The sequence below is a fragment of the Mytilus edulis genome, chromosome 13 (genome assembly GCF_963676685.1).
Source record: "Mytilus edulis chromosome 13, xbMytEdul2.2, whole genome shotgun sequence".
Lineage (NCBI taxonomy): Eukaryota > Metazoa > Mollusca > Bivalvia > Mytilida > Mytilidae > Mytilus > Mytilus edulis.
In genome coordinates, this window is record NC_092356.1 from 31,873,916 (window position 1) to 32,018,094 (window position 144,179).

Here is a 144,179-nt window from a genome sequence, read left to right on the forward strand (position 1 = left end):
ATTCACTGGCAGTCAAGTATATTTTGTTATTTTAAGCAAAAATCTCCAGTCTATTCTAATAAAATATCAGATAGGTTAGTCTATAATGAGCACTTATTCCAAAACCAATGAACAAAAATTTTACACTGGTCATTATACATGAAATGGGATTTAGGTTAAAACAAGGAATTATTTAAATCTGGAATAAATTTGAATACTGGAAAATTGATTAGAAATGTATGATGAAAACTTTACCAACTAAATAGGGTTTATTTTATTTATTAGCCTGTGATGCTGGCATGGCTAAAGTTAATTTTACTTTCACTATCATTTCAGTATGTATGAATTAACTAACCCCCCCTAGCAATGTGCAGTACATGGCTAACCCTATTTAGTTGGGTTAGTTTTCATCATAAATTTCTCATCAATTTTTTTAGAATTCAAAATTATTCAAGATTCAAATAATTCCTTGTTTCAAGGACTTTCCTTTCAGATGGAAATGCTTTTTATGAACTAAATATAGTAGACCTGCTACATATAACTGAACAATGGTCATAGCTCCATGAAAAGGTCATAAAGCCTTGAAGGTAATGTGAGCTCTGTCAGATAGGCATGTACATTTGCATATCTATCAATGAGGGAGGGTAGGAGGGATCCTGATCCCGAAATCCCGGACTTAAAAACACCAGAACCCGGAAATCCCGAGTTTAAAAACACAAAATCCTGAGGTCCCGAAATCTGAAAAAAAGAATTCCCAGATCCCAAAATCCCGAGCTTAAAAACACCCGATCCCGGAGTCCCGATAAAGGTCCTATCCCCCCTCATCAATGCTTCCAGGAACAAATTATAGTAGACCTGCTACATATACCATACATTGGTAACAAAGAAACAGACAAACACATTGATTAATGACATATAAAATGAGGAAGTGATAAAAGGACCCCTTTCATATGACATACCTGTCAACCTGTGACGATGAAAATGCAGGTCATGACCTGCATTGAAGAATCAAATCTCAGATCATAACACGTACGAACATTTTCGAGCTGAATTTCAGTATTTATGGTACGTTTTCTTATAATGTATATCAAAGATACCAAAACATCAATGCATGTTCACTTGGTTAAGTCATTTTAAATCTTATTTATCATTATTTCATTGCACTTTTAAAGATTTTTATAAATTTGTGTAACACAGTCTTATTTTCTTTACTTTTTGTCATCATCATATTATGTAAGGACATATATCTATGTATATAATTATATCAAGCACAAAGGTTATAAAGTTACTGTAAATCTTCAGTGTAAAGCTATAAAGATCTAAAACTTAAAATTGTTCACTGTACTGTAAAACCAAAGTGTAGGGTCAGGGTATGTACTTCGTCTGATGTTTCAATTGATAAGAGTCTAGATGGGGTCCTTGTTTTCATATTCTTTATTTTTTAAGACCATTTTCTCTATTTTCTTGATCTATTTTGCCCATCGTCTACCCTTTACATTTAAGATTTTTTTATTCTCTATTCTGTATTTTTGTTTTTACAGAATTAAAAGGAAAAATGGAGTCACTGTACTTAATTGTTCTCTTGCTTCTTACAATGTCAAACAAATGAAAGATAACTCACATTTAAATATTTTTATCTTATACACAAATTTGTTTTCTGACAAAGCACAATACACATCCATCATACATGTGAACCTCCTGACAGGAGTACAATAATCCCGTTTTAGGGGTCTCCTCCCGTCCTCCTGTTAAGGGGAAAAAAATCCTGTTAATGAAATCTCTCATGAATGAAAATTTAATTTTGGTGCTATTTTTGGTTATTTGTTACTACGGGTGTAACTGACACCTGTGTACAATTTTACCTGTAAATCAAAGAAGATGTATAATTATATGGCTTCACTTGACAGTGTGATCTATGGTTTATAATGAAAAATATCATGACTAAATATGGCAATCATTTTAAGTACGAAAGAAATTACATACTGAGATCAATACAATTAAGTTATAATGTAAAATAACAGACCACATAAACAATTATATATATAAAAAACTAATTTTCTAGTGGAGAAAATATATACATATATTCATTATAAAAACACAAAAGAGAAAATAGATAAGGCCATTTCTCTCTCCCCCCCCCCCCCCCTTTTTTTTTAAATTCAATATTTTATTGAATATCTTATTATCACAATGAAATAAAGTTAAAACAATGACTAGAAATGTATTTAAATTTTTCTTTTTTCATTGTCACAATTAGCCTCATTTCCACAAAATTCAAAGACAAACCTGGCCAATTTTATTGGTTTTTATGAAAAACATATCTGAATTGAATATTAAGCTTGTCAAACTGTGCACCCTATGTTTCAGAGGCCTAATTAAGTTGAAATACAGGAGATGTGATTGAAAAGACAACTTTCAAGTGCATTGCATTTCCCTCAAAAACTTTGGTTTAAGTGAACATCATTCATGCGTTTTGGGTTGTCAACACTTCTGTTCTTATGTTAAGCAATTGGTTGAAAAAATGAAAATACTATATTGCACAAATTAATTGGCAAATTAAATTCTTATAATTGATATTTAGCACTGCTATCATTAGGGAATTGTAATTAAGTACCTACGGAACAAATATTATTTTTAGTTTATCCTGAATAATGACAATCATTAAGGTGCACAAAATTGACGATCTTTTCAGGTGAAGGACAAAACTCGTAAGTTGTCAACTTCTCAAAATTCTCTTTTTCTTGCCTATTTGGAGTGCAAAATAAAACTTTTTATTAAAAACAGAATTCTTTAAATTCACTTATCAAATGTTTATTAGTCTTGAAATGAAGAGCCAAGTTAGACCCTTTCCAAACCTACTACCCCTTTTTAAACTGATTTGAATGTCCAAAATACTTTTGAAATTTTTTGTAGTTTTTAGTTAATATAAGGACTTCAAAGCCGATACCTATCACATTATTAAATCACATTTTTATATCATACTCTGTCATAAGTTATAAGATATTCTGGATAACACTGTTCACTTCTGTATACTATAAATTCTCTGAACATCCATTTCCCATCAGCCACCACTGAGTCAAATGGAATATGATGTCCTTTTACACAGTCTGATTTCAGACAATTTGCACATGGTGGTGTTATGAACTTCTCAGGCTTACTCGTCACAAACATATCTCCAAGCAACATTCTCATCAGTAACATTTTTCTACCAGGAGATTGCCTGTTGGAAGCATTATCTAAAGAAAAAAAACCCCATAAAGAGTAAAAGGGAGATCACATATGAAATTCTTTCTTGAATAATTAAAAAACCTAAGTGAGCCCGCTCACATACCCCACACCCCCACATTGTCACTGGACAAATAAAGTAACTGTAAGAAGGAAAAAATTTAATCATAATTTCCTGTCAATTTGCACATCTACATAGTATGTCCTTAGTATCTTCAAAGTTTCATGAAATTCTTTTGTGTGGTTTCAGAGGAGTTGCGATGACAAGAACAGGACTGACGGACGGGTCAAATATATTATACCCTCTGCAACTTCATTGAGTGGGGTATAATAAATCACTTTCTGCCTAAGGTGTCACCACTTGTAGAACATTTTCATATCAGGGCTTTGTGATGCGTCTTTAAAAGTGTTGGACTTTGCCTTAATATTTCCGACTTAAGTCTTTTTTTTGGTAAAGGTTTGTTAAACAAAATAGCTGTTGTTTCTATTGTGAAAATCACATATTGTTATGGCTTGTAAAATATAAAATATAATGTTTCCATCTTGAAAACCACAAAAATGAAACCTTATTAATCAGTTATCCATTATTGGAATAATAAATTGGTTGCAATGAAATAACATGATTTCGAAATAAAAAAAAAAATAATGATAATTTTGAAAGTGAAAGACATCACTTATTTCATATCATACAGCAATGGGTATTTAAAAGACGTCGTCTGCTGGTGTCTAACAAAGTAAGAACACAAATAATATTTTTCTATATAATTTAAATTTCTATATGAAATTAAATTCTCAATTGAAACTTTTGAAAAAGTGTTCAATTTAAAATAATAATGAAAAAAAGACTTGTACTTGGTGATGCTAGAAGGTAGCTCAAAAATCTTTCATGACATCCAAAGATTATAAAATATGATTCTAGTAACAAAAATAAAGTAAGTGAAATCAAAAGAAAGACCTAGGGAGGTACCATTTGATTTTCAATTTTTTGTCCTATATTATTTTTAGTTGTAATCTCTGTCCTGCTTTTTTATTTTTCACTCATTTCAGTCCTACCATTTTTTTTATTAGTTTATCCTGACTTTATTTTATATGAATTGTCATCTTGACTTTTTTTGTCAAGTTGCTCATCCTGCCTTTTTTTAAAACTGAAAACTCCTATCCTGCTTTTTTTCATTTTTCATTTTTCATCCTACCCCCCCCCCCCCCCCCCCCCCTAAAAACCCCCCTAAAAATCAAATGGTTGCTCCCTTACCTGCATACTGATCAGCCTTCGTTGATGATTCAGCGGCATAAATTCCACGTCCAAACATGGCTTTATCTCCCCCTAATCTGTCATCCAGTCCTTTGTTTATAATGTTGTCAACAACCTGATCCGAAGTTCCGTGAAATAAATAACATTCATTTGCATGAGAAGCCAGATCTAAACCAGCTTTCTTGGAATGTTGAGCAGTCAAAATTGGTCCACTAGATAATTTTTTCCCTCCACCGGTTACATGTTCAAGAGCGGCATATTTCCTACCTTGTGCAAGATGTCTGTAAAATTTCTTTTTTGTCGTAAGATATTTGTCAAACAGTCCATAGTTTTCAATTCTTTGAATTTTTGTAACTTGGATCCTAGAATGATTTAGATTTTTAGCATCAGCACCTTGTCCAACTTTAGTGTTATCCCATGTCTTCATAACAAGTTGTTCAATATATTTAAACATGTTTTCGTCTCTTTCAATAGTGACCTTTTTTGCTTTGTCACCGGTAAAAAAACCCTTAACATTTTCAGCAGCTTGTCGTATGTTACCTTGGAAATGTTTCCAATATGAGGGTACGTTAGCATCATCACATTTTGAAAACCAATAGTCATGAGGTCCTCCTGCCTTTTGACCATTTTGATGATTATCATTTCTTCCCGAAGGGCTTACTGTTTTAACGTCCAGTAAAATTTCCAATATTTCTGTTTTTGTTTTACTTACAGTATCCTTCTCGCCCTTAATGGTAAGTCTGTCATTATCTGAAATGAAAATTACAATCAGTTTAGAGTAGACTATTAACTATTAAAACATTTAAACCCACTGCATTTGTTTGCACCTGTCCTATGTCAGAAACCTGATATTCAGTGGTTGTTGTTTGTTGATGTGGTTCTTAAATATTTCTTGTTTTCTATATAGATTAGACTGATTGTTTTCCGGTTTGAATGGTTTTAAACTAGTCATTTTTAGGGCTCTTTATTGCATGCTATTCTGTGTTGAAGATCCTACTTTGATCTATAATGGTTTACTTTTACAAATTGTGATTTGGATGGAGTGTTGTCTCATTGGCACTCATGGACAAAAATGAAAGTTAATTATTTAGATATTGGGAAAGATGCATACAGTAATATGTATATAAGATATCAGAATTCATGTTCTTATCATTTGGAGACTCCCCAGACACATTATTCTGAAACTGTAGTATTAGTAATATTAATCAAAGGATTAGGGGTTATATATAACTCCTCTAAAATATGGGCTTAGGGTTAAACATTTCAGCTATTTGTAAAAGTAGTTTTCTAATTTTACCTACCTGTATCAATTAGCTGTTCAAAGAATAAGAAAACGTGCTTCTTGTCAATATTTTCACTTGTTTTGTATACTTTAATATGATTGGATTCCAGGCAATTTTGTCAAATTTGAATAAAATCTACTTTTGATTGGAGCTTCACTAATGAGTCTTTTGTAGACAAAACATATGTATGAAGAATTTATTGGATCTATTTGGGTTGTAAATTTAACTTTTTATAAGAACACCTTGACAAATAATGTGACTTTAAGTTCATTTTTGAAAACTAATTATAAACAAGTGAAACTGCGAGCTACTTACTGCTCACTGATGATACCCCCGCCGCAAGTGGATAATATTAATAGTGTAAAAATATGCAAGTGTTCGGTAAACAGGAAGTTGTTGAGTGATGAATCTGAAAACGCATCACACGGTATAGCTGACTTATATAAATCCTGAAACCAAATTTCAGAAATCCTTGTATTGTAGTTCCTGAGAAAAATGTGACGAAAATTTTCAAGTTGGCTATCATGTGTAAAATCATACAAGTGTTCGGTAAACAGGAAGTTGTCGAGTGATGAATCTGAAAACGCATCACACGGTATAGCTGACTTATATAAATCCTGAAACCAAATTTCAGAAATCCTTGTATTGTAGTTCCTGAGAAAAATGTGACGAAAACTTTCAACTTGGATATCATGTGTAAAATCATACAAGTTTTTTCGGTAAACAGGAAGTTGTCAAGTGATGAATCTGAAAACGCATCACAGGGTATGGCTGACATATATAAATGTTGATACCAAATTACAGAAAGGGTGGATGTGTAGTTCCTGAGAAAAATGTGACGAAAGTTTCATGGGACGGACTGACTGACGGACGGACGGACTGACAGACAGAGGTAAAACAGTATACCCCCCCTTTTTTAAAGCGGGGGTATAAAAAGATGACGTGGTATGATTGCCAATGCGACAATCATTTAGATACTTAAATTCAGAAATTATTGTGAGCATTTATTATTGCCATTTTGTCATTTTACACTAAAATGTGATTTTAAATATTGCAACATTCGGAAAAATCCAGTTTGATTCATACAATAAATCTAAAATGGGAGTTTTTATTACTATAACCAATAATTTGGCAATGATAAAAACATAGCAATAATTTCTGAATTTACAGTACTAAAATAGTGAATTGTTGCTGCAGTCTCTAGGGGGATTACTGACTATCCTTTTGGGTATAACTGTGCCGACAGCACTTGCCAAATCATACCCTGTTCTAACCAGAAAACATACCCTGCTCTAACCAGAAAACATACCCTGTTCTAAACAGAAATATTGAAAAACATACCCTGTTCTAGACATGTTCAGAAAATATGCATCAGGAATGATCCTTTTCTAGACCATATGAAAAAGATGGTGTTCTAGACCCAGGTTGCAGACTGAATTTTAAACAGTTAAATAGCGATCCTTTTCTAGACAAATACTTTGTTTAAAAAAGACCCTGTTCTCACCAGCAGGGCATAAAAAAGCGACCCTGTTCCAACCAGCAGGACATGAAAAGGCGACCCTGTTTTGCGGCACACTTGTACCACTAAAAAATATAGGAAGTAACCGCCCACCGGCTGTAGTTACTTACCTCTATCAATCCAGACATGGCCTTTCTTAGCTGCTATAATTTTCTTCCATGTGCTGGTTGACAATGATTTAATCTTATCATTCTTAATACTATCCTCATTCAAGAATGTATCTTTAATTTCTGTAGATAGAGTTTTGCGTATCTTTTCTCCCTCGGCTTTTGAAACTGCAAATAACTCCACTGAAATGGCTTGTACAGTCAATTTGGGTTTATCTAATCCATCTTTAGATCCAATAGCTAAAATTATTTGAAAAAATGTACACTTAATATATCTAATAGAGCTTTTTAATGTAAAACAATAGACCACTTTCGAGTTTGTCCTTCACCAGAAAAAAGTAGTAAATTATGCACGCCAAATAGAGGCAATTGCCTATATCCCTGCACTATCAATGTTCATCAAGCGTCTAAGTGATCGTCATTGTGCAGGATACACCAGAAATAATGTTTGTTCTGTATGTACTTAATCACAATTGCCTAATGATAGCAAGTCTGATTATCAATTGTGAGAATTAAATTTGCCTAATAATTCATGCATTATAGCATCATAGTTTTCCAACCACTCGCTCAACAAGGGAACATAAATAATGATGCTCCTAATCGCAGGAATGATGGTCACTGAAACCAAAATTTTTGACAAAAATGCATTGCTGACTATGCAGTATGAGTTTTGATCATTGTTGAAGGCCGTACAGTGACCTATAGTTGTTAATTTCTGTGCCATTTTTGGTCTCTTGTGGAGAGTTGTTCCATAGGCAATCATACCACATCTTCTATTTTATATTGAATTCGAAAGTTGTCTATTCAAACAATTGAAACAAAAAAGCTTAAGGCTAAATTAATGTACAAAACCATAAGCATAAAAGAAATATGATATACGGTACAGCAACAAACAAATTAGCACCTTTTTTTTTTCTTACAAAAACTATGAACAAATAACAAGGATTTTTATAAGATTTTTAAAAATAGCTTTTTCAACCATAATGTTATTATAGAATTATGAAAAGTAAATTAGGTGTTTACAGGCAAACTTTTTAATGGTACAACATGAATAACACTAGAGGATTCCAAATATCTGACAAAAAGTCAATAAAATGCTTTGCCGATCACAACCTGATATGACCCTAGAGGTTGAACCCTGAACAGTTCAAGTTTGGACACAGTATTTAAGCTTGATACTGTCTGAATTTGGATTGTAATTTAATATTAGACTTAATATAGGTTTCTGACACAAAATAAACCAAAAACAAGAATGTGTCCCCAGTACACGGATGCCCCATCCACACTATCATTTTCTATTTTCATTGGACCCTGAAAATAGGAGGAAATCTCTAATTTGGCATTAAAATGAGAAAGATCATATCATAGGGAACATGTGTACTAAGTTTCAAGTTGATTGGACTTCAACTTCATTAAAAACTATCTTGATCAAAAACTTTAACTGAAGTGGGACAGACAGACGAACGAATAAACCAACGAACAAACAAACGAACGGACCAAAGGATGGATGACAGACCAGAAAACATAATGCCTACAAATGGGGCATAAAAAAATGTTTGCAGTCGTATAACCAGGTGCTCCGCAGGGCGCAGCTTTATACGACCGCAGAAGTTGAACCCTGAACAGTTGGGGCAATTATGGACACAACATTCAAGCTTGATACAGCTCTGAATTTGGATGGTAATTTAAAAATAGTTGACACAAAATAGATTTCTGACACAGAATGAATGTGGTCTAAGATCTTAAACTTAAAAACTTTTAAATTGGACATTTACCTATTATGGTCCAATATCCGAAAATCAGAATACATGGTTAGATTCAGCATATTAAAGAACCCCATATATGCAACTTATGTTGAAATCAAACAAAGTTTATTTTTTTACCTCAATTGGACTAACTTGAAAACTGCTCTCATAATCAAAAATCTAAGTACATGTTAAGATTCAGCATATCAAAGAACCCTAAGAATTCAATTTTTGTTAAAATCAAACTAAATTTAATTTTGGACCCTTTGGACCTTAATGTAGACCAATTTGAAAACGGGACCAAATATTAAGATTCTAAATACATGGTTAGATTGGGCATATCAAGGAACCCCAATAATTCAATTTTTGATGAAATCAAACAAAGTTTAATTTTGGACCCTTTTGTCTCCTAGTTCCTAAACTGTTGGGACCAAAACTCCCAAAATCAATCCCAACCTTCCTTTTGTGGTCATTAAACCTTGTGTTAAAATATCATAAATTTCTATTAACTTATACTAAAGTTATTGTGAAAAAAAAACAATAATTTTTTTTTTCCGTTCGTACAAAAACAAATAAAGTTAAACATACCCTCTTTACTATCTGATGGTGAGCTGTCATGTCTATGGCGATCATATATGACAGATTCTGATAGTCTATCTAACTTTTCTTTGAATGCACCAACAGTCGCAGAATCAAAGATTACAAACTTTATTTTCTAAAAATAGAAGCAATAAGATCTATTATTTTTTTAAGATATCTTTTTTCTTTCTTTTTTTTTTATTTCAGGTGTGCATTTAAATAAAGTTGAAGTTAATATAATATCACTTTTTCATGGTAAGAAAATAGATGATTTTTGTGATGCCATAGAAAAGTCCCAATCTGTTGAAACAGATCTTCAATGAAGTATTGAAGCTCAAATTCTGCTTGTTAAGACTTTTCTTAACTTTAGATCTTATATAGAGACACATTTTGGTAAAAATATAGTATTCTTTCAGGGATACCTAAATATCTTTAATTCCAGAGTCAGAATAAGTGTGAAGCCTAAACTCCAACAAAGAATGAAGGTCCAATACTTAAATCTTGAAAAAAGTCCTTCTGGCAATCCTAGTAAGCATTAGTTTCAGAAAGTCAAAATGATAAACCTTGAAAGCAAGACACTAAAATGGCTTAAATATATATCGATCAGTGGTCACTTTTGCCATTAACAGGCTATTATTTGAACTTGGAATTATTTTTAATTATGGAATTTGCTTGATTTCTTGTTATTGAAATTTTCAATAAATTCCACGTTTATTCTGTACTGAAATGTTCTGTGCTGCGCACAACACTTTCTATTACAAAGAAAATAGTATTTTGCAATAGAATGTACTGTGCCGCGCACAACACTATCTAACCAAACTACATTGTATGGAAAGTGTTATTAACCGCTCAAAAGATCATAATACCAAATATTACATGGAATTTATCAAAAATTTTAAACACAAGAAATTATGCAAATTCCATAATTAAAAATAATTCCAAGTTCAAATAATAGCCTGTTCATTGCAAATCTAATTTTAGCAAAATTAGAACTTGTATTGTGGTTAGTATAAAAAACATTTGCTAACCTACTTCTTTACCACTAAACCAGTTTAATCACAAGATATAAGTATGAAGTAATACTTGTGTAAATTGAAATTATTTATTTTTTCATCTGTTTGTGTATCGTGAAGTCATCTGTGCTCGATAGTAATCAGTTCTCGATAGCATTGTGCGTGGTTAAAATAAAAGTAGTTCGTGAAATCGCACATGTTTTTCTAATTGTCGGTAATTCAAGGACAGAACAAAAACACGCTTCAAGCATGCAATAATTTCACCATTTCAAGTTTTCAGACATGGTTCAACAGTAAAAATAATATTTTCCAATTTTAACCTCCATTTCCTCATTCCCGAAACAACCCCAACTTCATCCCCTCGGTTCATTAATAGCACGTTTCCAAATGTTAACAAAACTTAGATCAAAAAGAAGGTCAAGTCCACATACGTAATACACAATTGTTAGATGTGGTGTGACGTCGCTATGGAAAAAATCTATGGAACACAGTTTGGGCCATATCTTATGAACTTTAAAAATTTAATTCAATTCAATTATCAGAAAAGTAATGCACTTAAATATTATTACTGTGACAGTAAAATATTAAAAAGAGTTGTGACAACATCTTTTTACAGATAAGAAGTGGTTCAATAATTTCAAATCATCGAAAATATATTAAAGATTAATATTCAATGCATATTTTTGTCCTTGAGTGATAATTCCTAGGATATCTGTTAAAGATGTCTTAAAGGGAAACTTCGCAAAAAAATCAAAAATTGATATTATGTTTATTCTGTATAAAAATGCTCAAATTCATAGATATTAAAGTTTTATTCTGCTAGATAAGAAATCACCATCGATTTTAAATTTAGAGTATCAATTCTCTGCGGTCAGCCATTTTGTCACCTTCTCCGATTTGCAGTCACGATATGTCTAAGGACCAAAACTACAGTAACCCGATGTAGTCGTAATTGCGTGTCGATATCTCGTCAATCGTATGGTTGTTTTATCCGACTAGTTAACTAACTTGATACGGAAAATTTTCTTCTTTTTTTTTTAAATAACCATGATCTGTTATTTTTAGACTGATAATATAGGAATTTAATAGTGAAAAAGTCAAAATTTCAAATCATAAATAAGTCTTCCGTGAAACTTGAATTGTTTTCGGAAATCTAATTAGTTCATAATTCTTTTATGTAATAAACTTTATTCAAATAAATTAGGATCTTCGCTCCACTGATCACCCGCATGGCTAAAGGTATTACTCCCAAAGATATTGTAGGGGGTGTGAGGTGACACGTCCAGGTATTCAAGCGATTTCCTGTCGAGTTTGCAAATTCATGCATCGTTTCACTTCTTAGTGTATTGATAAGTGTACACGGCCGATAACTTATAACTTTCCATTTTGAACTATTAGGTGTATAATATAGATCTCTATCTTGCGTGTCCGAAAGTGATATTACTAAACTCATACGCTTGTTTATGAATAACATTTCTGGTGAAAAGAAAATTATTTATAAAAATATAAATAATACCAAAAAAAAACCAAACAGATTTGATGAAATAAAAATCTATATACGTATTTTTTCCAAGGGTAAATTTGGTAAAATGTAATATATACTCGTTGTCAATGGTGAAGGCCAGAAATATTGATTTAAAACTAGAGGCTCTCAAGAGCCTGTGTCGCTCACCTATTAATGTGTTTACTGATGTCGGCCATCTTTGTTGGTAGGCGGAGTCATTAGACACTCTTTTTAAAAATAGATACCCTAGTATTATGATTGTGGCCAAGTTTGGTTAAATTTGGCCAAGTAGTTTTAGAAAAGATTTTTATACAAGTTACAAAAATGAGGAAAAGTTGTTTAATATTGACTCTAAAGGGCAATAACTCCTTAGGGGGTCCTCTAACAATTTTGATCATGCTGACTTATTTGTAGATCTTACTTTGCTGAACATTATTGCTGTTTACAGTTTATCTTTATCTATAATAGTATTCAAGATAATAACCAAAAACTGCAAAATTTTCTTAAAATAACCAATTTAAGGGCAGCAACCCAACAACAGGTTGTCCGATTCAACTGAAAATTTGTGAGGGGATATATCTTATTCTGATGGACATTAAAATCTTGAAAGATTTGCCCTAAATGTCTTGGTTTCAAAGATATAAAGCAAAAACAGCATTTTACCACTATGTTCTAATTTTAGCCATGTCGGCCATTTTGTTTGGTAGGCTGGGTCATCGGACACATTTTAAAACTATAAACCACAATGATAATTGTCGCCAAGTTTGATTAAATTTGGCAAAGTAGTTTTAGAGAAGAAGATTTTTAGAAAAGTTACAAAAAATGATGAAAAGTTGTTAAAAATTGACTATAAAGGGCAATAACTCCTTAAGGGGTCGACTGGCAATTTTGGTCATGTTGACTTATTTGTAGGTCTTACTCTGCTGAACATTATTGCTGTCTACAGTTTATCTCTATCTATAATAGTATTCAAGATAATAACCAAAAACTGCAAAATTTCCTTAAAATAACCATTTCAGGGGCAGCAACCCAACAACGGAATGTCCGATTCGTCTGAAAATTTCAGGGCAGATAGATCTTCAACTGATAAACAATTTTACCCCTGTCAGATTTGCTCTAAATGCTTTGGTTTTTGAGTTATAAGCCAAAAACTGCATTTTACCCCTATGTTCTATTTTTAGCCATGGCGGCCATCTTGGTTGGTTTGACGGGTCACGCCACACATTTTTTAAACTAGATATCCCAAGGATGATTGTGGCCAAGTTTGGTAGAATTTGGCCCAGTAGTTTCAGAGGAGAAGATTTTTGTAAAAGTTTACGGACGACGGACGCAGGACGACGGACGACGGACGCCAAGTGATGAGAAAAGCTCACTTGACCTTTCAGGTCAGGTGAGCTAAAAATGTACGCACTTGTCGACCATTCGTATATACGCCTGGATTATAAGTTACGGACCTATAGCGCAAATTAAAACATATACATGTATATATAGAACATAAGAAAGAAACATACATTTTGCGTAAATTGGGGTAAAAGTTTTGTAAAATGACAAGTCCACGTATGCCAACATGCAGTATGTAATCATCAAATGACGATAGACTATAGTATACCAAAAGAAGAAGAAGAAGAGATTTAAATACAGGTCGATATATAACTTTATTTGGCTCATCGAAGTTATGGACATTTATATATCACTTAGATTGTTCTCGAAAAAAGGAAGAAATTCGCCATCATCACAATTGTTCCGACATGCATGTAATATATACGCAACTGGAAGTACACTAATACCGAGGGATGTGAATATTTTCCAGGAAAACTATAGAGTATCAAAGTTTCAAATCAATTTTGGGATTTATTTTCTCTCTTGATATCTAATGACAGCAATTTAAAGAATAAACTGCTTGTCCGTTTTAGTGGTATTCTTGCCAGTTGAAACAGACTTATAATTACATTAAAAAACAGGGAAAGATGACATTTAATTCGTTCATTTTTTTTAATACATCGTTGGTCAAATAGCTAAAGTATTATATATAGTTACGGTGTGAGACAAAGAGTATTTTAAGAAGGACATTCCCGATTATGTATAAATTTTGTTGATGTTTTTCACACTTGAAAAGCATATCTGTTCGTAATTTGTTGATTCCATTCCAATTAGATCCTTTAATTTCCTGTCAATTTTTTAAAACATCTTTTTTCAAATATCTGAAGTATTCATGTGTTGTGAGATTTAAAATATTTTGATGAGCAGTTTAATTCCTAAATAGGTAATTAAAGATCACTTTGGATGGACTAAATTATATAATTGCAATTGTTAATGATCTGTTTGAAATATTTAAGGCTGCTGTTCCTAATTTGAAATAGTACAATTTTTAGTCCATAAACTCGTGTTTAGAAGGCAATTTATTTATAAATTCTTCAATTATAGCGAACCCTATCATAGTTTTCCATAGATTCACCTGCAAGTTACCTGTCCATTTAAACTTTTGTAAGTTCTATTGTCCCATTGAACAAATACAACAGGTAATGTTTTCTGTATAGTTTATTTGATGGACCTTTAAATTTCTTCCAAGAGAAATCTATCACTCATTGATTAATTTACCTGAACAAAAAATTGAACTGTCAATGATAAAAAAATACATGTACAAATAATAAATAAGAACTCCTGCAAAACTGCATGTGGCATTGTATTTATTCAATATCAATAATACAATTTTTATAGTTTCAATATAAACACTGATTCAAAAATTAAAAGTTGATTTCTGATCAAACTTTTGTATAATTAACCTTATAACCTATAGGAGGGTAAGCTTGTCTAAGGGGGGATTAGTTTGTTCATACTTCAGTATTTATGATAGTAAAATGAATCTCAGCCAAGTGTACATTGCTATTATTTAGTTAAGTTAGTTTGCAAAATAAATTTCAAACTCATTTTCAAGATTTCAAAATTATTCAAGATGCAAAATTAAAGCGTTTTTTTAATCAAATTATTCATGGAATTCTTAAAATATTTTTTTATCTAAATTGATGTAATGTGTAAATAATGTATCCAATGCAAAATTTGCACTTTGTATGAATCAAAAGAACTACATAATACATGATCAGTCAGACTCAACAATAACCAGGGGAGATAATTTTAATGAATATATCTACAGTGTTTAAAAATGTCCTCAGATTTTTCAAGTGTTATTCCATCTATAACTGCATCACATATTGCAGTTCTTGTATGGTCAAAAGTAAAATAACAGTGATTTTATAAAATAAGAGTACAAATAAATCATTGTACAAATGTTACTTTTTGGTCTTCCCTTACATAAAAACAGCAAGAAAATTATTAATCTATTCAGATACATAGCTGAGAAATCAACATAAAAGGAATAAGTTGAGATGAATAACTATTTGTGAAAATAAGTTGGTTTACAGAATTGGAAAAATAAACAAAAAACATGCATTCATACACCTTGGGCATCTATTATATTGATTTCATGAAAACATAACAAAACCTCAGTTTTGAATGAAGAATAAAAAACAACAACCAGGGTATATTGAACAATTACAAGTGTATTTTCATTTATTTGGAAGATTTTTTTTTACTCAGGTAAATTAATCAATGAGTGATAGATTTCTCTTGGAAGAAATTTAAAGGTCCATCAAATAAACTATACAGAGAACAATACCTGTTGTATTTGTTAGATGGGACAATAGAACTGCCAAAAGTTTAAATGGACAGGTAACTTGCAGGTGAATCTATGGAAAACTATGATAGGGTTCGCAATAAAATAATTAAGTATTTTATCGTTACTAAAGTAATCAAAAGTCATAATTCATTAAAAGTGATCTTATGCAAAATATAAAAATATACAACAGCTATCCAGTTATTGTGCGATCTTTTTATTCCCGTTATTTAATTTTAATTTTTTTTTTTTACATTCATGTGTCTGAAACTTTGTCTGACTCCCGTTTACAATTGATACGAAATGTTGTTCACACCTGAAATGCCAGTGAACCGTGACACCTAGATTTCACTGAATGCGGCAATGGACATTTGAGCGCATTGACAGGACATTTGAGCGAAAAAAAAAGGACGTTTGAGCGCCAAAGTATAGGACATTTGAGCGAAAATAAGAATAAGCGTAGGACATTTGAGCGAAAACAAGTCATGGATAGAGAATTGTCTTATTGGCAATCATACCACATTTTCTTACGAATATAGTTCATTAAATGAGGAGTTTACCAACAAAAAGATTAAAACATATTTTAATTGTAAAAAACAAAGCACTAAAAACAAAGCACAGTCATAAAACAGGAGTTTACCAACAAAAAGATTAAAACATCTTTTAATTGTAAACAAAGCACTAAAAACAAAGCACTGTCATAAAACATAAAACTCGGCAACGGCATTATTTACAAGTCTGTTCGGGCTTGGAACTTATATCCCAGGCTTCTGACATAAAAATCCCTCGTAATTTCCTGCTGGCAGTATTTCGAATGCAAATCCCGGAGATTCTGTTCCTTCTCCTTTTCTGTTCGGCTCTGCGGTGCATCAATGTTCAAACTCCGAATTTTTATGTAAGTCACAGATTGCAATTTGATAATAGTGTCAAGGAAAATATAAATTGATGGATGACTGTGATAGAACTGCTCGTTATAATGGGCATGAAATGATTCGGGCCCATTGTTAGTACGTTTTAACGAGGATGGAACTTCGGCCCAGAGATGAGGGGGAAATAACGATTCATCTGTTATATAAGTATCAGTCAGGTAATCTGCAAATTCTATACAAGGCTTGTCGTTAGGTACAACGGCCATAAAATCTTCTACGAAACAGTCGGCTACTTCGTCTGGAGCTAAAAAGGCTATCCCAAAAATCCCTTTAAGCCATTTACTAATGTCTGAATCAAGCTCTTTGTATTGTTGACTAAGTCCAACTTTCTGGATTTTTCGCCACCAGGCTACGCCTCTTTCTATATATAGCCTTTGAAACGCTGCCAATGTCTTCAGACTTTAGATTTGCTTCATCCATGTTCTGTAACTCTGTACGGATAATTTTTGAAGGACGTTGAGCAATATCATCATCCGCTTTTCTTTTTGATCGTACCCGCAGCAAGTGACGTTCATTGTCACGATCACTGGTATCATGGTTATGAGTATTTTTCTGTTGAATTATAACGGTTCCGGTACAATCCGTCCTCAGTCTTGCTTTGCAACCTTTTGCCTGAAAAATATTGAAAGGACAAATACAATTGAAGTGTTTAAATGCTTTTTCATTTGCTATTGCAAGACATAAAAATAAGATGTAGTATGAAATGAAATGAAATGAAATTCATAACATGTTTAGAATGGGAACACCACAGACATTTATGTGTTTAGCTTCTAAACATTTTCCTAAACATGTTTAGGCTCTAAGCACAATTTTTACAGTGTATTGTATGAATATTGTAAAGTGCCTAGAAAATCAACCTAACAATGTTATATAGGTTACAGTACGACCTTCAACATGGAGCCTTGATACCTAACCCTATATGTGGTAGCTTATATTCAAATGTGTTAAAAAATTAATCTAAAGGAGGTATAAGATAGACATATAATGATATAGATATAAATCAAAATTAAAAGAAGTTATGGAAGTTGAAGCGTAACAGACGAACAAGTAGTTTACATTAACATTAAATTTGTAAAAAAAGGTACTTACTGTACATCTCCAGGATATTTCTTCTCCTTTTAGTGTTTTGTCCACTCTATATCGGAAACTGTCACAAACAAGGCTTCTTTTTCCCTTATTAGTCTCGGTCAAAATAATATCCATTTTAACACGTACATGTATTATTAGTATTAAGATTTCAAGTGCCAAGGGACATTTCTCTTAATAGATATATATATAAGAATTTTAGAACAAAGAAAATTTGCATAGCCAATGAATTATAGTAGAATTGATTGGTAAATAGAGATCAACTTAGGATTTCACTTACATAAACCAGCCAGAACCGGTCGAATTACTCGGGTGTGAAATAAAATAAAAAATATTTATAACTAAATCTTACTTTTTTTTCTTACTTTTAAAAAAAAATCTTAATTCGTGTAAAATTATCAGGGAAAATTTCGCTCAAATGTCCTGTCTGAAAACTCAGGTAAGGTTAATATCCCGGCGCTCAAATGTCCTATGAAGTCGGCGCTCAAATGACCCTATGTGCTTTTTTCTTTTTCGCTCAAATGTCCTATGCCCACTGAATGAGGATCAAAAGATTAGAATTACATAATGCTAATCTTTTAATTACCTTGAGTTAAACTACGCATTCCACATTCTTTAGGTGTCACAAAACAATACACATTTTATTGTTTCCACTGTACAAGCAAGTGAAAATGATTGCTGGAATGAAGCAAAAAGGTCAGAATACAAACATGTATTTTTAATACACTATCGATCATGTCAGTTTCGTATGTTTGTTTAAAGTATTTTTAGAAAAAAAATCATAAAAATGTTCTATTGTATGATTTACTTTTATTATTAAAATTCGTTTTAAAAAATCCACACGATCTTATTTTAAAAGTTGCATGGCTATCACTTATTTTTCGTTGGTTAATAGCTACACCAAAAGTCGTCGATGCGCTTTAAATCGCGTTATTAGATGGTTAACGAACAAGACTTAAATGAGATATTTTCACTCCCGGCATGCATCAAAGACTTAAACTACGTCACATAAGTCAGGAAGTTTCAAAAAATAAAATTAATAATTCCCAATTTTCTTCTTTATTAGATTTCATATCAAAATAAAACTTGGTGAATATGTTTTTTATGGTATTATGAACATAATAAGATGAAAAGTGAAAAATCGTGAATTATCCCTTTAATTGATCCATAAGGCTAAAAATCATAAAACATATATATAGTTGTTTCTAGAGACAAATGATACTTAATTGATACTTTTCTTCAATTTGCATAATTTTAAATCTTCTATTAATATCAAACATGCTTTCCATACTATACTTTTCACAACTATTGAGAACTGATGACGTATTGCACACAATGTCAAAATTGAGCAAAACAATAGATGATTAGATTTTTCTTAATTTACGCAATAGAAAATCGGGAAGATTATTAGAATCGAATAAAAGTATCTTCTAAATTAACACAATCAGACTTGACCCCATTTATTTGAAAAACTGGCCCTATGGAGCAAAATTTTGTTACACTATCGAGAATCGATAACACTAGAATATATCAAAATGAGAGGCTAGGTACAGCAAAGCATGCTTTCTATCATTTTTGCCCAAAAATATCTATACTAAATCAGAAACATGTCTTTCTTTTTAACATCTGCTTCTTTTTTCTGTTGAAATGGTATCTAGGTTTAGATCAAGCAATTTGTTTGAAATTTTTTTTAATAATCTTTAACTTGTAACAATACAGATTAAAAAAAATATCTGGAACTTACCTTGATACATTTTGACCTCTGAGCTGTGACCTTGGCCTCAGAAACAAGACAATTTACAACTTCATGGACGGGATATTTAAGTAGCTGTCCAGTTCCTACTGCAGAAAAAGCCACACAATTGTGATTCCTAATACTACATTGCCTCAAACAATCTCTTACTGCTTTATACAAAACCTGTAAAATTCAGGGGAGATAATTACATTGAGGTACACCAATTGATTCATAGGTATAAAGTAAACAAACAAACCAAAGAAATTACATGAGTGTACAAGTGTCTTGATTTTATGTTAAAAGTCATAAAGAAAAGAGTTTTACTACAAGTATACATAAAATAAACATTTTTAAAAATCAATGAAATTGAGGTCAATGTCAGATTATACCTACCAGACAGACATGTACACCTTACAATCATTCCAGACAAGGCATGGGGTAATCGTAATCAGCTGTAATCGATTATATTTTGCAGTGTTATCCTATGTAATCAGTAATCATGCCATTCCTGATTACAAGTAATCATAATGTAATCAATTACATTGCCAAAAACAGGTGTAATCATGATTACTTTTAGATTGCTTTAAGATTACATTCATATGATTACTTGCTGATTACAAATCTTGTATACTGGTATATAGGAAAATAGTTTTTGATAGACAATATGAAAATGTAGAGCATGAATAAAAAAATCATGAAACTAGTATTCACTATGATGGGACTTTGTTTAATGTGATAAATAGTATCATCTATATAACAAGTTTTGTGTAACCAAGTGTTTTATTTTGTTTACAGTTTACTAAAGGAATTTGCTTTCCAGTGTTTGTGAGATTGAGCTCTTATGATATAAGAGTAAGTCTTGAAAGCATTTTTGTTCATTGATTGAACACTTCTGATATTTAATCCAATTTCATATAAGTATGCCTAATATTTTTATAAAACTACAATGAAATTCAAAAGCAGAAAACATTTAGTTTCAATTTGACTTTGAGGATCGACATACATAACTGCATAAGCCCTTTTAATTCAAAATGGAATTAAAAATCATATTTCATTTTTGACAATTTTAAAATTTTGTTTTCCATAAATGTTATGATATATGTGTATTCAAAATTTTCAAACGAATTATAACACTTAATCACTTAAAACTTTATTGATATTGCAATTAAGACAAAATGTTAATACCCGAGCTCACCTATTGTTTGTTTAAAAAAATGAAAGTAGTGATTAACCCCTGTAAAAACGTTTATGGATGTGTCAATTATGCCCTCACAGACAATAAAACTATACTTAATTGATTTTTCATTATTTGTCCAGGTTTTTTGTTAATTGGGCAGTTGGTTAAAATTTGTAGAAAAAATAAAAAGATATATTTTACATAGAGAAAGGACACCTGTCTATAGCTATTTTATCAAATTACACATGTTACACTGTACTTGTCTAAATTTTTTTAAATAAGATTAATAAATAATGGCTTTTAAAAAAAAATCATCAAAATTAGCTTTTTCGTGAATATAAAAAGTTATTAAAAATTCTTTAATATTGCAATATACAATGTAATCATAAGTAATCACAAGTATTACATTTGAAATAAGGTGTAATTGTAATGTAATCGATTACATTTTATAAGCAAAGTAAGTTTTGATCGACCCCATCCCTGTTCCAGACACCAAATATAGTTGACCAACTGTTTATAGTATTTAAATAAATGTCCATTGGACCCAGATGATGCTCCCTCTCGCATATAAAGTTTACTCAAGAATAGTAAAATAATGCAACACAAATTCAAACTTAATCTGTGTTTTGTGGTAAAAAGCACTGTGTGTAAATTTCATAACATTTGGTTGACCCAAACTAAAGTTAAAGACGTAAACTAAATTTGGAACATACTGACATACGGACAGGCAAGAGTAACACTAAATGCCCCTTAAATTGTGGTGGTGGTATAGATATATACCAAAACCCAAAGTCTTAACATTAACCAATGATCAATGAAAATGTGGTCAAGGTTAAATAATACCTGCCAGACAGACGTGAACACCTAAGAATGATTCCACATACCAAATATAGTTAATTATTGCTTAACGAACTTGAAAAACAGACCAAAATACAAAAACTTAATATTGACCAATGAACTGTGGATATGATGTAAAGATCAGATAAAACTTGCCAAATTGTAAGAAATCCTGTTCCAAATAAAGTTATTACACCGTATAGTGGGTTATTTTTGCGGGTGTAAAATTTAACAATTTTCATTGAATATGAGGTATACAAAATATTTTTGCGGTTATTAATTTTGTGGATTCATTCAACACTTTTATCAGTACCTTTGCATGTGCACTATTAAATTGGCGGAATTTATTTTGGGTTTTTTGTTCTATCCGCGAAAATAACGAAAATTTACACCCTGAGAAAATAACCTGCTATAAGGTAGTACTCATACTAAATGAGAAACTCACATGACAATTTTTTTCTTTAAGTAAAAGTTGTTGCTGAACCATTAAAAAGTGGTCAAGGACAACGAACATATGAGAGACAGAAACTTTGTAACATAAGGTATGTGCATACAATGTATGAAGCATCCAGATTTTCTATCTTCTAAAATATAAGGCTTTATACAAAAAGTTTACACAACCATTGAACATACTATATAGACATCACAGGCAAGACAAAAACAGCTTGAATGGCATTCAAAGAGTAACACATAGTGCTTCAACAAGTAAAAATAACTGACTTGTTTTTGTTTGCAATCAAATATTTCATGCATTTACATAAGCAGAATAAAGGTGGATAATATTATTACCGATTTGTCACCAGTCCATTTTGGTATTTCAAGATGGCAGACTTCTCTACATGCTAGGTTACGTGACTTTTCGGTAAATATAACACTACTGCTTTCAGTGGTTTCTTCTCCTTTTTTTGCTTGAAAATATTTCTACAATGAATAAGTTACATTACATGTAGAATCCATTAGAATCTGTTGTTTTGATTTGCTGAAAACATTCGCTAGAGATTTTAAATAACACATTGGATTTTTGTTAAATTCAACATTCATGTCAGTTCATGTACTAGCTTAAGTCACAAAAACACATAGCAAACCTGGTATAATAATTATAAACACCCTGGTTGTAGCATAAAAATGTTACTATAAGAAATGAATGCTTCTTTTTGTAATTCTTTAGGGTTGTAAGAAAAGTTGTTTCATTGGTTATCCTCTACATATCCTTTGTTTCTAATGAAGTCATGTATTTAAATATAAATCATGTTGACTGCATGTACTCAGACTTGACATTTGTTATTTCAGGACCTTTTATAGCTGACTATGCAGGATGGACTTTGCTCATTGTTGAAGGTCATACAGTGATAATTTTCATGTTATTTGGTCTCTTGTGAAGAGTTGTCTCATAGGCAATCATTACACATCTTCTTTTTTATATTGAAGATCAGTTTTAATTCAAGTATAATTACCTGTTCAAATTCTGGACCACATTTTCTCATAAAAGCCTGTGTTATTCTGCTCTTATTAAAATTGTCATGTCCTGCTGCCACAACATTCACCAGAACACTAGACTAATAAATGAAAAAAAACAAATATAAAAGTATCAAAAGATTGTGATTAAAAAGTATACTAGTGTTGATTCAACAGTTTTTGTGGAATACCAATTGATGGTGATTTCATGGATAAAGGTGAGCAGCTACTTTAACAAAGTTATTACTGTATTTTCTATAAATTTGTATGCAAAATCAAGAAATCAAATATCAACAAAATACAATTTTTCCTCAATCAAGGAACACAAAAATAATTTAATCCACATTATTTAGAGAATAACATTATGATTGGTTATTAATTTATTGCTTGCTCAATATCTATATTAAAAAACAAACATTTTTGGGACAAGAAAGAACCAGTTGAACTAGAACAACTGACATATATGCAATCCCTCCCTGTCATTGGTTAAAAGTCAATTAGAATGCACATTGCATTGATTTATCTCTGCTCTTGCTATTCATTTGTTACATCATGAAACAAGAATGTGTCCATAGCACACGGATGCCCCACTTGCACTATCATTTTCCATGTTCAGTGAAACGTGAAATTAGGGTCAAAACTTTAATTTGGCATTTAAATTCAAAAGATCATATCATAGGGAACATGTTTACTAAGTTTCAAGTTGATTGGACTTCAACTTCATCAAAAACTACACTGACCAAAAACTTTAACCTAATCTTTGCACTATCATTTTCTATGTTCAGTAGTCGTGAAATTGGGGTCAAAACTTTAATTTGGCATTAAAATTAGAAATATCATATCATGGGGAACATGTTTACTAATTTTAAAGTTGATTAAACTTCAAATTCATCAAAAACTACCGTGACCAAACTTAAACCTGAAGCGGGACGAACAGACGAACGGATAAACAGTACAACAGACAAACGGACGAACTGACGTACAGACTAGTAAACATAATGCCCCTCTACTATCATAGGTGGGCCATAAAAATGCAACTATTTCTGATGAGGTCACAGAAAAATCAAGATCTTTACAGATCATCCAAAAAAGGATTTCAAAGATAAAATTTTGTTACTTATAAAAAAAACCAGAAATACAGATTCCACCATACCATGCATATTGCTCCACTCTGGCAAGCCTTGAAAATACTTATATAATTTGATAACTCTTTACTCACCCTTTCATGAACAATATTTCCTTCTTTGAGAATTATTTCCAGCTGATCAATGTGATAAGTATAATAGTTGTTATGACCATCTTGTTGTGGTTGTTTAGGTCTTGCACCGCCAAAGTCTGGTGTAGTATTTCTTCTTTGTAAATCAGGTTTCTCAGCTCTTTGGTAAAAAAAGTAATTCATGAACCTACAGTTTACTGTGGATTCATTAATTATTCATTTGATACCAATTTTCGTGGATTTCGTCAGTACATGAAAACCACAAATTTTAATGTTTAACGAATTGTAATTTTGTTGTATAATTAAATGCAGACTTTGGAAAAACCACAAAATCAAATATCCACGCAAATGAAAGTTTTCCTCAATCCACGAAAATTGGTACCCACGAAAATAAATGAATTCACAGTAGTAGTTAAGTTGTAACAGTAAAACCTATTGTATAAACTGAAAACCTGTCTAAACTAAACATGTTCTTCAGTCCAGTCATGTGTTGTTAGATTGATAAGACAAACATCTGCCAAAATCGAACAAAATCTTTGATCCCAATGAGGTTTGGTTTAGACAGGTTTCACTGTATTATATACAAATAATAGATATGGTATGTTTGCTAAGAAACACTTTTCAAATAAGCCTAAAGGACAATCCAAAATTCTGCACATGAAGAAGGTCCATATAGCACCTAAATCAAAGGCTATGAATCATCACTAGATGCTGTTAATTGTGTTTTTGGCATTACCTAATTTATCCTATAGCATCCGGTTTAATGTTTTACTCAATCCACGAAAATTGGTACGCACGAAAATAAATGAATTCACAGTAGTAGTTAAGTTGTAACAGTAAAACCTATTGTATAAACTGAAAACCTCTCTAAACTAAACATGTTCTTCAGTCCAGTCATGTGTTGTTAGCTTGATAAGACAAACATCTGCCAAAATCGAACAAAATCTTTGATCCCAATGAGGTTTGGTTTAGACAGGTTTCACTGTATTATATACAAATAATAGATATGGTATGTTTGCTAAGAAACACTTTTCAAATAAGCCTAAAGGACAATCCAAAATTCTGCACATGAAGAAGGTCCATATAGCACCTAAATCAAAGGCTATGAATCATCACTAGATGCTGTTAATTGTGTTTTTGGCATTACCTAATTTATCCTATAGCATCCGGTTTAATGTTTACCGTAATATTCAAAATCAGTTAAATGAAGATGAAGGCTTAAATAATGTATGCATTTAAAAGACTTGATGTTTCAGTAAATCATCAGCCAAAACAAAAAGACTAAATGACTACTATGTATGATAATTTAAATGAGGTCCTAATAAAGGCCCTCATATATCATTAGGTTTAATGTTTACTATAATATACAAAATCAGTTGCATGAAGTTTACAGTACCAATGATGAAAATTCCACAAGATATTTAGTTAAAAAGAAAAAAAGTTATCTGGAAAAGAATAACTTATATTATTGCATAGCAATATAATATTTCCCACAGAAAGTAACCAAATGTTAGCATGCAATAAATTCTAATTTAATATTGCACTAGTGTAATAAATCTTCAAAATTCATGATGTCATCAATGACAAAATCTTGGTTTAAACCAATTATTCACTTTCAAACATTATATTGCTATACATTTATTTTGTACAATAAAAGGGTTATTGCATGTATATTGGGGAATATTGTCCCTTGTAGAACATATATTGCACTCGCAAGCTCGTGCAATATAAAATTTTACTCGGGACAATATTCCCCAATATTCATGCAATAACCCTAAAATATCGGTAAAGGATAACTTAAAAACAAATATTGCATTGCTATCAGTCCATCATTCTGCTTCTGAAGAAGGTTAATATATGACAGAAACCAGAAACCACTGATAAAGTGTAATTGTTTTTTTTGGCATTACCTTACATGATCTAAGAGTACTTAATCTTCAGTTTCTTATTCAGACCTATACTTCATTATCTGTGCTATGAACTTACCCGTGAACTACAGGCAAAGATTTAACAGGATGTAAATCATGTGTTGAATCTTTCTTCCTCTCTATTTCAATTCCACATTTATGTTTCTCTTCAAAAGTTGACAAAAATTTTCTCCCACCACTCGAGTCCAAAGATCTAGACATAATGGCAGGATCATTCCCTGAAAAGCCACATAAATCATAAGATAAATATTCAAACCAAGTAAACAAATTATTCATGTTATTTCAATCATTTTTATTGACTAGAAAGATGGAGTCTATTTTTTCAAACTCAAATTCTAATACCAGATGATACAAAATAAACTTAAACCATCCCTGCTAACATTCGAAATATTATATGGGATTTTTACCACAAAATGAACTTAGGCTCCTACTTTTCTGCCATAGATAGACAATAATAGGGTATTGAGTTGACATATCAACAATATAGGGTTGTGAGCCAAAGCACCGTGTTGAAGGCTGTACCTTGACCTATAATGGTTTACTTTTATAAATTGTAACTTGGATGGAGAGTTGTCTCATTGGCACTCATACCACATCTTCCTGTATCTATTGGTATTGTCTTTATACTGCAATCCCGAAAATTTTTGGTGAGAAATCAGACTTGGAGAAGTGTTTTCCTTTGACTGATAATTTGTTTTACTCACGTAATAAAGCCATATATGATATTTTCCTGTCAAGTGTTTATACAGAGATAAAAGTGATAAGGGATACCACCACCAAATCCCTGAGCATTACTGAGGCAATCTTGGTGATCCTCATAATTTTACATTTATTCTTTCATTATGTATTCTCACCTTTGTTACTTATCTTTTGAATATCCACTGGACCTTGCCATATTAAAGCTACCAACTGCAAAATCTCTGCTTTCTTATCTTCCACAATAGCAGAATCTCCCTTCAGTTCTATAACTGTCGTCTGCTTGCGAGGATCATGCTTGTACTGTAGACTACCATTTCTTTTACTGTGAAGTGTTAATGTAATGTTATTTCTAAGTTTATATTAGTTTATTTTCCTAAACAATCTTTGTGGTTTTTGAAAGAATAAAAATGTTCATGCATGATCAATTTCATAGTTTTTAACCTATTGACAAGAAGACAAATACAAAACTAGGTTGCAGTCTCAAATATTCTGATAAATTCTTCTATTAACTTAAACTTATTTAATTTTAGATGTAAAACGTCTTCTGATTGGCTGACGTTATTTTGTTATCAGCCCATAGACATAATTTAGTCATGTGACCATAACGTCATCAACGTTTTTTCATGGTTTTCTACTGTTTAAAATGGAATTTAGAATTAAATTATAAGAAATGACTGTAATATTTTTTCTGTCTATTCGAAATAACATAAAAAATGTGTTGCACACCGTTAAATAACCCGCTACGCACGATATTCAGTACGCACCAATTTTTTTATGTTATTTCTTCATAAACAGAAAAAATATTACAGTCATTCCTTAAGTACTATCATTCATCTGTGTAATAATGTTGCTTGATTGGATTCATCATTTTCTATAACATTTGATTCCAATCTTTTTCTCATATCAATTAAAATTTAGCATAACTTAGATAGCTCAGTATTAGTATCAGGTTTTAGGCAAACAACATTTAATTAAACCGAAAAGTCCCCGAATATATATCTTCTACCGTTTACATTTTTGGAAATTTCTGACCTAGTTTAACAATGTTTAAGAAATAAACTCATAATAGATTATAACTAAAAACTTTGTTTTATATAACTGTCTATGTAGTTTTCAAGAAAAAAAGATGTGATATTCTATTGGGCTAGATAGAATAGAATCATAGCTGTATAAGGCTACGATAGCTAGAACATATAAAATACTGTGGATTCATTTATTTTGCTTGTATTGGTGAAAAATTGTAATTTCATGGTTTTTCATACACGCCAATAAAAACACATTTAGCAATCTCACCTTATATCAGACTTTATCTTTTCTAATTTGTCCTTCATTCCATGATCAAAACAGACAGATTTACTTCCCTTTATTTCAATCTTTTCTGATTTGGCTTCTTGATGTTTATTCAATTCTTTTTTTATCAAATCTTTAGCAGGCTGAAAGTCACCTTTTTTCCCAGTGACTACGATAAGTTTCTTATCCTTGATCATTTCAACTTCAACTTTATTCTGATTTTTCAGCTTTGATACTAAATCAGTCCACTCTTTTGAGTTAACATATTTAAAATGTCCTTCATTGTAAGGCAGTTCAACCTTTTCTAAGTTTGCCATGATTGTCTTTATCCCTTTCTCTGCCAAAGTTTTGGAAAATGCTTGACAGCAGAGCAAATTGGCATCCTTTTTGTCATCCTTTAAAGTACAATAAGCATGAACTTTCTCTTTTTTTAGTGTTTCTTTTATCCAAGATGAGTTTTCCTTCAATATGGTAGCAAACCCTTTAGAAACATATTTTGTCTCTTCAACAGATTCTTCTAAACATTCATACATGTGTAGTTTTGCAGCCATCACAACGTCTTGTGAACCAATAAAAATGATTTCATCTTTATCAGAATTCAAGTCTATTTGGCATGCTGCACATTCTTTGCTAAATCCTCTGATTTTTAACAATATTATTTTGCCTTTGTCCATTTTTATTTTTTCACTGTATTCATCAGCAACCTCTGATCTTTTTACCGATGGTCGAGGGGTTGCTGGTATAGGAGGCAAATCCTCCTCATTAATTTCTGAATAGATATGCTCAGATCTTGTAGTTTCTGTAAACTTTTTTTGTTTCTGTTTTTCAAAATCTTTCCTTTCGTCACCTCCTCCAGAGGCCAATGGCATTTGATAACCTTCGTCATCTTCATATTCCGTCATGTCTGCTGACAAAATTCTTATGGAACTGTTACTTGTTCTATTTCCAACATTATCTTTCCTTATTTCAACACTTTCTTCAACTTTTCTAATATTCATGGATTCATATCCAGATTTTCTCTCTATCATAGTCAAATAATGACCATGATGACCATTTGTTTCCATTCCTTTCAGTGCTGCTATTACTTCTCTGTGAAATGCATCGTAGTATGGTTCAACTGTCAAATCTTTGCCTCTTATTTTGTGCGGACTTTTGAATATGTTTTCAAGAACTACAATGAAAATAGTTATACTAAAATGCACACTTTAGAACATTTTTGTTAAAAATAGATGTGATGTAAATCTTTAAAGTATCTATTTCTTTACCAAGAATAAAAACTTATTTAAATTTTAATGTGGAAAATAGAAAAAAAAGTATTGATTAGTAAAATTTCCTTCTTCTGTCTCCTGTTTTAAGTAATTACTTCCTTACATAATTTAAATCCAACTTGTATATTATGGTCAATGATATTTTTTTTATATTTAAAAAGATTAACTGGTAGTCAAGTGGAACATTCACTAACATACAAATGGTATGATAAATTTTGGCTCCTTAAAAAATAAAAATAAAAAAGTGTTAAAAATTTACCATTATGATATCTTTCTGATGTTCATAAAACATAAGTTTTATATAAAAAAAGAAGATGGGGTATGGGTGCCAATGAGACAACTCTCCACAAGAGACCAAAATGACACAGAAATTAACAACTATAGGTCACTGTACAGCCTTCAACAATGAGCAAAGCCCATACCGCTGAATTCCTGACTTTGTTGATGTCAGCACATTTATATTTTTTAATTTGTTCTACATGTTAGCATTAGGGCTTCAAATATCTTAGTATTATAGTGCAAGTTCAACAGTCAAAACTGCCAAAATAGCCTCATTTTGAGATCAGGTTGTCATTGATATTTACATATGTCAAGCACACACAAAAAAAGATATAAATCACATTTACCAAAGATGTTAATAAATCCAAACTATAAAAAGAAAACAACATCCTGGTTTAACAGACATGACAGAGAGGAAATAATTGTCTTTGTGTCAATATATTTCACCACTTAGAATGGCCTCTTCAGCATACTATAAATATAGGAAACAATCACTGAGTACATCATATGTGGGCCATGAGAGTATACACAATTATCATGTTGGTGAAATAATTAAATTTTCATTAATTCCAAACTGCCACTGTCTTTTTATATTTAGGATTAATAAGGTTTTTAGACAACTGGAACATACTTTGGATTCATTATTATTTGTTGGACACCACTCACTGTTCGTGGGTTTTGTGGGGACAGGTGAACCACAAATTCAAATATCCTATGAGTTAAAAAATTTCTATAGACTTAAAAATGTATTTAGAGTTTTGTAAATCATGAGGTCAAATATCCTTGAAAATGATTGTTTTCCCCAATCAATCTAAATTGATAATTTGATACCCACCAAAAAAAAATGAATCCACAGTACTTCTGTATCCATCTTGATTACTCTACCAGCTTGTATTGCCAAAAGGCTTTAGTTCACTTGACTTATTTTAAAATGTTAACAAGTGTGAAATATGATTTTGGAGTAAAGATATTGCTCAAAAATATTTTTTGACAAAAACCCATGCATCAAATGGTTATTTTTGGTAAGAAATGTTAGCCGTTATAATGTCAAAGTGACTCAAAAATGTAACCTTTCGGCACTGAAGTGTCCAGATCATAATTATCTGTTCATTATTTTGAAACCAAATAAATCCCTATGTTTAAGATGATTCAGGAGGGCATAACTCTTGAATTTAAAATGTCAATAAATTACTTTGCCTGGCGCAACTGGATAAGACCACAGAGGTCCAACCCTGAACAGTTTGGGCAAAAATGCACACAATATTCAAGCTTGATACAGGTCTGAATTTGGATTGTTATTAAATATTTGACACATATAATAGGTTTATGACACAGAATAACTGTAGTTACTTAGAATTGGTTATATGATTTGAATTTATATCTTTTTTTTGCTTGTTTATTTTTGCTTTTTGTGCAATACACTGTGCCTGTGCGAATTGCTTGTTTGGGCCCTTTTATGGCCCTTTATTCCTAAACTGCTAAGACCATAACCTCCAAAATCAATCCCAATTTCCTTTTGTGGTTATAAACCTTGTGTTAAACTTTCATAGATTTCTATTTACTAAAGTTATTGTGCTAAAACCAAATGTCTTCAGATGACGATGACGACAACGTGATACCAATATATGACCGCAATTTTAAAAACGTGAAAATTCAACTTAACTGTCTAAACTGAAAATAAAGATTGACATTATGCTTAAAAAATCAAATTGTAAAAACAGTGTATCAGAACAAATTAAAAAAATAATAATTGAGAAGTGTTAATTCATTTTGACCAACCAGAATCAACAAAAAGAGAAAACTAGAGGCTCTCAAGAGCCTGTATCGCTCACCTGATTCTACTTGGGTTTTTGAAATCATACAAAAAAAATAACAAATTTGGCTAAAAGTGACAACACAACCTCATTTATAAGGAAAGGAACATGTTTAATTTCATTCAAAAGTCCCCCACTGGTGGCCATCTTGGATGACGGATCGGCTACAAAGTAACAACACTTGGTCAGCACCTCATAAGGAACATTCATGCCATGTTTGGTTTTATTCCATTCAGTGGTTCTCTAAAAGAAGTCATTTGTATGCATTTCCCATAGGGTCCTATGTTAAACTAAGTCCCCTGCTGGCGGCCATCTTGGATGATGGATCGGCTACAAAGTAACAACACTTGGTCAGCACCTCATAAGGAACATTCATGCAATGTTTGGTTTTATTCCATTCAGTGGTTCTCTAAAAGAAGTCATTTGTATGCATTTCCCATAGGGTCCTATGTTAAACTAAGTCCCCTGCTGGCGGTAATCTTGGATAATGGATCGGCTACAAAGTAACAACACTTGGTCAGCACCACATTAGGAACATTCATGCCATGTTTGATTTCATTCCATTCAGTGGTTCTCTAAAAGAAGTCATTTGTATGCATTTCCCATAGGGTCCCATGTTAAACTAAGTCCAACGCTGGCGGCCATCTTGGATGATGGATCAGCTACAAAGTAACAACACTTGGTCAGCACCACATAAGGAACATTCATGCCATGTTTGGTTTCATTCCATTCAGTGGTTCACTAGAAGAAGTGATTTGTATGCATTTCCAATAGGGTCCTATGTTAAACTAAGTCCCCCGCTGGCGGCCTTCTTGGATAATGGATCAGCTACAAAGTAACAACACTTGGTCAGCACTCCATAAGGAACATTCATGCTATGTTTGGTTTCATTCAATTTAGTGGTTCTCTAGAAGAAGTCATTTGTATGCATTTCCCATAGGGTCCCATGTTAAACTAAGTCCCCCGCCTGCGGCCATCTTGGATGATGGATCGGCTACAAAGTAACAACACTTGGTCAGCATCCCATAAGGAACATTCATGCTATGTTTGGTTTTATTCCATTCAGTGGTTCTTTAAAAGAAGTCATTTGTATGCATTTCCCATAGGGTCCTATGTTAAACTAAGTCCCCGGCTGGCGGCCATATTGGATGATGGATCAGCAACAAAGTAACAACACTTGGTCAGCACCTCATAAGGAACATTCATGCCATGTTTGGTTTCATTCCATTCAGTGGTTCTCTAAAAGAAGTCATTTGTATGCATTTCCCATAGGGTCCTATGTTAAACTAAGTCCCCCGCTGGCGGCCATCTTGGATGATGGATCAGCTACAAAGTAACAACACTTGGTCAGCACCCCATAAGGAACATTCATGCTATGTTTGGTTTTATTCCATTCAGTGGTTCTCTAAAAGAAGTCATTTGTATGCATTTCCCATAGGGTCCTATGTTAAACTAAGTCCCCTGCTGGAGGCCATCTTTGATGATGGATCGGCTACAAAGTAACAACACTTGGTCAGCACCACATAAGGAACATTCATGCCATGTTTGGTTTCATTCCATTCAGTGGTTCACTAGAAGAAGTCATTTGTATGCATTTCGGATAGGGTCCTATGTTAAACTAAGTCCCCGCTGGTGGCCATCTTGGATAATGGATCGGCTACAAAGTAACAACACTTGGTCAACACTCCATAAGGAACATTCATGCTATGTTTGGTTTCATTCCATTTAGTGGTTCTCTAGAAGAAGTCATTTGTATGCATTTCCCATAGGGTCCTATGTTAAACTAAGTCCCCAGCTGGCGGCCATTTAGGTGATGGATCGGCTACAAAGTAACAACACTTGGTCAGCACCCCATAAGGATAATTCATGCTATGTTTGGTTTTATTCCATTCAGTGGTTCTCTAAAAGAAGTCATTTGTATGCATTTCCCATAGGGTCCTATGTTAAACTAAGTCCCCGGCTGGCGGCCATCTTGGATGATGGATCGGCAACAAAGTAATAACACTTGGTCAGCACCTCATAAGGAACATTCATGCCATGTTTGGTTTCATTCCATTCAATGGTTCTCTAAAAGAAGTCATTTGTATGCATTTCCCATAGCGTCCTATGTTAAACTAAGTCCCCCGCTGGCGGCCATCTTGGATGATGGATCGGCTACAAAGTAACAACACTTGGTCAGCATAAGGAACATTCATGCCATGTTTGGTTCCATTCCATTCAGTGGTTCTCTAGAAGAAGTTCAAAATGTAAATTGTTAACGACGACGACGACGACGACGGACGACACCGGACGACGATGACGACGGACGACGGACGCCAAGTGGTGAGAAAAGCTCACTTGGCCCTTTGGGCCAGGTGAGCTAAAAAGTGGATAACAATGAATATTAAACATGTGAAATATAATTTCCTTAAACTTTAAGTGTACCTCTTAGCAACTTTATATTAATAATATCAAATTGTTTTTATTTTCCCTGAATTGTACATGCTTAAATGTCTTAAATAAGGATTTCTGAGTGTATAAAGTAGGAAATATTACTATTTATACTGCACTCGTTCTATTTGAGCAGTCAAAATGTGTGACTGAATATTTCTATGTCATATACAGTCACTGACTCGATATCACCTTTTCTCATGAATATTTAAATAGAAGTTGCCGAAACTATATTTAATTATTCATACAACCTCTACAACCTGTTCTTGTTTCCAATGTATACAACGACGTGTAGCACGATTCAAACTTATTTCTTTTACAATTTTGGGAAAAACATTTTTCAATTGTTAAATTTTTGTGTTTGAAACCTATCAATCATTATGTTTTATGCTTATTGTTGATATTTAAGTTGAATTCATTCACCATTGATTGCGGGTTTTTATAGGTAATGTAAATTTCATTGCCGTGTTGTTTATTTCTCCACCTGACATGAGGCCTTTTTAAAGGGGGATTTCCCCCAATATTTAAATCAAATTGTTAGCATTTAACACTTAAACAACAATTGAAAATAGTTTTTTTTCTATTTTGCAATATTAAGAAAATAATAGTGCATTGCCTTGACATATCAACGATATAAGGATTCGGCCCGAAACGGGGAAATAGCTCAGCAGAGCCTTGCATTTCCCCGTTTCTAAGCATCATCCTTATATCGTTGATATATCAAGTCAATGCACTATTATTGTCTATTTGTACAGACATAACAGAGGTGAATAACAGTTTTCAGAGACATAATGAATGTTTAATGTTTCACCATTTAAGAATAGGTTTGTGAACCAAAATGTAAAACATTTGTTTATAAAGAGCAAATGAATATATTCCTGCTATGATTTTAATGCATGAAGATGTGTTAACATTTCTATGAAAAGAGGATACCTTCTATGATCTGTTAAAACTTGTATGTTTGTATATAGTTTAGAGACCAAATATATGTATAAAATTGATTATCCAAAAGTTGAAGTGATTTTTAGTCCCCAAGTCTTTGAAAATACATATATATATATACATAAGAGTTAATGATTTTCTTTTCGAAATAATATTTATTACTACCCAATTGTCACAACCACATAGGATAATATGTTTGATACAATGATCAAATAAATATAGGGATATATTTATGCTTGGGATTGAAGATTCCAAGTCTCTATACAGCTAAAAACAGTCTTTCAAGCTTTTTTTTTTATAATTGTTGACTTTCATTATCTATTAACTAGATATAAGAAAACATTTCAGGCAAAATTATGGATAACTCGAACAGGGTGTTTCGACCCTCAATAGTAATGAGAATTAACACATTTACTCCTTATATCTAGAACTTTTGCTTGATTAAAATGTATTTCTCTGGTCCAAAGGGATTCAACATAACTAGAGTAGACTGCAATAAGTTTTCTAGCATCATTAAATTTCCTAGTATTCTCAATAATAAGGCCAAAGTGTGTATATTGATTTACATAATATTTTTTTAATTTTTATTATTTATAACTTCCAATTTACAACAAAATATACACAAATATAATTGCAATACATAATATATAAATCTATAGGTATTAGCTAATCATTACATCTTTCTATTAGGAAGCAATTTTTTTTTAAAATATAAAAAATTTAAGTTGGGATCCCGCTAACATGTTTAACCCAGCCACATTATTTATGTATGTGCCTGTCCCAAGTCAGGAGCCTGTAATTCAGTGGTTGTCGTTTGTTTATGTGTTACATATTTGTTTTTCGTTCATTTTTCTACATAAATAAGGCTGTTAGTTTTCTCGTTTGAATTGTTTTACATTGTCTTATCGGGGCCTATTATAGCTGACTATGCGGTATGGGCTTTGCTCACTATTGAAGGCCGTACGGTGACCTATAGTTGTTAATGTCTGTGTCATTTTGGTCTTTTGTGGATAGTTGTCTCATTGGCAATCATACCACATCTTCTTTTTTAAATATAAGATAGAGAGTAAAGCAGTTTGAACACTGGAGAGAGAGAGAGAGAGATAATAAGAGAAAGACAGTGAGAGAGAATAGTGTGGTGAGTTTTCAATATAATTCATCTAGACATTGAATTCTACATTAGTATAGTAAATACATTTACATTATTTACCTGAATCCAAAGATTTATAGAATAACACAGCTATCTGTACTTTCTCTTGTAATGTACAGCTTTCTACTTCTGCCCCTACACCAGCAATTTGAGAACGATCAAAATATAGCTCTATCTCATCCTGAGTAGCCTCCCTTGGTATATCAAATACAATTATACCACTAGGATTATTCAGTAAATCTATATGAACCACTTGTCCTTCTATTGGTTTCTTTTTGGCTTTCTCTTTAACAGAACTGATATCTGAAAAGGTGAAGTTCATTGAGGGTAAACACAGATAACAAATTACATGAAGTAGGATTTGTATTACATGTATTAGTGTGGATTCATTTATGTTGGGCAATGGTGGGTACCAATTTTCTTGGATTAAGGATAACCAATGCATCTTCATGGAAATATAATTTCATGGTTTTGCAGAAATCTGCGTACGATCCTACAAAAATTATTTTTTTCATTCGTTGAACATTTAATTTATAGTGGTTCACCTGTAACCACTAAGTCCACAAAAATTGGTATCTAACGAATAACAATGAATCCACAGTATTATTATATAATATTCATTTAAATAGGTTAAATCTTTTGTCTGATACACTTTTGTAGAGCAAATGGACAATGGTCCCAGATATTTTTAACAATGTCATGGAGAATACAATTGCAGACATTCAGGGTAGTGAGATACCAGAAGAAACAAGGATGTAAAATGGTGTGACATTAAGAGGCAGACAGAACCAGATGCTCCACAGGGCGCAGCTTTATACGACCGCATAGGTTGAACCCTGAATGGTTGGGGCAAGTATGGACACAACATTCAAGCTGGATTCAGCTCTAAATTTGGATTGTGATTAAATAATTGACACAGCATAGGTTTTGGACACAGAATGAATGTGGTCTAATGAACTTAAAATAATTTTTTTGTCTTTGAGCAATCACTATGCTGTTGAATATCAATCCTCTCAAAAAAATGTTTGAAGAAATTTTCTTTTTATTTATGAAATCTGAAATGAGAAAAATTACCCCCCACCCCCCCACACCATTTTTTTTTCACATCCCCCTTTCCCTTTTTTCAAAACTGATCTCAATTCAAATTTCTAATGGAGTTTGCAACAATAACTACTCATTTAAATACATCATAAAATATTAAAATGTAACAAAAAGTGCTTGTTATCACTGAATGGTAAAGAGTGTTTTAATTTATCAGTTGGTAGTAAAAGTGAATATACATTGTGCATTGTATAAAACAATGATTTAAGTTGATTCAACTACTATTCTGGACAAAGAAAGATAACTCCAATCAATTGAAAATTTCTTGCTATTGCACAATATTGTGCAATTAGATATTTCTTGCTATTGTGCAATACTGTGCAATTGAAAATATTTGCTATTGCACAATACTGTGCAATTGAAGATTTCTTGCTATTGCACAATACTGTGCAATTGAACATTTTTTGCTATTGCACAATAGTGTGCAATTGAAGATTTCTTGCTATTGCTGAATACTGTGCAATTGAAAATTTCTTGCTATTGCACAATACTTAATATAATAATTTTGGATCCTGATTTGAACCAACTTGAAAACTGGGCCAATAATCAAAAATCTAAGAACATTTTTAGATTCAGCATATCAAAGAACCCCAAGGATTCAATTTTTGTTAAAATCAAACTAAGTTTAATTTTGGACCCTTTGGACCTTAGTGTAGACCAATTGGAAAACGGGAACAAAAATTAAGAATCTACATACACACTTAGATTCGGCATATCAAAGAACCCCAATTATTAAATTTTTGATGAAATCAAACAAAGTTAAATTTTGGACCCTTTGGGCCCCTTATTCCTAAAAACCTGTTGGGACCAAAACTCCCAAAATCAAACCCATTCTTCTTTTTATGGTCATAAACCTTGTGTTTAAATTTCAAAGATTTCTATTTACTTATACTAAAGTTATGGTGCGAAAAACCAAGAATAATGCTTACTTGGGCCCCTTTTTGGCCCCTAATTCCTAAACTGTTCAGACCTCAACTCCCAAAATCAATCCCAATCTTCCTTTTGTGGTCATAAACCTTGTGTTTAAATTTCATTGATTTCTATTTACTTAAACTAAAGTTATTGTGCGAAAACCAAGAATAATGCTTATTTGGGCCCTTTTCTGGCCCCTAATTCCTAAACTGTTTGATCTAAAACTCCCAAAATCAATCCCAACCTTCCTTTTGTGGTCATAAACCTTATATCAAAATTTCATAGATTTCTATTTACTTAAACTAAAGTTATAGTGGGAAAACCAAGAAAATGTTTATTTGGGCCCTTTTTGGCCCCTAATTCCTAAAATTTTGGGACCAAAACTCCCAAAATCAATCCAAACCTTCCTTTTGTGGTTATAAACCTTGTGTTAAAATTTCATAGATTTCTATTCACTTTTACTAAAGTTAGAGTGCGAAAACTAAAAGTATTCGGACGACGGCGACGACGCAAGACGCAAGACGACGCAGGACGACGACGACGCCAACTGATAGCAATATACGACGAAAAATTAAAATTTTTGCGGTCGTATAAAAAAGGGAAATGGAAGCAAGAACTGTGGAACTAACCCATGTAACCTAATCCTGAAAAATTGTAAATAATCATATAAATAAATTCTTAGACTATAAGTTTAGTATTCTTATTTTGGATATTAATTAATAGACTTTCAAGTTAAACATTATTTTTCGGTGCAGCATATAACTGACATTCCAATGAATAATGGAGCTCATCCTCAATCACATTCAAATTGTAATAGTTACAAAGTCTTTCAACTCTTGGAATATATTCAAGTTTACCCATAGAGGTTAACCTGCATTCATGACAGCCTTTTTCAATTCTCAACTTATGATAACTTGTTCACAATCTGCTTCAAATAAAATTGAGAAGGGAAATGGGAAATGCGTCAAAGAGACAACAACCCAACCAAAGAGCAGAAAACAGCACAAGGCCACCAATGGGTCTTCAACATATTGTCTCTATAGAATAAGTACTGTAAATTAAGAAACAATTGTGTTCATCTTATCATACCAGTGTTGAATAACAGACATAAATTTGAAAACTATTATTAAAGACTATATCAGACTATATTCAGACTTTACTGCATGCAAACACTGCTAACAGAATTTGATATATGTGGTACGTCTAAAAATCGCTATAAAAAAATAAGGAATTTAGGTATAATGCCAATGAGACAACTATCAATTTGGTGCCAAAGAACAAGGATATAATCAAAAACAGGTCACTGCACCATCTTCAACAATGAGCAAAACCATACTGTATAGGTGTAATACCACCAAATCATGGTACGTCACATCCGTTGTTTACGAAAGTAGGTCTAAAAATATATTCCCTTGAATTTGACAGTTGTAGGTAATTAATCCTACATTTTATTGCAGTAAAAACATTTCTGTGTCATAAACATATGTCTTTGGTATTTTAAAACACCATTATTTTTTATTTGGGATTTCTAAAGAAAATTTTGTAATCTTGAGGTTACATGGTGACTAAACCTTGTACACAGATAAAATCAGGGGAGACGTTTGATTGGTTAACTTCCAATGATGGTTATTTTCTTATATGCAATGAAATGTTATGTGAATTTTTTTCTATAGTACTGGACAGGATAAAACTTTACTCATGCCAAGTATTTCTTTATTTGAAACAAAGATAAATTCTGCACATTTTTTTGAAAAGTGCAAATTTAACAAAGACTAATAGCGGAAAATCAATCCTGCTCTAGTGCAATATATACAAGTCAAATGTTCAAAATGTTAAATTTGGAATAGCCTGGTTAGCCTTAGGAGGCTCGAGGGTACAAAAATATCAGAAAAAATTTTAAACATTTGTTTTTGTTATAATAAATTTCATTTATTACACTATAAATTGTTACTTTATGATATGGAAAATAATCAAATTTTTTATTTCGATATTACTTTTCTCTTATTAGTTCAACAGAAAAAAAGTACCCTAACAAAAATGCATACTTCTTTCAAAGGCAGAATGTGAGCTTAAATAAACGGTGACCTCATTTTTTTGTTTTATTTTACTATTAAGTATATGATAAAGTTCATTTATAGAAAAAAATAGTGAAAGCCTATATATTTAAAAAAAAATTCGATTTATACCGCCCTTTTAATTCAAAATCAATCATTTATATTTTTGAAATTTCCATGGTGAACATTCATTTTTTTTAATTCAATTTTTAAATTCAAATGACATAAACTTTAAAATATACGAAAACAAACCATCGATCTTTTCTTTGAGGTGCACAAGAGCTACTTGTCTGACCTTTTCACCATTTGTTGGTGAATGGAAATAGATATGATCAACATCCACTTTGGAGATTACCTCTATGTAATTGTGTAGCGTTTCATCAGTAACTTTTTGAGGGATGTTCTAAAAAATAAACTCTTAGATATTAAAGCCTGAAAGTTAAAATATTAGGAAATATGCAGCAAAAAAGATATTTGTTTTGAGAACAATTCAGCAGACTTAAATGTAAATATTGTATCTTTGTTTTACATAACTGTTATTTCCCTTTTGTGTTCAGAGTTGATGTGGAAATGAATTCTTTTAACAGAGCTAGATCAATCTTTTATCTTTCTGTGGATTTTGTTTTTATATCAAATTATGAATACATAAAATTGAGAATGGAAATGAGGAATGTGTCAAAAAGACAACAACCCGACCGAAGAGTAGAAAACAGCGGAAGGCCATCAATGGGTCTTCAATACAGTGAGAAAATCCAGCACCCCAAGGCATGCTTCAGCTGGCCACTAAACAAAAAAGTTTACTCCAAAATATATATAATTGAACTACAATTTAAAATAATTGAAGATTAACTAAGGCCAAATGTATGCATCTTTAAGATCCAGTCACCGTCAGATTTGATGATGGAAGTGTTTAACAACCTTGACTGGCACGGTCGGTAAAGTGATTTGCACTTATTTATTCAGTTGTTTTGTGATTAATTGTCAAGTTCTCTGAACAGATGTATTATCTTTTAGCTCCATACTTTAATCAGAAGTACATAAAGCAACAAATGCATAATAAACAGTCTATTATAGTGTGCCAAATCGGTAATTTATAATAGTCTACCTTCTATAATATTAAAGAGTTTCATTTGTTTTGATTAATTACAACTGGATATCTGCATCTGTGTGGTCACATAAAAAAAAATATAGCCCTAAAAATGAAACTGCCTTTTAAAAAAATAATACCTTGATGACTAGAATATACTCTTCCCTATGAGACAACCACAGCTTTGTTAGTTCTCGATTTGCCATCTGTCAAAACTTCAAGTACATTCTGTATCTACAAAAATGAATAAAAACATATATATTAATAATTATTAGTACTAGGTTTAATCTGATTTATAATAAACAAAGGACAATGTATACAGTGGTCATGTTGGTTGGCAGTTATCTGATACCTATTTTAGAATTGGGTTAAAAACTATTAGACATGAAACCCAGAACTACTGACGAGCGGAATGTCACAAACTTCAGGGTTGTAAAATCCAACACGACCTGTTGGCAGCTTAAAAAGAAGGGCAAAAGATACCAGAGGGACATTCAAACTCATAGATAAAAAATATACTGACAATGCCATGGTCATGATGGTTAAAAGAGAAAGACAAACAGACAAATAATAGTACACAAGAAACAACATAGAAAACTATAGACTACGCAACACGAACACCACCAAAAACTGGGGGTGATCTCATGTTCTCTGGAAAGGTAAGCAGATCCTGCTCCACATGTAGCACCTGTTGTGTCGCTCATGTTAATACAAACCCAGGTAAATAGTCTAAATCAGTAGGTCACATTCTTGGAAAAGGGAACAGGATTGTAGTTACAACATTAGAGCATATCTGATATCATCTGTAAAAACAAATATTCTGTAACATATATGAAAGGATGATCTAAACTAAACCATTTAGCACTCTTGGTTTATATAGCTTCCTTGTGAGCAGCAACCCTCTATCAAGGAAATCATGATTCAGAGAAAATAAAAACCTGGGAATTTTGTATTAATTGGGAGATATGAAATCTGTATATTAAGTGGTTTCCACACCCACAACTTTAATTTCTTGGTAAAAAAAAAATGGGCAAGTTAATAAATTTCTAAAAAAGATAAGTTCTAGGATAATCTGTTATCACAGAGATATGTCTCGCTTTTTAGTAATTTTGAAAATGCAAATGTTGAAATTAAATAGCAACATTTACACATGTAAAGTTTTGCAAATATTCAGTCAATGAACCATGACTGCAGGTACTAAAAAATCTCCATGGAAATGAGATGTGCCAATGCTAATGCAACTGCATACTAAATACCATTGACTTATCATAATTAGTTCACTTTCAACAAACCCAACCACAAACTAATACATGTAAACTAAGCAAAAATTTCAAAATCAATAAACCATAACTGAGGGGGTGGGGCTAAATAATCTCCATGGAAATGAGATATACCAATGCTTATGCAACTGCATACCAATTATCATTGACCTACCACTAGTGGTTCTTTATAAAGTGACCTAATCACAAACTAATACACAAAAAAAAATATAAATCTTAAAGTCAATGGACCCTAACTGAGGGGGCGGATCCAAATAGTCTCCGTGGAAATGAAATAGGCCAATGCTAATACAACTGCATACCAAATATCATTGACCTACCACTAGTGGTTCTCCATAAACTGACCTAATCACAAACAAAAACATGAAAACTAAGCAAAAATTTTAAAGTCAATAGACCATGACAGAGGGCAGGGCCAAATAATCTCCATGGAAATGAGATATGCCAAAGCTTATGCCACTGCATACCAATTATCATTTACCTACCACTAGTGGTTCCTTATAAAGTGACCTAATCACAAACCAATACATGAAAAACAATTTAAATTTCAAAGTCAATAGACCATAACTGAGGGGGCGGGGCCAAATAATCTCTTTGGTAATGAGATGTACCAATACTTATATAACTGCATACCAAATATCTTTGACCTCCCACTAGTGGTTCACCATAAACTAGACCTAATCACAAACTAATACATTGTTGACGCCGCCGCCACCGCCGCTGCTTGAAACAGCATACGTACCTGTCTTGCTTTTTGACTCCAAAAATGAGTCCAAAGTTAGAAAATAAGTCTGACAGGCAGACCTGTCTTTTGTGGATAGTTGTCTCATTGGCAATCATACCACATCTTCTTTTTTATACTGTCTAATTTTTTAAAGTTTTTTAATATTTATAGGTTTTTGTTTAGATTTTCGAGCAAAAATTGTAAAATAGCCTCTAGAATTCATAATAACTAGATCACACCCGCGAAATCGCAGGCATTTAGAGTTTGGTTGAAAGTATTTAAACTGTTGTAGGGAAAATTTTCGTAAAAGATTTTGTGTCAGGAGAATTTCAGTAAAAGATTTCATGTCTGAAGAATTTCAGAAAAGCTATCAAAAAAAATGAGGTAATTTTTTTTTATAACAGCACCATAAAGTAAAAGGAAATAAACCAGAATATTTAAAAATATGTTATGAGCTTCTATAACCAGTATAATTTAGAAGTCAGAATGTAAAAATATGTAAATTTCTAAGAATTTTTATAATTCAGTATTAGTCAAAGATATTTAGAACTAGCTTAAGAATTAATTTACTTGATAAAAAAAAATAATAATTTAAATCTTCACAATTTTAGATATAATAGATGTTATTAAAGCATATTACATGTATTATGTAATCCCCTGAGGGTTAAGTGACAATAGAGAATTAAGCATTAAAGAAGTTTTATATACAAATGGGATTTCTTATTTTTTAAGATAATTTAGGTTTTGTCACAAGATTTGATATTTGGAAAAATAGATAAACTATATCATTATTATGTAAAGTTAAAATATTGAGTATTAATGTTATGTAAATTGAATAATGAAAAAACGATATATATATATTAGTTGACCATGTAGTAAGGGACACTTGTGTTATAGACTTGGATTTAGACATTTGTTTAAGACAGTTATACATTTTAGTTATTGGATTGATGTTTGTTCCTTACCTGGTGAAATAAGTTCTGGGTTTGTGAAATTTGTTCCTCACTTGGTGAAATAAGTTCCTTGTCTGTGAAATATGTTCCACTGGTTAAACAAGTTATCTTATATACTGAGCATTTGTCATCAGTGAGTTTAAAGTTATCATTCGATAGATATAGGAAGATGTGGTGTGAGTGCCAATGAGACAACTCTCCATACAAATAACAATTTAAAAAGTAAACCATTATAGGTTAAAGTACGGCCTTCAACACGGAGCCTTAGCTCACACCGAACAACAAGCTATAAAGGGCCCCAAAATTACTAGTGTAAAACCATTCAAACGGGAAAACCAACGGTCTAATCTATATAAACAAAACGAGAAACGAGAAACACGTATATATTACATAAACAAACGACAACTACTGTACATCAGATTCCTGAGTACATTATAAAAACATGTATTATATTGATATAATTCTTATATGATTTGCATATCAATAAATACTTGAATTGGATTGGTCAATTAGAATTTTTCTCTAAGTTTACACTTCGATAAACCATGTTTCCGAAACTACTTTCGTAATCTATTGATGCCCGATACACAAGCTTGCAGGGATCCCATGATTTTCGGCAAATAGAGATTAAAAAACAAATGCTAAACAGTTGTGTCTATTTTAGTGCATATATGACAAAAAATAAATAAAATAAATACACTAAAGCTACGAAAATGTATAAATTAAAAATTCAAATAAAATTCCGTGAACTTTCATGATTGATTTGGCGAATTTACGTCATGGCAAAACACGACGTCATACGAATGAAAACTTTTATTGGAAAGATTATTTCGTTACTTGTATGCTTCAAATTCAAATATTATATCTCATTAATTTGAAGTTTTGGAGGTAGGTGCTATTTCATTTAAGATTCCGTTGTATCCGGTTTACACATCAATAACCTCTAGAAAAAATGTGTTTAATCCTATTATATATATGTAATCAGAAGTCCATTACTAGTCTAGTAATGAACTTTTGATGTAATAAATAAAAAGTGTAAACATCCAATTTGGATTCTGTGGAGTATATAGCAAATGTTTAATTATATACTCCATAAAAAAATACCAAAATGACACTTATGAGCCAGAAAAAGAGTAGAATAAGAATAAACATGATAAACAGTATAGTTAAAGATGAACATTTGTACTAATTTGAAAAGGACAATTAAAGTGATTGATCAATTATATTGAAAGAGGTAAAGAAACAAGTCACAATCTTTCGAAACTGTGCCATGACTGAAGTACATGTATGAAAAGAACAACCATGACTGTTAACAGGAAAAATAGAGGAATATACCACATAAAACATGAATATAAATTGTTAGTCTTGTATTATTTTAATTTTAGTTTCTTGTGTACAATTTGGAAATTAGTATGGCGTTCATTATCACTGAACTAGTATATATTTGTTTAGGGGCCAGTTGAAGGACGCCTCCGGGTGCGTGAATTTCTCGCTACATTGAAGACCTGTTGGTGACCTTCTGCTGTTGTTTTTTTTCTATGGTCGGGTTGTTGTCTCTTTGGCACATTCCCCATTTCCATTCTCAATTTTATGATACATAACCATCGCTTTTTATTTCTTATCTTCATCCTATAGTTTCAGTAATGCCTTCAATTGCAAATCATGTGTACCCCATGCAAGCATAGTACTGCATTTAGCTATTATTATAATTTAAGTACTTACTTTCTGTGAAATAGGTTTGAGTGGAACTTAATTTTATTCACTGATTTCAATGAAAATTGTTTGTTCAAAACTTATATCACACCCTGCTTTCATGATATTCATGTATTCATGAATAAAGTAGAATATTCATGAATATTCATGAATATTCCACTTCCATTCATGGTTACTATTCCAGTGTCAAAATTATTCATGAATATGAAACATGAATTAAGTGGAATATACATGAATTCTTAATAACTGTTTGGAGACAACAAATAAATGTTCTTAAAATGCTAGTCACTTACTATATCATAGTATAATCAAGTTTCCTTCATTCAAAATTGTTTTTTTGTGGTAATAAAACCCTTTTTGTCAATATGAATAAACATGAATAAGAATGAATGTTTGGACTTAGAATTTTTTTGCATACATTTCATGAATAAGAATGAATAATGAGGAATAAATTTTGGACTTAGAATATTTTTTCCATTGTGTGACAAACATGAATAAGCATGAATAAAGCTGCATGATAATGACTCGGAACTATTTGTGGTAAACGGGATAAAAATTGATAATGAAATTTGTTCTAGGACTTTTGTATACGTATATTTTTACTTGATTGTTGATGCGGAATAACATACATGTACATGTATGTATTCCACAGTTAAATGAAACAAAAAATATGATAATTTTAATAGATAGCTCATGTAGGTGATATTCATAACATCTTCATACAAAACACTGAGATGTCAAGAAAATAATAAGCAACAAAAGTGACTTTCAGTCATGTGTCATAGATGTTTTCCTGTTCATTTTTGGAGAAAACTAGCGGGTTGGGTAAAGTTAATGAAAGGAAGAAAAGCCAATGCAAAGGACGACGTCAAGCCAGCATTAGATAGGCCTACATAAGAATTATTGACAATAACAATTTTTGAACAATTCCCAGATAAATGAGAAAAAATATCATTGCATAATTACAAAATGTTCAAAAAGCTATCCGACTAAACAGGTTTGGATTAAATTCTAGATTAAATAGTGGACAATTTTGCTAGCTTTTAATGAAAGTGATTGTAAAATTCATATTTCACAGCTATCATGATTAAAAAATATTTTAAACTTAAATGTCTGTATTTGCTTTTGGTTTTCAAAAAACCTCTCAAGGACACTTATTTCAATATTCATGGTTAATCTAGAATATTCAACCATTCAATATTCATAGTTATTCTAGAATATTCAACCTTTCAATATTCATGGTTATTCTAGAATATTCAACCTTTCAATATTCATTAAATATTCAAGGTTATTCTAGAGTATGTATTTAGCATTCAAAATTGGGATAGATATATATTTTTCATTCATGGTGATTCTAATCATGCATTATTCATAGACATCCTATTTCATGTTCATGAATATTCTACAGATAATTATTCATGTTTAATCGTGGTTATTCAGTTCATACAATATTCATGTATATTCAAGCTTATTCAGCTCATACAATATTCATGTATATTCAAGCTTATTCAGTTCAAACAATATTCATGTATATTCAAGGTGCCATTTAACATTCATGAATATTCATGAATATTCATGAACTGTTACCTTGAATATTCATGAATATTCATGAATATTATTCATGAATATTCATGAATTGTTCATGAATATTCATGAATAATTCAAGGTCAGGAAAGCAGGGCAGGAACGAATATTTCACTTTTCAAAACTTTTTAAATATTGAAACAAAATTCATCATGTTCATGGAGCTGTGATTTTTGTTCCAGAACTTATTTCACATTTAGTAGAAAAACTAGTTCCGGAACAAATTTTACAGTGCTGGAACATATTTTCTGTGATATAAATTCCGGTGGAACATATTTCCTATGAAAATTGGTCCGACAGAACAAGTGTCACGCCAGAACAAATTTTTTGTTACATAACCACTGATCAGGAAAGAGCAGAGTACTGGCCTTGGTTATACTTCACCCCTTTATATTGATATATATATATATGAAAATTTCTGGATCTGCCAATGCATGCATGTAAAACATAAATTAAGTTGTATATAACATGTATAATGCGCTGTTTCTAATGTAAATACATTTAGCTTCATAATTATATGTCAGTTAATCATTTTACCAAAAGAGTACCTGTGTGTCTTACTGGATCAAGAGATGTCTGCATCCTTGGAAATTTCCACTGATAAACAATGGCTTATTTTTAGACATAAAAAGTTTCACTTTTGTTTTTAAAGAATAAAGGTGAGAATGTAAGATGAGTTCAGTTAAATCCAATTAAAATATTCTTTTTCTATTCAATAATTATATGTCAACTAATTCCTCTAAAACTGTTTAAAATATAACTTTCTCATTGGGCTCATTGGTTTTTGTTACAAATGATGACTTCCTGAAAATCACTTTCTCTATTTGACCTATATATATATATCAATCTAGAAATTGTTAATTTGGTAATATTTTTCAGTTCTATTATTCAATTTTAACATCATAAATGAAGGTTAAAAAGTATAAATAATACAAACTTGATATGAATGTGACTGTCATGGTGCGACTTGCTTTCCAGCTGACCGTTCTGAACTTCTGTGTTTCCTACTTTCGTTTTCGTTTCAGATATGCGGAATTACACATTAGACCGGCTTCGATTTGCGTTTAGTTTCTTTGTTTACAGGAAGTTGTCTTGTCAGCAATGCCATCCTAAGTAAATTGTCATTTTATAACTCAATTAACAGTGTATTGTACTTCCCAAATGAGGATTAATACAGGTAAATATTTGCAGATTTAAGTAATGCTAAATGTCCAAATATTTCATGAAAATTTATTCAGTGGGAGTTATTTTTATACACAGAAACTGCCCATGAGCTTTACAAATAGATAATTTTTATATGTGTCCATAATACATGTATGTTAGTAGTTTTAAAGAATTTCTCACCTCTTGATACTATCATGAACTATTGAATGATGACAAGGACACTGTTTGTAAGCAATAATTTGTGAACTTATTACAAATTAAAGCAAAGCAAGATTAGTTGAACAGATTAAAATTTCGCTATACATATGTAGGCTAGCACATGTTTCACCAAAATCAACTAAGGTCCTGAACAGCTTATTCAATATAATTGTGTAGCAAATTGAACAATTTTTTCATGCTATGAGAAGCAGGTGTTACCCGCTTGGTCAAAGTATTTTCACTGCAGGAAATCCAGGAATTCCAGTAAAATCTTTTTGTCTCATTTGGAAATGTCTAGTGTAACTGCAGTTATTTTAAGTTGTTTGTGATTGTTTATGGTATTTTCAAGAAAAATATGTTTTTCTATCATCAAGTAGAAGTTGATTAAATGTGTAAATTTTTACTTTCCAAGTCTAATGCCTTTAATTTGAATTAGCCGAAATCACAATTAGAAAAAACAGTTGGCATGATTGGAAAAGTTGTGTTTGTCAATCACATGAAAAAAAATAAAGAACCTATAAATCCCCAAAAATACAGTTTCAAGTTTGCAGAAATTCAATATTTAACAGATATATATATTACAAAAGAATACAAGTTTAACATGTTTAAAGGTTTAACATTTTGTGGTTAATACATTCATGACATTGTAATTAGGCAACCCTCAAATTGCAATTCGCAGGTGAAACAGCTACTCTCCTATGATAGAGGAATGGAATTGAACAAGGTAACACGAGTAATTGCAAAACTATGAAAAGAAATAAATTTAATAAAACATTAAATTTTTATATTTATCAATAAATGTTGGATATTGAATTAAAATTGCTCGTAAATAATGTAAATTTATGCTCATGAAAATCGTGCTTGTCTGGTCTTACATCATTTGTACATGTATCAGATGTCTGACCGTTTCACAAAGATTGCACGAAATGTTGTGTGTTCAAAATTAAAAAATTGTAAAGACATTTATATCATTAGACATATTAATAATTTTTGAAATATATATTTACAGTATGTAGAAGTTATAGAACGCCATGAATGAATTATTCGCACAAGTTTTACAAAAGAGGGACTTGTCAAAGGCTGGTGAATTGTTTTCACTTGCTGATGATGAAATCAAAGATGACCTTGTTCCTGTGTTAGAAGCCATTAGTAAGATTCTAGATTGTACAGACTATCTACAGAATGATAATGATCAAAGTGTTGTGGAAATCTGTATCACAAGAGTCACCACAGCAATCAGGTATTGCAAATAACATGAATAAGACATAGGTTAAGATTGACACAATTTCAACAAGAGATATTTCCCTTTCAATGCCATTAATTAATTGATTAGTTGGTATTTAATGCCACTTTCATCACCATTGTGCTATTTCGTGGCTGTCAGTTTTTGATTGTTGGAGGAAGCTGGCATGCCCTTTGGATAATCATACCATGTTGGAGGTGTATGTTGATAAATTCCTTCATAAATTAGCCAATTTCAATTTTTTAAACTAATGGCTATCCATTAGAAGAAGATGCACTTTGGATAAATTTAATTACTTTAAGCATTGATTGATTTATCACTATGATGTACACATATTTAGTATAGATATTTTCGTAGACTTGTTTGTACTGAGTGTTGCAATTTGGAAAGTCAAATAAGAAAGTCAACTATTTACCTGTGAATTATAATACATTTGTACTTAAAACAAATGTTTTTAGATTTGACCTATTTTTCAATTGTGTCGCTTATTGGCCACTGGACTTAAATGAGACAACAATCAATCGATCAATGGCACCACATACATTACTAAGGATTCACACCTACTCCCGGAGCTATTTAAACTGCTGATAAACTTAAAGATCCTTATAAACCAAATTCTATGGTTATAGAGCCATAAAAACCATTTTCAATAACATTTTTTTGTAGACCTAAGGAAGTAAAAAGCTGGACATAAGTTTTAGCAAAAAATAGTATAATTGAGATTATTTTTGATGCAATAAAATTAAATAATAATTTGTTCAATGCATGAAAATTTAATTTGTAGAGAGACAGGTTCCATTGAAGCACATTCCAAGTGTTTGGTATCGCTGCTGGAGGTTTGTCAGAAATATGACCTGAATCCTGCTGCACCAGAGAAGGACCCACCTCATGCTAAAATAGCCTCTGATATAATGAGCTGTCTTTTTATGGTAAGTTTTCTATTGAAAAAAATATCTTACCAAACTTGTTTGATTTATATCTGCTTTTTGATCAGGTTGTTGTCTCTTTGACATATTCCTCATTTCCATTCTCAATTTTATTGATTGCAGAATGTAAATTGAACTAAAAAAGTGTTTAACTTAATAATTGTTTAAAAAGCAAACTTATTTTCAATAAAATCATTTTTTAATGGAAATATAATAATACATGTAATTTCTTTCCTAGTCTACTGAGATTCATATTTGATCCCGTACTTTTAGTATACCTCAAATCAAGAAGTAGAGGCTATATAGAACTAACCTTGTTCATCAGTTCATCTGACAATTTTTTAGGTAAAGATTGCATGAAATGCAATCAAAACCTAATGGGACTAACTTGATATATAAATGTTCCAAGGCTTATCACTACCTTTTTTGATACACAAAATATAGTGCATTGATCATAACATTTTATACATCCAATCCATGAACATTTCCAGAAATTTATCAATGTAATATATGCTCAGATTTTCAAGGCACTAAATGATGTTACACTTGTCAAGAAAATTACATAACTTTTGCAAGGTGCAGGAATCTACAGTACGCACAGAGAGTTTGTAATCATGAACTCTAATCACTGATTACAGAGTGTAGCAGTGTCACACCGCAAATCACAGATTATACTCCCAATTTCCTCCAAAAATTCTCTCCCAAAACATGTGGCTGTTAATTGGTTTATTTCCCATCGGATGAACTGAAAATTAATGACGCATTACAACATAATCGGATTATCCAGATTTATTACCTTTGTACATTTAATCAATCTTGATTGCACCTGTCATCCTGTGTGCTTTAAAACACGGTATTAAAACTTTCTTTCTTTAACAGATAAAAATGTGACATTTATATTCAAAATAAGATGATTATTCTTGTATGTTTTTGCCCCATGTCATTGTCATTTGAAATAAAACATACAAACGTATAAAAATATGAATAAACACTAATTTTGTATTTTTATTATAGTCCGGTCAGGTCATAATTTCTGTTTTTTCAACAAAGACGATTTTACCACGATTAGAATCTTTTATGACCTACTCAATGAGCAATATCCGGTTCACTAATTGTTCAATATATAAATATCAACTGGCTAAAAACAAAATGATGTTTTTACAGTAATTTGTCCAATCTAACCCAAGAGTTAAATTATCGGATCAACAAGTGAACTCTGTTACTTTCAATTTATTTTGCATTGTAAAATATTATGTTTCACTACCTCCGGTACATTACCAACTTGAGTTATTTGAATTCAGAAAAGAAACTGTAAAGTGACAACTCTGTTGAACAAAGGGGAAACGTTTTGTATGCAATGTGCCCTATATTCATAAAAACACGACACTGAGAAACATTCCCCGCCCAGACACAACACAAAAATCACATTCTAATTTAATTATATGAAGAAAAAAAATCGTGTGTTGTTTATCTCTGTGATGATTTGTTATTGATCCTTGAATTGATCCTTTATTATTTTAAATAAAATTGGATGGGCGCAATCCCTATTTTACTACTCGTTAAAAGTCCTTGGAGAAATAAAAAAAGTAGTATTTCAACAATTAATACTACAGAATATTAAAATAAAATTATATCGTGTTCTACAAGAAAGAAATATGTGAAAAAAATGTTGATCGGATTTTTACGATCTACACATTTTCACAGAGGATCTCTACCAACAGGAACTGAACAACATGCATCCTGTTTTCATCTACAATTAATGTATATTGTTGACCATGGACGTATAAATAATGTCCAGGTTTATGTCCTGTGTTGACTGAGAAACGTAAAAATAAAAGGCTGGTGTTCTTTTATTCAGAAAAGGATTATATTTTAGATTCCGGTTAATCAATTATAAAAGGACCTTCTAGAGCCTCAAACTTAAGTCATACAAATGTCAATCATTCCAAAGCAAATTTAAACCCTGAATGAATTTTCCCATGGTCATCCAGAAAGGTCACCTGAGTTTACTGTTATGTGATAATATTTCCCGCGAAATACAATGTGTGACTTCGCTCACAAAAGTGCATTGTCGCCTGACTTGGCTTTCTAAGTGATAAAGAAATGTACACATCTAAAGAATACTTTAGAAAATTAGACTGCACCAACACTAATTATAATTACATGTACTTTTAACATCACAGATACAAATTAGTACTTCATTTTTATGTCCCATTTATAGGTATTATGTTTTCTGATCTGTGCGTCCGTTCAGTCGTTCGTCTGTTCGTTCACCTGTCTGTCCGCTTCAGGTTAAAGTTTTTGGATGAGGTAGTTTTTTTGATGAAGTTGAAGTCCAATCAACTTGAAACTTATTACACCTGTTCTAAATGATATGATCTTTCTAATTTTAATGCCAAATTAGAGTTTTAACCCCATTTTCACGGTCCACTGAACATAGAAAATGATTAGGCATCCATGTATTATGGACACATTCTTGTCACTATATGAATTTTTGTCATATTCTTTTACAGCACTACAGTAAACCAAAAGTGATGTCTTTAGCCATTCCAGTAGTTGTTAATTTTCTACGTTGTAATAATAAAGAATTAACAAGAAATGTCTCCAGTTATCTGTCCTTGGCTGCCCTTGACAATGCAGACACTCTAGCAAAATATGTTGATCTGATTATTAGTACAATCTTGAGAGGTCAGTGATAATTTAAATCCATATTTACTTTTTTTTATTCAAATAACATATGCCCTGTATTTATTCATGTACTTACATTTCATCCTTGAGTCAAAGTTTATTAATGTAATATGCTGAGTGCACAAGTCATACATGCATACAGGTATACCTTAAATTTGATATAATTTTGTAAGATAAAGGTGTAACTGGCTGGGGAAATAATCTATCCTTTATATAGCATTTTTTGTTCATATATCACGACAAAAAATCTTATTGATATGATGTTTTAATTTTTTTTTAAAATCAAAGATCAGAAAAAAGGACCAGTTTTAAAATTACAAATATTTTTTTGATTGTAAGTTTAAGTAAAGAAGTTGTTATTTTCATAAAAAGAAAGGACACCAAAGCAAAATTATTTATGTTAAGAGTAAATTTTAAGGTTAAATCTGTTAAAATCTTACCATTTGCTGACTTCTCCTTTGAGAAAGTCTAGATAGAATCATAGAAAAATGTCATGTGGTACAACTTTACAACTTCTACGTTGAAACAACCACCAAACGTAACTCCCTTATTACAAATTGAATTTATAGATGTGATGTATAGTTGTTAAAGTTAATGAACTGTGGATTCAGTTATTTTCATGGTTATTAAATTGTGTTGACATTTTGGTGGTTTCGCAAGAGTCTTCACACAAACTTATAGTAAATGTGTACTTCATTGAATATTTAAATTTTTGATTCACCTATTCAGAAGTACCAAAGTAATCCACACAAAATTGGTATCCAATAAATATTAATGAATCCACAGTATTCTCAGGCGCGGATCCAGAGAAAACCCCTGGAACCCCCCCTTTTTTTTGGACGATCAATGCATTTGAATGGGGACATGTAGTTGGAACCCCCCCTCTGTCCTTGGTTAGGAACCCCCCCTTTTTAAAATGGCTGGATCCGCCCCTGCTTCTTTTCTGTATTTTCTACCAAAATCATTTCTTCATTTCCAGGCAATTACTTTTTGAGTACAGTGTTACCTCAGATTTACTCACAGAACAAACAACCAATCATAAACAGTATTGACAAGCTTACGGCCATCATCGACTTATGTGACGTGTCTGAACGGGCGAGTCTGTTCCAGGTGTTTGGAATGATATCAAAACACGAACCTACGGTAATTTACTTATTAAAAAGAAGATGTTGTATGATTGCCAATGAGAAAACTCTCCACAAGAGACCAAAATGACACAGAAATTAACAACTATAGGTCACCGTACGGCCATCAACAATGAGCAAAGCCCATACCGCATAGTCAGCTATAAAGCGCTCCGAAATGACAATGTAAACAGGAAAACAAGAAAACTAAAGGCCCTATTTATGTAAAAAAAGTACGCTATCTTGTGTTGATTTGGAATGAACGAGTTGACCCAAGGTTAATTATTCTGATCATAACCCTGTCACATTTTTCACAATAATAAAAACATCACAATACTTTCCCAAATGTTAGAAGAAGAAAAAATCCTTTTTATTCACCCCCTTTTTGTCGAGCCTTCGACTTTAGTCGAAAAAGCGAGACTAAGCGATCCTACATTCCGTCGTCGTCGTCGGCGGCGTCCACAAATATTCACTCTGTGGTTAAAGTTTTTAAAATTTTAATAACTTTCTTAAACTATACTGAATTTCTACCAAACTTAGACAGAAGCTTGTTTATGATCATAAGAAAGTATCCAGAAGGAAGTTTTGTGAAAATAAAATTCCATTTTTTCCGTATTTTACTTATAAATGGACTTAGTTTTTCTGCGAGGAAACATTACATTCACTCTGTGGTTAAAGTTTTTAAAATTTTAATAACTTTCATAAACTATCCTTGATTTGTACCCAACTTGGACAGAAGCTAGTTTATGATCATAAGATAGTATCAAGAAGAAAATTTTGCAAAAAATAAATTTCCACTTTTCCGTATTTTATTTATAAATGGACTTAGTTTTTGGAAAATGACGCAGTCATTGTTCCATAACTGCCGACCTGATTTCTCTGCCTACCGCGCTTGGTTTCGTATTTACTAATTTCAATACAAACTGGAGGAATGTGCTTGTGTTATCATTATGCATGAGCATTGTGTAGTAATCAGCCAGGAACCAGTTTACAAACTAACTGGTTTCTGTTTGTATTCCACTACAGTCGAAGAAAGTGTTGTAGTTTGACAGGAACCAGTCCAGAATTTTGTAAACTACAAAACGTAATCGGTTATTATCATTCCGTTTTGGTGTTTCATACCGACTTATATGGTTTGAATAAGCTTAAGACCCTTCAAACATTAATGTGATAGGTATATTAAAGACTGTTTTACAAAAGGATGAAACTGTTTTGCTTTAAAAGTCGTACTATAGTGATATATGTTATGTACGGATTTCCACTCTCACCGGTTAATTTCTTCTTTTACACGTGCTTTTGAAACTTCCTGTTTAAACATCGCAAGTTTTAAAATTGTTTTTTGAGTGAATTAAACTTATTTTAACAATCACCAAGCGTTCGGGAATCATTTCAAGCAGTTTCTTCTTCTCTTTGATGATGGAAAATAGGTTTTCTCAAGAAAATACCGCAAACGATCGCAGAGGAATTGAAACGTACAAGTCAAGTCGGCACCTGGTTAAATTGGCATCTAGTCAAATCGGCACCTATTTGACGTCAATTCGGCTTCCAATAATATTTATTATAATATTTTCTATTCAATTAATTAATAACTGTTACCAAGTACATAGTGAATATTAGGTAAACAACGAGACCAAAGTGAATATGTTGTTGTGTATAAAAGTAAACAACGAAGCTATTGTTTTAACCATTAGACAATTATTAAAATTAAATGGAAAACTATGAGTCCCTTTCAATAAATCAAACTTTCATGCCAAATAATTAGCAAATTTAAGGTGTTTTTTTTTCCAGTAATGTTTAAACAGCATTAAACAAACAATCCTGTAAAAGACTCAACTGGTTAAATAATGCATAAAAATATCCAATAAGGCTATTTTATTTTTTTCTGGGACGCCTTCCTAAGACATTCGTAGGAAGGCTTCCTAAGAAGGCGTCCCAGAAAAAAATTAAAATAGCCTTGTGGTCATAGGAAGGTGTCCCAGAATAAAATTTAAAAAGCCTTGCCAGACTTAATAATTATTTGGACTACTCATATATATCATTAAAAATACACCAAAAAATTCATGTAGTTGAGAAAAATAAATACATTCAAAATGTACATGAACATCCAAAAAAGTGAAAGTTAGTATTAACTCTTTTTGCTTTAAAAATTTACAACTGCATATAAGTATTGAATGCTTTTTTTTGTAAATTCATTGAGGTGTAAAAGCGTTGACCGAAGTACTTTTTGTATGAAGCGCATAAGCGCTTCATTCTAAAAATGTGCACACGGTCAACGCTTTTGCAACCCTATGAGGTTACAAAAAGAAACATTCAATACTTATAATTACTTTTTTTAGCTAGGATCATGAAAACACGAATTTTATAACTTTTTTATTCAATTCATCTGTGCACTTTATTGTGGGACCACGTGTTATCATGAATGAAAAGTTTTATTGAGTGATGCAATTGCTTGAGGAATAACATGTGATGTGCAGTTAGCCAATCAGAATAAAGTATTATAATGAAACATATATCAAATGTAATTATAACAAAATACATTACGTTGTAAGAGTTATCTCCCCAAACACTGTTTTTCTTGTGGCCACCTCTCCTTCGTAACCGTAAAAGATTTTATTTTACCAAATTGCTCGTTACATATTTAGGATAAGAATATTCGTTTGAACCATAGCTCTATGGGGACTCCATATGAGAGTTATTCCCCCTTTTTCATTTGATTCAAGCGATATGCATTTTCAACTGGTAAACCATAACTGATAGAGACCTAGGGTCTTCATGAGGTCATTGGTACTAAAAATGAAAATGAGGTCAATGTCAAAGGTCAAGGTCATATTATAAATTTTGATTTTGGCTTATTTTCACTTCTTTTCAAATACTGTATGACATTTTGACAAATAATTTTTCATAAATTATTAGTTGCGACATGTCCTTACTTGTATATTTTGGTTGGAAGGCTGCGCATACAATAAAAGGGAGTTTTTGTCCATCTTACATTTAAAATTACGCGTCAAGTGGTAGTTCTCATTAACCAAACATATTAAAGACCTAGGATATTTTGATTCAAGGTCCATGGTTTGTGACCTTGAAATTGAGGTCAAGGTCATAGGTTAATAGGACGTCATAAAGCCATAGGAACTAACATTTTAAACTGATTTTTCATATTTCAATATAAAAATAGATCTTTTCTAGTGGAAAGACTTCAATTATTCTCTGAACAATTTGTTTTTAATTTACATCATATTTTGTGGGAGAAGGGGGTTCAGACTATGTGGTATCAGGTCTGTTTGCGCCCAATACACTTTCGCACCTCGCACGTTCACACCCAAGGTCCATTCGCACTCTACTCATTCGCGCCCAATTTTAATTCAAATTCAAGTTGAATAATTGGAAAATCATGATTGTTGTTTTAAATTGCTTTGGTGTAAATACTGAATGTATTTTTAGCTTGGTATGAGTAAAACATTGAAGATTTTAAAGGAAAAACACAAAAGATAATTGTTTTTAAGCCCTTTGATCTGAAACAACGAAACAATAAAATATAGGAACCAAAATATAGCAATCCACTATTATAACCAAAACATGATAAAATTTATTCAACACACAGAAAAAAAATAGTCAGAATCTCACTTCATTATGAAAGAGGTCAATGAAACAAAGTATAGCAATACACTAACCAAAACATGATTAAGAGTTATTCAACGCTAAATAAAACGTTGACAAAATACCACTTTATTTAGAAAGGATTATTATTATCTTTAACAATACGCTATCCAAAACATGATTAAGATTTATTCAACACAAAAAAAAAATGCTGTCTCACTTTATTTTGAGACAATGACAACAATTATACTTATAAGAAAACACTTGCTTACAGAGTTATTAAACACAAAACCAATTAAGATTAGTTGCGAACATGTAGGGTGTGAAAGTGAAAGGGGGCGAACATGAGTTGGTGCAAACGTGAATGGGCGCGAACGGACCCGGATTCAGCCTATGTACCAGTGAGAAATATAGAAGCCTTTCTACGGTATTTATTTGTACAATTCAGGTAGTCTTGACCTATTCATTTGTCTTAAAAAAAAAACCCAGCCAGTTGGCACCTTCACTTCACACACACACATATACGAATATCAATTATATGCTTACGAGACATGTTGCATTGTTAAACTAATTACGGTATGTGAAAATCAAGACTTGCATAAAAACTATCCCAATATTAGAGACAATGGCGTCATTTTTCTTCAGAGCTTTCAGCTCTTTGATTCTGCGAGGAAACATTACATTCACTCTAGATCTGTGGTTAAAGTTTTTAAAATTTTAATAACTTTCATAAACTATCCTTAATTTGTACCAAACTTGGACAGAAGCTTGTTTATGATCATAAGGTAGTGTCAAGAAGAAAATTTTGTAAAAATAAATTTCCACTTTTCTGTATTTTACTTATAAATGGACTTAGTTTTTTTGCCAGAAACAAAACATTCACTCTGTGGTTGAAGTTTTTAAAATTTTTATAATGTTCTTAAACTATCCTGGATTTCTACCAAACTTAGACAAAAGCTTGTTTCTGATCATAAGATATTATTCAGAAGTAAATTTTGTGAAAAAAAAAATTCACTTTTTCCGTATTTTACTTATAAATGGACTTAGTTTTTCTTCCAGTTAACATTACATACAGTCTGCAGTTAAAGTTTATAAAACATTTATTACATTCATAAACTATCCTGGATTTTTTACCAACTTTGGAAGCTTCTTAATCTTTCAATCAAAAGACAGTATCGAGAGGGAAATTTTTATTGATGTCTTTCCTCATTTTTGTTGAGTCTGCGATTAACAGCAAAAGTAGGCGAGACACTGGGTTCCGTGGAACCCTTACGAATTTTTTTAAATCTCAACCATCAAATTAACAAAATATGAACAAAATGAATGAACATAGTCTCATTGGCACTCACACCACATCTTCCTATATCTATAGATAAAAACCAGTACAGGAAAAGCACTTAACTTTAAAAAGATGGTCTAATAGATAACACAAAATAAATAACAAATTGTATTGTGTTTAATCTATAATATAAATTAAATTATTTTACACCAGGAAATATTGTTACAAATTTTTTACCACTTTTAATTTTTTTTCTTGGAAAAAGTAGAATAACAAAAATACCAACTTCAAATAAAAATTCAAATAAAAAAAAAACTTAGCAAAATCAACTGCTTGAACACATCACACGAATCAAAAACAACTGAAATACTCATAACTTAAATTTGGATTTGAATGATACCTTTTTTCCAGTAATCTTTTTGATTTCATATTTCAGTTGAGGGAAGAAGTCATTGGGAACAAAGCAACATTTTGATTATTCATTTTTCAAGAAATAACATTTTGTAGTGTATAAAACTATAATTATGTTATCACATTTTTATGAATGCTTGTTATTTTTACAGATTTTAGAACCACACATAGATGAATTCTGCAAATATCTGTCCTCGAGTACTTTGGCAGCTTTGGTTCTCATGATGTTTGTTGACATGGCAACAGCCAATCCTAAAGCGTTTGTGGATTACCTCCCCTCATTGAAGGATTTAGCAGAACAACAGCCAATGTATTTTATACAAGTTATACAAATTATTGGTGCAATTGGCAATATAGATCAGGTTTGTAGCTTATGAGTGTTTAATGGAATTGTTTCAAACAAAAATTATAAAATATTATGTAAAAGAAGGAAATAAGAAGTAATTTAGAAGAAAAAAACAAAACATAATGCATATGATAAATAAAAAAAAAGAAATTTAGATAAAAAAGACAATCTTCAAAATGAAATTTACCTTTTATTCTTTGTAACCATTACAGTTCTCAAGTTTAGGCATGAAAATACAGATCTGATTTGATGGAAATTTGATGTTATAAATTTTTTGAAATCATTTTAAATTCAGGAATGTATATTGTCCTCAGGGAAAACTCTGAATCCTTCTCTGGATTTAGGTATCCTTTGGCTCCTTATTGGCTTGATCTGCCCTTACACCTTTATACATATAAGTTTGGGTTTTTGAAATAATTCAATGGACTTGAGCATCACTTAAGGATTTACTTAGGTGAAATGATTAAAAAAAATCTAGAATTTAAAATTGATGCTATAAGTCAGAAAAGCATTAGTTAAAGTCATAATAAACGAGTGACCGGTGAAAAATAATGTTATTCAAATTCTTCAACCAATGCATACAAATATCATAAACTTAGTCTCCTGTGCACGATTTTATCATTTTTTTCGCATAAATTTCGTATAATCATCAATTTTTTTTTTCAATCGGTCAGTGTTGTTGTGAAAATATGGCAGGTAATTAAAGTTTGTGTTTTGAAGCCGAAGTTTAACGATTGTCACCTGTTTGTCAACAATCAACAAAAAGCATGGATATTGAGCACGTGTTTAACATGTACAATCAGATAGTAGTTTATTTTAAGGACATCCATGCGTATTGCGATGACCATATTTTTACGAGATGGGTCACATGGAGGTCACTTTGAATACCTTAAAATATGTTAAAATAAAGTAGACTTCTTCTTAATATAAACAAATTAAAGAATTTTCTTCAGAAAAAAGTATATGTACATAAGTTTTATAATGAAAACTATACATTGAGTTTTAAAAAACATATACATTATTTTTTTTAATTTGCGGTTTCTTATGACTTTAAGAAACAAAATAAGCTCAAAATATTGATAGGTTATTTAGCTGCTTTTCAAGAATGTAGGAAAAAATAAGAAGTCCAAACATCTGACAAAAATTGAAATTTATTGTTGAAATACTCACATAGTGCATTAAAAACGATACCATTAATGATATAACAAATGCAATATTATAGATTTTATATTATATATTTTTTTCTTTTCAGGACAATGCTAGAAGAAGTATGGTTTACTTTGTATCATGCCTAGGCATGAAAGACCAGACTGCCCTAGCGGTCATTTTACAAGAAATTAAAGCCCTGAGTATCAACAATCACTCGTTACTGGAAGAAAACATTATAGAAATTAGTAAACTATCTCAGAGTGGTTCTAGTGCTGTGAGACTGCTGGTTCAGCAATTGAAAGACGACCTGAAAAAATAGTAAGAGACTGTTGTTCGACTATATTCACAAGAAAATAAGATGTATGGTTTTCAGTTTTGTCAATTCTTTGTTCCTTTTGAAAACATTTTACAATGTCCTTTAATTTAGTTATTGGGTTGAGGGTAAACATTTAAATGGTTTGATTTCACAAAATTATGCATTTTTTCACCATTTTCATTGAGTGCTATTTTGATAAAGAGAAAAAAATCCTTGAATTTTTAAAACATTGTTAAGACATCTGTCTACTGTTGGGATATTTATGTTTCCATGGCTTTTATCTCAAAAAGTCAAACTTTCAATGACATATACTGTAAATTTATTGTTTTCATCAGTGCAAATAATTTGTCTTGGTGAGTACTTTAATCATACGAAATTGCATTATGGTGTCTGATACATATATTTATATGCAGCTTTTACTTAAATCGCAGTAATTTATCTGGCATTTATGTCCATTCTTTAACACTCGCAATAATTAAAGCGTACAATGATTTCTTAATTTACAGTACGTTATTGCGCAAAATGTTAACAGCATGATCAAATATAGATTCCATTTCTGCATCATGTATGTTACAATATTTCTTCTCTCAAAACAATTGAATTTTTGAAACAAAAACCTGAGGCTTGCAGAGCTTTATGAGTATTTAAAATTTAACTGTTGAGATGTGAGATATATAGTAATATACAAGATATCGTGGTAGAATCTGTTTCTCTTATGATTTTTAGGCGATATTAAATTTGCAAAAAATTGTGATCTTTATATATGATGTCATCAGAAATGGTCACCTTTTTTTTATGACGTCACAATAGCAAATCAAGAAAAATTTGACTCCATAATTGAATTTTGATTCATCATTTGCAGATAACAAAGTTTTCTCTACGAAGAACAAATATTTTTCTCACACTGATCAAAAAAGGCTAAAACAGCAGGAAAATTAGAGACATTCCAAAATAGGATATAGACAAAAAATAATTTAGAAGCAGTTTTATTATTTTTTCCCCTTCCATATAAAACATTTCTTTTAAAAGATTAGTCGAAATGTATTATATGTTTCACGGAACAATTAAATGAACCTGTAGCAGTATTAAAAGGCATAAAATATATTGATATATTTTGATACATTTTACAATTTTTTAAAATTTATATTGTAATCAATTTAATATTTATTGTTAACTGCAATAATGCTTTGTTAAATTTTATACTTATTTACTAGTCTTTTTTATTTGAGTTTTTTTTATTACATGAGAATAGCTATAGGGGTAATATTAATTGTATACATATTTTAACTGTATTGGTGAGTGTTTAGATGGTGTCTTAATCTGAAGAATGTTTGTGGTCATTCAAATCAAATCTAAATCATCTTAATAGGAAGAGAAAAATAATTGTGAACAGTATTGAACATCACTTTGAATTGTGTCTTAATCTTAAGACTGTTTGGGATCATTTTGATCAAAACTAAATAATTTAAGGAGAAGTAAATTATTGATGAACAGTTGCGATACAGATAAATACTGAATTTTTTTTAATGTTCACATTTATAACTTACTTTTTAATATTTTTTCTTTGACAATGCCTAAACAAACATCCCCCCCCCCACAACAGCCCTTATATTTTGTGTAAAATATAAAAAAAAAACCCAGAAATCTGGATTTCTATTTTGATGAAATATTTCAACTTTTTGTTATTGCTAGAACATGTTTTATATAGTACAGTTAAAACATTTTTTTTTTTAACTTTTACAAAAAAATGCAGAAATATCCTTTTTAAAGGAAATTTCTAGTTTTAGATAACTCTATGTAAAAAAAGCACTGTTGTATGCACATTGAACGACAAATTTATGTGACGTATAAAATTTTCTGACATCAGACACTCAAATCAATGAATGTGTTCGTAGATAGTAGATGTTTTTGTGTTTTGGTAAATTGATCCTTTTAAAATTGTTATACGATGATGACTGATGTACCCATATTTTGACTATTTTATTTATTGTGTCTGTTTATTTAAAGCATCAATGTAAATATATCGGAAATTGATGAGACTGTCATTAAAGTGAGAGGGTTAGCGCTATAGAACCAGGTTTAATCCACCATTTTCTACATTTGAAAATGCCTGTACCAAGTCATTTTTTGTCCATTCGTTTTTGATGCGTTTTGTTATTTGATTATGCCATTTGATTATGGACCTGCCGAATTGATTTTCCTCTAAGTTCAGTATTTTTGTGATTTTACTTTATATAAATATTTACATTTTATACATTTTCAAATGAAATATGCATTATTTATGAAATGGCTTTTTTGAATTATAGCAGAAAACTCATCCAAAATTTTTGTTGTTGTTTTATTAGGAAGAAAATTGGGATAATGTGTTTTGTATACATGTGGTAAAGATTGATTTGTTAATTTTTATATGCCCGTCTAAGACAGGACATATTATGGTATACCCTTGTCTGTCCATCGTCCACACTTACTAAAAAACACTTCAACCAACTTTTATGAAACTTTGTTTATATCTATTGACGTAAGCTCCCTTTCGATTTTTATAAATTTCAGATTTTTCGTTTCTGTGTTATGAAGTTTTATCCTTAGAAAAAGGGGGATTTTCCAGTTTTTCGGACAATAACTCAAAAATGCTTCCATCAACTTTTATGAAACTTTGGTGAATTGTTTATATCTATTGACGTATGCTCCCTTTTGATTTCTATAAATTTAAGATTTTACTTTCTGTGTTATGAATTTTTATTCTTAAAAAAGGGGAATTTACCAGTTTTCGGACAATCACTCATAAATACTTCACAACATTTTATGAAACTTTGGTGAATTGTTTATAACTGTTGAATTATAAAGCTACCTTTCATAAATTAAAAGAAAATTAACAACTATAGGTCACTGTATGGCCTTCAACAATGATCAAAGCCCATACCGCACAGTCAGCTATAAAATACCCTGAAATGACATGTTAAACGAATCAAATGAGAAAACTAACAGCCTTATTGTAAAATGTACAAAAAAAAATCATTTAAAGCATAAAGACAAGCTAAAAGGGCAACAGGCGTATCATGCGCTTATAGCGCAGCTCTTAATTATTATTTTGCAGTAACTTGTAATTTTTTTATATTTTGATTTACATTTACTAAATAAAAGACAATGATTTAATTCAAAAAGTTTTAATTGTATTAACTGATAATGTTTTATACATACACTGACTGCATCAGGATTTGCTAAATAACCAAATTCTTTCTAGTATGCAGTGAGAATTATTACACTTTTCTTCTCTTTTGCTTGCATTATACACATAATACACAGTTATTTATGATAAGACTTTGTTACAGAGGTCATCTTCAGCATATTTTCAGGATGATGTTAAAAGAGTAGGTTCAATAAAACCCCATTTTGGCCCCAAAATATAGCAGTTTTACAAAATTGTGAACTTGTAATCTTTAAGCTATTTATTGGAAAGTAAAATGCTTCTGCTACATAAATCTAGGCTGTTTTTAACAATACAATGTACATTTATCGGGTACTAGCATCATTAAGTCATGCTAAATTACTGAAATCTTCACAATTTTAGCATTTCAGTTAAATTTTAGACGGTTTCCGTCTTAAATGAAAGTGGCCGCATTCGTGTTCATTCATAATATTGAAATGTAAGTTGTATTTGATGATAATACATAACATATATAAAGGTTGAGGATGAACACGGATGCGACCAATTTCATTTTTGACAAAAACCATCTGAAAAGTGATGTTTTTTGGCATATTTGATAGATTTTTCATATTTAAGCTTGAATCGGAGGTTTTTTAATGACTAAATCAGTTAAAATCTTTCTCAAAAACTAATCAAATCAATTGAAATAGACACTTTAGTGTTTAAAAAGTGTCCAAAATCTTTCGTTAGATGAACTTGAAATTTGAGGCCAAAATTGGCCCTTACCGGACCTACTCCTTTAAACAGCAGGTTTAGTGCCCTGTGTTACAATTTTCAATTATCAACATCATAGTAGTGATTAAAAAAAGATCCAAAACTACCAGAAAAATTTTCTATACATATACCTATAAATGACATTTACCTATTCAACACTGTCTTGCTCCATTTTAAGTACATGAGATTCCTAAGGTTTTGTTAATTAACTTTATTTTCGTTTGGGCTTTTACAAAATTCGCAGAATGCATTAGACATAAGAATTACTATCTGGTAGCAGTGTAAACTTTTTTTGTGTGTAAAGCTTTGAATTTCAAGGGGTGAAAGAACTGTAAGTCATATCTTGTATACAGACAGGTTACTGTGGATTCATTTATTTTTATGGGTATCAATTTTTGTGGATTGAGGAAAAATTGCAATTTCATGGATATTTGAATTCATGGTTCTGCCTCCATGCAAAACCTATAGAAAATATGTACTGTGTATTCATTGATATTCGTTGGATACCAATTTTCGTGGATTTCGTGGGTACAGGGAAACAAGGAATTTAAATATCGAAGTACAAATTTTCTAAAGGAATCCATCATCCATGTGAACTTTGTCAAAACCATAAATTTAGATATCCTGGAATATGCAAGTTTTCCTCTTTGCATGAAAATTGGTACCCATGAAAATAAATGAATCCACAGTAATTCAATGAACATTTGAAATGAAACCCATGAAAATTGTTATCCAATGAAAAATAATGAATCCACAGTATGTTATGAAGTTTCAGAAGTTGACCTACTTTCATGGATCAGTGATCAGGTTAAGTTTTTATGTTCCAGTCTATATCTCAGATGCTATAAGAGTGGGATCTACTATATTTGATGTACAGAAAGATTGAAAGTGGTACTTGTCTGTTTGAAAGGTTTCATTTAACCGTGACTTCATTTTCATGTATCATTGATCAATTTTATGTTTCAATGGTTAATTTTGTTTCATGGACATCGTTTGTTATAGTTAAACTTTATTTGGTGTTTGGAATGATTGGAAGGGGAACATGTCTGTCTGGCAGACCTTGACCTCATTTTTATGGTTCATTGATCAATGTTAAGTTTTCCTGGTAAGGTTTGTTTCTTTTATGTGCAATAGGTCAACCATATTTTTAAAGTATATTTGGTGTATGGAATGATTGTAAGGTGTACATGTATTTCCAGTTTGGTTTATTTGACCTTGACATTATTTTCTTGGATCATGTTGAATTGATGTGATAGTTGTAGTAAAGCTTTATATTTAAGACTATCAACATAATATTAATGGTAAGTAAAGGAGGCAAGACATTTCAGCCTGTGCACTTTTGTCTTTGTTAGGTCTCCCTGTTTCAGATTCTATAGGCAACATTTTTGTCTGACAGGGTTAATCTGACCTCTACTTCATGTCTGTCACAAAATAATAAACCACAACTTTTCTTTTCTAATTGATTACAATTGAAAAAGTTTCAAAAAAAATTCTTTTCCCTCAGCTCATCTCCTCCACAAGAAAAAGAAACCAGATCAGTATCCAGTCAAACAGAGGGTCAGGTGACTGTGATCACTGTTGGGAATCCCCACAATGCAGTATATCCTAGTGGTGCAGTATCTGTCAGACATACAGCTATGTCACAAAGTACAATCTCAAGTCAACAAAGCATTCCTAAATCTCTCAGGTATTTATTTATTTACCATCTAAAAAGGTGTAACGTTTTTCGTTTATTACATGCATCATTGGGTTTAATGATCATGATATAATTAGATTACTTATTCTCATTAACTGTTATAAAGTAATTCCTTACAATCTATGTTTATTGCCTTCAATCAGATTGTACTTGTTAAATGTCAAATCAATCATGTTAATCAGCTGGTGCCCCGTTGCTTTGTTTATACAGGTGCCTCGGTTGACCTCAGTTTCGGTTGACCTTATCTCCGGGCTCCGGGCTCCTGTAATTTAGCTCCTGTAGAATATTTCTTTGTTCAGAGTCATTTAACCATATTGTAATCAGGTTATTAGAGTATTATAAAAGAGAGAAATAGTTGTAGATACGATATACGAGGAGAGACGATTTTGTGTACGAGAGGTGCATATGTAGGAGATTTGGGATTATGTCACCGTATTGTTGAGCCTGCAGTTTAGATGTTGTAAACTTGTATTACTGTAACATGTACTTTGGATTTTGCATAATACAGTATTGAACTTTTAATCGACTTTGTGTTTATGTTAACTTACAAGACTTCGTTCAGACTACACCAGGATCCATTTATTTATTTATGTGACCAGGATTCCCTTAATCACGCTACCAGAGATTTTTAGGGTAACCCTGTTAAAGAGTATACTTGGCATTTGTCGTCCGTGGACGTGTGAAACGTAGACACCAAACAACAAAGCACAAACACAAGAATACACACTTTAGTTTAAGTCCCCATACTTAAACAAGCTTTTTCGTCACATTACCATCTAAAAAGGTATTTATTTATTTACCATCTAAAAAAGGTATTTATTTATTTACCATCTAAAAAAGGTGTTTATTTATTTACCATCTAAAAAAGGTATTTATTTATTTACCATCTAAAAAAGGTATTTATTTATTTACTATCTAAAAATAATTTAATGGCAACTTGTATTTGCCATTGTCTCAGACAGAACAACAAGCTATAAAGGGCCCCAAAATTACTGGTGTAAAACAATTCAAATAGGAAAACCAACTAATAAAAAACAAGAAACAAGAAACAAGAAACACTTATGAACCACACCAACAATGACAAGCACTGAACAACAGGCTCCTGACTTAGGACATCATGTTTTGAAAGTTTCATGCAAATTGTAGAAAGATCAATCCAACAATTGAATGTTGTGTATTCTATAAATAGCAATCCAACAACATTCATCAATGAGAGAGCAACCCCTTTATTAACATATTGTATGTTATTGATAAGTTTGAGGAAAGGAGTAGGTTCGGTAAGACCCCTTTTTGGCCCCAAAATATAACAGTTTTACAAAATTGTTAAAATGTAAACCTTTAGTTATTTATTGGACAGTAGAATGCTTCTGCTACATAAATATGGGCTGTTTTTGACAATACAATGCACATATATCCGGTACTAGCACCATTAAGTCATGCTAAATTACTGAAATCCTCATAATTCTAGCATTTTAGTTAAATTTTAGACGGTTTTCGTGTAAAACGAAAGTGGCCGCATTCGTGTTCATCCTTAATATTGAAATGTAAGTTGTATTTTATGATAATACATAACATATATAAAGGTTGAGGATGAACACGGATGCGGCCACTTTCATTTTTACCAAAAACCAACTGAAAAGTGACATTTTTCGGCATATTAGGTAGATTTTTCATATTTGATCTTGAATGGGATCGTTTTTGATGACTAAATCTGTTAAAATCTTTCACATAAACTGATTAATTCAAATAAAATAGACACTTAAGTGTTTAAAAAGTGGTCAAAATCGTTCGTCAGATGAACCTGAAATTTGAGGCCAAAATTGGTCCTTACCGGACCTACTCCTTTAACAATTAAATATTGTGTATTCTATAAATAGCAATCTAACAATATACTTCAATGAGAAAGCAATCCCTTTATTAACATAGTGTATGTTATTATTAAGTTTGAGGAAATTTATCGATTAAATGTTGTGTATTCTATAAATAGAAATTCAACAATTTACTTCAATGAAAAAAAAACCATATTAACATAATATATGTTAGTCATAAGTTAAGGGAATGTGTAATGTATGTTTTTATTTTCCAGAAATAGTAGTTCTAATACCAGACATGAGAGACCAGTGAGTCCGGCATCAACAATTTTGTCAGACAGACTGTCACTTGGGAGCCTACTGACTGTTGGAAGTACACAAACTGGGCCTCCTCTGCTAGTAAGTATTATTATACCCCTGCTTTAAAAGAAAAAATGAAGGTAAACTGTTTTACCTCTGTCTGTCTGTCCATCCATCTGTCCCATGAATGGTATTTGTTGCATCTTTCGCAAGAACTACATCATAAGGATTTCTGAAATTTGGTTTCAGGGTTTATATATAAAGTCAGCTATACTGTGCGATGCGTTTTCAAATTCATCACTCAACAACTTCCTGTTTACGGAACACTTACATATTTTTACACTAATAAACTTCTCTAGTTGCGATAGGGGTATCATCAGTGAGCAGTAGATAGCAGTTTCACTTGTGACTGAAGGTATTACAAAGACTTTGCCTCCGCTCCCAGTAAAGTGGTTTGGCTGTTGGTAAAAAATAGGGGTTAATATTCAGTGAGTTTCATCTGCTGTTAAATATTTAATTTGATCATAGAGCGGACTTATTATTTGAAACTAGGTAAGAGGTTTGCCATCTTTCCCAATTATTGGTAATTTATCTATCAAGATTTGTTGAGTGTTGACTCGACTTTTGAAATCCTCTAAACAGACACTTTAAGGATTAAAAAAACATATACTTACTGTAAATTCAGAATTATTGCATGCATTATATTATTGCAATTTTGTCATTTTAAACATAAATGTGAGATTAGTTTTTGCGATAATGAGAAAAATCCTGTTTAATTCCTTTGAAATATTTCAAAATGTGCGTTTTAATTACTGTGGATTCATTTATTTTCGTTGGTATCAATTTTCATGGATTGCTGAAAACTTACATATTCGTGGATAATTGATTTCGTGGTTTTGTCAATCTCTTGTATACAAAGCCTATTGAAAATATGTTATTCGTTGAACATTTGAATTCACATTTCACCTGTTCCCACGAAACCATAGAAAATTGGTATCCAACGAAAATGATGAATCCACAGTAATGCAATTATAAACGTGGTTATATTTTTCGCAATAATAAAAACATGGAAAAAATTCCTGAATTTTCAGTACATTTTTACTCATTCTAATCAGTAGTTTATTATATTAAACACACTAGTGACATGAGTGAGATGCAGAAGGTCTATTTATGCTTAAAACATCCCATGGTGATTTTGAGAACTTGGCATGCTTTAAATGATCATACTCAAATCAGAGTATATTGTAAGATTCATACTGTCAAAGTATTTTTAACCTTTGTTTCAGGCTGAGCCAATCAGAGATGGGATACAGCATTTTTGTGAGAAACATATGACATCCATTAGGAACTTTATCTGTCAGTTTTCAGCTAGAATTCCTATACCAGCCAAGTGTGGAATTATAAGTATGTGACATTGATTTGTGTAATGCATCAATTCATTTTCATTGACACCATTATTATGACCTCTATTTAGGATGTGGCCATATTTTGTCTGCTCAGTTTTAAATTAAAACAAATTCAAGTTACTTCCTGTTTGACAATAGTTTAAAAGTTACTTAAACCATTGAACATGATTTTTATTGAAATAGTTCCTAGCTTGAAAAAATGTGAGTATATTTCTGCCTGTCTATGCTTTTCATAGAAAATATTAGACTAAAGATATAATTTTCACCATGATAACCAATGTATGGAAGTTGATTATCATATAAGAAAAAGGTGATGGTGTATTGTATGGCAGTCTATATGAGACAATTATCCAACAAACATTGACAAATGACTAGTAAGGAAAACACTTTGGATTAACAAATACAGGTCACTGTATGGCCTTCAACAATGAGCCAAAAGATATAAAGCTGTTTAATGTCCTAGATAGATAACAAATTGTGAAACGATCCAACAAATAAAACCAATGGCCTGATTCAAGCTTATACATGTAACATTAAACAAATAACTATTATGACAGAAAACAACATCATATGTTTATAAAACTTCAAATAATGCGGATTCATTTATTTTTGTGGTTACCAATTTTGATGGGTAGAAGAAAATATATATATAAGTGGATATTTTATTATAAGGTTTTGACTTAGTTTTCATACAATCTTTTTGAGAAATTTATACTTATTTGTGGTTCATTGATATCCCAAGAAATCCATAAATTTGGCATTAAAAAATAATACATGTGTAAATCCATTGTAGAATGTAAGCAATAATATTTCTTCGAAAATCAAGTTTATATAGAATCTGAACATAAAAGTACCGGTATATTTTTTGTTTTTTCAGATGGGAGACACAGGCAGTATATACGTTTATTTTTCCTGTGTGGTGATCAGAAAGAAAGATGTATTTATGGCAATAGTTATTTTACATTGGATACCAAAGTTCCTAAAACTTGGATTCATCTCATGTTTTTAGCAATACAGGTAAATGCATTATCCACTTCTGAGACTAAGCATGAAAAAAAAAAAAAACTTGCCAGAATGTTTGGCAAATAGTGTATCAGAGAAAATAATCCCCTCAGGAAAAACTAATAGTATGGAAATTGGCATTTAAAGGAGTTAAGTAATTTGGTCTAAATTTATAGTCAGTAGGATGGCAAATACAATAAATATATGTAGACATGTCTTTGCTTTCAAAGGTTGGCAGGTTAGCACATATTGTATAATACAAATACTTTTATGGACAATAATTTTTGGGCCTTTAATAGCTTGTTGTTTGGTGTGAGCCAAGGCTCTGTGTTGAAGGCTATTCCTTGACCTATAATGGTTTACTTTTATAAATTGTTATTTGGATGGAGAGTTGTCTCATTGGGACTCATACCACATCTTCCTATACCTAGGCACTTGTACAAATCTAATAGTGGATACAAATATGCTTACATCGGTGGGTCAACATAAGAAAACATCATTTTTAAGGCAGCAGTCTTGAAATATAGGGTATTTTCTTTGAATAATGTTATGTGTTCAATATCTTGCTAGCTGGTTTTATACTGATTTAACTAGTAAAGATACTAGATTTATACTATCTACTTTTTTTAATTTAGATTTTACTATTTATGAACTAGATTTATAATACTGTAAACCAATTTAATTTTGGAATTAGCTTTTTCCAGCTGACTTTGTCTTAATTATATTTACAATGTGTTCTCATCTGACAGAGAAAATCCTAGCGTGACATTTTAACAGCATAGTTTATATACCCTATTTATGGGCATTATGTTTTCTGGTCTGTGCGTCTGTTCGTCCGTGCGTCTGTTCGTCCCTCTTCAGGTTTAATAAAGTTTTTGGTCGAGGTAGTTTTTGATGAAGTTGAAGTCCAATCAACTTGAAACTTAGTACACATGTTCCTTATGATATGATCTTTCTAGTTTTATATACCAAACAAGTGAAACTGCGAGCTACTGCTCACTGATGATACCCCCGCCGCAAGTGGATAATATTAATAGTGTAAAAATATGCAAGTGTTCGGTAAACAGGAAGTTGTCGAGTGATGAATCTGAAAACGCATCACACGGTATAGCTGACTTATAAAAATCCTGAAACCAAATTTCAGAAATCCTTGTATTGTAGTTCCTGAGAAAAATGTGACGAAAATTTTTAACTTGGTTATCATGTGTAAAATCATACAAGTGTTCGGTAAACAGGAAGTTGTCGAGTGATGAATCTGAAAACGCATCACACGGTATAGCTGACTTATATAAATCCTGAAACCAAATTTCAGAAATCCTTGTATTGTAGTTCCTGAGAAAAATGTGACGAAAATTTTCAACTTGGCTATCATGTGTAAAATCAGACCAGTGTTCGGTAAACAGGAAGTTGTCAAGTGATGAATCTGAAAACGCATCACACGGTGTGGCTGACATATATAAATGTTGATACCAAATTACAGAAAGGGTGGATGTGTAGTTCCTGAGAAAAATGTGACGAAAGTTTCATGGGACGGACTGACTGACTGACTGACAGACGGACTGATGGACGGACTGATGGACGGACGGACTGACAGACAGAGGTAAAACAGTATATCCCCCCCTTTTTTTTCCAGCTGACTTTGTCTTAATTATATTTACAATGTGTTCTCATCTGACAGAGAAAATCCTAGCGTGACATTTTAACAGCATAGTTTATATGCCCTATTTATGGGCATTATGTTTTCTGGTCTGTGCGTCTGTTCGTCCGTGCGTCCGTTCGTCCCTCTTCAGGTTTAATAAAGTTTTTGGTCGAGGTAGTTTTTGATGAAGTTGAAGTCCAATCAACTTGAAACTTAGTACACATGTTCCTTATGATATGATCTTTCTAGTTTTTGGAAAATGACGCAGTCATTGTTCCATAACTGCCGACCTGATTTCTCTGCCTACCGCGCTTGGTTTCGTATTTACTAATTTCAATACAAACTGGAATGTGCTTGTGTTATCATTATGCATGAGCATTGTGTAGTAATCAGCCAGGAACCAGTTTACAAACTAACTGGTTTCTGTTTGTATTCCACTACATTCGAACAAAGTGTTGTAGTTTGACAGGAACCAGTCCAGAATTTTGTAAACTACAAAACGTAATCGGTTATTATCATTCCGTTTTAGTGTTTCATACCGACTTATATGGTTTGAATAAGCTTAAGACCCTTCAAACATTAATGTGATAGGCATATGAAAGACTTTTTTACAAAAGGGTGAAACTGTTTTGCTTTAAAAGTCGTACTATAGTGATATATGTTATGTACGGATTTCCACTCTCACCGGTTAATTTCTTCTTTTACACGTGCTTTTGAAACTTCCTGTTTAAACATCGCAAGTTTTAAAATTGTTTTTTGAGTGAATTAAACTTATTTTAACAATCACGAAGCGTTCGGGAATCATTTCAAGCAGTTTCTTCTTCTCTTTGATGATGGAAAATAGGTTTTCTCAAGAAAATACCGCAAACGATCGCAGAGGAATTGAAACGTACAAGTCAAGTCGGCACCTGGTTAAATTGGCATCTAGTCAAATCGGCACCTATTTGACGTCAATTCGGCTTCCAATAATATTTATTATAATATTTTTTATTCAATTAATTAATAACTGTTACCAAGTACATAGTGAATATTAGGTAAACAACGAAACCAAAGTGAATATGTTGTTGTGTATAAAAGTAAACAACGAAGCTATTGTTTTAACCATTAGACAATTATTAAAATTAAATGGAAAACTATGAGTCCCTTTCAATAAATCAAACTTTCATGCCAAATAATTAGCAAATTTAAGGTGGTTTTTTTTTCAGTAATGTTTAAACAGCATTAAACAAACAATCCTGTAAAAGACTCAACTGGTTAAATAATGCATAAAAATATCCAATATCTCATGTATTAGTCCAAATAATAATGACGTCTGACAAGGCTATTTTATTTTTTTCTGGGACGCCTTCCTAAGACGCTCGTAGGAAGGCTTCCTAAGAAGGCGTCCCAGAAAAAAATTAACATAGCCTTGTGGTCATAGGAAGGTGTCCCAGAATAAAATTTAAAAAGCCTTGCCAGACGTAATAATTATTTGGACTACTCATATATATCATTAAAAATACACCAAAAAATTCATGTAGTTGAGAAAAATAAATACATACAAAATGTACATGAACATCCAAAAAAGTGAATGTTAGTATTAACTCTTTTTGCTTTAAAAATTTACAACTGCATTTAAGTATTGAATGCTTTTTTTTGGTAAATTCATTGAGGTGTAAAAGCGTTGACCGAAGTACTTTTTGTATGAAGCGCGTAAGCATAAGCGCTTCATTCTAAAAATGTGCACACGGTCAACGCTTTTGCAACCCTATGAGGTTACAAAAAGAAACATTCAATACTTATAATTACTTTTTTTAGCTAGGACCATGAAAACACGAATTTTATAACTTTTTTATTCAATTCATCTGTGCACTTTATTGTGGGACCACGTGTTATCATGAATGAAAAGTTTTATTGAGTGATGCAATTGCTTGAGGAATAACATGTGATGTGCAGTTAGCCAATCAGAATAAAGTATTATAATGAAACATATATCAAATGTAATTATAACAAAATACATTACGTTGTAAGAGCTATCTCCCCAAACACTGTTTTTCTTGTGGCCACCTCTCCTTCGTAACCGTAAAAGATTTTATTTTACCAAATTGCTCGTTACATATTTAGGATAAGAATATTCGTTTGAACCATAGCTCTATGGGGACTCCATATGAGAGTTATTCCCCCTTTTTCATTTGATTCAAGCGATATGCATTTTCAACTGGTAAACCATAACTGATAGAGACCTAGGGTCTTCATGAGGTCATTGGTACTAAAAATGAAAATGAGGTCAATGTCAAAGGTCAAGGTCATATTATAAATTTTGATTTTGGCTTATTTTCACTTCTTTTCAAATACTGTATGACATTTTGACAAATAATTTTTCATAAATTATTAGTTGCGACATGTCCTTACTTGTATATTTTGGTTGAAAGGCTGCGCATACAATAAAAGGGAGTTTTTGTCCATCTTACATTTAAAATTACGCGTCAAGTGGTAGTACTCATTAACCAAACATATTAAAGACCTAGGATATTTTGATTCAAGGTCCATGGTTTGTGACCTTGAAATTGAGGTCAAGGTCATAGGTTAATAGGACGTCATAAAGCCATAGGAACTAACATTTTAAACTGATTTTTCATATTTCAATATAAAAATAGATCTTTTCTAGTGGAAAGACTTCAATTGTTCTCTGAACAATTTGTTTTTAATTTACTTCATATTTTGTGGGAGAAGGGGGTTCAGACTATGTGGTATCAGGTCTGTTTGCGCCCAATACACTTTCGCACCTCGCACGTTCACACCCAAGGTCCGTTCGCACTCTACTCATTCGCGCCCAATTTTAATTCAAATTCAAGTTGAATAATTGGAAAATCATGATTGTTGTTTTAAATTGCTTTGGTGTAAATACTGAATGTATTTATAGCTTGGTATGAGTAAAACATTGAAGATTTTAAAGGAAAAACACAAAAGATAATTGTTTTTAAGCCCTTTGATCTGAAACAACAAAACAATAAAATATAGGAATCAAAATATAGCAATCCACTATTATAACCAAAACATGATAAAATTTATTCAACACACAGAAAAAAAAATAGTCAGAATCTCACTTCATTATGAAAGAAGTCAATGAAACAAAGTATAGCAATACACTAACCAAAACATGATTAAGAGTTATTCAACGCTAAATAAAACGTTGACAAAATACCACTTTATTTAGAAAGGATTATTATTATCTTTAACAATACGCTATCCAAAACATGATAAAGATTTATTCAACACAAAAAAAAAATGCTGTCTCACTTTATTTTGAGACAATGACAACAATTATACTTATAAGAAAACACTTGCTTACAGAGTTATTAAACACAAAACCAATTAAGATTAGTTGCGAACATGTAGGGTGTGAAAGTGAAAGGGGGCGAACATGAGTTGGCGCAAACGTGAATGGGCGCGAATGGACCCAGATTCAGCCTATGTACCAGTGAGAAATATAGAAGCCTTTCCACGGGATTTATTTGTACAATTCAGGTAGTCTTGACCTATTCATTTGTCTTTAAAAAAAACCAGCCAGTTGGCACCTTCACTTCACACACACACATATACGAATATCAATTATATGCTTACGAGACATGTTGCATTGTTAAACTAATTACGGTATGTGAAAATCAAGACTTGCATAAAAACTATCCCAATATTAGAGACAGTGGCGTCATTTTTCTTCAGAGCTTTCAGCTCTTTGATAATACCAAACAAGTGAAACTGCGAGCTACTGCTCACTGATGATACCCCCGCCGCAAGTGGATAATATTAATAGTGTAAAAATATGCAAGTGTTCGGTAAACAGGAAGTTGTCGAGTGATGAATCTGAAAACGCATCACACGGTATAGCTGACTTATAAAAATCCTGAAACCAAATTTCAGAAATCCTTGTATTGTAGTTCCTGAGAAAAATGTGACGAAAATTTTTAACTTGGTTATCATGTGTAAAATCATACAAGTGTTCGGTAAACAGGAAGTTGTCGAGTGATGAATCTGAAAACGCATCACACGGTATAGCTGACTTATATAAATCCTGAAACCAAATTTCAGAAATCCTTGTATTGTAGTTCCTGAGAAAAATGTGACGAAAATTTTCAACTTGGCTATCATGTGTAAAATCAGACAAGTGTTTGGTAAACAGGAAGTTGTCAAGTGATGAATCTGAAAACGCATCACACGGTGTGGCTGACATATATAAATGTTGATAGCAAATTACAGAAAGGGTGGATGTGTAGTTCCTGAGAAAAATGTGACGAAAGTTTCATGGGACGGACTGACTGACGGACGGACTGATGGATGGACTGATGGACGGACGGACTGACAGACAGAGGTAAAACAGTATACCCCCCCTTTTTTAAAGCGGGGGTATAACAGAGGTAAAACAGTATACCCCCCCTTTTTTAAAGCGGGGGTATAATTAGAGATTTTCCCTCCATTTTCACAGTCCATTGAACATAGAAAATGATAGTGCCAATGGGGCATCCATGTACTAGGGACACATTCTTGTTCTTCTTGCAAAAATGTGTGAAATTTAAATGCTTGAAAAAATTAGTTGGATTTTGGTACTAGTACTACGGACAACATGTATGCTAGTTTCTGAGTAGATCTTTATGAGTAACTAGCTAGATTTTACTAGCTACTGAACACATTTTTACTTGCAAGATTCAACATATTTTTCAGGCACAGTCAACCTCAGCATTAAGTCAGAATGATCCTAGTATTAGTTCATTAAAGACATGTTTAGAAGCAATCTCAGAGAAAGGACAAAATATATTCCTCACCATTGTAACATCATCATTTCCATCAGCTAAGGTAATGTCAGCCTCTTTGTAATACCTCTATGGTTGTAAAATCTACAAAATTCATTTCTTATTTGTTTTTGTCTTTTATTGTTTTTTTAACATTGTTTATGGGCAGAAATATTTTCGTAAATTTATCTTAATATTTGTTAAATAATCTATTAAACCAAAATTTCAAACTTTTCAGACATACATTGTAAAACTTAAATAAATAAAATTATTACATTGGTTGCAATGAATTACATTGATTTCCCAGTTAAATAAAAACCGATAATTTCACATGTGAAATAAACGTGGTTATTTCACTCTCTGACGTCCTACAACAATAGGCGTTGTCAAGACGTCGATAACGGCGGATCAAAACAAATTGTGAATGCGTAGAAAAAAGACATAGTTCTTACATGTTTTACATTAATTTAAAAAAAAAAAAAGAGGCCATTTACCAATGTAATAAAAAGAATAACTAATTAAAGAACTCAAATAGAGAAAAATATTCAACTCGTGACCGAACAACACTGATCATTAATTAATGCGCTACACGCATTTGTGAATTAGTGTGTTGTTTGGTCACTTGTTGAATATTTTTCTCTATTTGAATTCTTCAATTAGTTATTCTATAAATATTACTGAAATTTGTGTAGGAGGCTCTAGAAGGGGTACTTCATTTCTGTATTCTTTAATTTTTTAGGTATTTTTTCTCTATTCTTTATATATTAATAATTAGCACCCATTATTTCAATTCCCTATTGTTTTGGCCTTTTTTTCTCTTCTTTATTTCTTTAGTCTGTTTTTCTCAAGTATTTTTTTTTTTTTTGCCCATTATTCTCTATTTTTGCATCCAGATCTTGGACCCTTCTATATAAAATGTTGATTGAAGAAAATATACATTTAATATTACCATACTATTTACAGGATCAAGATTTGTTGATACAGGAACTGAACAGAATCCGATTCTTTGATGTGTTTGAATTCAATGCAGCAAAGAAACATTGGGCGTGTTTTGTGTGCAATCATCCGGAAAAAGTGGGAGATCTTTTACAAGATGGCGTCCCTGTAATAGCTGTAAGTAAATAGTGTTAGACAGTGTCTTGATCGGTAATTGTTCTAAGGAGAGGGTTTGAATTTTGTATTAATGTGGTAAAAATCTTGTATTCAGTACAGAACAACAAAAACTGTCACCAGCCTCATTGTTAGATCTTATCATTGATATTTGAATGTGAACCAAGGCTTTACTCCAAAAAATATTTTACCACATGACAAGATGTATTTTATGAAGGTGTAATGTATGTTAATGTTTGTCTCCATTATTCATGGATTAGACAAACATAAAAAATAGAAATGCATCTAATTTCATTAATGCTATACACAATATTATGCACATCTGAAAAATTTTAAGACCTAATGACCCATAAAAAAATACATCAAACAAAACATTTGTATCTGTTCAACATATATGTAACAAAGAATAAACTGCCTTAATTGATGCTGATTTTGGATGTTTCTTTTCACATTTGAAAAAAATTCTTGTCTGTGTCATGCTTTTAACCTCTTACTTGAGTGTCCTTTTGATTGGTCCCTTTATTTCATAATTTGTTTATATACTGCTAAATTATATAATTAAGTTAACTATCATTTTCAGGGTCAGTTAAAAGAAAAGAAAGGAAAATGGAAATTTCTGAAACGATGGAAAACAAGATATTTCACATTGTCTGGTGCTCACATGACCTATAACAAAAGTGACCATGTAAGTTTGTATATTCCATATCAATTTAAAATGATTGTCAATGTGACAACTTTCCACCACAGACCAAACGACATAAGATAAAGCAATCAATATTCACCCTTATGGCCTTCAAAGATCAGTTTGATTTATTATAATAAAATTACCAATAGACTGCATCAAAAATAATATCTTAAAATTATCTATACACAAGTGAAAAAATATTGGCCATTACACCATAATCACACCTACCATGGTCACTGACAACTAGTTCCTCAGAAAAACAAATCAATTTACAAACAAAGACAAACAAACAAAGACAGGGGCTACCTACACTCCCTAAGTACAGGCACAAATGTTACAGTAGCAAATATTTTTGCAGTTACAACACCTTCAAATAATGAAAAGATTGTTGTGTCCTTTATTTAATCAAATTATAACTTAGTCCTTAAATTGAATGCTAGGTTTTAATATCACATCTTGTGAAACTTTGTTTGGTACATTTGCAGTATTAAATCTTATGATTTGCATGTTGTTATTTATGTTTTACTCTTTCATAAATAAAGTGTATACAGTGTTCCAGCTAGGCCGTTTTCAGAGGGTGTGGCGCCCGCACTTTTCCGAGTGGCGCCCTGTGCCCTTTTTACAGTTTCCAGGGCGCCCTGCCTTTTTTGAAGATCGATTGCATATTAATTTGCATATTGATATGATACGCTAATTACTAAATTTTACCTGGGGAAAAGATTATGACTTTGTTTACCACCCCAAGCTAATCAATGGTTACAACTGGTGTCATAATCTGTTGTTATAGGTAATCCGTTTATCGGATGGGTCATTAATGATCATCAACATTAATTCGTTCAAATAGAATCGGTCAGTCGGCAATTATCTTTGAAGAAATGTGCATACAACAACTTGGGCACAATTTGCGATGTTTACCGTAGTTTCATGGAAGAAACGTAATGACAGAAAGTTGGAAAACCATTATTATAAACTCGTTGAAGACATTGTTTTACTTGTTTTCTGTAAAATAAACAGAAAATTCAGACGTATTTGTCATTGACTGCCTTCATTTTTGATACGAAAATAACAAAATCGGCCGCCATATTGTGATCATATTTACATCATATTTACGTACTGTTTATAATCCTTCAAAGAAGGAGCACACCCGAATAAAGAAAGATAACTCAATCTGATTTTTTTCCTAGCATTGAGTAACCCATTTACATATTCTAAAATGTGTCTCCATACTTCTTGCTTAAGAATATATATGTTTAGGTATTTATTTTGAGTTATGGGAAAAGTTAAAGAGGGTCTTAGTAGCAGTGTTGGTAGGGTGCCTTGGTCATCTTTTTCTGTATTCTTTATTTTTGATACTATTTTTCACTGTTGCTTTATATCCTAAAATTGTGAATTTACTGAGCACAGCTGTTTTGTGCTGTATTGCCATCAAGAACAGCAGGGGTAGAAAGGTGAAACTGGTAAAATGTGGTAGACCATAGAAACAGTATGAAACAGATCTCCTTTCAAAACATACTGCATATAAAGTTCAACTTTGCCAAGCAATGATAAAAAAACGTGTGTGACAAGCTGCTTGACAAGTTTTTCAGCCTTAAAAGTAGAAAGATAGAGTTCTATATGGGCTAAAGATGTTGTTCTTGTATAACCTGTGATTCAACAAATAAACACAAATGTTTGATTAACATCTTTTATTAAAATATGCCCTTTTCATATTATCATATCGCGCGTTAAATGCCCTTTTTCAGGATTGGCACCCTGCCCTTTTGAAAACCTAGCTGGAACACTGGTATAATATGATCATACTTAGATTATTTCATAATTTGTAGAGAAAAGAGACTTTGCCAGTTAGCAAAATACAAAGTGTAAAAGCAGTACGGAAAGGCATACGTGACATTCCCAAAGCATTTGAAATTTTTGTTTTACTCTTTCATAAATAAAGTGTATTTTATGATCATACTTAAATTATTTCATAATTTGTAGAGAAAAGAGACTTTGCCAGTTAGCAAAATACAAAGTGTAAAAGCAGTTAGGAAAGGCATACATGACATTCCCAAAGCATTTGAAATTTTTGTTTTACTCTTTCATAAATAAAGTGTATAATATGATCATACTTAAATTATTTCATAATTTGTAGAGAAAAGAGACTTTGCCAGTTAGCAAAATACAAAGTGTAAAAGCAGTTAGGAAAGGCATACGTGACATTCCGAAAGCATTTGAAATTTTCACTGGTGATGAGACATATACGTTCAAAGCTAAAGGCCAACAAAACATTGAACAATGGGTCCAATGTCTACACATTGCTGTAGCCCAGGTCCAGAACAAAGACGATGAGAAAAAGAGCACTAAGATGGTGCCGATGCCCAGTCATGTCAATCCACTCAATCAAGAAAACGTTGTCATTGAACGACCTAGATCTGTAATGGATACTAAATTATAGCAATGAAATATAGTTCCATATAAATATCATCTGAATTAAGGTTTTCAAAACACATGAATACACCTTTTTGCTATTTGTCCGCCATTACTGCACATCACAAAAGTTCCCATAAATTTTTTATGTCATATAAGAAAATATCTGATGCCACAATGGAAAAGTGATTGTTGTATGACGTCAAAAGTTCAAGCAGAACAGACTCTTGAGTTAAGTGGAACAGATTTTAAAATAGTGATAAGGTGTACAAGATACTGAAAGTCAACCAATATTTGCAAACAATTTATTTTCGTCACTTCCGTGAGTACAAAAATATGTAAAATTTCGATCTTTTCTTATATAAATAGATCTTGAAAATTATGTTAATAAATCTCCCAAGTAGTCAATTTATAAGAAAGGGCTAAAAGCAAAATGAGGTATCCACGTAAATAAGTTGGTTTACAGTAATCTAGAATGAATCTGACATTTAAAAAAAAATGATATGTTAAGTCACAAATCTAAAATCATCTTGCCTGTAATCCCGCCATACATCACAATGTTGTACAAATCAGTGTGACGCTCTTTTTATTTAACCAAGATTTGATTTCTAGAGAATTTTTTTTTATAAATTTTGTCCACAAGATCTGTGTATTATTAGCAGCATTGAAAGCAGGGCATTATGTTTTGATGGATTACTATTAATATGCCCTTGAACAGTGTGTAACAAAATCTTGAAGTCTTTTTATACAACTAATAATATGTTTTACAACAATACAACTATTCACAGTTTGATTTTGCACATGGATGTTGATGTATGATTTTTATATGGAACTATGTTTTTATTGTGACAATGTTATTTTTTTTATATAATCATTTAAATATATCAATTTTATTGACATTCCATATCTATCTTCTGACAATATGCTATAAATTTTAATAATTTAATTTGGGATGTAAAGGGTCTTCTGATTGGCTGACAGTGTTTTATCGATCAGCTCATAGACATGATTTTGTCATAAAACGGTGACGTCATCAGTGTTTTTTTCATGATTAACTCCGGTTTAAAATAGAATTTAGATCAAATTATAAGGAATTACTGCAATATTTTTAGCTCACCTGGCCTAAAAGGCCAAGTGAGCTTTTCTCATCACTTGGCGTCGGGCGTCGGCGTCCTTAACTTTTACAAAAATCTTCTCCTCTAAAACTACTGGACCAAATTAAACCAAACTTGGCCACAATCATCATTGGGGTATCTAGTTTAAAAAATGAGTCCGGTGACCCGGCCAACCAACCAAGATGGCCACCATGGCTAAAAATAGAACATAGGGGTAAAATGCAGTTTTTGGCTTATAACTCAAAAATCAAAGCATTTAGAGCAAATCTGACAGGGTAAAATTGTTTATCAGGTCAAGATCTATCTGCCCTGAAATTTTCAGATGAATCAGACAACCCGTTGTTGGGTTGCTGCCCCTAAATTGGTAATTTTATGGAAATTTTACTGTATTTGGTTATTATCTTGAATATTATTATAGATAGAGATAAACTGTAAACAGCAATAATGTTCAGCAAAGTAAGATTTACAAATAAGTCAACTTGACCAAAATGGTCAGTTGACCCGTTTAGGAGTCATTGCCCTTTATAGTCAACTTTTAACCATTTTTCGTAAATCTTAGTAATCTTTTACAAAAATCTTCTCCTCTGAAACTTCTGGGCCAAATTAATCCAAACTTTGCCACAATCATCATTGGGGTATCTAGTTTAAAAAATGTGTGGCTTGACCCTGCCAACGAACCAAGATGGCCGCCATGGCTAAAAATAGAACATAGGGGTAAAATGTAGATTTTGGCTTAAAACTCTAAAACAATAGCATTTAGAGCAAATCTGACAGGTGTAAAATAATCTATTAGGTCAAGATCTATATGCCCTGAAATTTTCAGACAAATCTGACAAACCTTTGTTGGGTTGCTGCCCCTGAATTAGTAATTTTAAGGAAATTTTGCAGTTTTTGGTTTTTATCTTGAATATTATAATAGATAGAGATAAACTGTAAACAGCAATAATTTTCAGCAAAATAAAATCTACAAATAAGTCAACATGACCAAAGTTGTCAGTTGACCCATTAAGGAGTTTTTGCCCTTTATAGTTAATATTTAACCATTTTTCTAAAATTTTAGTATTCTTTTTAAAATTCTTCTGCTCTGAAACTACTGGGCCAAATTTAACCAATCTTGGCCACAATCTTCATTTGGGTATCTAGTTTTAAAAATGTGTGGCGTGACCCTGCTAACCAACCAAGATGGCCGCCATGGCTAAAAATAGTACATAAGGGTGAAATGTAGATTTTGGCTTATATCTCTGAAACCAAAGCATTTAGAGCAAATCTGACGGGGGGATAAATTGTTTATCAGGTCAAGATCTATCTGCCCTGAAATTTTCAGACAAAAAAGATAACCTGTTGTTGGGTTCCTGCCCCAAAATTAGTAATTTTAAGGAAATTTTGACGTTTTTGGTTATTATCTTGAATATTATAATAGATAGAGATAAACTGTAAACAGCAATAATGTTCAGCAAAGTAAGATCTACAAATAAGTCAACATGACCAAAATTGTCAGTTTACCCCTTAAGGAGTTATTGCCCTTTATAGTCACTTTTTAACAATTTTCATTAAATTTTTGTAAATTTTTTGTAAATTTTTAGAATATATTTTCCACTGTAATTACTGGGCCAAGTTCATTATAGATAGAGATAATTGTAGCAAGAAGAATGTCCAGTAAAGAAAGTAAGATCTACAAACACATCATGATCACCAAAACACAATTTTGTCATGAATTTATCTGTGTCCATTGTTTAATATGCACATAGACCAAGGTGAGCGACACAGGCTCTTGAGAGCCTCTAGTTTCTGTTTATTTGAAATAACACCAAAAATATGATGCACACTTTAAAATAACACGCTACACAGGTTATTCAGTGTGCACCACATGTTTGATGTTATTTCTTCATAGACAGAAAAAATATATGTCATTCCTTAAATAATTTTGCAATGTTTTATTATTCATTATTGGTATACTAATTTTTTTATTGGAGATAGCAATAACTAATCCCACATTTTTGTTTAATATTCAACAATCTCAATGATAAAGACATGCGAAAATTTCTGAATTTACAGTTACTGGTATTCTAATACTAATAGCATTATCAGCATTATCATAGCATCATATATTTTATTTATTCATAGTATCATATAAATTAAGGTACATATCTGCAATGTTGTATTTATAGCATTAATCATGGATTGAAAATAGATTACAGCTGTTATCCTAATGCTAGCAAGTTAAAGGTTTGATTGACATTTGAAAACAATATAAAAAGATAAACTTGAATACATTATATTTAAATTTGATTTGACATTTTTATCAAATAATCAAATTTACCAGTTTTTAGGTTCAACTTCACCTACTGGATCAAACTTTAATACAAACAAAGCAAGCAAGCAAACCAAACCTTCAACTTGCTAGCATTAGGATAACATGCTGTACATCGGTTTCATATTTTACATATCTTGTTTAAAAATAAAGAGATGTGGTTTGTTTGCTATTGAATAAAAGAGAGGTCTTAGAAAATATTATCTTGATAGTCTTCTACAAATTCCTGTCGTTATGTTTAATTTACCTATGCCAGTAGTGTCACTTTAATGAGAGACAATTTGTGTATAAATCAAGAGGCTCAAATGTTATTCTCCGGTGAATAATAGTATTATCATTGCATATTGTTACTTTTTACAGTTATTTTCTTTTCCTTGTATTTAAATGAAAATTAACCCAATTACTTCATGTCATATGTTAATGTTTAGCTAATAAAGCTGTGTAATCACAAGGAATTATTTTAATCTGAGGAGAAATTTATGATAAAAAATAACCCAACTAAATAGGGTTAGCCAAAATTATTCCAGATTCAAATAATTACTTGTATAATGTTTATGTAAGATAGTATGAGATGAGAGGTTTGACCTCCTTAGACCTTGTTATAACAGTTGTGAAATTATGGTACTATTTTATTGAAATTTTGTGTTTTAATGTATGAAAATTAAATTTTATACATGAGAAATTAATGTTGGATTGTGCAAAAAAATGTGCTTTTATTATTATTTGTATATAGTTTTGCAAGTACTATACAGAAATATATATATATATATAATTTTGTGCCAATTAATATCATTCTACAATTTTTACTCTTTTGCCTTTTTTACATGCATTCCTGTTATTTTATCTTGAATAATTGTTTAAAAAATGTGGGACTCATTTCACAAAAAATCTTACGAGTAAAAATACTCACAAGTTATGAACATTTCAATATACATGTATTAGCTTACGATGAAGTTTAGTCATAACATTTTTTGTGAAAAGAGCCCCTACTGTATTGTTGTACATTGTTATGAAGGTTCCTGGATGGGCTGTAACAAATCATTTAATGGTTGTATATTTACATATTTTTTAGCAGTTTTATTGCAATATATATCACTATATCCACATTTGTATATACTGCTTAGGTATATTTCTGGTAAACATTTAAAAAAATATTATTTTCTTACATAAAAATTTAATACATTTTTAATCATTCGACTAGTTAATTGAAATATTTCTGAGTATATCAAGTGCTGTTGTTTAGAAGGTTTTACATGTGTATATGGTGTTGACATGTTTGTTTATGTACATGTGTATTAAGCCCTTTTCTTGTGTTCACAAAACAAAAACAAATCAGAAAAGGCTTATATAAACAATAAATTGATGATCATTATGGAAATTTTCCTATACTTTAGCAGCTGGAAAACAGGCCAGTACGTACTTGTAAACCAACTCATATTCCACCTGCAAATTCATTTAAAGTCTTTAATAGACTAAAGTAGAAAAAATAACTCAATATAAATCTTTATAATGATGTTGAGTTTGGAGTGAGCGCCTCTGATATATGTATCAACAAAGTTAGAAAATAGTGAAAAGACGTAGAGCGTTATAAATGACTGAAAAAGAAAAAAAAGTATCTACAGAATTATTGATTATTACTTTTATAATCACTGTATCAGCATTATTTTTGAAATTTGCATTTATGTATAGTTCTCAGAATAGGTTGTAGACAAGATTTATCTGATGCATTCTATTTTTTATTACAAATTTATTCATTAATTAGTCAGATTTAAGGAGGCTCGAGGGTATAAAAATTTCAGAAAAAAAATAAATATTTGTTTTTCATTTCAAATTTTATTTGTTACCTTTTGTAGTTGTTACTTATCATATGGTACAAAAATCATTCAAAACAAACAATTCGTGTTGGCCCCAGATGACTTTTAAAATGTATACATCATTGAAAAAGTTCCAAATTATCTCCCTTTGGTGGAAAAATGCCATTTTTTGGCTTTAAAATTGAAATATCTTTTTTAACTCATCGGTGACCTATATTTTTTAATATAATTTCCATATAAGCTGCACTTAAACTAAATTATTGTAAAATTTGAGCGATTTCTGTAATAAATTTCTTTCTTTTTTTTCAATATTACCTTTATTTCTCCTATTACTTCAACAGAAAAAAACCACCTTTACAAAAATGTATGCTTCTTTTGAAGGCAGATTGTGAGCGCAAATGAACGGTGACCCCACTTTTTTATTTTATTTCTCTGTTAACTATAAGATAAAGTTCATGTATAGAAAAATATAGAGAAATCCTATATAAATGATTTAGACCCGCGAACCCCCTTAAATGTAACTGCATAAACTCTACAAGTGTTAACTAATTCGCCATTTCAAAATCTGTAGGATTATGGGTAATTTCATTGTTTTTACCCCAAAGTGTTAATTAAGATATCATGTAAGTGAACCAAAACAGTTTCGTGGAAGCTTATGCAAATATTTCCCAGAATGCATTTAATTCTGTAAGGGCAAATTTTCCTGAAAGTTGTCAATTTTTTTTTTTAACAAAACTTTGTTAATGAAACTGTTAGATTACAAAAGAAAATTTGTTCAGATAGAATTAGCAAATCTATAGTAATAATCCTGAATCAAGCTGCTTTACCATGTCAAAATAGATTTAAATTTTATAAATTTTGTTGCTCCCAGAATTTTATTTAAGAGAAACATACATGTTTATATAGGTGTTACTATATATGCCTACTATCCATTCGAAACTCAGATTCTGGCTGATGATTTTAATTTGCATAGGAGTACAAGTATTTTGAATCTTTGCAGTATTATAATAACTTCCATGAAATGCAGGTCAAATTCAACTCATTGCTGCAGAAATTACAGTTCAAGAGTAAAAGTTATGCCCCTTGTATTGTCTTGGAAGGTTACAATTGGAGGTTTCATTAAACTAATATTGCAATGGTCTAATATCAATCTTGAAAGAGGGAAATTTCCTCTCAACTCAGTTGGCTTATTTTCGCTACTTTCGCAATTTTATTAAAACTGCGAAAATATCCCATTGCATAAGTTTGTTTTTAGAGAAGCTCAGTATCATAGATAAAAATAATGCAAAATGAAAACTAACCAATTGTTGGAGTATTGGTTAACAAATGTGGTGTTTATTGTAATAGACTATTTTCATATTACTGACTTTCTTAGTCAGCAGTTTAGAATTTTTCAACAGTTAATTTTCTATTATGTTGTTAAACATTCTGGTATTTAAAGAGCAACTAAAAGTAGTAAAATAATGCTTACAATTGGTAAATTTTCAGGGGGAAATTAACTGTTTTTTGTTTTTTATACACTACAAAATCATGTGAAAACTGTTAATTTTTCCGTAAGTTGCATCAGTTGTCATCTTGATTTTACTTCTTTCAGTTGCTCTTTCTTGACCTAGTACCAGAATGTTCTACACAGAAAAGGTAACCTGTTGAAAAATTATATACTCCAGAGTCAAAAGTCGGTTACATAAACATAGTCTATTCATGTTACCTTTTCTACATCTATTCTCTTCAAATTAAAGTCTTTCATGTTATAATTATGCACAAATATTTTAATGCTTGTTAGCTATAAAAGGTAAAGGTTTAACCAGAGATATTATTTATATATATCAAATTATGTATATGATATTAATATGTTTTTATATATTATGTATGTTGTCTACAAATATTGTTTTTGTTTTTAAAGCCTTGGTGGCTTAAATATACATTGATCTGAAAGGTCTATTATCAAATAAAGCTGTAAGGAAAGAACTTCAGATTTTAGTTAATTTTAATATATTGTTTTGTGAAAAGCCTTCACAATCTTTCATCTGTTAACCTTTTTTTTTTGTCCTTACTGACTAAATCATGGTGGACTTTAAATTTCAACTCTGTACAACTGTTTGAGTGTTCATCTGTCAGTTTGGCAATTAAATATTTTTTTGGATTTAAATGTATTGATTTGATGACTGGTATATAGTTTTATCATGACAAGTTCTCAATTTTATCGAATTTTGGTCCTGTCTAAAGATTTTGTGCAGAGTTATGGTCCTTTAACTTAGAAAATTCTCTCAAATATTCAGTTTTCCTCACTTTTTTTTCATCATGCTTCAATATATACTGATTTGATGATTCGTATATTATTAGTTTTATCATGACAAGTTACAGATCAATTTCGAAATTTTGGTCCTGTATAATGATTTTGTGCAGAGTTATGGTCCTTGTACTTAGAAAATTAACTCAAATATTCAGTTTTCCTCACTTTTTTTCATCATACTTGAATATATTGATTTGTTGATTGGTTTATAGTTTTATCATGACAAGTTACAGATCAATATCAAATTTTGGTCCTGTATAATGATTTTGTGCAGAGTTATGGTCCTTGTACTTAGAAAATTCACTCAATATTCCCTTTTCCTCACTTTTTAAACGACTGCAAAAATTTTTGGGAGTTCGTATAGTGCTATGATGTTGTTGTCTGTGTTTGTCGTCTGAAGACACATATGGTTTCCAGACAATAACTTTAGTCTTTAAAAGTGCAAACACAAACACTTGATGAAGGTAACTTTACCTTAGACTGCAAGACAAATATTTGCCTCCTTTGGATATTTGTTGTTTGGAAATCTGAATCTGACAATTAACAATCATTCTGTGAGTATTGCCTGGTGTTTATGAGGAGTCAAGTGTTTGTGTTTGCACTTCTTGTGTTTTAGAGGAGTGAATATGTTGTTTTGTGCATCTCTAGTGTTTGTGTTTTAAAGGAATCAAGCTGTTGTTTTTGCACTTCTGGTGTCTATATGAGTCACAATGTCGTTTTTGCACTTCTGGTGTTTTAGAGGAGTCAAGCTGTTGTTTTTGCCCTTATGTTGTTTTAGAGGAGTCAAGTGTTTGTGTTAGCACTACTGGTGTTTTAGAGGAGTCAAGCTATTGTTTTTGCACTTCTGGTGTCTATATGAGTCACAATGTCGTTTTAGCACTTCTGGTGTTTTAGATGAGTCAAGCTGTTGTTTTTGCCCTTATGTTGTTTTAGATGAGTCAATTGTTTGTGTTAGCACTACTGGTGTTTTAGAGGAGTCAAGCTGTTGTTTTTGCACTTCTGGTGTTTTAGAGGAGTCAATCTGTTGTTTTTGCACTTCTGGTGTTTGAGAGTTTTTAAGTGTTTGTACTACTGGAGTCTTTAATGAGTCAAGCTGTTGTTTTTGCAATTCCAGTGTTTGAGAGTTGTCAAGTGTTTGCACTACTGGTGTTTTTAAGGAGTCAAGCTGTTGTTTTTGCACTTCTGATGTTTTAGAGAAGTCAAATGTTGTTTTTGCACTTCTGGTGTTTTAGAGGAGTAAATCTGTTGTTTGTGCACTTCTGGTGTTTTAGAGGAGTCAAGCTGTTGTGTTTGCACTGCTGGTGTTTAAGAAGAGTCAAGTGTTTGTGTTTGCACTTCTTGTGTTGTAGAGGAGTCAAGTGTTTGTGTTTGCTCCTCTGGTGTTTGTGAGGAGTCAAATGTTTGTGTTTGCACCTCTGGTGTTTCAGAGGAGTCAAATGTTTGTGTTTGCTCCTCTGGTGTTTAAGAGAAGTCAAATGTTTTTGTTTGTACCTCTAGTGTTTTAGATGAGTCAAGTGTTTGTGTTTGCACCTCCGGTGTTGTAGAGCAGTCAAGTGTTTGTGTTTGCACCTCTAGTGTTTCAGAGGAGTCAAGTGTTTGTGTTTGCACCTTTAGTGTTTGAGAGGAGTCAAACTGTTGTGTTTGTCCTGATGTTGTATGAGAGGAGTCAAGTGTTTCTGTTGGCACTACTGGTGTTTAAGAGGAGTCAAATTTTGTGTTTGCACCTCTGGTGTTTCAGAGGAGTCAAATGTTTGTGTTTGCAACTCTGGGTTTTTAGAGGACTTAACAAGTTGTGTTTCGCTACTGGTGTTTTAGAAAAGAAAGCCTGTTGTTTGTGCACTGCTGGTGTTTAAGAAGAGTCAAGTGTTTGTGTTTGCACTTCTTGTGTTGTAGAGGAGTCAAGTGTTTTTGTTTGCTCCTCTGGTGTTTAAGAGGAGTCAAATGTTTGTGTTTGCACCTCTGGTGTTTCAGAAAAGTCAAATGTTTTTGTTTGTACCTCTAGTGTTTTAGATGAGTAAGTGTTTGTGTTTGCACCTCTAGTGTTTCAGAGGAGTCAAGAGTTTTTGTTTGCACCTCTAGTGTTTCAGAGGAGTCAAGTGTTTGTGTTTATGTTTGCACCTGTAGTGTTTTAGATAAGTCAAGTGTTTTGTTTGCACCTCTAGTGTTTTAGATGAGTCAAGTGTTTATGTTTGCACCTCTTGTGTTTTAGAGGATCAAAGTGTTGGTTTTTGCTCTTCTGGTGTTTAAGAAAAGTCAAGTGTTTGTGTTTGCACCTCTTGTGTTGTAGAGGAGTCAAATGTTTATGTTTGCACCGCTAGTGTTTTAAAGGATTCAAGTGTTTGTGTTTTCACCTCTAGCGTTTTAGAGGAGTCATGTTTTTGCACCTCTAGTGTTTCAGAGGATTCAAGTGTTTGTGTTTGCACCTCTTGTGTTTTAGAGGAGTGAAACTGTTGTGTTTGCATATTTGGTGTTTTAGAGGTTTTGCACTACTGGTGTTTTTGATGAGTCAATCTGTTGTTTTTGCATTTCTGGTGTTTTAGAGGAGTCTAGCTGTTGTGTTTTAGAGCAGACAAGTGTTTGTGTTTGCACCTCCAGTGTTTTAGAGGAGTCAAGAGTTTGTGTCTACACCTCTGGTGTTTTAGAGGAGTCAAGTGGTTGTTTTTGCACTTGTTGTGTTTTAGAGGAGTAAAGCTGTTGTGTTTGGTATGGTCTGTTGTACTGTCCAATATTTTTGTTTGCCAAGTTGCAACAGTTGTCAAGACATAAACATTTTGATTTCCACACAAAATATCAGGCTGCTTCTGTAATTTTTGTCTTGCCTTTTGGTCCCAGTATGCTAGACATAGGGATTGCTAACTGGCGGTGTGAAGTAAATTATTTATATAATCCTTCATATTTCAAAAGGTAGAAGAATTGGATGCTTCATACTTAGTATTCAAATACCTTATGTTGCGAAATTTCAGTCTGTCGTATGTCCTTTGTACTGCTTGAAAAAAAAGTTTTTTTGTCTTGTGAATATCTTTTATTTTGAGTAATATTAAGAATATATATTACTTGTAGTATCTGAGAAACAGACCTAGGTTCTTAAACTTGTTTACTAATAAACAATGAAAATGAAATCAAGATCAGATGAACCCTGCCAGATGGACATCATTTCAAACACAAAACATAATTGGGATATGGCTTACAATATCTGAGAAAAAGACCTACATTAAACCATGAAATGAGGTCAGCCAGACAGAATGACAGATATGAACATCGTCCATGCAGTTATTCCATACACCAAATACAGTCTTTGTTAAATTTATAGTATCTGAGAAACTGACCAAACCTTGAAAGTATAAAATTTACCAAATTAGTTAAAAGTTAAATAACAAAGATAAAGAACTAAGAGGAAAACTCAAAAACATCAAACAAATGTTTGATGTAAAGGTCAGATGAAACCTGCCAGAAAAAAACATGTATACTTTACAATAATTTCATACACCAAATATAGTTGACCAATTGATCATGATTATGGTATCTGAGAAACTCGCTCAACCATGAAAACATTGATCAATAAATCATGAAAATGAGATATAGGTTAGATGAAACCTGTCAGACAGATATGCACATCTTACAATCATTCCATACACTTAATACAGTTGACCCATTGCTTATACATTTTTTGTAGTATCAGATCTAGAGTGTTCTATAGTTCAGTGGTTTTTTTTTTATTCATGTCTTTCCTATTTGTTTTTAGTAAATTGTTTTGTTATAAGTTAGGTCGTTAGTTTTCTCAATTGAATGATTCATATTTTTCATATTTAGGCCTTTTATACCTGACTAAACAGTTGGGTTTTTTTCTCATTGTTGAAGGCTGTACAGTTGCTTATAATTGCTTACATCCACTTCACATAAACTTTAGTAGATACATGTAGTTGTCTCATAGGCAATCATACCACATCTCCTTGTTTTAATAAGAACAACCACAAAACTTGAAAATTGATCACTGACACATGAAATAAGGTAGAGGTCAGTTGAACCCTGTTTGACAGAAATGTATATTTTGTAGAACTTGCAATGACCTCACATACTAGCAATAGTTATCCTATTACTCTAAATTTATAAGTGAAAATTTCCTGTGACCAAACAATTTTTTTTAATGGTTACACTAAACTTGAATATAAGGTCAAGGGCAAAAGATATAAATTAAAATAATAGTACAAAAGCTCATAATTTTTAATAAATTAAACGATACATTCAATAAACAATAGACGTCAGTTCTGGGAACACAGTACTTACATAAAAAACTTCACACATAAAAATAAATTCTCTGTAAATTTACATAAGGTACATGTATCAATAAAATGTTCATACAATCTTAAAGGCAAACAAAAAAATATATGACTGAAGTGTTAATGTAACCTGCCACCCGAACAAACCTAATTAATTGTAATGCCTGCCCTCACACATTTTATGTAAATTTTAAGTTATACACCATTTGTGTCCAGACATTTAAAGTCAAGCATCCTTAAATTACAGAACATTTTCAAGACAGTCTATAGCTATGTAACCAGGTAATATAGAAATATATTTGTTTTTACCAACCTACATGTACCAACCTACCCAACTGCCAGAAAGCAATTGCAAGTGTATATATTTTTTGGGCCTTATTTAAAATGAGTACACTCAGCAAATTGTTACATGGTACAATCTGGTGCAAGCCCTACAAAGATCACGACAATGCTTGAAATGTGTCACCATGGTGATATATCAAACAAGGGAGAATGAAACAAAAAATCTGGATGGTGATTATGATGATTAGGAGATTAAAATATAAGAAAAGTTCACATACAGAAAGAAATCTTAAGAGACAGCTTCTTACATGATGTCCTATATTTTATAATATGTTTGTATTTATGTTTGTACAAAAAATGTATATGGCATGCACATGTACATGTTTTAGATTAAAGGACTTTTATAAAGCTAGGTACATAGTCATGAATGTTAAATGATTGAATAAAAAATATGATTTAGTTTTGTTTAAAGCAATGGAAAATACAAACATTATCATGATTATCATGATTGTTGGTTATAAGATACTGAATATAATTAAATCCATAAATCAAAACAAATCAACAGTATTTCATTATCATGCATTGAATTATATATGAACATGATGGATACAAACAAATTTTATACTCACAGACATGTCAGTTTGAATAACAAGTGTCGTCATTTACTCATACAAATAAGCAGAATAGTTTTTGAATTATGCATGGTAAAAATAATGTGACTAATATATATCTACATATATCATGTATATTAAAATAGACTCCAATGTATTGTATACCTGTCAATGCCTGCTGTATATAATTTTCAAAGAGTCCGTAAAAATCAAATTTGTCTCTTTGCCACAGACTTAGATGCTGTCCCCCTTTAAATATAGACTACATGTACATGTACAATGTATGTGTACAAAATGTAACACTCTTGTTTTAACATTTTTAACTCTCATGGAATTGTTAAAAAAATTATCATGCTTAACTGACATTTAAAAACAATTTAATAAGCATGATATTGTCTGTTCAATGGTCGGGTTGTTGTCTCTTTGACACATTCCCCATTTCCATTCTCAATTTCACGATCATTAATGATAATCATATAAAAATTGTGTAAACTTTATATTTAACAAATAATAATTTGTCTACTTGTAACATTCTCAGATTCTTAAATCAATAGCATCAAACGTAACCAATTTTACTTTCCATTAATACACACAGTTACATGAACATTTATACATCTTGCACAATACATAAATAAAATACCAGAAATAAAATACAAGAAATTTGTATTAAGAACTAATGTACAAAATTAATGACGCTGATATTTTGAATAAATATGTCTCTGAAACAATGTTTTTGTAATGATGGATGTTATGATAATGCTTATTAATTGTATGTACATGTACATTTGTATGTGTTCCTGTATTCCATTAATTTATAACAACAAAAATTACATTTCCTAATTGTTAGATTATCTAAAGGTTTTGAAACACAGATCTATCTGCTAAAGCAATGCCCAATATGAAAAGTATTCCCATCAACAAGTTAAGTTTGGCAATATCATGTGGCAGTCTTTGGAGATTTCCTTTCATGTATTCTCTTTCAAGATTAAAAGCTTGAAATATACAAAGCAACGGCAAGAAAATCCATTTTGAAATGTTCATTCCCATCACAGCAATAATGATAAATGGAATAAAAAGCAATGCTGTGAATAACAGATATGATCCAGTCTTTCCAAGTAGGATTGCCAGAGTCACTATTCCTGCTCTGTGATCTGAATCCATGTCTCTCACATTGTTTGAATGTAAAATTGCCTCCGTGTTCAAAGCTAAAGGTATTGCATATAACATTGGCACTAATGATAAATGACCACACTGTGATAAATAGGCAAAGAGTACAGAAAGTGGTCCAAATGTAAATATAATTAGTATGTCTCCAAGAGCAATATATTTCAATCCAAACCCTCCTGTATATAAGAAACTACTGGAGAGTCCACCAAAGTACACAAGTGCCAAATGTTCCATTCGAGCCGATGTTGTAAGTGTTAATATGAGGAACCCTACACAACCGAATAAATAAAATATAGCTCCAAGTCTGGCAACATCTTGTGGCGACAAAATCATGTCTACAAGTGTCCGATCATCTGATGATTTTGTGTCTATACCTTGGATGAAATCATAATAGGTATTTACAAGGTTTCCTGCCGCGTGTATTGACAAAGCAGTTAAACAAGCTATAACGAATGAGACGAAACTAAAGTCTCCTGTGGATTTGTATGCTAATGTACTCCCCAACGCTACTGGTGTAAAACTTGCAGTGAACGACCATGGTCTTAAGGCTGCAACATATTTTTTACATTCAAGTATCAAATTTTGTTTAGAAAACAATGTCCGTCGTTCTTTATCACCGGCATAGGAAACCGCTCCATTGGCTTCGTTTTCTTTGGGTTTCATTACGGTCTTAGAAGAAAAATGGTTACGAATTGAATAGTTCCAACACTGATTTATTATTTCATCAAAGTCATTTTAGACCTCCGCATGCTACTTTCGTTTTCCTTCTAATAAGCGCTTGAAAGATTTTAAAAGGGTCGCACTAATTAGAGACAAGAAACATCGAAAAGCGACAAGAAGCGACAAAAAGAATAATTTTAGCGACAAGAAGACTATTTACCGACAAGTATTAAAATTACTTATTTCAAATAAATATTAAAAAAATAGGTAGTGGCTATTTTGCCGGCTCCGGCAAAACAGCCTCTTAGGTGCTATTTTGCCGGCTCCGGCATAATAGCCTCCTTGGCGCTATTTTGCCGGCTCCAGCAAAATAGCAATTTAAAAAGAGTTTTGCTATTTTGCTGGTCTTATTTCAGATTTTTAATCAAGACTAATATATGAAATATTATTTTTGAAGCACAAATGATATATGTAGCTAGATGTCAATAAAATTTTATTCTTCGCCTTGCCTAGTCTTCGTAGTCGCTCAATGTCTTCAATTTTGGTGAACTGCGCTCATTTAATTACATGTACTGTGTTTTTGTTAGATGTATATTATTTGTACACATCTGATGAGTTAAGCATTTTCAACAGATTTCGTTCGTTCTTATGTTGTACTGTTATATCACTGTCACAGGTTAGCAAGGTTAGGGAAGGGTTGGGATCCCGCTAACATGTTAAAACCCCGCAACATTCTGTATGTATGTGCCTGTCTCAATTAAGACGCCTGTAATTCAATGGTTTTCGTTTGTTGATGCGTTACATATTTTTCCGTTCATTTTTTATCATAAAGTAGGCCTTTTGTTGTCTCGTTTGCATTGTTTTACATTTGTCATTTCGGGGCCTTTTGTAGCTGACTATGCGGTATGGTCTTTGCTCATTGTTGAAGGCCGTACGGTGACCTATAATAGTTGTTAATTTCTGTGTCATTTGGTCTCTTGTGGAGAGTTGTCTCATGCAGTGGTAATCATAATACATCTTCTTTTTTTTTTATACATACATTAATTTCTGTTGCACATTGCACGTTTGAAAATGGAACAGCAAATTTGTTATTCGACTGATACGAAGAGCTACAGCCGGTTTTGGAGTACTTTGAAACGTGAAACGAGGACCATAAAAATTCATGAAAACCAGAAAAAAAACTTTAATATTAATCTATAGTCTATGGAGCATAAAAGTATTATCAGATAAATAAACAAATATTGTACACACGATGCATAGAAATCTAGCTATTGATAGCATTTATTCTATGATTGTTGAATAAAATGAAACGTATATATATATATATACATATATCTGCAAATTAAATCTGCATTTTTTTTCAAAAGTGATGCAGACATTAAAGAATCAAGTGTTATGTTCAGTTCTTTTCTTGTGCCAGCACTGTTTTTAACGCTCGTTAACCAGTATAAGTTGTTGGGTGTTACTTTTTAATTTGTTTCAAAACTAATAGGATATATTTTTTAAAAGTTTAAATCAGAATGTCGATTTTTTTTATATGGGTTCGCCGAATTGCTGATGTGTATTATATATATTTTTTCAAAGAATTTGTTTAACCTCCTATTAAACAAAAAAGTACTAGTATCAATTTTAGTATTTTACTTTGTTCAAGGATTTGAATACAAATCCTTGCTTTTTTTAAATGTTTAAAAGACATGTTTTTAGAGACTGTAAAGAATATCAATTTTAATAAGCACGTTTTATATAAATAGTTAAAGAAGACATATTTGTATAGAGAGTTCTTATTGAAGTGTATGTTTCCATATTTTTTCTATTCTTAATTTTAATCTTAATTACGACGGGCAACATAGCAAAACTCCGATATAATCCGCTATTTTGCCGGAGCCGGTAAAATAATCCCTAAGAAGCTTATTTGTCGGAGCCGGCAAAATAGCCACTGCCGAAATTATGCATTTTTTTAATATATGCGCAGAAATAAATTGATTTTTTTTTTATTATATTGATTGATAGATGAAGAAATTAAACATTTGTATTAAAGGAAGAATGGAACAACGAGGCCAATTTGTCAGTGTCCCCTGTTCATTGCTACAATAACATCCAATTAACACCTTCAACTATGTACACGCGCCATACCTTACATATGCATAAACAGAACCTTATGGGTGACATCCCGTTAGTCCAACAACCATTATTCCGACAGCCCGTTACTCCGACAGCCCATTATTCCGACAGCTCATTATTCCGACAATGCATCTGTCTTAAAAGTGTATGTTCTCTAAAAAGACCAACTCCGTCCTCTATAATATGTGTTGTTGTCCGTTTTGATACGAATGCTTATTGCAACTACTCGCGGAAATTAGCGACTATAATGTAGCGTCAGTCAAAATGAAGAAAAAAAAGAGACATACAACCCCATGCAGGTCTTAAAAAAAGAAGACAAATAGGACGAAATAGGTGTTCCGAAAAAAAATGAGCAATTCAAGCTTCTACCAAGACACCCACCCGTGCGATTTTATGAATATCATGTTCGGGAATGTACGTGAACACTGAAAAAGGCAAACTTGATAATTATTTTTTATTTAAGAAACTGTTTTCAAGAAGAAAAATATTTAGATATCATTGATTTTAAGAAAGGCAGTTCATATTTTAATTAAAGTCATAAGAAACCTCAAATTAAAAAAAAATGCATATGTTTTTTATAACCCAATGCATAGTTTTCATTATACAACTTATGTACATATACTTTTTTCTGAGGAAATTTCTTTAATTTTTCTACATTTAGAAGAAGTTTACTTTTTTTTTAAATTTTTTCCTTCCAGGAAGCAATTCGCCGACATGTTTTCCGTATGCATAGTGACCTGAGCGTAACCCTCCTCGTAAAAATCCGGTGATCGCAATACGCATGGATCTGTCATTAAAATAAACAATTATCTGATTGTACATGTTAAACACGTGCTCAATACCCATGCTTTTTGTTATTTGTTAACTATAAGGTGACAATCGGTAAACTTCGGCTTCAAAACACGGCATTTAATGAGCAGCCATATTTTTTTAATCATAACAGACATAGAGAAAAAAAATTGACGATTGTACAATATATTTGCGTAAAAAATGAGAAATTCGTACACAGAGGACTAAGTTTATGATATATACATGCATTGTTCAAGAATTGGATAAACATTATTTTTCACCACTTACTCGTTTCTTATGACTTTAAGAATCTGTGCTCACCAATTGCATAAGAATATTCACATTTTAATTATGTTTTCCTCTTATTTGTCAAACTTTGATTTCAGTTCTCTGTATTTTACAATTTGTGTCTGTTTTTTTTTCTGGATAATGATGCAAAAATAAGGCATTTTGCAAGTTTATTATATATATTGCCTCGGAGAGTTTTAAAAACAAATTATAAAATACATATATTATTGTTCTCAAACACAAGTAAAATTAATGTCATAATACGGCAGTGTAAACGTACTACATGCACTTGCTTCATACATGATAAATATTATAATAAAATATCACAATTAAATGTAGCAATTAATAGATATATAGATCTATGCATCAATTTTTTCCCCTCAGTATCTATTTATTGATAGAATATTAACTTTCTTGTCGCTAAGATTGTTTTCTTTAGAATATTTTTATTATATTCATTTACAATAAGTAATTTTAATAAAAAAAAAGTTTTCTCGTCGCTAAATAGTCTTCTTGTCGCTAAATTATTCTTCTTGTCGCTTCTTGTCACTTCTTGACGCTTCTTGTCGCTAAAATTCTTCTTGTCGCTAATTAGTGAGACCGTTTTAAAACTCTTTAAACCAGAACAAAGTTTATACAATTGAATGCTACTTCTTGTTGTATTTCCATGTGTTTTATTATTCAAATACTTTTAATTAATATTCATCAAATAAAAGAATCTTTTCAGTAATGTTAAACAGAGTGTTTTTATAGGCTATAAAATGCACTTCCGGTGATAAAAAAACAAGCACTCCACAAATCTATCTAACCTGTTCAAAACAGTACAGCTTTCTCATTTATTTTTTTGTTGTCATACACTAGTTGCTAAATATATCTGCACCATATGTTCTGATATCTATTGTCAATAATAAGTGTCAACCTCATTTACATCTGTTTGAGAGAAACAGAATAATTTGTTTTCCCTTCTAAAGTTCAACTGTTCGCTTTTATGTGAAGTCTATTCGGCCCTTTATTTAAGTCTATTCGGCCTCAATTTATATGAGAGAAAAAAATATATATAATAATAAAATATAAATATATGAATTGTAGGTACATATTATTTATGAGTTTTACTGTAATCATGATAATCAGTGGTGGATCCAGCCATTTTAAAAAGCGGGAGGGGTTGGTTCCCCACCCAGAGTAAAGGATGGGGGTTCCAACTATATGCTCCCATCCAAATGCATTGATCGGCCAAAAAAAAAGGGGGGTTCCAACCCCCAGACCCCTCCCCTGGATCCGCCACTGATAATACAAAACCTGGACAGTAAACTGGTAAAGTACTAAAGAGATATATATATATAGCTGTATGCTTTTGACCTGTATTGAAAAATATATATTATTTTCATTAGCTGAGAATTCACTATGAGGCTGAATAAACTTTAAATTGAAACGACCTGATTCCAACTGTTAATTACTTGGAAATTTGAAAAAGCATTCTTAAATTACCAATACACCTTACCGCTATATGTCCACCATTACTGGAAATTTCACTAGTTCCTGTAAAATTTTGATGTCATAATAGAAAATATCTGACGCCACAATGGAAAATTAATAGTTGTATGACTTCCAAATTTTAAGGGGAACAGATTCTCCGGTCAAGCAGGAATTGTGATAAGGTGTATGCATTAACATGTACATGATTAGATATTCATTCAGTTGATCCAGTCCTTTGATTGTATCCTCGTGTATTGTATTTTCAACCTAATAACTTCAGAATTTCCCTTTTATCTGTTTGAACATAGATATGCCTACTGTAATGTTTTGGGAGTCTCTAGTATACTGGTGCATAAAATAACTATCTGAAATATGTTTTTTTTCTATTCTTCTAACATCAAGATAATTTCTGAATTTACAGTACCAATTCTAACCTTTTTTTCAAATTAGATTACCCAATTTTTTTAAACAGGATAGAAATGATGAAATAGTAGCAACAAATTCAAAGCAAAGATGTCTTCACTGTCTCTTATGCCCCAATTTATTGCTGGGCTGAAGAACAGAAATGAAGAAACAAGGATCAAGACAGCTAATGACCTTCATCGGTTTGTCAGTACAGAACTACGGGAAATGCCATTTGAAGAACATACAGCCTTCATGGACAAGTTTTATCATCAGATATTCGAGTTGGTATCAAGTTCTGATTTGAATGAGAAGAAAGGAGGCATCTTAGCCATAGGTAATTGTAAATCAAACAATAACGGAAACTAATTTCTCTGATTCAATTTGACTAAAAAATGTGAGATCTAAAATCTGCACCTTTCAATGCAAGATCAACATAAAACACAATTTTAGACTACAATATATGGTCTTCAAACATGTCCCACTACCTATACATGTGGCATGATTTATTATGACCTTGAGTCTTATGAGATTTTAATTAATTCATATATCAATTCTACCTCTTTACGTAAGATTGGACTTTATACTTTATTGGATAGATGCTTATCACAGAAAATGTCATGAGATCCACAAAATTGTGAAAACCTAAGAATATAATAGCTCTTGGCACCATCCATACCTTCAAAATATTCCAATTTTTATGTGTGTCAATGTGTGTAGTTTTTGTAAATATTTTAAAGTAACAGAATTCCATTCATATGTTTACGCTTTTTTCTCAGTGAGTTTATGTTTGAAACAAGACTACTGAAGTGAGTAGAATTGGCACCATCCAAACATTTCAATTTTTGTTTGTGTAGTTTTTGTAAATATTTCACCATTCATATTTATCATTGTTTATTCACTTTTTTTCTCAGTGAGTTTAATTGGAGTTGATGTTGGAAACAAGACTGCCAAAGTCAGTAGATTTGCTAACTACTTGCGTAACCTTCTTCCTTCTTCTGATGTCAGCATTATGGAGATGGCCGCCAAGGCTGTTGGCATCTTAGCATTGTCTTCTGGAACATATGCTGCGGAGCATGTGGATTATGAAGTTAAAAGATCAATTGAGTGGTTGACTGGTGAGAGGAACGAAGGCAAGAGACACGCTGCTGTAAGTTGATTTTTTTAGGCCCTTTAAAGCTTGCTGTTTGGTGTAACCCAAGGCTCTGTGTTAAAGACTGTATTTTGACCTATAATGGTTTACTTTTACAAATTATGACTTGGATGGAGAGTTGTCTCACTGGCACTCATACCACATCTTATTATGTCTATAGAATATCAGGATGTTTTTGCATCAGGTTTTGTTTTGTGATCAATTTAGGCCTTACAAGGGGCAGATCAATTGTTGCTGTGTTCATTATTCATGTTTCATTGCCTTGTAAAATTCAATTAAATGAAATGTTAGTGTAAAGTTAATTTCTTGGTAAAATGTCAAAGACAGGAATTAGACACTGTCCAAAATTTGTAGTACAAATGTTTAAGATGAAGGCTTAAGCGAAAGAGAGTAATTGTCTACATTTTAAGGCTGTAGTTGAATAAATTTTAGGCTGAAGAGAGAGGAAATATTATTTTACTATCTAAGGCTGTACGTCTAAATCAGACTAATGAATGTAATACATGATTTTTTTGTGTCAGAACTATAATTTATGATTTAAGTCAATTATTTGCAAAAGTAAGATATTTAACCAATTGTATAATTGTCCTCAATATGCATAAACAACAATCATATCCATTCAATTAACCAATTGTTAAATGGAATAGGTTCACCTAATTTTTTGGTAAAGATTGCATGAAATGCAATCAAAACCTTATGGTACTGACTTGATATCTAAATCTTTCAAGGCTTATCACTACCTTTTATATACACAAAATATAGTACATAGATCATAACATTCTATACATCCTATCCATGAACATTTCAAGAGATTTATCAATGAAATATATGCTCAGATAATCAAGTCACAAAATTATGTTATACTTGTCAGGAAAATAACATAACTTTTGCAAGCTGCAGGAATCTAATATCTGTTTTAAAAATATCAATGATGTCATTGTTTATGTTATCTTTACTTTCGACAGGTGCTTGTTTTGAGAGAGTTAGCCACATGTACACCTACTTTCTTCTTTCAACAAGTTCAGCAATTCTTTGATGTTATCTTTGCTGCAGTTAGAGATCCAAAGGTATATAAAATAACATTGAAAAATTATGATTTTTTTCATAAACTACCATTCATTCAGAATAGAGTTTTAAGAATAAGCTACATAGAAAAAAATTCAATGAATACTAGTATATGTAATATATGATTTTTTTTGTTTGTGAATGAAAGAAGATATGGTGTATGCATTAATGACAGCAACCCAATGACAAAAATCTATAGAACATTCAAATTAATTTAGGAGGTAATAAAAAGAACCCCTTCCATTCTTTTTGCTTTATATCTGTTAAAAAACATCACCTAAAACCAAACAATTTGACAGAAAGATAACGATTGTATTCAAGCATATTGTTAAATCAAATTGGATATGTGTGGTAAATTGACAATGGTGATTAATATATTAGCTTCAATTTTCAGCCTGTGATAAGAGAAGGAGCTGTTGCAGCAATGAGAGCTGCTTTGGTTGTGACTTCACAAAGAGAGTCTAAAGCTGTACAGAAATCACAGTGGTATAAGGTGGGTCATGTTAGATCTATTGGTATTTCCACATTAATGATCAAGGACCTAAAAGACCAAGTCTCTAAAGAACTAGTATGATTTAAAAGAACTGGTGCATAGCTATGCTAGCAATTAGAATATTAAAATTATTGTTTGCTTTTAATTTATAGAAATGCACAGCAAATTATAAGAAGCCTAATAAGCTTGATCTAAAAGAAAGGCGAAAGATACCAAAGGGACATTCAAACTCATAAGTCGAAAAATAAACAACACCATGGCTAAAATAGAAAAGATCAACAGTCAAACATTAGTACACAAATACAAGGAACACAACATAGAAAACTGAAGACTGAGCAACACGAACCCCCATCAAAAACTGGGGGGGGGGGGGGGGGGGGGATCTCAGGTGCTCTGGAAGAGTAAGCAGATCCTGCTACACAGTGACATCTGTCTAAGTAAGCAATTACAGCAATGTTCTTAAAGAGAAAAGAAGATACCAAAAAGAAGTATAAAATATTTATAAGTCTAAGGAGGAATGACAAAACCATTGCAAAAAATTAACAGTGCAACCATTGAAAAACTTGTTCGAAAAAGACTGTCTTAGAGAAAATATTATATGACAAGTTTACAACTTTTGTGGCTTTACATATAAGTATATTCCCATCAACGAAATAACTCCAAATATTGAAACTGAAAAATAATTCAAAGAATTCTTTAAAAGTAAATATTTTATAAAGCAATAGGTAACAGGACAGATAAGTAATAAATATTGAAAACATAAAACATAATTTTCTTTTATTTGCTATATAGAGAGTCTTTAGAAATAATCATGTGTAAGTAATCATAATATTTGTGCTGTAGCATTGTTTTGATGAAGCTGTTAAACCTTATGATGAGACAACTGGACGAGACAAGAAACTTGCAAAAGACGATTGGGCACATGGCTCACTTCTGGTAATCAATGAATTACTACGGTGCAGCAATATGGAAGGGGAGGTAAGTCAGGCTTATTTATTGTGACAAAACAAGACAAGTTGATAGGCTACATGTCAGACGTTGAAAAAGTTCTAAATGATCAACAAGACATCGTCAACAGATTGACAGGCTGTTGATACATCATTGGTTTCTTGGGTACAGGTGAAACATGGATTTAAATGATCAACAAATTACAACATTTTTAAACATTTGAATGCATAGTTAAGCAAATTAACGAAATCATGTATATCAACAAAAATACAATTTTCTCTCAAATCACCAAAATTGGTTATTAAGAAAAAAAACCAAATCAACAATATGCAATCATCAAGCTTGAAAAATAATCTTTTACTAGAAAATCCTGATTTACAATTAACGTGATAGATGGATAGTATTTAAAAAAATATTTGAATTTTTATATGTAATTAGTTATTCCAATGAATTGATTTAACAGGGAATAAACGTTGAATGGAATGTAAGTACTTGATATCTTTCAATTTAGCAAAAGTCTTTTTAATCCATGCCTGCCAATCTTTTTTTTGAACAGGGAATGTGTTTTATTTTTAAACTTTAAACTTTAAAGTCTTTGATTTTAGATAATGTTATGGTTTACTTTTATCTATATCCTAAAGGTTTCTTCACTTTTCTTCTATTATGTCAATTACATACTTGAAACTAAGTTGAAAGCATTAGAAATATTTTCATTGGTCTTTATAACTAACAAAACATCATTGTGTAAGAAAGTTTTGTATTTTGGTATGTCGCTATATACTATAGACCTTATTGCTATTGCGTAATCTGTGATTTTTAACCTCAGATTTCTTCAACCGTTGAACTTTTGACGTCATACAGCAACCACTTTTACATTGTGTAATCATATATACTTTCCTGGTTTGTAATGGCAGAAATGATATCAGCCTTGTCATCCCTATCACATTTGAAATTTTGTTTTACCACAATATTTTTTTTAATTTGTTCTCATTATACTTTGCAACATATTCCCTGGCTATCCTCATTATTTTATTGGGATGATATTTCTCTTCATGTAGGTAAATGGATTTTAACATTTTTTCGATTTTCAAATATATGATTGGTTATAAACCTTTTTTTTTTAATTTAAAATGTTTTTTAAAAAAAATAATTTTATTGAGATGATATTTCCCTGCATGAAGGTAAAGGATTTTAACACCATTTTGATTTTCAAATTTTTGATTGGTTATAAACCATTTTTTTTTCATTAAGTCAAAATTATTTTAGTGAGATGTTATTTCCCTTAATGAAGATAAAAGGGATTTTAATACTATTTTGATGGTTATAAACATTTTTTTTAAGTTAGAAATTAGAATTCAGTAAAAGGTGCCTCACAAAATTTTGATTTAGATTAGATAGATCTTATGAAGATATATCCAACTAGGCAACAAACAAAAAAAAAGATTTGAATAAAAATAGTGCTAGTTATTATTGCAAAAAAAATATAATTTTACCACTTTATTATGGTCTACAGTTAAATCTGACCTTGGTATATTACAAAATCAGACAAATGCTGCTAATTTGATTTTTTGTCAAAAATACAAATGAAAATAGAATAAAATGTATGAATGCATTATTAAGCAATATTCTTATTAGATATATAAAGTCAAGAGGGGTATTTCACAATGGTAAAGCAATCTTTTTTTAACTAAAGTTTAAAGAATATCATGAGTTTATATTTTTATACATTTAAGATCATCAGATAGGCAAAAGTTCTAATTTATGCACGTATCACTATATTTGCCAAAAAATAATATGTGTCTGATTTTGAATTGTTGACGAAACAACTTCAATTTATCAGTCAGTCAAATGGATACTGTAAATTCAGAAATTATTGTGTGCATTTATTATTGCGATTTTTGTCATTTTAGACTAAAATGCAATTTAAAATTTTTGCGATTTTGAGAAAAATCCTTTTAACATTTGTTTACATTCATATAATAAATTTCGAAATGCAAATTTTAATAATTGCAATTATAACCCTGTCGCATTTTTCGCAATAATATAACATCACTATAATTTCTGAATTTACAGTATTAATTAGATAACATGTTTTGTTTTTTTCAGAGACAACACATTGAGATGGAAGAAATAACAAATCAACAGTATCTACATGAGAAAACAGTCAAGGTAGAAAATATAGAGCCATATTATATAAGTTAAAAAAGGATGCAAAACAAAGTACTGGTTGCTGATGTCTTGCATTTTTTACTTTTTAAAAAAAGGTATTAATAGGCTTTGTGAATAACATGCCATATAAAATTAAATATCAACAAATTTGGCTAAAAAATGGAAGACCTTTATACTTTTGAAGCAATTAAAACTGTCTGAAACAAACAGTTACAGTCGATTCCATTGAATGTGTAGGCAAAGGTAATATGTTTGGTTTGATTGCTTGCTAGCTGAACCGTGAAGTCATTATTAGGTCAGGTAAACTACTCTCCTTTAAAAGTAGACTAGTCCGACAGATAACCAATCTATCTGTCTGTAGGACTAGGCTACTTCCCTTCACACTCAATGAAATCGGCTGTAAAACATTAAAAGTGATTGTTTTGTTGAATACATACTTGTATATGCATAATTTAGGTTGTAAACAATTATATGACATAGTTCAGGACTACTTTAAGGAGGTAGACCTAGGTTAAAGGGAAATCACACTATTTAAACTACTAATAATAATTCATTTAAATTTTGCATGTAGACAGCTCATACTTATTACAATATTTTAGGCGAAAAAAAAATTGGGGTCACCGATGTTGTTTTCGAGATATGACGTCATCAAAAAGTAAAGAATCGCGTTATACCGTAATATAGAAATATTGCTCAAAAATGCTAAAAGAAGGCAAAATTATTGAAAAACTATGCTTAACTGGTTTAACTAAAACAGTCAATTGTAAATTTTATCTTATACCCATTTATTTTTCTCAGTTTCCTTATTTTTTAAGGCCCTTTTTAATTTCCCGCCATTTTTGATTGCCATTTATTATAGATTTTTCTTGAAATAAAAAAAATCTACTAATGTTTTTTCCTTCAAACTTCTGCATTAGTTGCAGCTTCGGGGGAGATTTTAAAAGCATAAATAAAAAAGGGGGGTCACCGATGTTTTAAATCCGCTACAATGGAAATAATCTTATAATCGATTTTTGGCGGGAATTATAACTTTTTCTCTTAACGTTACAGAACGACGTTGCTAGCATAGCAGCATTTCTTGCAATGCTTTGAACTATTGGGTTAAACCTTTTTACTAAACCATTATAACATGTATAATATATATATATTTTTTTATAGTAATTATTTTTTGGGGCATTTTGATTATTCATTATTAAACATACAGTAACAGCTTATCAAAAAGTAACTGTCAAAGTTGGAGCCATCTAAATTTTCTATTGCATTTGTTGTGTCTGGGCTGAAAAGTAACACGTTTCATTTAGACTACAAACAGAATAAATTCACTAACTAGTCCATTGCACCGGGAATATAAAACCCGAAATGCCGTGTTTAAAAAGCCACAAACTCAGCACTTTTAAAAAAAAACCTCAATGACATCGTTTTCGGTAGAAATTTAAAATTGGCTAATATTTCTGTTATTACACAACGCTCCATAATCGAACCAAATTAAGTTCGAGTTCCAGTTTTTGAGTTCAAAGTTCAAGTTTGATTTCGAATATTTTTTCCAGTAAGATTTCTAGTTTAAGCTCGAGTTACACTTAGAAACTTCTGAGTTATACTGTTAGATAGAATAAAAATTCTGGTAAGAGTTTAAATTTTGAGATCCGATGAAATTAAGATTAAGAATGTGGTTTCTATTTTCTGTTTGTGCACCTCTTTTTGTTTGAATGTATATTCTTTTATCACATTTATCTTTCATTGTGGTAAATGCACCTATTTTTGCCAATACTGATTAATGAGGGGGCAGGACCTTTTTCGGGACATCGAGATCAAGTGTTTTTTAGCTCGGGATTTCGGGATTGACCCTTTCGGGATCCGGGATTTCTTTTTTCGATGTTCGGGATGTCGGGATTTTTTTTTAAATTCTGAACCTCGGGATATCATGTTTTTTAAGCCCGGGATCTCGTGTTCAGGACCCCTCTGATCCCGCCCCTCATTAATAATAGTTAATTTGAAAATAATTGATTGAATTTGTGTGCCAATATTTTAAAAGCACTCTCTACTTTATCATGTTGGTTTTTTTTTAAGAACTTAAGAATAAAGAGTTAATCAGCTACTTTTGTATAAAAAAACTGGATGTCCTTTTCAGTCACGTTAGGGATCCGACAATCTCCCTTTATCCTGTCGACAGTTATCACATTGAGTGACCTAAACCCGAACCTACATCTGAACTTTTATTTCTATTTTTTTTTCATTTTTTTTACCATTTTTTTCTTTATTTTTGCAAAACTTTCAGTGGCAAATATTAGATGAACATAATCACAAACATTTGTCTATATGAGTGGAATATTCTTTCACCAGACGGACCATAAGTGTGTCTGTTACAGTTTAGCAGTACTCTGTGAGACATGAATATATCTCTTCATAAATACATGTGTGTGTGTGTGTTAAATATTTCTCTTGTTGGAGACTGGTAAAGCCAAATGTATAGTACGTGTTGAATTATTATATATAATATATACGCCCGGTTACGGGACGTATTATGGTATACATCTGTCTGTCCGTCCCGTCGTCAACATTTCGGACATTGACTCAAAAATGCTTTAACCAATTGTCATAAATCTGGTGAATTGTTTATATCTATTGACGTGAGCTCCCTTTCTTTTTTGAATGAATTTTGATTTGACGTTTCCGAGTTATAGGGTTTTATTCATTAAAAAGGGGGATTTCCCAGTTTTCGGACAATTATAACTCAATAACGCTTTCATCAATCCTCATACAACTTTGATAAATTGTTTATGTCTATTAATGTAAATACCCTTTTGATTTTTATAAATTTCTAATATGACATTGAGAAGTAATGAATCTCTCTGAAATTGTACCACAAAATTCCAAATCACAAATGAAAGGCTGAAATTGATTTAAGGAGTACATGTTCTTGCTCAAAACGTTCAAAAATCAATAGGGGCCACAAACAAGCATTCTACTAAATTTACTATTTTACAATAACTTGTGTTTAAGTGTATGGATCTATCTAAAATTGTATTACAGAGGGGAGGGGTGGCGTTTCATTTTTTCAGGGCAGATTTTTCGAAATATCTCAAGAAGAAATCTCCAATTGCACAGTATTGCATAATAGATTTTTAATATCTTTGAACACATTTATTTTGTGTCAGAAACCTATATTATGTCATTTTTTTTTTTTTTTATCACAATCCAAATTTGGATCGTATCAAGCTTGAATATTGTATCCAAAATTGCCCAACCTGATCCTAACTGTTCAGAGTTCAGAGGCGTTAGATATTAAAGGAACATGTGGGAAAGATGGACGACCCTTATATCATTTCTGTCGTCACATTTGAAATAATAACATATCAAATAGGACTTCACACATTTACGTCCAGTGGCAAGTTAAATGCATATTCAGAACTAGAACATATGAATTTTGACTCTGCTTTGTAAAAGCCCGACAGGCTGAGCCGAATAAATTCTTATATGAAATGAGATGTTTGATGAATTATTTATACATGTAGTATAGGAGACTATATTTATGATGTTGCATGCATCAATATTTTAAACATGTAGTATAACGTAATCAGAGATCAATATTTTAATCAGATTGGAGAAAACTGTAAGTTGAAACTCATTGTTCTTATTTACAACCCTCTTTTGAACGGAAAACTACAGATTCCGATAGCTATACGCTAATATGCTGGTACTCTTGGTCTGTTTGTAACCACCCCCCCCCTCCCTTTCCGAAAATATACACTGAACCCTACATACCACATTGCGGCGATACGCTGCCAAAGTTGAGTCATTTCATTACTTTTTTTTTTGACATTTTGTCAATTTCGGGAAGCAATTTCATTTTTGCACTTAAGGTCAAGATGAGTCAATTTTTTTTTTGAAATTTAGAATTCAATCAGATATTGAACATATACATCAGAAAATAAAATAAAAATTCATGTCACCGACTTCTTTATCGAGAAAATGGTCGGAGTTACATTGACTAAGTTACATTGAATATGCTATGAAATTCTAACGTTCTTAGTGTTGATTATGCATGATGATTATGTGTTTTGTATTGATATATACTTTTTATCATAATAGTCTGGATAGTGGGTCATTCATTTATTTATAAAATTGAGAAAGGAAATGGTGAATATGTCAAAGCGACAACCACCCGACCATAGAGCAAACAACAGCCGAAGGCAACCAATGGGTCTTCAATGTAGCGAGAATTCCCGCACCCGTAGGTGTCCTTCAGCTGGCCCCTAAAATATGCATAATAGTACAGTGATAATGGACGTCATACTAAACTCCGAATTATACACAAGAAACTAAAATTTAAAATCATACAAGACTAACAAAGGCCAGAGGCTCCTGACTTGGGACAGGCGCAAAATTGCGGCGGGGTTAAACATGTTTATGAGATCTCAACCCTCCCCCTATACCTCTAGCCAATGTAGAAAAGTAAAACAATAACAATACGCACATTAAAATTCAGTTCAAGAGAAGTCCGAGTCTGATGTCAAAAGATGTAACAAAAGAAAATAAATAAAATGACAATAAAATACATAAATAACAACAGACTACTAGCAGTTAACTGACATGCCAGCTCCAGACCTCAATTAAACTGATTGAAAGATTATGTCTTCATCATATGAATATCAGGTACAATCCCTCCCGTTAGGGGTTTAGTATCATACTATCATAAAATATATGAGAAGAACATAACCCGTGTCATGCCAACAACTGTTTTTTTAGAAATAAATGTGTTTTGTAAGGTTTTTTGTGCAGCTTCGGAAGCCAGTACATAGTTGGGACTTTCATTGTGTTTGGTTCTGCTTGTAAAGAAGTAGCTAAAAGTTTATGTTTGTTACAGATGTTATGTTTATTTTGTGTTTCCAATATTTTTTATTCTTTATATTTTAGCAACTCTTCATTCAATCTTTTTTTTTTGCCTTTTATTCTGCAGTATTTGCCAATTATTTTGTATTCCGCAGGTAAATCGCAATACAATTTAGAAACTTGCCAGTACAACATATCAGTTGAGAAAAATAAGATATGTCCATTATCATTTCTCCTGCTTTAGTTGACGTCCCTTCGAGCGCTCGCTTTTTCATGAATTAGAAACCTTTACGACGGAATCGAAAACGGCGACGTCATAATACAATTACGACACTATGGCGGCGCCGAGAGCGATGCGTATAAACAATAGTGTGATTTCCCTTTAAGGGAAATAACTCTTTAAATCATCAGTACGTTTGTGTCAACCATTTTCAAAAATATATTCTAAGCTTCTAGGTTACATAGATTATTTTCAATCTGTTTCAGATAAATGCTTAAAATACATTGATGAACTTGACTTTTACAAACGTACTGATGATTTAAAGAGTTATCTCCCTGAACCAAGGTCTACCCCCTTAAGCTTTATTTCTAAACTCCTACAATGCTGTTAAAACATTTTATTAATTGTAACTGATTTTATATTGCTTATATAATTTGTTGTAGGAGATGCATAGACACAAGTCTATGGGCAGTGTAATGGCCTTACAACAGCTTCAAAACAAGTCATCTCCACTGACCAGCTTTGGTCTTGGACATAATCAAATGGCACATAAAAATATACTATATGAAAGTAGATCATGCAAAGAACTTATCACTAAGAATTATGAAAAGGTAAAGTGTGTATTGATGTTTTTATACGACTGCAAAAATTTTAATTTTTTGATCGTATATTGCTATCACGTTGGCGTCGTCGTCGTCGTCGTCGTCGTCCGAATACTTTTAGTTTTTGCACTCTAACTTTAGTAAAAGTGAATAGAAATCAATGAAATTTTAACACAAGGTTTATGACCACAAAAGGAAGGTTGAGATTGATTTTGGGAGTTTTGGTCCCAACATTTTAGGAATGAGGGGCCAAAAAGGGCCCAAATAAGCATTTTCTTGGTTTTCGCACTATAACTTTAGTAAAAGTGAATAGAAATCAATGAAATTTTAACATAAGGTTTATGACCACTAAAGAAGGTTGGGATTGATTTTGGGAGTTTTGGTTCCAACAGTTTAGGAATTAAGGGCCAAAAAAGGGCCCAAATAAGCATTATTCTTGGTTTTCGCACAATAACTTTAGTATAAGTAAATAGAAATCAATGAAATTTTAACACAAGGTTTATGACCATAAAAGGAAGGTTGGGATTGATTTTTGGAGTTGAGGTCACAACAGTTTATGAATTAGGGGCTAAAAAGGGGCCCAAATAAGCATTATTTTTGGTTTTTGCACCATAACTTTAATATAAGTAAATAGAAATCTATGAAATTTAAACACAAGGTTTATGACCATAAAAGGAAGGTTGGGTTTGATTTTGGGAGTTTTGGTCCTAACAGTTTAGGAATAAGGGGCCCAAAGGGTCTAAAATTGAACTTTGTGTGATTTCATCAAAAATTGAATAATTGGGGTTCTTTGATATGCTGAATCTAACTATGTATGTAGATTCTTAATTTTTGGTCCCGTTTTCAAATTGGTCTACATTAAGGTCCAAAGGGTCCAAAATTAAACTTAGTTTGATTTTAACAAAAATTGAATCCTTGGGGTTCTTTGATATGCTGAATTTAAAAATGTACTTAGATTTTTAATTATTGGCCTAGTTTTCAAGTTGGTCCAAATGGGGGTCCAAAATTAAACTTTGTTTGATTTCATCAAAAATTGAATAAATGGGTTCTTTGATATGCCAAATCTAACTGTGTATGTAGATTCTTAATTTTTGGTCCAGTTTTCAAATTGGTCTACATTAAGGTCCAAAGGGTCCAAAATTAAACTAAGTTTGATTTTAACAAAAATTAAATTCTTGGGCTTATTTGATATGCTTTATCTAAATATGTACTTTGATTTTTGATTATGAGCCCAGTTTTCAAGTTGGTCCAAATCAGGATTCCATATCAAGTATTGTGCAATAGCAAGAAATTTTCAATTGCACAGTATTGCACAATAGCAAGAAATATCTAATTGCACAATATTCAATAGCAATTAATTTTCAATTGGAGTTATCTTTCTTTGTATAGAATAGTAGTTGATAATATATGTTGGAATTTGCCAGACATGACTATGATGTCATTTTCTATTTTTATTTGCCAATAACTTTATGTAAATAACTTCATTGGAAATTTGCCAATATAAAATGTTGCTGATGAAGTTTTTTTTATTGTTTTATACAATAAACAATGTATATTCACTTTTACTACCAACCAATCTTTACCATTCAGTGATAACAAGCACTTTATTTTACATATTAATATTTTACATTTTAATATTTATACCCCCGCTTTAAAAAAGGGGGGTATACTGTTTTACCTCTGTCTGTCCGTCCGTCCGTCAGTCAGTCCGTCCCATTTCGTCACATTTTTCTCAGGAACTACACATCCACCCTTTCTGTAATTTGGTATCAACATTTATATATGTCAGCCATACCGTGTGATGCGTTTTCAGATTCATCACTAGACAACTTCCTGTTTACCGAACACTTGTATGATTTTACACATGACAGCCAAGTTGAAAATTTTGGTCACATTTTTCTCAGGAACTACAATACAAGGATTTCTGAAATTTGGTTTCAGGATTTATATAAGTCAGCTATACCGTGTGATGCGTTTTCAGATTCATCACTCGACAACTTCCTGTTTACCGAACACTTGTATGATTTTACACATGACAGCCAAGTTGAAAATTTTGGTCACATTTTTCTCAGGAACTACAATACAAGGATTTCTGAAATTTGGTTTCAGGATTTATATAAGTCAGCTATACCGTGTGATGCGTTTTCAGATTCATCACTCGACAACTTCCTGTTTACCGAACACTTGCATATTTTTACACTATTAATATTATCCACTTGCGGCGGGGGTATCATCAGTGAGCAGTAGCTCGCAGTTTCACTTGTTTATGATGTATTTAAAAGAGTAGTTATTGTTGCAAACTCCATTAGAAATTTGAATTGATATCTCAGTTTTGGAAAAAGGGAAACGGGGATGTGAAAAAAAAGGGGGGGGGGGGGTTAAATTTTTCTCATTTCAGATTTCATAAATAAAAAGAAAATTTCTTCAAACATTTTTTTGAGAGGATTAATGTTCAACAGCATAGTGAATTGCTCAAAGGCAAAAAAAAAACTTTTTAAGTTCATTAGACCACATTCATTCTGTGTCAGAAACCTATGCTGTGTCAACTATTTAATTTTAGATTTAAAAAGTTTGAAGAAGAAATCTTTAAATGATTTGCAAAATCTTGACATTTTTTTTGTGTAAAAAAAACCCATGTAATGTCAAAAATTTGATCACAATCCAAATTCAGAGCTGTATCACGCTTGAATGTTTTGTCCATACTTGACCCAACTGTTCAGGGTTCGACCTCTGCGGTCGTATAAAGCTGCGCCCTGCGGAGCACCTGGTTCTCAATTATAATAGAAATTATTCCATATTGGTATTATTTTAGTAGGTTTCTCTATATGAAGTGGATTTTGAATAAAAAAGCATATTCACCTGAGAAAGTGTTATTCACCGCGCTAAACGTCACGCGCTTTTACATGCAACGTTATGGTAAAATGTTTCATGTACAATTTGTTTTGGTATATGTTTGTCATTAAATACATTTTCTTCTCTCGGAATATGGAATAAAACAATAACTGTCTTTTGTTTCGGTAAATATGGGGTTTAATTGACTTTTGAAAAACTGAAATTCACTTCGGCCGTTGGCCTCAGTGAATATCAGTTTTTCAAAAGTCAATAAAACCGCATATTTACCTCATCAAAAGACAGTAATTGTATAATATTTATATTGTGGATTCATTCTTTTTCATAGAATGAGAAATATCGGCATATTAGAAAATATTTGATTCTGTAGTTTTGCCATAATTTGTATTTAGAGCTGATTTCAAATTGCTGGTAGAGTAAAACTTTGGTTAAATTTCTGGCATGTTTACTTTGTTTGTATACACGTTTACTAAAGCTTTGTTATTAAGATTGAAATCTTCAAACAATATATATAGGCATAGTTAAACCTGTATATGGTGGATTCTTTTATTTTCGTGGGTCCCAATTTTCGTGGATTTAGAAAAACTTGCCTTTTTTGTGCTTTTGCCACATTCTTCATACAACCTGATTATAAATTTGAATTTATAGTTCACCTGTATCCACAAAAACCATGAAAAATTCGTATCCAACGAATAATAATTAATCCACAGTATATTATATTTAAATTTGATTGGACGTTATCCCAATTACAATTGTACAATATACAAACAACACAAACAAGCTATGCAAAATCTTGCCCTACATGCAATAGTAAATTAGCTCTAAACCTATAAAAAGTTTGTACTTAGTGAATGTTCAGATTCATTATTCAGGGATACACAAAATTTAGTATCAACGAAGAATAATGAATAACAGTAAACTTTGCCATATGACATATAAACTAAATCTTGTATGTCATTACAATTAAATGCTACTATATCTTTAATTGACCTTTTTTCCAACTAAATGTTATATTTTTCTTTACAATTTATACGTGTTGAGCTATAGAAAATGCATTAGTAAACTGTGGTTTGGGTATATTGATCTGCCAATTTCTAATTTTTCAGTATAAAACAGGTTTCAGGTCAAATAAATTTTGCTGTTGTATTAATTTTGCATAATGCAACCTTGAGGTCATATTGATTGTGCATTTCATTCTTGAGTAATTTAAGTAAATTTCTGTGTTGAAGTAAATTGATACCAAGATCATATGTAGTTTAATAACTACAAATATTATTGGCTTATTTAATATATAAACAACAAGAATAACATTTTCATTACATTATTTTTGGTTTTCAGATATGCAGTTTAATATTGAGACACAGAAGTAGTAAGAATACATATGTACAACAAACACTGCTAGTCATCTTTCCAAGGGTGGCAGGATTCAGTCCTGCAGTGTTTTCTCAAGTGTAAGTATAAGTCATACTAAATGTGTAAGTCAACTTTCCAAGGGTGGCAGGATTCAGTCCTGCAGTGTTTTCTCAAGTGTAAGTATAAGTCATACTAAATGTGTAAGTCAACTTTCCAAGGGTGGCAGGATTCAGTCCTGCAGTGTTTTCTCAAGTGTAAGTATTATAAGTCATACTAAATGTGTAAGTCAACTTTCCAAGGGTGGCAGGATTCAGTCCTGCAGTGTTTTCTCAAGTGTAAGTATTATAAGTCATGTTAAATGTGTAAGTCAACTTTCCAAGGGTGGCAGGATTCAGTCCTGCAGTGTTTTCTCATGTAAGTATTATAAGTCATATTAAATGTATACGTCAACTTTTAAAGGGTGGCAGGATTTAGTCCTGGAATGTGTTCTCGAGTGTAAGTATTACCAGTCATATTAAATGTGTACGTCAACTTTTAAATGGTGGCAGGATTTAGTCCTGGAATGTTTTCAAGAGAAGATATGTGAAAAAGATGTATTTCTTTTTTTCAATTCATAACTAGAAAAAAAGACACATTTTTCGATAGTATTGGTAAATCATATCATGTTAGTAGTGTTTTTGGCCATAGAGTATTATTTTTAAGCAGACATGATTTTTGCGAAATTAACCTGGATTACTGTAGAAGCAGAAATTTTCGTGGAGGATTTAATTTCGTTTATTTCGTGGAAAGAATATATTCGCGAAATAAAAAAACCCACAAAAATTTAACCTCCAAATAATATCCCTCCATTCAATGAAAACCACAAAATTAAATCCCAATGAAATCTTATGTAGAGACAAAACCATGAAATTTTAACCCCACGAAAATTTATGTTTCTACAGCACATAAACTAGAGAATTTGTGGTTCTTCCATGATGAAGTATAATTTTATTTAATACTTTTTCTTCTGATTTTATAGATATTTAGAAGAATCCATTAATTTCCTGCTGGGTACATTGAAGAATCCGAAAGACAAGACAGCTGGATTCCAAGCTATAGGTCTGATGGCCATATCAGTACAGGAGAATATATCTAAACATCTAACAAGGATCATGGAAGTTATCAGAAGTTCTTTGCCCCCAAAGGACCTACCTCTCAAGTCAGTTTGATAAAGAGTATTTATAATTTTATATTAATTGTTTGCATGCCATCGTACTGCTGGATTTACATTTATCAGGCATGCTCAAACCCAAAAACAATTTACAGGGAAAATCTCAAAATGTTTGATATGGAATAAAGGGAAAATCTAAAAATGTTTGATATGGAAACAGCTCATTAATGAAAGTGATAAAGCATTCTATCATGAATTTATGTGCATCACCATTTCATATTTTGCATGATTCTTAGGGAGACATCTACTCAAGTCAAATAGGTAGAATACATTTTTCACATCAATTATAAAATTGGAATTTAAAACAGTGCATCCATTTATTGTTGCGTCTATTGTAATTTAAATATTTCTTGATTCAATTTTTAAAAGCAGAATGCTTAACCTTCCTTTAAATAAGTTTGCACAAAAACTATTAAAATAAGTTTATTTCTTTTATAGTTTCTGTTTTATTTATTTATAACTTATACAGAGCTTTATGTATTGTATTGACCCCCGTATGTTTCTCTAAGAGTATTTGGTTTATTTTCTTGTTGGATTGCAGTCTCATTGATGAATACCCTATATCTCTTTTAATTCATAATGGCATGATTTAGTATACATGATTTATGTTGTAGGAAGTACAAGAGTTTTGTAGTTGACCCTGCTGTATTTACATGTATTAGTATGCTGTCCAGAGCTGTTGGCAATGTTATGATGAAAGATGTCAGAGAACTCTTAGATTCTATGCTGGCAACAGGACTTAGGTAATAAATTATACAAAGCAATATTCTGCACAGTAAAAATATGATTTCTCAAATGAAAAACAGAAACAATTGAAAAATATGCTTTATTTAACATTTTTTTGAAATTTCAAATTCTAGTATAATTTGAAATTTTGCAAAAGTTTTAAACTGATCAAATATTTGTTCCTATTCCTATCTATTAGAACAAAATGATCATTTATTTTTGGTGTCATGACACTGTGAGACAATAAAGGGTTTAAAACTATAACTTGTTTTGTTATTATGTTCTAAGTGCCTGTCATAGCTCTATTTTGATCTTCAAGGGAAGAAGTGGTGAATAAAAATTAATAATTTTCTTGTATTATATAGACTCTCATTACAATGCATGCAGACATTTTTTCTGATGTTCAGTTTTGAAACACCTGGTAGTGGAACTTTTAAAACCAACTTTTACCATTTCCTAAGTATTTTGATATTGAAATTACATGTTTATCATTGTTTAATTATTTTATTGCAACAGTCCAGCCTTAACAGCAGCTTTGAGAGATTTAGCCACTCAGATACCACAACTGAAAAAAGATATTCAAGATGGACTCTTGAAAATTCTGTCTCTTGTTCTGATTGGTCGACCATTGAAGCACCCAGGTGCTCCTAAAAGTCCACTATCTCCACTTCCTATAGCAGGTATAATATTCAAAAGTTTTCACCAGCTTAAATAAAATATAACAACTGGACACAATTTCTGATTTTTTAAGCAGAGTAGTATATCTACAAAGTCTTCCTCATGTCAGATGATTTTATTCTTAGTAGAGGGGGGTGACACTTGTTTGGGTGTAGGGTATAGAAGGTAAAACAAAGTGGGGATGTGGGGAAAAATATACAAAAAAATGGAATTTAGGAAATGAGCACCGTCATCTTACTCCTCTCTTTAGGAGTGAACAATAATCATTAAATTATGTATTGCTGTGAGTCACTAAAGTAATTTTATTCAGTATGTCAGAGATAAAAAAAAATGTACTTTTATTGTTAGGTGTTTAGGATCAAGAGCTGTTCCATTAAAAAACACACATGATACTCAGAACAGTCTTAGTCTGAGTGGACAATTTAAAAAAAAGATAAGCATCTATAGGGACAATTTTGATTTTCACAGTACAAAATTTTCATTAAAGTCCACCCATAAAGGAGATTTAAAAAAACCTTCACTGGGTTCCTAGTCTATTACAATGGAACAGATACACATTAATGTCTTTCTTTATTCCTTAGAAGACATTGAAATTGTGAAAAAAATAGATATTTTGCACAAAAGTGGCATATAGTATAATTATTTAATTATTTCTTGTTTTGATTTAACAGGTGCCCTGTTGTCACCAACAGACAGCCATGATACAACAAGTATAACGTTGGCTCTAAGGACACTTGGAAGCTTTGATTTTGAAGGTTTGTAGTCTAATATTTTAGTAACATCTTTCTATGCAACTAAACTATATTTAACCTTTTGGGTATTTAACTAAATTGTCTTTAAATGACCCTAGAGGTATCTTCCAATAAAATTATGAAATCATGAAACAATTACTTTTTATGCCTCACCTACGATAGTAGAGGGGCATTATGTTTTCTGGTCTGTGCCTCCGTTCGTTCGTTCGTCCGTGCGTCCATTCGCCTCACTTCAGGTTAAAGTTTTTGGTCAAGGTAGTTTTTGATGAAGCTGAAGTCCAATCAACTTGAAACTTAGTACACTTGTTGCTTATGATATGATCTTTCTAATTTTAAAGCCAAATTAGACTTTTGACCCCAATTTCATGGTCCATTGAACATGGAAAATGATAGTGCGAGTGGGGCATCCGTGTACTTAGGACACATTCTTTTTAGTTATGACATCAATTGTTTTGAATTATGATGCAAACTTCAGCAGGAACTTTTTTTGGTTTTAAGTAAGACTTTTACCAAGATTTCATGATTTACTGATAATACATGTACACATGACACCCCTATACAATTAATTCTAGAAATAGCCCTGATCTAGAAGTAGAACAAAAACACTGTAATGTATTTTTTTTTATCGTGGCAGGTCATTCCTTAACACAGTTTGTCAAACATTGTGCAGAACATTATTTGTCTAGTGAATATAAAGAGATCAGAATGGAAGCAGTTAGAACTTGTGCTAGATTGTTATCTCCCCTGCTTAAGGTAAGAAATTTAGAACAATTATCTTCCTTGTCTAAGGAATGAAATTTAAGAAATTTATCAGGAAAAATCATCAAAAGGTGATAAAGCAACATACTGTGGATACATTTATTTTTCGTTGGTACCAATTTTTCTGGATTAAGGAAAACTAACATGTTCGTGAATATTTGATTTCGTGGTTTTGCCGAAATCTGCATACAAGCCTATAGAAAAATTGTTATTCATTGCACATTTAATTTCGTTGTTCACATATACCCACGAAATCCACGAAAATTGGTATCCAACGAATAATAATGAATCCGCATTATTGTATTTGAATGTTTGCCTTAAGTTATTTGATATTTATGGCTGAAGTTCAAACTTAATTTCATGTTTCTGATAGTATGCACGTTATATATAAGTAATAAGAATAGAATTTAGACATTTTTAAAAGATTATTACTGTTATTTGAAAAGTTGTCCATTTTATTTATTTTATATAAGTATTGAGTGTTTTTTTTTTGGTTATTTTATTCGGGTGTAAAAGACCAAAGGACTTTTTTGGATGAAGTGCTTCTGCACTTCATTCTGGAAATGTGCGCATAATTTTCTTTAATTCACCTGTGCACTTTATCGTGATGGCATGTGTCATCATGAATGTTACACTTCATTAGGATATGAAGGCTAATTGTAGTATGACGCACAAGTGTTGTTATCCAATCAAAATAATGGATTCTTCTGAAACATACATGTAATGTAATTATTTCTAGTTAAATTGGTCAATCTCCATTAATGTCTGATCTTAAGGGGGTTCGCGGGTCTAAATCATTTATATAGGATTTCTCTATATTTTTCTATAAATGAACTTTATCTTATAGTTAAGGGGGTTCGCGGGTCTAAATCATTTATATAGGATTTCTCTATATTTTTCTATAAATGAACTTTATCTTATAGTTAATAGAAAAATAGAATAAAAAAGTGGGGTCACCGTTCATTTGCGCTCACAATCTGCCTTCAAAAGAAGCATACATTTTGGTAAAGGTGTTTTTTTTCTGTTGAAGTAATAGGAGAAATAAAGGTAATATCGAAATAAAATAAAGAAATTTATTACAGAAATCGCTAAAATTTTACAATAATTTAGATTAAGTACAGCTTATATGGAAATTATATTAAAAAAGATAGGTCACCGATGATTTGAAAAAGATATTTCAATTTTAGAACCAAAAAATGGCATTTTTCCACCAAAGGGAGATAATTTGGAACTTTTTCAATGATGTATACATTTTAAAAGTCATCAGGGGACAACACGAATTGATTGTTTTGAATGATTTTTATACCATATGATAAAGTAACAACTACAAAAGGAAATAAATAAAATTTGTAATGAAAAACAAATGTTTGATTTTTTCCTGAAATTTTTATACCCTCGAGCCTCCTTAATAGAAAAATAAAATAAAAAAGTGGGGTCACTGTTCATTTGCGCTCACAATCTGCCTTCAAAAGAAGCATACATTTTTGTAAAGGTGTTTTTTTTCTGTTGAAGTAATAGGAGAAATAAAGGTAATATCGAAATAAAAAAAAGAAATTTATTACAGAAATCGCTAAAATTTTACAATAATTTGGTTTAAGTACAGCTTATATGGAAATTATATTAAAAAAAATAGGTCACCGATGAGTTGTAAAAGATATTTCAATTTTAGAGCCAAAAAATGTAATTTTTCCAGCAAAGGGAGATAATTTGAAACTTTTTCAATGATGTATACAGTTTGAAAGTCATCTGGGGCCAACTAGAATTGATTTTTTTGAATGACTTTTGTACCATATGATAAAGTAACAACTACAAAAGGAAATAAATAAAATTTGTAATGAAAAACAAATGTTTGATTTTTTTCTGAAATTTTTATACCCTCCAGCCTCCTTAAGTTATTAATTTATAACAATAAAATTGAGAATGGAAATTGGTAATGTGTCAAAGAGACAAATGTTTACAATTAGGCAGAAGGCAAAAAAGTTAAAATTAATTTGTTATATTATTTTTATCTTATGACTTCCATTTCAGTTACTAGCTTCCAATCAGGGCCAGGTCAGCATGGCAGCCATGAACACAGTAGCAGAAGTACTACACAAGCTACTGGTTGTTGGAATCACAGACACAGGTCCTAACACATATTGAATACTTTGTCTCATTCAAGCCAATTGGGCAAAGTTTGCTTTAACAAAGTTGTGAGCTTTATTGTTTGAGAAGGTCATGTACAAAAAGTACTGCATTTTCACAATTAGATCCAAGTGCAAATAAAGTGTTAACGAAAAAAAACATCAAAAGAGGATCATAAAGGGGGAGGGGGTATGTGTAGGGACAAACAGGAAATAAAATGGCAATTTCACAATGAGCGAAAAATGAAAAATAGCTTGCACCTTGCTTTATTACAAAATGCACAACCCACTATGAAATAATAACATTCCAAGTACGAAAACAGGAAATTAAAATTAAAAACACTTTGCACAAAAACAACTCTTTACTACCTCTGTAAATGTAAACAATCAAACAATACAATTTTATTCGGGTGGCGGTCTCCCCAAATTTAAAATCTTTAATATTGGGGATTTTTTGGTGGTTTCTATTCGCCACCTTTGCTAATTTTTTGTCATTTATTCAGATTTGGATTTATTGCATAAATTGCATATTTGATTATATAGTACAGAATATTATGATTTTATGGTATGTTTGAATAAATGACCTTTATCGCAAATAGTTATTTAATTCACTGCAAATGAACTCAAACTCCTTGGAACTTAAGGTATTGTTTTTAATAAGACCGAAACATGGTATTATGCCTGTCTGTTATTTTCAGAGGTTTGATTTGCCCCCTTTTAGTTAACTTGACTCTTCTTCCTTTCCCCATGTTTGGTATGAAAATTTAGGTGTCAAAAATACAATTTTATCTACTTATCCTTTCAGATTCTGACATAAGATTTTGCGTACTAGCCTCCTTAGATGACAGATTTGACCCACATCTTGCCCAGGCAGAAAATCTGAGTGCTCTATTTGTTGCCTTGAATGATGAAGTGTTTGAGATCAGAGAATTAGCAATCTGTATGATCGGAAGACTCAGTAGTAAAAACCCTGCCTATGTGATGCCTTCGTTGAGGAAAACCCTAATACAGGTATTTATCTGTCTCCTTATATTCTGTCATAACGACTTTATACTGGTGTTATTTATTTTATCATCTCTTAAAGGAATCCACACAGACTATTTTACCTTTATTCAAATTATATTCATAGATAAGAAGGAACAAAACCTTGTGTTGGTAGGAACTTGGTACAAGCTGGTAGAGTAATCAGGATGGAGTGTACCAAAATATGCTGCCATAGTCTTAAAACCTCATAACTGTAAACTATATGATTGAAGAACTGCATTCAATTGCATTTTATACACCTTATCGAAATTTGTCCCCCATCACTGAACAATTCGAAGATTCTCCTAAAGTTTTGACATCACAAAAGAAAATATCTGATGCCACAATTGAAGAGTGATTGTTATATGAAGTCAAAAAATTTCAAGAGGCACAGAATCTTGGGTCAAGTGGCACAGATTTACAAATAGCGATTATATGTATTGTGAGATATATATTGTCCTTGCACTTGTCAGGAATACTGTTTAAATAGTTTTGCAAAATGAACTCAAAATAATGAACACAAAATAATGAACACAAATTATCAAATCCAAAGTAGTGTTTTCTCTGTTCTATAAATAGATTTCTGTTTCCCTAGATTCTAACAGAATTAGAACACAGTGGGGTTGGTAGAAACAAGGAACAAGCAGCCAGGATGTTAGGATTACTGGTTGCCAATGCATCCAGACTAATTAGACCTTACATGGAACCAGTCTTGAAGGTACGAAAAATTAATTCTTTGCATTTTGCTGGTACTAATATAATGTTTTCTACTTGTATAAGTTAATTTCTAATCCTGTGCTGAGTTAAAAAAATGATTGGTGATTTCATACTGTTTAAAATAGACATTTTGAGTAAAAATATTGTTTTGATGCAATTTTTTTGTCCTGAAAATATAAAAAATACTTAATTAGTATTGATACATGTATTTGTCATAGATTTTCAACTTGCAATTAAAATTTATATCATAATTATAAAACTGTCCTTTGCTTAAACAAAAATTATATATTATTTTGTGTTTATCTTGTTAAGGGCTAATCCAGAAAAAAATGTATAAGGGGTTGGGTTGGGTTGGAAGGCAGTTCTTGTCGGCACCCGCCACCCAGACAATTGTAATTGAGAATTATAGTGCATTATAGTGTGAAAAGTTGCTCTGATAGCCATCACCCATGTATTATTAATATAATGTGCCTTTCAACCCCCAACCCCCCATACATTTTTTTCTGGAATAGCCCAAATGATAATGATATTGAATTTACATTATTGTAAGGTTTTTATTATTGGGAAAAATGCGACAGAGTTGAAAATGCAATAATTTAAATTTCGCATTTGAAATATTTTATATGAATTAAACAGGATTTTTTTCAAAATCATAAAAATTAAAATCACATTTAAATCTAAATGACAAAATCTCAATAATATATGCACGCAATAATTTCTGAATTTACAGTATTTATACAAAATTGTAATTTCACCACCAACAAGTTATTTATTTGAGCGCCTCCTATCTGCCCAATGAGTTTAAATCTGGAACAACCCTAATAAAAATATGAGGAGTTCGATCATTATTTGAGGTGTCAAATATTTTCCCTGAATTAAAATATTATGCATTTTTCAGGTATTAATCCCCAAATTAAAAGAACCAGACCCTAATCCATCAGTGACCATCAGTGTATTAGCTGCTATTGGAGAACAGGCTCAGGTAATATATTTTGAATTAAGTAGTATAAACTTTATTTACAATCACATGTATGACATCAGACATATAACTTTTAGCATAAATCATCATTCAATATGTTGCAAGTGGTTACGGATGTTCACCTTTGTCCAGGGATTTCCTTTACTGATCTGTACTATCAATGTTATTTAACTCCGTAATTTGGGTTTTCGGATATAAGCATCTCAGCTTAATTGCATTATTATGTCTGACCAATAGGCTATGCAAATAAATCGAATCGACTTTAGTAATTAATTGATGAAATACAGTGATAATGACATTTACATTTATGAAATTAATGTTGAACTTGAATGGTAGTGCTTCATTTGGTCATAGTGAACATAGGAGGTCATGTCAAAGTAATTATTTGCCTTGTTAGTGTGTTTTCATAATCAATGCATATATAGCTGACTATGTGGTATGGGCTTTGCTCATTGTTGAAGGCCGTACAGTGACCTAAAGTTGTTAATGTCTGCGCCATTTTGGTCTTTTGTGCATAGTTGTCTCATTGGCAATCATACCACATCTTCTTTTTTATATAGTTTTCTATGTTGTGTTTTGGGTACTGTTGTTTGTCAGTTGGTGTCTTTTTCTTTTTTAGCCATGTCAGTTTATTTTTGACTTATGAGTTTGAATGTCCCTTTGGTATCTTTTGCTTCTTTTTTATTACCCATCCAGAACAGTTCTCCTTTTATATATGATTCTTATCATTATGACTCTTCAGTTTTGGTTAGAATCGTGCTATTACTATAGTATCTTTACATTACAGGTCAGTGGTGTAGAAATGAAGAAATCTATGGATGAGTTACTACCTATTATTATAGAAATGCTTCAGGATTCCTCATCTTTGCAGAAGAGAGAGGTAATATTTGATTAAGGTTGTATATACCATTACAGTGAGATAACTCAGCTGAACATTTTAATCAGGTTCTATATATATTGTTGAGGAAATATTAATCTTCTCAATGATCTAAATTAATAGTTGTTAAACTTCTATATATCCAATGAAATTTTTCCCATAAAGTATGTGGCTCAAATTTTTGGAAATTCTTATATTTTTTTCAAAGGTTCAAAGTAAGTATTTTGTCCAAATTTTATGAAAAATTAAATGAGCCAAATCAATTGTTGTACCACCTTAAGGAGCAATTGTTAACAGAAAAGTTACCCCAAAAAAAATCAGCAGATCCCTGTTTTATTTGTGTTAGGTAAGACAAAGTGACTTATTTTAAAAAGACGATTTTTTGAATCAAAATAAAGGAGTAGGTCCGGTAAGAACCGATTTTAGCCTCAAATTTTAGGTTCATCTGACGAAAGATTTCGACCACTTTTTAAACACTTAATTGTCTACTTTATATGAATTAATTAGTTTATGTGAAAGATTTTAACAGATTTAGTCATTAAAAACGATCCGATTCAAGCTCAAATATGAAAAATCTACCTAATATGCCGAAAAATGTCACTTTTCAGATGGTTTTTGGTAAAAATGAAAGTGGCCGCATCCCTGTTCATCCTCAACCTTTATATATGTTATGTATTATCATAAAATACAACTTACTTTTCAATATTAAGGATGAACAGGAATGCGGCCACTTTCGTTTTACTCGAAAACCGTCTAAAATTTAACTAAAATGCTAGAATTATGAGGATTTCAGTAATTTAGCATGATTTAATGGTGCTAGTACCGGATATATGTGCATTGTATTGTCAAAAACAGCCCATATTTATGTAGCAGAAGCATTCTACTGTTTAACAATTTTGTAAAACTGCTATATTTTGGGGCCAAAAAGGGGTCTTACTGAACCTACTCCTTTCTATTTTCCAAATCTTTTTCATAGCCATGTATAATGCTGCAACAGAGCAGAGGTCTTTCACACAAGGATAGCATTAAAAGAGGAATTATTTCTGTTTATTTATTGGAATGTACCCTCAGACAGCTTGATCACCCTTTTTTTCACTGCATTTAAAACTTTTGATAAAAATTCAAAAAATAGAAATTGGATAATCAGTAAAACTTATTGGATACATTTTTACCTTTTACATTTGTTTTGGGTGGCAGCGCAGGTTTTTATGTCTTGTAGATCATAAATAAAAAAAAAAAAAAAAACTTTATTTAGAGCCGGCAAAGTATACAAACAGAGACAACATAAGCTTCAATAAGCTTTGAACCGAAATTTTTATATATATGTATTTAATTGTTACAGGTAGCATTATGGACACTAGGACAGCTGGTAGAAAGTACAGGATATGTCACAGAGCCTTATAGGAAGTACCCTTCGTTACTAGACATACTGTTGGCCTTCCTTAAAACAGAACAGTCACCAGGTATCAGGAGAGAGGTAAGAATCAAGAAGAGAGTTATCTCCCTTACTGAAAATACTGTTAGCCTTCCTAATAAACAGAACAGTCTCCAGGTATCAGGAGAGAGGTAAGCATCAAGAGGAGAGTTATCTCCCTTACTGGACATACTGTGAGTCATCCTTTAAACAGAACAGTCACCAGGTATCAGGAGGGAGGTAAGAAGCAAGAGGAGAGTTATCTCCCTTACTGGACATACTGTTAGGCTTCCTTAAAACAGAACAGTCACCAGGTATCAGGAGAGAGGTAAGAATCAAGAAGAGAGTTATCTCCCTTACTGGAAATACTGTTAGCCTTCCTAATAAACAGAACAGTCTCCAGGTATCAGGAGAGAGGTAAGCATCAAGAGGAGAGTTATCTCCCTTACTGGACATACTGTGAGCCATCCTTTAAACAGAACAGTCACCAGGTATCAGGAGGGAGGTAAGAACCAAGAGGAGAGTTATCTCCCTTACTGGACATACTGTTAGCCTTCCTTAAAACAGAACAGCCACCAGGTATCAGGAGAGAGGTAAGAATCAAGAAGAGTTATCTCCCTTACTGGATATACTGTTAGCCTTCCTTAAAACAGAACAGTCACCAGGTATCAGGAGAGAGGTAAGAATCAAGAGGAGAGTTATCTCCCTTTTACTTGAAATACTCAAACACATAAGTGGAAGACAAATTGACCATGCCATGACAAAAATGTTAACACGAAAACTTTTGACTGAGCGTGCTTTTTAATATGAACTGCACCAACATGGAGATGATCTCAGGTGTCCTGAAAGGAAAAGAAGATTCTGCTATGCATGTGGCACCTGTTGTGCTGCTGATATAGGTACAAATTCAGTGATACGTCTCTCACAGTAAGATAATCTATATTGAATAAATAAGTGACTGGATGAACTTGTTATATAAATAGATTCACATGTTTTTTAGGTTATTCGTGTGCTAGGTTTACTTGGTGCACTAGATCCACACAAACACAAGATGAACTTAGGATTAATACAGAAAACAGAAGCTGGGGCTGTATTTAGTATGTCTGACCCAAAAGCTAACCAGGATGCTTCGCAACCAGGTATAACTCAATTCTACTTATAACTGAATTCATATTTATTTGGATAGTTTTTCTGAAAATTTATAATAACATGTATGTATTGGAAATTAAATACACTCATTGGTGTTACCCTGATGGTTTGTATCTAATTTTTCACCAAGATATTATGGTTAATGCAAAAGGAGATAGATTTTTATGCTCGTGGAGGGGGTCTATCCCATCTTATCATATGGTCCGAGATGATGAGTGCTTTACACCTCTTTGAAGTAACTATAAAACTCTATAGAGTGCTTGATTTTTATACGACCGCTAAAATTGAAAATTGAATGTTGTGTCCATACTTGTCCCAATGTTCAGGGTTTGAACTCTGCGGTCGTATAAAGCTGCACCCTGCGGAGCATCTGGTTAAAAGAATGTGTTGATTTTTGGTCATCACTAAAGAGTTTAGTCCATTTTATATGATCCTTCAGGTACTATGGATTTACCATTTTTTGTTGGATACTAATTTTTGTTGGACCACCTATATGTGAACCATAAAATTATTTGTTCATTGAAAAAGAAATTTTCTATAGGCTTGTATGCAGACATTGATAAAATCTATTAATAAGATATTCATAAAAGTGCAAGTATTCCTCAATCCACAAAAATAACTGAATTTACAGTATTAATAGTATTGCAGTGTCATAATAGAAACCAGAAGAAACTAATGTTTTAGATATAAGAATTACATTTTTTTTGTAGAGAATACCAGTGAAATGCTAGCAAACATGAGTGCCACTTCGACTCTTGAAGAATTTTATTTAGCCATTGCTATAGCAACACTAATGAAGATCATCCGTGACCCTAATCTGTCGCAGCACCACACAATGGTTGTCCAGGCGATAACCTTTATATTTAAATCAGTTGGCATCAAATGTGTTCCTTACATTCAACAGGTTATACCAGCCTATCTGAATGTTATTAGAACAGCTGATACAAATTTTAGAGAGGTAAGACTGGTTACTATGGCTATAACCTATATATTATATTTAGATGATCAGAGGTTAAAAGATGAAACTTAAACCCAACAAGTCATATTACTGTATAATGTTATATGGGCTGTCAAAGCAAAATTGAATTATATTAAACTGTTTACCGTGGTAACTTATATTTAGAAGATCAGAGGTTAAAGGTAAATATTGCATCCTACAGGTTGTATTACTCTACAGATTGTTAGAAGACTGTCAAAAAAAACTTAAAATATGTTAAATTGTTTTTTACGGCAGTAGCAATGTTTTAATAAAAGCATGATTTTTTGCCAAAGTAAACCATAGATATGATTCATTATGTTCTTATTCAATACTTCAAACGAACCTAAAGCATTTATAAAGTCAAACTCAACACCGTTATCACGACAGCACAGAAAGCTTATTTTATTAGAAATAATAAACAAATGTCCAATTTGCTGTCATCGACCGCTGCCATCACATATATACACAATCTACAATAGAAAAATTTTCAATAAGTTGAAGAAAAAAATCTTTACAGTAACACATACATGTATCTTATAAACTATTTACTACATAACATACTATGTACATTCCTATGAAGTCTTAAAAGGGGTGGGTGGGTGGGAAACGAAACTTTACTGTCGGATAGGTGAACCTCGAATGATAATTCTAGACTATAATACTATAATTTTAGTGCTAAAATTCTAGCATGCAGTTATCACGATTGATACAACTCAAACCAGTAATAGCTTACTGATTGTCCAATCAAATTAAACATAAACATGTTTTGATTTGAACACACGTGCTGAAAGTAAACAAATACATGTGTTCCCGAGTAACCTTTATAAATACATTTCTTTGATATTTGGTGTGTAAATTATATATTTGAGAGTAATGAGTACATGTCAGAATTTCTATTCAAAACTTTGTGCATTGATTTAAGTCAAAACACAATAACTCACTCCAGATACTGTAGATACATAAGTATTTTTCCAGAAATGTGTGCTTTTTTTATTTGGATTTTTATCGAATTGACAATAATGGGGGATTAATTATTGCTTTTCAGGAAAATTTGGATAGAGTTATTTGTTTCCAATATCAGAATTATAGTTCTTTATATTGCAAAACTCACCCAGTTTATTATGGATTATTGTTGATCATTTTAATGAGATTGATTTTCTCGCTTGAGCCATTACGGTGAAAGTGAGAAAGCAATCGAGTTCAGATGACCAATGATAATCTGTTTATCGCTGTTTTACCTATGTCTACGTTGTCAATTCCATGTTAATTTCATTAGCAACGCCACATGCCCCCTTGGTTTCTAGCGATAATTTTCAAATCACTCCACTCAGCTAAGAAAGTAAATTATCAGTCAGCAAGATCAATGGACAATTTCGTAAAATAGAGATAATATGCATTAACAAAAATATCACACTAATTGCTGAATAATGACTTTTTTTCTGTATTTCAGTTTTTGTTCCAACAGTTGGGTGTGATCATCTCTATTGTGAAACAGCACATCAGAAATTACCTGGATGATATCTTTGATTTGATAAAGGTAAAATTAGAAATAGTAACTATATATTGTGGTTTCTTGGTAACTTCAAGAAATGTTGTACAAAAAGAGATACAGATTGAAATGTTAACACATTTATTTGTTGCCCAACATGTACAATAGGGGAATTTGTACTTTACAACGATTTTAGTACTCTCTAAACACAAATTTTGTACATGTATATGACCATGATTTATTTGTTTGCAGGTTTACTGCTTTTATTTGTTTAATTTGGATATAGATATTCAATTTAAGGTACATTCAGGCATTTGCATTTATATAGAATTTGTATACAATTTTAATTTTCAACTTGAAGAAACTTGGACGAGTTGGTCATACGATGTTTGACTTAAGCTTGTTCAACCATGTGAGATAGTGTAAATGAATGGGTAAACCCCAAGGATGCATAGGAGTACACATTATCTTCCGAGTAAAAAATAATTAAAACTTGGATTTGTTGAAAATTTAAATTTTGTGAAATTCCTATTTTTAAACCAAATTTTATTTAGCACGTTGGACTACTGTGATCAAAACTTTACTTTTACGTGCCTCAGGCTAGAGGACTAGCATTAGTGTAGAACCCTATTTGTTAAATATGTTGCTTTTATTTCAGTTATTGTAAGCATAGTAATATTAAGAGGATGTTTACTATGTGATGATAGAGTCTTGTATGAAGATATCATTATGTTTTATGTACCTCTTTGTTTTGTATCATTTTAGGATTACTGGACCCCCAACAGTCAGATGCAGAGCACCATCATTCTATTGGTAGAGCAGATAGTGTCGGCACTGGGGACGGAATTCAAAATATATCTTCCACAGATTATACCACAGATACTTAAAGTGTTCATGCATGATGCTAGTCAAAATAGAGTTGTAACAGATAAGGTAAAATGTTTGTGCAATAAAGAGTTTGTGCAAATAAAAGTTTGTGCAAATAAAAGAGACTCAAGAGACCAACAAAATAATGGCAAAAACTATATGTTTATTAATACACAAGCAACAATTTATTTTAAAAACACTACATCAAAAGCTAAAGACTAAGCAATGTTAGCATCATCCCTACCATACAACAAAATGGGGGTGATCTTAGTTGTGATGATCCTGCTCCAGATGTCCAAATTATGTCATCTATACTATTTATAGCTAATTGCCTAATGCTTGTAGAGTAAAACTTTGGTTAGCATTGCTTGCTTTGTATAAACCTTTACTCAAGCTTTGTAATAAGATTGACATCTTCAAACATTATATCTTGGCATTGTTAAACCTGTATATATCATATTAATTTATTTATTTATTTGATTGGATGTTATCCCAATTACAATTGTGCAATATGCAAACAAAGCAAGCCAGCTAACCAAAGTCTTGCTCAACATGCATAAGGAAATTAGCTCTAAAAACATTCAGTGCCTAGAATAGGTGTCAACTCCCAGAATAAAAAAAGATAAGAACCTCTCAGTATTATATTTATGATGTAGAAACCTGCAAAGAGATCCTTCTTGCAGGTAGGTAAAACAATCAATTCATCCCTTTGTCATCATCATTTCACTGTAATAAGTTTATTTTCAAGTTAAATTAACAAATCATTGACAAACATTATAAACACAACACAAATGACCAAGCAGGCAACTATCAATGTTGTTTTAGCCGATACATAGTTGATTTTTTTCCTTAGTTAGAAAAGTAGTTCAGTATTTTGCATTTGTATTTGTATTAAAATGTCTTCAGTTGTTTGGTGCTAATTTAGATGATTCCCTCCAACTATTGCTGCCACCACTTGTTAAGTTATTTGTATTTGTAGCTATTGAAATGTCTACAGTTGTTTGGTGCTAATTTAGATGACTACCTTCACCTATTGCTGCCACCAGTTGTTAAGTTATTTGATTCTCATGATATTCCAATAGCTGTAAGAAGGTATGTTCTGTTTTATTTGTTAGATTTTATAATTAACTTAAAAGAATTTGAAATATACTACCAGCATTTAAAGTAGAGTTAAAAATATTCAAATTTGGAAAGTTGAAACCAAATTCAGCTCGTGTACTTAAAATAATTATATAACACTTTAAACTATATATCATTGAAAATGTTCACAGAAATAACTACCTGTATTTCTTATCTATATATACAAGATCCAGAATTTTGTAAAATTTGTAACATTCTTCTTTATAACACTTTTAAGTGCATTCTATACATCTATTAATCTATTTCACAAATTTTCAATTATATCTCTTGAAGTGTAAATTAAAATGCAACATACATCTTTCTTTTATATTCAGATGCAATTCAATAGTTTCTAAATGCATAAACATTTCATAAAATTTAGAATTCCACCTAATCACGTATACTTAACTTGATAAGGAAAACTAATTACTTTGAAATTTTATATTGTAGGGCTGCATTGGAAACAATAGATAGATTTTCAGATACATTAGACTTAACAGACTATGCTTCTAGAATTATACACCCATTAGTTAGAACGTTGGACTCTGTTCCCGACCTTCAGAATACAACCATGGATGTTTTATGCTCATTAGTGATGCAACTAGGTCAAAAGTTCTCCATATTCATCCCCATGGTTACAAAAGTAATGACTCGGCAGAAAATATCGCATCAGAAATACACTGTACTTGTCAGCAGGATATTGAAGGTCAGTATTATCTGCCCCTGTTTATTAGAATAGGGTTTCAGCAGAGTCAGTATAGATTAAACAGAATGGGGAATAATGTACAATAAATGCAGAATAGAGGGTAAAAAATTGCATAATAAAGAAAAATAGGCAAAAAAAATTATTTAATATTAGAAAATAGTTGAGTGTTAAAATATCAAAAAATACATGATAATGGTCAAAATGAATAAACACTAGAGGAAATGGTCTAGAAAGTTTTACCATGAAAAAATGAATAACCCCTATCCAGATGTTTGTTCATATGAGATAGATGTAAATGTTGCAGCCACCCAACAAGATATTAAGTCGACAACAATATCAAGTGGTCATATTATAAAGATCTTCTAAATGTCCACACAAGCTTCAAATACCCAGATTTAAATATGTTAACATAAAATAAAGAGATATAATATGATTTCAATTGAGACAATTACACACCATAGACCAAAGGCTATGGATATAAGCATCTAAAATAAACCCTGTATCCTTCAACATGGAGCAAATACCAATACCATATAGTAAACTATAAAAGGCCCATTGTGGCATACAATTGCATCCTCAAAATATTTTTTCTTTAAAAATGAAAAGATCACAATCAGCATGAAATGTAGAAGTAAATATACTGGAGGCTAATAAAAACCAGTAAAAGTATTTTCCATTTATCTTTTTAGGGGTGGATCCAGCTATTTTTAAAAAGGGGGACTTCCTACACAAGATAAAGGGTGGGTTCCAACCATATGTCCCCATTCAAAGCATTGATTGTGAAAAAAAAGAGGGGTTCCAACCCACAGAACTCCCTCCCCCTTTAGATCCAGCACTGCCTGCTAATTCATCTGTACAAGCATTAGTGATTAGCAGTAGAAATCATACATATTTGATTTGAATAATAAAAATGATTTCAGAAAACATGTTGAAAAAGCAGAAGAATTTTTTTTTCAGTGTAGAGTATACAAAGACAAATCATTACAGTTCTTCTATAAAAGCATGTAAAACAAAACTTTGATCAACTTGCTTGCTATGTTTGCTTGGATGTTTGCAAACAATAGGTAGGCGGATTTTTAGTTTGTTTTATATATATTGTGATTTGATTGGACAATAAAGATTGACATGAAATTAAGTTAATGTTTATTGTCCAATCAAATTGCAGTATATAGTAAACATACTGAAACAGGCTACCTACCTGTTTTTTACAAACATCCAAACAAACATAGCAAGCAAGTTGATCAAAGGTTTGCTTTGCATGCTTTTATAGAAGAGCTGTAAACAATTGAAACATCTACAGACATTACTCAAGAAAAAAAGTGACTTTTAACTGTAATAGATTAGTTCTTACTTAAAAGTTCATAGATGCCAACCATTACGATTTTTGCGTAGTTTTTCCGATTTTGCGATAAAAACTACGCTTTTACGGTCAAAGTCGAATAGTTACGGATTACCAATCATCGCCGTTCAATTTTGTAAAACAATGATTTTTGGAAAATGACGCAGTCATTGTTCCATAACTGCCGACCTGAACTTCATTACATTGCTCTGCCTACCGCGCTTGGTTTCGTATTTCCTATTTTCCAAACAAACTGGAATCTGCTTGTGTTATCATTATGCATCATTGTGTAGTATTAAACCAGCCAGGACCCAGTTTACACTGGTTTTTTGCTTGTATTCCACTACACTCGAACAAAGTGTTGTAGTTTGACGGGAACCAGTTTTAGAATTTGTAAACTACAAAACGTAATCGGTTATTGTTCATTCCGTTTTGGTGTTTCATACCGACTTATATGGTTTGAATAAGCTTAAGACCATTCAAACATTAATGTGATAGGTATATTAAAGATTGTTTTACAAACGGATTGAACTGTTTTACTTTCTAAGTCGTACTATAGGGATATCTGTCATATACGGATTTCCACTCTCACCGGTTAATTTCTTCTTTTACACGTGCTTTGGAAACTTCCTGTTTAATCGCAAGTTTTAAAATTGTTTTTGAGTGAATTAAACTTATTTTAACAATCATGAAGCGTTCCAGAATCATTTTAAAGCAGTTTCTTCTTCTCTTTGATGATGGAAAATAGGTTTTCTCAAGAAAATACCGCAAACGATCGCAGAGGAATTGAAACGTACAAGTCAAGTCGGCACCTGGTTAAATTGGCATCTAGTCAAATCGGCACCTATTCGACGTCAATTCGGCATCCAATAATATTTGATATAATATTTTCTATTCAATTAATTAATTACTGTTACCAAGTACATAGTGAATATGTTGTTGTGTATTTTGGTAAACCACGAAACGAAAGTGAATATGTAGTGTATAAAGGTAAACAACGAAGCCCTTACCAAAGATCACCAAAGCTGTTGTTTTAACAATTAGACAATTTGTGTAATTGTAAAAACAAGTCAATTATTAAAATAAAATGGAAAACTATGAGTCCCTTTCAATAAATCAAACTTTCATGCCAAATAATTAGCAAATTTAAGGTGTTTTTTTTTCAGTAAAGTTTAAACAGCATTAAACCAACAATCCTGTAAAATGCTCAACTGGTTAAAATAATGCAGAAAAATACACAATATCTCATGTATTAGTCCAAATAATTATGACGTCTGGCAAGGCTATTTTATTATTTTTCTGGGACGCCTTCCTACGACGTTCAGGTGCCAATTTAACTAGGTGCCAGTTTGACTAGAATTCTTTGACAAATGTTTGAAACTATCTGAGTTTCATTAGACCTTTGATAGCAGTAACAAAAAGATTATTTACTTAATATTTTGTGGGAGAAGGGGGTTCAGACTGTGTGGCATCAGGTCTGTTTGTGCCCAATACATTTTCGCACCCTACACGTTCGCACATTCACACTCTACTCATTCACGCCCAATTTTAATTCAAATTCAAGTTGAATAATTGGAAAATTATGGTTGTTGTTTTAAATTGCTTTGGTGTAAATACTGAATGTATTTATAGCTTGGTATGAGTAAAACATTGAAGATTTTAAAGGAAAAAACACAAAAGATAATTGTTTTTAACAGCTTGGTCCCATTGATCTGAAACAACGAAACAATTAAACATAGAAACCAAAATATAGCAATCCACTAATATAACCAAAACATGATAAAATTTATTCAACACGCAGAAACAAACATAGTCAGAATCTCACTTCATTTTGAAACAAGTCAATGAAACAAGTTATAGCAATACACTAACCAAAACATGATTAAGAGTTATTCAACACAAAATAAAACGTTGACAAAATACCACTTTATTTAGAAAGGATTATTATTATTTTTAGCAATACCTTATCCAAAACATAATTAAGATTTATTCAACACAAAAAAAAAACTGCTGTCTCACTTTATTTTGAGACAATGACAACAATTATACTTATAAGAAAACACTTGCTTACATAGTTATTAAACACAAAACCAATTAAGATTGGGTGCGAACATGTAGGGTGTGAAAGTGAAAGGGGTGAAAATGAGTGGGCGCAAACGTGAATGGAAGCGAACGGACTCCGATTCAGACTATGTACCAGTGAGAAATATACAAGCCTTTCTACGGTATTTATTTGTACAATTCAGCTAGTCTTGACCTATTCATTTGTCTTAAAAAACCAGCCAGTTGTCACCTTCACTTCACACACACACACATATACGAATATCAATTATATGCTTACGATACATGTTGCATTGTTAAACTAATTACGGTATGTGAAAATCAAGACTTGCATAAAAACTATCCCAATATTAGAGACAGTGGCGTCATTTTTCTTCAGAGCTTTCAGCTCTTTGATTATCATTACTTTTCCGTCCTGGTCTGGTATTTAGAAAACGTCAATGTAATGCTTCTGGTTTCTCGGGAGTTATCTACCTATTGTTGAGTAACTAACTGACTTCCGAAGAGGCAAACTTGCATTTATGAAATAGCTTTCCCCCTTTCTCTACTTCTCCTTGACAAAACGAAAATGTACGAGTCGAGAACATCTGAACAATAAATGAATGGAATACATACTACAGACAACATGTTAAACGACAAATTTCGTGCACATCACATTGCAACCACTTGTCAGTAATTTTTATTGGTAAATGCACGTTTATGAATGATTACTGAAAACTTTTCAAAAATACGGAAAATTTGATAGTTTGTTACTGATTGTGTCAAAAGGGGGTTGGCATCTATGAAAGTTAGTAGAAAAATTCAAATAGTATCCTTAAGAATACTCTTTAAGTTTTTCTATTCAGTAGTATTTGATATTTTAGAGCTCAACAATTGCTGAAGAGGAGGATGATCCCATATTGATGAAACATCGTAAAGATCGTAAAAAGATTACAGAAGCATCCAGTACTGGTACAGATACCATCATCAGTAAAAAATTACCAGTTAGCTTCCCTAACTTACAGAAGGTATGTACAGAAAAAATAGGAATGAAAGGACTTTTGGAGTACAATATTCGGCTGTGTATTGTACACAGTTATATATAAACGAAATTAAAGACAACAACACCCATCAATTACCGCATGGTGATTAATTTATTGGGGTCGACATGTTTCGCCAACAAGCGTGGCGTCTTCAGGACAATATTATACATGAAATCAAACAGTGAAGTACAAATTTTGCAGTTGTGCGGTTTGCTTTAACAATAGAGGTTGTATATAGTACTTTTTCCAAAAAAAATCTCGAAAAAAAGTCTAGAAAAAAAATTGAAAAAAGAAAACACACGTAAAATATAAAAGTCTAGTATACAAATACAAGACAGCAACCTAATGACATTGATAGCAAGCAAACATCATTTAGAGGTTGACATACAGTCTTAAATATAAGTGTTTATACTATATTTAATTTTCTGCTCTAAATTTCTCTTAGTCTAGAAAAGTAAAAAAATAATTTAACACTGATTAGCAGAGATCTACCTTCAACACATAATTATTACTATCTTAAAATATTAAGAAAACTACTTACAAGGATCCTTGTTGGACTTGTACATGAAAATGAGACCATGTTTACACCCCTAGGTACCCCATTTTACGTTCACAGCACTTACTGAATAGAATATACATTTGAAGAAATTATAATATACTGGCATATGAAATGATGAATTTTGCTAACATATTACTTTTGATGATTGTTGTTATACCAGCTGAAACATATGGAAAACACAGTGATATAATTCATATCTTAACAAAGCTATAGAATAATTTGAAATTTAAAATACAATATAATTGTGTATGTTTAAGGCTTTGAGTTCTGGTAGACGTGAGAACAAAGAAGATTGGATGGAATGGATTAGGCGACTTAGTATAGAGTTATTGAAAGAATCCCCATCGCCAGCCCTCAGGTCATGCTGGGCATTAGCTCAGACATACAATCCTCTAGCCAGGTAAAGGATATTTTGCATACTGTAAATTTGGAAATTTTTGCATGCATTTATTATTGCGAGATTATCAATTACGACTTAAATGCGATTTTAATTTTTACGAATTTGAGAAAAATCCTGTTAAATTCATATAAAATATTTCAAAGCGAGTTTGAATTATTGTGTTTACAACTCTGTCGCATTTTTCCCAATAATGAAAGCCTCGCAATAATTTCTGAATTTACAGTACTTTAGCATTGTAGATTCTATTTTTGAGACAGTAGCTTAGAAAACAATCCTTTAGCAAAGTAGATGTTATTTTGAACATAAACTCAGATACACAAGCCATAGCCAAGTAGGTGATATTTGGGCACTATATGATGAACATTTTACTAAATCCACAGCCAATGATGTTTCCTCAGTTGGAAATACACATTTGATTTGATGGCTGCAATGAACTTCAATATTATGTACATATAGACTACACTGTACTGGAATTTTTATTGAAATCCTATAGTTCATTTATGAAGTATAAAACATTAATGTCTTTAAAGCTTTTCTCTGTGAATGGGTAAAATGTTGTACACATAATAGCCAATTTATAAACTTGTCTCATATTTCCCTAGGGAACTGGATATAAGAACGACATGAAATTTGTTGTCAGGCTTTATGTGTACATCCTAAACCGTCTGGTATGTTTTGAGATTGCTCGATCCTCAAATACCTGTATACCGAATATGTATATATATATATTTATAAGTACGTCTGAGTCAGTGACAACTCTACAACAGATGTATGATTTGCGAAAGCAAATTTACAGATCTAACATTGTTGGGTTGATGTTTAGACAAGTTGTGTATATATGCAGGCGATTTGGTGTCACGATATCACAGTAGCATGGGTTCGAATCCCGGCGAGGGAAGAACAAAAAATTTGCGAAAGCAAATTTACAGATCTAACATTGTTGGGTTGATGTTTAGACGAGTTGTATATATATATATATATATATACACAACTTGTCTAAACATCAACCCAACAATGTTAGATCTGTAAATTTTGCGAAAGGGTCCGGAAACGGTCATATATGCCAGTCTTGACCTAAACTGAAAGTAGTTTGTCCTAAATGAGTAATTGGGATTTAGGACAAATTTTATTTTTTTACAGAAATAATTTCGGTCATTCAATGTCATTTCGTTGAGATCGAGTTTCTAACATTGTCTAAATCGCCATTTTGAACTTATTTTTTGTTGTTATCCTTTTCCTGTAATAAAACTGCCACTCCAGTAAAGTGTTATAATCCTGAGGGCCCTCCTAATAACTATAGTAATGCCTCCGGGAAATATTGGCTAATGATCGCTAATCTCTTTACCTGTGTTTTTAATTAAATTTTTTATTGATCACGAGCTCAGAACTAATATTTTAAAGAAATTAAAAGTTCATAACAACTGTCTTCATTATTTAATTACTTTTCTCAGCTTAGACAATTCTGATTTAAAATTAAATTAAAATTAAATTAATTTACGTAGAACAAAATATTGTTTCACTACAAACACACGTGCTTTGTTTACTAATACGCATGCTTGAAATTCTCTTCCGCAAATTAGACACTAAATTGTAAATTAAAAATGATTTCATGCTAAATTAAACAAGTCCAACTATTATAATTAATATTCAAACACTATTAAAGGTAAAACAGTTAAAAAGCCGACGATTTCCTGTGAATTTGATAAGGTAAACAAAACTAATCCCGGAAATGAGTCCGGAATTGGTCGTTTTACTATTGTGGTAAAAGATCCGGTTATAATTTTGTCTTCAAAATCGAAAGAAACGTAAGCGAAGTTTGAGAAATTTATCTTTTGAGTCATTAAAATCATTTCATTTTTAAACTGGTGCCTTCCTTTTATTGCTCAAGATTGATTTTAAGGAACATGGTAGGGAAATTTCTGAAGTAAATGCAATGCAACAGTTAAACAAGTTCCTTGATGCTACGAGTATGACTGTATGAGAATACACACAATCTTTGTTTAAAAAGGGCACCAACTTTTAAGTTATCCCAAAATGACCGAAATTAGGTGAAAAAATTTCCGGATCCTTGTATATGCCCTTACACATATGGCTATGTATAAAATTTGTGTCAGAGCTTCCTGAAATTTGCAATCAGGCTTCAGATCCCTACATACAGTATGATATATTTTCTGGTTTGTCTCTCAAAAAGAATGAGTGTTTATGACATGTCAAATTATACAGAAATCAGATGTTCTTTCATAATATATTACTATGGATTCATTATTATTTGTTGGAAACCAATTTTCATGGGTAAAAGTAAAACATTAAATGTTCAACAAATGACAAATTTTCAATAAGCCTGTATGCAGACCTCGGCAAAACCACGAAATTAATTATCCACAAACATACAATTTTCCGAATCCACAGTATCAGTTTATACTAATGAAAAATAAACATTTCAGAGACCTGTTCAATGCAGCTTTTGTATCTTGCTGGACAGAATTGACAGAATCTCAACAGGACGAGTTGATCCAAAACTTAGAACAAGCGCTAAAATCAGAGGAAATCCCTGAGATTACACAGACCCTACTTAACCTGGCAGAGTTTATGGAACATTGTGACAAGGTATTGTAGAGAAATGATTAGAATAAAATGTCAATACTTACTAAGGGCTATTCCATGCATCATTGTAAAATAACGAAATTTGATGAGACTGTCAACAAAGTGAGAGGTTTAGTGCTATAAATCCAGGTTTAATCCACCATTTTCTACATTTGAAAATGCCTGTACCAAGTCAGGAATATGACAGTTCTTGTTCATTTGTTTTTGATTTGTTTTGTTGTTTGATTTTGCCATGTGATTATGAACTTTCCGATTGGATTTTCCTCTGAGTTTAGTATTTTTGTGATTTACTTTTTCCATTAAAAGGTATGGGGGAGGGTAGGAAGGGACTTTCAAAATATCCTTACAACCTGTGTAGAACCATCTTTAAGATAATTTTGCATAATGGTAACACAGACACATTCGGAAAAAACCCATGACCCACATTCGATAATTAAACTTCCCTTCCTACCCTCCCACATACATGTTAATGGAATAGACCTAAAAACCTACTTTAATTTGTAGTGTTTTTGATTCAATATTGCTACTATACAGTTGATTCAGTAATATTCATGGGGTACATAATTGTGTGGATATAGGTAACTAATTCATATGTTTAAAAAAAACTTAAATGTTCCGAAAAACAGTGATGATTTGAA

At 31.7% G+C, this 144,179-nt stretch overlaps 4 protein-coding genes across 13 annotated transcripts in view; 2 read left to right on the top strand and 2 right to left on the bottom strand.

Annotated features, from left to right (window-relative positions):
- Nucleotides 1–1,596: 1,596 nt before the first annotated feature.
- Nucleotides 1,597–48,560, bottom strand: LOC139499994 (uncharacterized). 5 transcript variants are annotated; one of them, XM_071288675.1, is made up of 15 exons: nucleotides 48,457–48,560; nucleotides 41,406–41,493; nucleotides 40,431–40,581; nucleotides 36,172–36,414; nucleotides 28,232–29,399; nucleotides 27,094–27,260; nucleotides 26,298–26,457; nucleotides 24,315–24,471; nucleotides 23,095–23,196; nucleotides 22,430–22,561; nucleotides 19,636–19,809; nucleotides 9,699–9,825; nucleotides 7,369–7,605; nucleotides 4,457–5,206; nucleotides 1,597–3,215 (listed from the first exon to the last, which is right to left on the bottom strand). In XM_071288675.1, the coding sequence occupies exons 2-15, from the start codon at nucleotides 41,469–41,471 to the stop codon at nucleotides 2,956–2,958; spliced, it is 3,894 nt and encodes a 1,297-aa protein (XP_071144776.1). In that variant the 5' UTR covers nucleotides 41,472–41,493; nucleotides 48,457–48,560; the 3' UTR covers nucleotides 1,597–2,955. The 5 variants fall into 5 exon arrangements, with proteins under 5 accessions (XP_071144776.1, XP_071144778.1, XP_071144777.1 ...); XM_071288677.1 differs by having other exon boundaries at nucleotides 41,406–41,499; nucleotides 48,457–48,538; XM_071288676.1 differs by lacking the exon at nucleotides 48,457–48,560 and adding an exon at nucleotides 48,068–48,345.
- Nucleotides 48,561–48,591: 31 nt separating this feature from the next.
- On the top strand, nucleotides 48,592–82,830 carry LOC139499995 (ventricular zone-expressed PH domain-containing protein homolog 1-like). Of its 4 annotated transcripts, XM_071288682.1 has the most exons (17): nucleotides 48,595–48,696; nucleotides 49,561–49,605; nucleotides 49,891–50,121; nucleotides 50,909–51,053; nucleotides 53,564–53,738; nucleotides 54,718–54,881; nucleotides 60,302–60,511; nucleotides 61,748–61,962; nucleotides 62,296–62,313; nucleotides 67,384–67,566; nucleotides 69,662–69,785; nucleotides 70,973–71,090; nucleotides 71,970–72,109; nucleotides 78,432–78,563; nucleotides 79,463–79,612; nucleotides 80,190–80,294; nucleotides 82,426–82,830. In XM_071288682.1, exons 3-17 carry the CDS (start codon nucleotides 49,913–49,915, stop codon nucleotides 82,726–82,728), a joined length of 2,391 nt encoding a protein of 796 aa, XP_071144783.1. In that variant the 5' UTR covers nucleotides 48,595–48,696; nucleotides 49,561–49,605; nucleotides 49,891–49,912; the 3' UTR covers nucleotides 82,729–82,830. The 4 variants fall into 4 exon arrangements, with proteins under 4 accessions (XP_071144784.1, XP_071144783.1, XP_071144782.1 ...); XM_071288681.1 differs by lacking the exon at nucleotides 49,561–49,605; XM_071288685.1 differs by lacking the exons at nucleotides 49,561–49,605; nucleotides 82,426–82,830 and adding an exon at nucleotides 82,272–82,419.
- Nucleotides 82,831–94,440: 11,610 nt separating this feature from the next.
- On the bottom strand, nucleotides 94,441–97,329 carry LOC139499958 (ubiA prenyltransferase domain-containing protein 1-like). Its single transcript, XM_071288622.1, has one exon. It carries the CDS (start codon nucleotides 97,231–97,233, stop codon nucleotides 96,256–96,258), a length of 978 nt encoding a protein of 325 aa, XP_071144723.1. The 5' UTR covers nucleotides 97,234–97,329; the 3' UTR covers nucleotides 94,441–96,255.
- A 3,858-nt stretch (nucleotides 97,330–101,187) lies between these two features.
- LOC139499993 (serine/threonine-protein kinase mTOR-like) overlaps nucleotides 101,188–144,179 on the top strand; it is a 427,410-nt gene continuing 384,418 nt past the window's right edge. For 2 of the 3 annotated variants that reach the window (XM_071288672.1, XM_071288671.1), the window contains exons 1-29: nucleotides 101,188–101,249; nucleotides 102,377–102,643; nucleotides 103,221–103,456; nucleotides 104,425–104,526; nucleotides 104,919–105,017; nucleotides 105,861–105,995; nucleotides 108,072–108,134; nucleotides 113,628–113,795; nucleotides 117,975–118,087; nucleotides 119,008–119,187; nucleotides 119,814–119,942; nucleotides 120,442–120,605; nucleotides 121,275–121,358; nucleotides 121,990–122,108; nucleotides 124,143–124,239; nucleotides 125,043–125,248; nucleotides 125,856–125,978; nucleotides 126,876–126,959; nucleotides 127,744–127,836; nucleotides 129,176–129,310; nucleotides 130,248–130,386; nucleotides 131,107–131,354; nucleotides 132,826–132,912; nucleotides 133,630–133,797; nucleotides 134,711–134,823; nucleotides 135,301–135,556; nucleotides 139,820–139,963; nucleotides 140,795–140,937; nucleotides 143,382–143,544. In XM_071288672.1, the coding sequence (XP_071144773.1) occupies nucleotides 102,418–102,643; nucleotides 103,221–103,456; nucleotides 104,425–104,526; nucleotides 104,919–105,017; nucleotides 105,861–105,995; nucleotides 108,072–108,134; nucleotides 113,628–113,795; nucleotides 117,975–118,087; nucleotides 119,008–119,187; nucleotides 119,814–119,942; nucleotides 120,442–120,605; nucleotides 121,275–121,358; nucleotides 121,990–122,108; nucleotides 124,143–124,239; nucleotides 125,043–125,248; nucleotides 125,856–125,978; nucleotides 126,876–126,959; nucleotides 127,744–127,836; nucleotides 129,176–129,310; nucleotides 130,248–130,386; nucleotides 131,107–131,354; nucleotides 132,826–132,912; nucleotides 133,630–133,797; nucleotides 134,711–134,823; nucleotides 135,301–135,556; nucleotides 139,820–139,963; nucleotides 140,795–140,937; nucleotides 143,382–143,544 (4,017 nt within the window). In that variant the 5' untranslated portion in view covers nucleotides 101,188–101,249; nucleotides 102,377–102,417. Of the gene's footprint in view, nucleotides 101,250–102,376; nucleotides 102,644–103,220; nucleotides 103,457–104,424; nucleotides 104,527–104,918; nucleotides 105,018–105,860; nucleotides 105,996–108,071; nucleotides 108,135–113,627; nucleotides 113,796–117,974; nucleotides 118,088–118,279; nucleotides 118,325–119,007; nucleotides 119,188–119,813; nucleotides 119,943–120,441; nucleotides 120,606–121,274; nucleotides 121,359–121,989; nucleotides 122,109–124,142; nucleotides 124,240–125,042; nucleotides 125,249–125,855; nucleotides 125,979–126,875; nucleotides 126,960–127,743; nucleotides 127,837–129,175; nucleotides 129,311–130,247; nucleotides 130,387–131,106; nucleotides 131,355–132,825; nucleotides 132,913–133,629; nucleotides 133,798–134,710; nucleotides 134,824–135,300; nucleotides 135,557–139,819; nucleotides 139,964–140,794; nucleotides 140,938–143,381; nucleotides 143,545–144,179 lie in introns of those variants that run through there. The other variant, XM_071288674.1, reaches the window with a different exon arrangement.

Bases quoted from the DNA above. Each gene is read 5' to 3' on its own strand.
- LOC139499994 (XM_071288675.1), bottom strand. From the start codon at position 41,471: ATGGCAAATCGAGAACTAACAAAGCTGTGGTTGTCTCATAGGGAAGAG. The intron at 40,582-41,405 runs GTATTATTTTTT...TTTATTTTTTAG, and splicing joins AGTATATTCTAGTCATCAAG to AACATCCCTCAAAAAGTTAC. The intron at 3,216-4,456 runs GTAAGGGAGCAA...TTTTTTCTTTAG, and splicing joins GAAGGCTGATCAGTATGCAG to ATAATGCTTCCAACAGGCAA.
- LOC139499995 (XM_071288682.1), top strand. From the start codon at position 49,913: ATGAATGAATTATTCGCACAAGTTTTACAAAAGAGGGACTTGTCAAAG. The intron at 67,567-69,661 runs GTATTTATTTAT...TTTATTTTCCAG, and splicing joins AGCATTCCTAAATCTCTCAG to AAATAGTAGTTCTAATACCA. The intron at 78,564-79,462 runs GTAATGTCAGCC...TACTATTTACAG, and splicing joins CATCATTTCCATCAGCTAAG to GATCAAGATTTGTTGATACA.
- LOC139499958 (XM_071288622.1), bottom strand. From the start codon at position 97,233: ATGAAACCCAAAGAAAACGAAGCCAATGGAGCGGTTTCCTATGCCGGT.